Source organism: Phacochoerus africanus, chromosome 9 (assembly GCF_016906955.1).
Source record: "Phacochoerus africanus isolate WHEZ1 chromosome 9, ROS_Pafr_v1, whole genome shotgun sequence".
Lineage (NCBI taxonomy): Eukaryota > Metazoa > Chordata > Mammalia > Artiodactyla > Suidae > Phacochoerus > Phacochoerus africanus.
This window is the reverse complement of record NC_062552.1, coordinates 37,895,951-38,036,101: the sequence shown is the minus strand read 5'-3', so window position 1 is coordinate 38,036,101 and position 140,151 is coordinate 37,895,951. Positions and strand designations below refer to the sequence as shown.

Here is a 140,151-nt window from a genome sequence, read left to right as displayed (position 1 = left end):
AGCATTCTATTAAATTACGTATTTGTTTTTACGATAGATTTTATTTTTTAGAAGTTTTAGACTTGTGAAAAAACTGAGAAGCGAGTAGAGTTCCCATATATCTCACAGTGAGTTTTCTCTGTTGTAAATGAGTTTTCTCATTTACATTTGCTATAATTAATGAACCAATTCTAATACTTTTTTTTTCTTTCGGTCTTTTTAGGGCTGCACTCGCAGCATATGGAAGTCCCCAGGGAGGGGTCGAATTGGAGCTGTAGCCACTGGCCTACACCACAGTCACAGCAACACCAGACCAAGCAGTGTCTGTGACCTGCACCACAGCTCACGGCAATGCCGGATCCTTAACCCACTGAGCAGGGCCAGGGATCGAACCTGCGTCTTCATGGATGCTAGTTAGATTCGTTTCCTCTGAGCCACAATGGGAACTCCCTCTAATACATTGTTAATCACTGAAGTTCATGGTTTATTCAGATTTCCCTTACTTTTGCAGCTGTGGCATGTGGAAGGGCCAGGGATTGAACCCACGATACAGCAGTGACCCAAGCCATCACAGTGAAAACAACTGATCCTTCACCTGCTGTGCCTGAGGAGAACCCTGGGATTTCCTTCGTTTTTACTTAAGGTCCTTTTCTGTTCTGGGACCCCATCCAGGACATCTCATTACATTTAGTTGTCACAGCTTCTTAGGCTCTTCTTGGCTGTGACAGCTTCTCAGGTTTTCTTGTCTTTGATGACCTTGACAGTTTTGAGGAGTACTAGTCAGGTACGGAGGCCGCCCCTGTATTGGGATTTGTCTGATTTTTTTGACTAGGATCACATATTTGGGGAGCAAGGAGATCACAGGGGTAAAGCACCCTTCTTATCATATCATGTCAATATCATGCACTATCAACGTGACTCATGGATGTTAGCCTTGACCATCTGGCTGAGGTGGTGTTTGTCAGGCTCTCTACTGTGAAGGTCCCCCCTCTTCCCTGACTGTGATCTTGGGAAGGAAGTGGTTGTGCACAGTTCACATTTTTGGAGTGGGGAGCCTCCTAAGATATTTGTGAAGATGGACCAAGTTCAGACATACAGACTCCTTGGAACAGTGCCTGGCATGTGGTGCCCCTTCTGAACCACTTGCTATTATGATGACGATGGGGAGACCCTCTGAAGAGGGGATGGGGCAGCCCCCACCCAGAAAACATACTCAGGACAACTTGTAAGATACCTGTACCGTGTTAGGGAGAAGAACGACTTCCCTCCGCCCGAGCAAAGGGTCCCAGCGATCTACGAATCTGTTGCCTTACCTGGCAGAAGGGACTCTGCAGATGTGATAAAGGCATGGACCTTAAGGTGGGAAGATAACCCTGGATTATCCAGGGGCCCGATTGAATCACATGAATCCTTGAAAGCAGAGCAACTTTCCTGGCCAAAGGCACACAGGGAAGGTACACAACGTCAGCAGCTTTAAGCATTGACGGCAGAGGGGCAGCGAGTTGGCAGCAGAAGCCCTTGACCTTCTGTTGCCGGCTTTGAAGGCGAGCGAGGAAGGCATGCAGCTCTGGAAGGCATGCAGCTCCGCCAGCACCTTGTGTTTAGCCCCCTGAGACCCAGGCTGGACCTCCTGTCTGCAGATCCGGAAGGGGAGACACTTCCAGGGTTTAAAGCCACTGACACTGTGGTCATTGGTTAAGGCAGCGATAGGAAACTGAGGCATGTGCTGACGAGCATGGGGCTGGACGTGGAAACGCAGTTCTCGAGCAGAGACGACTACTGACTAACGGCCAATGAATCACCCGGCCAGCCCTCTTGCCCTGCAAATGCAGTGCTTCTGGAAAATAACAGCAACCCCCAAATATTGATGCTGACGCTCACTGCCAGTTCTTGGGGCCAGCCTCACAGCAGAGGGTCGTATTATGTGATCTTCATATTACACTGCCCTCTCTCTGAATTTCCAGAACAGACAGGCGGAAGGACCTTCTGCCCTTCTTCTCTGCTGGGTCAGCTCCCCACTAATAATTAACCCTCCACAAGTGGGAAGTGGCTCTTCAGCCAGCCAAGGTCCCTTTCAATCCAAAATGTCAGCTAGAAGAGGGGTGTTTGCTGTCTCTCAGGCCTTGGTTCAAGGCTCCCTAAAAATAGGCCTTGTAGGGAATCCTGATGTGGCTCAGCAGAAGCCAATCCAACTAGTATTCATGATGGTGCGGGTTCGATCCCTGGCCTTGCTCAATGGGTCAGGGATCCGGCATTGCTGTGAAACGTGGTATAGGTTGCAGACATGGCTCGGGTCCCATGTTGCTGTGGCTGTGGTGTAGGCCACCAGCTGTAGTTCTGATTGGACCCCTAGCCTGGGAACTTCCATATGCCGCAGGTGCGGTCCTAAAAAGACCAAAAAAAAAAAAAAAAAAAAAAGCCCTCAGAGGAAGTTCCCACTGTGGCTCAGTGGAAACAACTCGACTAGTATCCATGAGGACTCAGGTTCGATCCCTGGCCTCGCTCAGTGGGTTAAGGATCTGGCATTGCTGTGAGCTGTGGTGTAGTTCACAGACACGGCTCAGATATTGTGTTGCTGTGGCTGTGGTGTAGGCTGGTGGCTACAGCTCTGGTTAGACCGCTGACCTGGGAACCTCCATATGCTGCAGGTGCGGCCTTAAAATAGACAAAAAAAAAAAAAAGAAAAAGAAAAAATAGCCCTTGTAGATTGACCAGACTTTGCCAGAGAATCTGGAATATCCTGCAGCCATTCATTCACTCAAGAAGCATCATTAAGTGCCAACTGTCGATCCCCTGTCCTCAAGAGGCTCCAAGTCTCTGGGGGACAGTGGGACTTGGACAGGCACAGCTGTAGCTGGGGTGAAATAGGACTGTAGCCTGCAGGAAGCATGTCCTAGGGGTGTAATTGGGGAGGAGGCCCCAGGATGTGGGAATCCTGGAAGGCTGCAAGGAGGCGGTGCATTTAAGTTGGATCTTGAAGAACAGGTAGGCGTCACCAAGCAGAGATGATGCCATAAAATCTTAGAGGAAGCGAAGTGAGGCCTTGGGTTTACTTCTGATGCAGTAGATACTGATTTTTTTTTTTTTTTCTTTTTACAGCCACACCCATGGCATACAGAAGTTCCTGGGCTAGGAGCTGAATCGGGGCTGCAGCTGCCAGCCTACACCACAGCCACAGCAACGTCAGATCGAGCTGTATCTGGGACCTATGTCACAGCTTATGGCAACACCGGATCCTTAACCCACTGAGTGAGGCCAGGGATGGAACTCGAATCCTCATGGACATTGTGTCGGGTTCTTAACCGAGCCACAATGGGAACTCCTGAGCAGGTCGCATTATTACCCCCATTTTGCAGAAGAATAAAGTGCAGGTACAGAGCAGTTAACTGACTTGCTGTGGAGCACACCCAGGTTACCAGTGGGGCAGAGTGGGGGGGGGTGGGGGGTGGGAATTGCAGCCTGGCAGTCTGATGCCAGAGCTCCTGTTTTCAGTGTTTTCATCACATCCCCTGGGGAAATGCAGGCTTAGCAGGGTGAGTTTGGACACGGATGGAGCATCCTCTGGCTGCCAGCTCTCTGCTGCGGACAAGAGGACTCGAGGAGCTCCCATCTGGGCGCAGAGGAAGGAGAGCATGGAGGCCAAAGGCTGGGTCCTGGGAAGCCTTCTCCAGGAGGATGAGAGAGGGAGCCAAGTCAGGGAAGGAGCCAGGGGAAAGCAGAGAGAGAGCTAGCGGCGAGCCCAGGGGGCAAAATCAAGCCTACGCCTAACATTTGCAGGGCTGGGAAAGGCAAATGGCCCCCGGCTCCCGGCCTGCCCTCCCCCTTTCTTTTCACGGGCTGAGCTGGTTCTTCGGTGGCCTGAGGGTTTCCAATTTCATGGAAGACACACACGTGCGTTCCAGCCATTCACCCAAGCTCTGTGCACGCTTCCTCCCTGCAAATATCGGCCCCTGATTGCCCCTCAGCCCAGGGCACACACGCCAGTCATGCTTCACCCTCAAGAGGACAAACCAAGGCAAGGAGGCTTTGCAGGCCCTGGCAGTGGGCCTAGGCTGTCTGGGCAAAGATGCCCAGATGGTGGGTACCTGGAGCGGGGCCAAGGAGACAAGTCACTTGCTCCAGGAGGGCGTGATCTTTGGGCCCCAGGAACTCCTCGTCTCTCAGGGACCCTGCTGGTCCAGGTCTCAAGGTCATTCTGGAGAGAATCATGGAGGCGCCAAGAAGAGGTTTCATCCGATGTCACATTCTCCAGGGAGGTTGAATGGGACAGGATTAAGAAGAGGCCACCGCATCAGAAGGTGGCCTCGGGGCTTTGCGAGGTGGAGTCTGAGCAGACTTGGGGTGAGCGTGAGCTGAGGGATGGGAGGCGGAGAGCACAGAGCCCTCTTTCAAGAAATTTGGCAGCGAAAGGAAATAAAGTCAGGGGATGGCAGCGCAAGGGGGAGGGAGGGAGAGCGAATGTGTGTGTTTGTGTTTAGGAGGCAGTAGGCAGAAATATGTTTGGGTCTGAGGGAAAAAGGTCTGTGGAAAGAGACAGAGGCTCAGAACTCAGGGGGGCCGGGGGAAAGGGAATGAAGAGAAAATATGTCCAGAATGTATCTTTTTTTCTTTTTCTTTTTCTTTTTTGGCCACCCCGCAGGCATATGAAGCTCCTGGGCCAGGGATCAGATCCTAGCCGCAGCTGAGACCAAGCCATAGCTGCAGCAATGATGCTGGATCCTTAACCCACTGTGCTGGGCTGGATCGAACCCTTGTCCCAGGGCTCCCAAGATGCTGCCAATCCCATTGTGCCACAGTGGGAGCTCCCATAAAAGATCTTTTTAACTGATCAGCCAGGGGCTGTGATGGCCTTAAAAAAAAAGGGGGAGTTCCCATCATGGCTCAGTGGTTAACAAGCCCAGCTGGTATCCATGAGGACGCAGGTTCAATCCCTGGCCTCCATCAGTGGGTTAAGGATCTGGTGTTGCTGTGAGCTGTGGTGTAGGTCACAGATGCAGCTCAGATCCAGCATTGCTGTGGCTGTGGTGTAGGCCGGCAGCTACAGCTCTGATTTGACCCCAGCCTGGGAACCTCCATATGCCACAGGTGCGGCCGTAAAAAGGCAAAAAAAAAAAAAAAAAAGGAAGGATTCCTCTTTCTCTGAGTGAAGGTGGGAGGTGGGAGGCATCTGAGTTGGGTGGTCTTCACTGTCCCTGAAATAATCTACATTTATTTTATTTCAAATGTTTTTCCTTTTTATGGCCAAACCTGAGGCACACAGAAGTTTCCAGCCTAGGAGTCCAATCAGAGCTGCAGCTTCTGGCCTACACCACAGCCACGGTGACGCCAGATCTGAGCCGAGTCTGTGATCTATGCTGCGGGTTTTGGCATCACTGGATCCTTAACTTACTGAGCAAGGCCAGGGCTCAAACCTGCAACCTCATGGATACTAGTGAGGTTCTTAACCTGCTGAGCCAAAATGGGAACACCAGCCCACATTTATCGAACAGCTGTTCACCATGTGCCGGGTACTATTTTAGGCACCAAGCATGTAAAATCCTGCTCACATCTCACAACAGTCCATCCCTGGCCTAAGGACAGTCCTGACAACAAGTCACTCCTCTCATCGTCCCCCTCATTTGGTGGTAATGATGATGGAGACACTCTGAGGACGAGTAACTGGCCCCAAGTAACACATCTAGTTAGTTGTGCTCTTAGACTTTGGCAAAGGGACCTCTGCCCGGGGACCCGCACTTTTGGGAGCCTTGCCTGTCACAGCCACACCCGAACGAATTTACCATCAGATTGAGACTTCAGCTTCTGGCCAAAATGAAGGGTCAGAGGCTGGGTTAACTCGTCTGCCTTAAAACACTAGGACCGCAGACAAAATATATGAAACAATGATTTTTCAGACGTTGGGCAAAGGCAACACAGGGCCCCTCCCAGGGAAGAAGGCAATAAATGAGCAGAGCCCTGTCCTTACCCCAGCTCCCTGCCCGCCCCAGGCGGTTTCCAGGCTTCAGTGCAGGGAGGAGGGAAGCCAAACAGAGCTTGGATGTCTGGCTGATTGAGAAGACAGATTTAGAAAGGTGCAGAGATGCACAGGCCGGAGTCCAAGGGAGGGGGAGCAGAACAGGTGAATGTCCAGAGATCGCAGAGGTGTCTCCTTGAGGCTGGCGGAGCCCTGATTTGCACACACATGAAAGCAAAGAGGGAGGGAGGGCCCCCGAAGGCAGAGCCGGAGGCAGAGCGATGCCTGGAGCTCACACGGGACAGGGATTAGTTTGTGTTCCCATCAGGCAGTGTGGAAAGACCTGGTAATGCGCGGGGTATTGAGCAGCGTCCTCAGAAGGGTATCGCCGTAGCCGAGGTCTGAATTCACCTTCAGCCGACAGCTGCTCTGTCTCTGTCCTGAACATCTTAAAAGCAAGCCTCAAAAGTATACATCTTACTCCAAGTATGTTAGCTATGTACCAGAACAAGGTCCAACACTGCGTAAAGGAATGCAACAAACTCCGACACCAAACGATGGAAAATTCACAATGTCTAGCATCTAATCAAGCTACAGACCAACGTCCCTCACGAACATAGATGCGAAAATTCCAAATGAAATTTTAGCCAATCCAATCCAACCATAGGAGCTCCTGTTGTGGCTCAGGAGGCTATGTTGTGTATCCCATGAGGATACAAGCTTGATCCCTGGCCTCATTTGGTGGGTTAAGGATCTGGGGTTGCTGGGGCTGGGGCTGGGGCTGGGGCTGGGGTTGGCAGCTGCAGCTCCTATTTGACCTTTAGCCTGGAAACTTCCATAGGCTGTGGGGGTGGCCCTAAAAAGACCAAAAAAAAAAAAAAAAGGAGTTCCTTTCGTGGCTCAGTGGTTAACAACCTGACTAGGTTCCATGAGGATGCAGGTTCAATCCCTGGCCTCACTCAATGGGTTGGGGATCTTAGTGTTGCCATGAACTGTGGTGTAGGTTGCAGACATGGCTCAGATCCTGTGTTGCTGTGGCTATGGCATAGGCTGGAAGCTGTAGCTCCAATTCGACCCTTAGCCTGGGAACTTCCATATGCCACAGGTGCAGCCCTAAAAAGCAAAAAAAGACAAAAGAAAAGAAAACCACATAAGGACATGTCATAATCAGATTGCTCAAAACCAGTGATAAAGGGGAGGTAGTGTAAGCAGCCAGGGGAAAAAGAACACATCTCATCCAGAGGAACACAGAAAAAGAGTGACAACGTATGTCTGGTGAGAAGTTATGCAAACCATAGGAAAATGGAGAGATAACCATATAGTGCTTTAAAAACAAGAAAATAAAAAGACAAAAGAAGGAAACCATCAACCTAGAATTTTACACTTAGTGACAGCATTGTTCAGAGATGAAGGTAACGTGGACTTTTTCGGATATGGAAAAACCGGATCTAGAGTAGCCAAAGCAACTTTGAAAAGAAGTCAAAAGCAGGAAGACACACGCTGATTTCAAGACTTGTTACAAGATTACACAATATTCAGTGATTTTTACATTTTTCTGTCATCCTAGAAAAAGCACAGCTCTGTGTACACTTGCACGCACATACATTTTTGATTTTAAGGAAGATAAATCTGCCACCCTAGAAAGCTGGAACTTACTTACATAATGGCTCGTTAGCTTCATTTGTAGCTTTTCACTATCCAGCTATGGATGTGGGGGGCCACTTTGCGCTCTTTCCCTGGGTGGCAAACGTGAAAGCTGGGGCTGTGTCTGCAGGTGACGGACCCCAGAACCTTACCAGTGTGGTCTGAGCCCAGGACCCGAGAGCTGCTGACTGTACCACCTGCCTGGTCACAGAGAACGGCAAGAGTATGGGGGAAGAGAAAAGCATAGAGATGTTTCTGGAAAAGGCCTGTGAGGATTCGAGGATCGTCTGTGGGAGTGGAATTTAATGTCCAGGAGGAAAGTTTGATGGGTGAAGGAGGTAAGGGTAGCATTGGATTCTCTCTTTCTCTCTCTCTCTCTCTCTTTTTTTTTTTTTGGTCTCTCTTTAGGGCCGTTCCCAGGCTAGGGGTCAAATCGGAGCTATAGCTGCCAGAGTACACCACAGCTCATGGCAACACCAGATCCTTAATCCACTGAGCAAGGCCAGGGATCAAACTTGCATCCTCATGGTTACTAGTCAGCTTCTTAACCTACTGCGCCATGGCGGGAACTCCAGCTGTTGCTTTAAGTCACTATGTTTTGCAGCAGTTTTTCTACTGCAACAGGTAACTGATAATGCTCCAGGCACTGATGGCAGCCTGACACCATGTCCATGTTATGTGACATCTGTGGGAGAAAGTTACCTTCAGCTCCATCTTACAGATGGGAAAACCCAGGCTCAGCAGAGTGACTGTGCCCACCGTCTCCAGGGTACAAAGGCCTGGAGTGGATTGGCCCCGGGCTGTCTGAGTCCCAGATGGGCAGGGCAAGGGCATGGCTGGGAGACAGGACAGGAGGGAGAGAGAGGTGCTGCCTAACTTGCTCCCCTTCATGCCCGTTCTGGTGCCCTGGCAAGAGCGTAGCCAGCAAGACGGGACAGGAGACCAGGTTCCAGACGGTGAACGGGAGGTCTCGGTTAACCCTGGGAGAAAGGGGCTCCTTGGCCCCGAGCTCTTTGACCCAGGCAGATGCCCCTCCCCCCGCCCCCGACACTGCTTGGGACACCACCAGACTCCACATGGTCCCGACTGGATCGTATCTCTGAAAAGGTCTCATGGCTTGTCCAGCTCACCAACCCGGGGACCACGTGGCCAGCCTCCCGCTACCCCATGCCCACACCGCAGTGGTTCCGGGGCTGCCTGCAGTGGGCATTTCCCAGGTGCAGTGCTCCCTTCTGCCTGTCTACTGGCATCCTGCCAGAGGGTCTTCGAAAGTCACAAGCTAAACAGAGACTCCCTGCCCGCCTCGATCCTGGCTACTTAGATGGATGTGAGGGGACCTTAGCAACACAAATATTTCCTGGGGCTTGCGGAGCCCTCGGTAGGATTCAGAGCTGGGTGGCCAGGGGTCCCTTCACGCATCTGTTTGGGTGAGTTTACTAACAGGCAGGCAGGCATTCCTTAAGGCTGGGGAAGAGAAGGGGTGCTTCTGGGGCAGTGGCCAGGACAGATGGAGAGATCAGAGGGAGGACGTGAAATCAACAGAGGGGGCTGTGCCCTGTCGCTCCCAACCTCTGGTCCACCTTTCTTCTCACAGATGTCAGAGAGCTGAAGCCACAGTTCTCGAAAAACTCTCTCTAGTAAAAGGGATCCGGGTGCAAATTGGTTCCTCCCCGAGGTGGATGCACTGGGTGGAATTTAGAAGCAGCGCTGAGTGCCTTTGGGGGCTGCTTTTGCTCCCGGGAAAGGTGGAGAAAATGTGCTGGGTTTTTTGGTTGCAGCTTCTCAGGGGCTGTTCTGTAGCTTCCCAGCTGTTGATGGCAGCTTCCTGATCCCTAGATGGCAGCCAGGGGGTGTGATCTTGAACTGTGAGCTCCAGTGGGGCCTCCGAGGGAGTAGCCAGGTGGTCACCCCCTCTTCTAGGAGATGCCGTTCTCCAGGTGTGGGCAAGTGTCACACGGCTCTGCTAGGAGCTTCCCCTGGACGCTCATCTTCCCGCTTCTGGGAGGGTGGACAGAGAATCCAGGAGTTGACAATGGTGTCTTGGAGCTGTCACTCACCACCGGAGCCCTGAGGAGTCCGCCCCGTCTTTGGCAGGCCTCAGTGTTTCTAAACTGCGAAATGATAGGGTTGACATGAAAGTTCCCTCCGGGCTTGAACCCATGATGACTCATCCCACAAACATGTAATTGAGGGGCTGCTGTCTGACAGGTACAGGGCTGGGCGCTGGGGCCACAAGATGGATGGGGCTGGTTCCTGTCCTTGCAGATCTCGCCTTCTAGAAGAGGCAGGTGAATAATAGTGGAATTAGAACACAGAGGGCTACGTGCTATGTTTGAAAGAATCGAGTTCTACCAGCTTTGTGAGGAAAGCTTTGTGTCCTGGCTCCCTGCCCCCCACCCCAGCCCACCCCACCCCCACCCCCAGCACCACCACTCCCCAGGCACAGGCGCTCTCAATTCTTTTAGATGATTCCTTTGAATTTTAGCATCTCACGTATCAGCTTTTTGATTTTTCAGTTTTAGGTGCCAATTAAATTCTCGCTCTATAAGATGTAGGTTAAATTCTCTTTAATCCACCCTTCTCATCAGAATCCTCCCCCAGGACCCCTTTCTGTGTTTCCATTCTCCCAATATGGTTACTTCATTCTCTTGGTTAGATGGAGACTCAATGTCTCTCTCTCTCTTTTTTTTTCTTTTTAGGGCTGCACCTGCTGCATATGGAGGTTCCCAGGCTAGGGGTCAAATCAGAGCTGCAGCTGCCAGCCTACACCACAGCCACAGCAACATGGGATCTGAAGCCACGCCTGCAACCTACGCTGAAGCTCACGGCAACACCAGATCCTTAACCCACTGAGCAAGTCCAGGGATGGAACTGGTGTCTTCATGGATAGTAGTCCGGTTCTTAACCTGCTGAGCCACAATGGGAACTCCCTCAGTGTCTTCATTTTTAGAACTAAATGTTATTTGTAGCTAAACCATGTAGTATATCATTATTATTTCAATGTTCTGTTCTCTCTGGAGTGAACTGCCCTTTTTTATTTGCCTAATTTTCCTTATACACATTCGTGGTTCAATCGCCAACTCTTCCCTGCTAGTGTGGATCCCATCTCCCTCTGTCCAAATTTTAGGCATTCCGTCCATCTCATCTTTTTGAGGAAGTCTCTCCCAGGGCCCTGTGACCCCTCCAGGGGAACCTGGCTGCTCTCTACTCCTGGCACAGATCCAGATGTCTCTCTTCTGTTGACGTTCTGCTTCCCTTTCCTTATTTTTCATTCTCTACCCTCCTGCTGTGAGAAATGGTAACGGGAGTTGCAGTGTGGGCAGCATTTGCATGTCTTGACATGTTTTTATTTTACATTTAACTGATAATTTGGCAGGGTATGGAATTTGAAGTTGGAAAAAATCCCTTAGAACTCCATCATCTTCTGAGTTCTGTGTTGCAGCAGGTTAAGAATCTGGCATTGTCAATGCAGCAGCCTGGGTCACTACTGTGGCTCACATTTGATCCCTGGCTTAGGATCTTCTGCATGCCATGGGTGGCACAGCCAAAAAAAAAAAAAAAGGTGCTATTGAAGAAGCAATGCTCTTTTGAGTCCTGGTCCTTTCATATGACTCAGCTTTCTCTCTAGAAATTTGTAGCATCTTCTTTGTCTCCAATGTTCTAAAATTTCACAATGCTGTGCTTTGGTGAGGGTCCTTTTTATTTTATTTATTTTTTTATGTTATTTATGGCCATTGTGGCGCAGTGGAAACAAATCCAACTGGGAACCATGAGGTTTTGGGTTCAATCCTTGGCCTCACTCAGTGGGTTAAGGATCCGGCATTGCCATGAGCTGTGGTATAGGTCGCAGACGCAGCTCAGATCCTGAGTTGCTGTGGCTGTGGCGTAGGCCGGCAGCTGTAGTTCCGATTGGACCCCTGGCCTGGGAACTTCCATATGCTGCAAGTGCGGCCCTAAAAAGCAAAAAATAAAATAAAATAAAATAATTATGGCTGCACTCGTGGTACATAGAAGTTTCTGGGCCAACAACTGAATCAAGCCACAGCTGTAACCTATGTCTTCCTTTAACCCACTGAGCCGGGTTGGGGACTAAACCTGCACCTCCACAGTGACCTGAGCTGCTGCAGTCGATTCTTAACCCACTGCTCCACGGCGGAAACTCCACATTTTTATACACTCCGACTTATTCAGTTTGGAAACTCTGGGGTTCCCATCGTGGCTCAGCAGTAACAAACACAACTAGTGTCCATGAGGACGAAGGTTTAATCCCTGACCTCACTCAGTGGGTTAAGGATCCGGCATTGCTATGTGCAATGGTGTAGGTGTAGGTTGAAGACTCGGCTTGGATCTGGTGTGGCCGTGGCTGTGGTATAGGTTGGCTACAGCTTGGATTTAACCCCTAGCCTGGAAACCTCCATGTGCCGTGGGCGCGGCCCCAAAAATACAAAAAAAAAAAAAAAAAAAAGGAAATTCATGTCCATCAGTTCTGGGAAATGCTCTTGAAGTGCTCTTTAAGGGATTTTCCTTTCATTGTTTTTTCTGTTTCCCTTCTTTATTTATTTATTATTTTTGCTTGTTTGTTTGCTACAGTTTGGGAGGTTATCTTTAACTTCCAATCCCCCTGTTTAATTTTCATTGCCATTACAGTTTTAATTTCTAAGACCTCATTTTGTCCTCTGAATGTTCATCTTTTTTTTTTTTTTTTGGTCATACAGCATGTGGACGTTCCCAGGCCAGGGATCAAACCTGTACCACAGCCGTAACCAGAACCACAGCCGTGACACCAGATCCTTAACTCACTGAGCTATGAGGGAACTCCTGAATGTTCATCTTTATACTATCTTATCTTTTTTTTTTTTTGTCTTTTCAGGGCCGACCCGTTGGATCCTTAACCCACTGAGTGAGGCCAGGGATCAAACCTGAACCCTCATGGATATCGTTGGATTCATTACCCCTGAGTCACGACAGGAACTCCTGTCATTTTATTCTTATTTCATAGATGCAGTTTTTTATTTCTCTGAGAATAAATAATTTGTAGAAATTTTCCTTCTGTCTGTACAACAGTATCCTCCAAATTGCTTTCATCCGGAGTTCCCGTCGTGGCTCAGTGGTTAACGAATCCAACTAGGAATCATGAGGTTGTGGGTTCAATCCCTGGCCTTGCTCAATGGGTTAAGGATCTGGTGTTGCCGTGAGCTGTGGTGTAGGTCGCAGACGTGGCTCGGATCCCACATTGCTGTGGCTCTGGTGTAGGCCGGTGGCTATAGCTCCTATTAGACCCCCAGCCTGGGAACTTCCATATGCCACGGGAGTAGCCCGAGAAATGGCAAAAAGACAAAGTAATAAAAATAATAATAAAAATAAAAAATAAAAAACAAATTGCTTTCATCCGATTGCTTTGATCTCTGTTTTTCATGTTAGATGCTTTCCTCATATGTCTGCAAATATTTGACTTTCTATTGAAGAATGGAGCTCTAAAAGCTTTGCAGCTGTGGGTGGGCCTTTGCTGTCTCTGCCTTTTCGAAACTCTTGATGTGAGAGTCTCTCACCCAACCCCCCTGTAGTGGCTCTGCCCCTACTACATCAGTGTCCCCCAGACCAAAAGCCCCCCATTTTACCCTCTCCAGAATATGCATCTCACCTGCTTGAATAGGGAGGGGAAGGGACCTGCCTGCACAGAGTAGGGGAGGGCATCTGGAGAACGAACTGCTCCAGATGACTTTCAACTAGTGTGCTTGTTTTTTTTTTTTTTTTAAATAGACTTAACTGTTTTGTTTTGTTTTGTTTTGTTTTTTTGTCTTTTTAGGGCTGCACCATGGCATATGGAGGTTCCCAGGCTAGGGGTCAAATCAGAGCTGCAAATGCCAGCCTACACCACAGCCACGGCAATACTGGATCCGAGCCACATCTGTGACCTACGTAACAGCTTGCGGCAATGCCAGATCCTTAACCCACTGAGCAAGGTTAGGGATCAAACCCACATCCTTGTGGATACTAGTTAGGTTCTTAACCCCCTAGCCACAGTGGGAACTCCCAGTGTATTTTCTCTGCCCTAAAACTCCTTTGTGCTTCTGCCTACTCATCCCTTGCTCTTCCCAACCCCTCGTAACCACTTGGTTTTTACTTTTAAAAATTCACCCTCATCCCTCTTTTCAGAAGTAACCCTTGCTAACCAGCCCCTGACTCCGGGCCCCCGAGTGGGAGACCCTCATGTAGGGCGGGTTGCCTCTCAGCTGCCCTCAGGCTGGCTCAGGCCTCAGAATTCTCTGCCCATCCTCTCTCCAGCTTCCAAAACTTCTTGCTGTTGTCTTCTCCCTTGTTCTATTTGTTTCTATGAGTCTTCACCTTAAAAGAAAGTCCCTCTGCTAGTGTTTAGCAGATTCAGGTTGGCCCGAAGGGAAATGCATGAGCATTAGAAGTGGCTCTAGGAGTTCCCGTCGCAGCGCAGTGGAAACATATCCGACTAGGAACCATGAGCTTATGGGTTCGATCCCTGGCCTGGCTCAGTGGGTTAAGGATCCAAGCTTGCGGTGAGCTGTGGTGCAGGTTGCAGACACGGCTCAGATCCCGTGTTGCTGTGGCTGTGATGTAGGCCAGCAGCTGCAGCTCTGATTGGACCCCTAGCCTGGGAACATCCATGTGCCTCGGGTGCGGCCCTAAAAGGATAAAGAGACAAAAATACAAAAAAAAAAAAAAGTGGTTCCAATTGGATCATCTCCTTAAATTCAGCTTGACCCAGACCCCGCTCCCTCCCATCTTCTTCTGCAAAATAAGCTCCATCTTATTTTGTATGTCCTGATTTCTGCCAGTGGCTTCTGCTGCTCTGTTACCTAAGGCTTAACATCCCAGGGTCCTCTGCACCTTTGCGTCCCCTTTCTTCTTCCTTCCTCTGGGGTCCCTCCCGTTTTCTTTCCTCTGTTCACAGCTGCCACCCTAACACGCAAGCCTGAACGAATGGCTTGTGGGTGATGGTCAAATTTCCCCCTTTGCATCTGCCTTCACAATGTCTTCAAACAAACTCGCCACGGTCCCGTCATTCAGGGCTCAAAAATATTTTGTCTAGAGACAAAAGTCCCAATTTCTGAGTCAGGCAGGTGAGTTTCCATAACATGACTCCTATCAGCTGCTCCTGACCTAGTCCTCCTGCCACCACTGGTGGGCGCAGGCACGGCCACTCTGAGCACACTGGCCCCTTCCCGGCTCTGTCCCCTCTGCCCGTGCACCTCTCCAGTCAGTTTAGATGCTGCCCCCAACGCAGAGCTTCCCCAGTCATCCCAGGGAACTTGCCCACACTCTCTTCTAGGTGCCCAACCTTAAAGCGCATTCATGTTGCTATTTTTCACCTTACAAATCTGTGTCTCTGGGATTCTTGGAGGGGAGGCACTGTAGCTTATCCGTCATGTACATTCAGGGCTTAGTTTGGTGTCTTGTAGGCATGAAGTCCTCAAGAGATGCTTTTCCGGTAAGCTGCCTGAGATGCCCTCTGAGAAATGTTCGCTTAACCCAGAAAAACACACAAAATTATACAAATCAGGAAGTTCGACTCTTGGAGCTCCCATCTTGGATCAGCGGTTAATGAACCCCACTAATATCCATGAGGACTTGGGTCTGATCCCTGGCCTCGCTCAGCGGGTTAATGATCCAGGCTTGCCATGAGCTGTTGTGCAGGTCACAGACATGGCTAGGATCCCGAGTTGCTGTGGCTGTGGAGTAGGCCAGCAGCTACAGCTCCGATTTGACCCCTAGCCAGGGAACCTCCACATGCTGCAGGTGTGGCCCTAAAAAAAGACCAAAAAAAAAAAATAGAGATTCGATTTTTTTTTGGGGGGGGGGGCTGAATTCACAGCATATGGGAGTTCCTGGGGCAGAGATCGATCTAACCCATGCCTCAACAGTGACCTGACCACAGCAGTGACAACACTGGATCCTTAACCCGCTGCGCCACAATGGGAACTCCTAGAGGTTTGAATCTTTGGGTTCACTTTAAGGACACTCGTGAAACTGCCCAGGCCATAAGGGTAGGCATATCTGAAAAGCTGCCATATCTGAAAGACATCACTTTAGGAGTTCCCGTTGTGGCTCAGTAGGTTTTGAACCTGGGTTTATATTCATGAGGAGGTGGGTTTGATCCTTGGCTTTGTTCAGTGGGTTAAAGATCCAGCGCTGCCCTAAGCTGTGGTGTAGACCCGGGTGCAGCCCAGATGCAGCTTGGCGTGGCTGTGGCTGTGGATGGCAGCTGCAGCTCCAGTTTGACCCCCTAGCTCTGGGAACTTCTGAATGCCGTGGGTGCAGCCCCCAAAAAAGAAGGAGGAGGAGGAGAAAAAAGAAAGGAAAGAAAATGAGAAAATTAAAAAAAAAAGATGTCCCTGTACAGAAGTGGCGTGAACCACTCCGTCGTTACAATGGCGGAGCTGGTGGCCACGACCAGGCCGAGCAGTGCGGCTGGACACACTGGTCAATGGTCAATGGTCCAGAGAGCGCTGAATGTTCAGTGCACCTGCTCAAAGGTGCTTAGAGTAATGCTGAACTTAAGGGCTGAGATGTAGATTCTGTGGTCATGGAGCACATCCGGGTGAACAAAGCTCCCAGGAAGCAGCCCAGGACTTACAGAGCTCATGGTCACGGTCAGATCAACCCTTACATGAGTTCTCCCTGCCACATTGAGATGTTCCTCACTGGAACAGGACAGTTTGTTCCTAAATCAGAAGAGGAGGTTGCGCAGAGAAAAAAGATATTCTGGGAGAAGATGCAGAAACAAAAACTCATGACCCAGGAGTAAATTCCGCAAAAATAAGTGCTAATTAAAGTTGAAAAAAAAGTTCTCAATAGCTGTTGAATATATAAATGATTGACTTTATATGGTTACACTTCATTAATTGTCTGTGTCCTTTTCTATGCTGCTGTCTTCGTTGTCGCCGTATTAATAACACTTTTATGGGAAGATCGTTTTAATAATTAAACTCCTTGAAAGTGTCATTAGAAGGACCTTCTTTGTACCAAAAATTGCTCACAGCAAAAAGGAAAAGTGTATGTCCTTTTTGCATATTGCCTTACTTTGATGTGTTATTTTACTTCCTTCATTTATTTATTAATTTGTTTTGGCCATGCCTGTGGCATGCAGAAGTGCCCAGGCCAGGGACAGAACCTGTGCCACAGTAGTGACAATGCAAGGTCCTTAACCCACTGAGCCACCAGGGAACTCTTTATTTTCCTTCTTTACCTATCCGTGCTCTTTCCCAAATTATCCTGTAAGCTCCCTGAGGACAGGGCCTATGCCCAGCTCTTCCCTTCAGCATTCCCCATGGCACGTGGACTAGCCTGGGTATAGATGGAGGCTCAGTGAAGATTAGTAGCAGGACTGTGTATGCTCTCGGGTGACTCGCTTGTATGGAAACAGGGACCTGCTGTATAGCATGTTTTCAAGCATTATGTAAATGGCAGCACTCTGGATCTTTCTGCCATTTCCACCCCTCCACCCCCACCCCAAATGTAACCTGCTGATGACAGGTAGCTCTGGTGTCTTCCTTTTCTCTGCAGCCTAATATTCCATTATGAAACCATGCCACCCTGGATGTCCCCCCTCTCCTGTGACTAGAAATTTCAGATACACCCAGCTGAGGTCCTTCCGGACCTCACCTCTCTCCTGTAGCCACCTGGTCCCATCTTCTCTCTTGTTTAAAAAGCCTCCCTGGAGTTCCGCTGTGATAGGGCTAGAGTAGGCACAGGTGTTGAAGTCCCAATAGGGGATCATAGATGAAGAGGGAAACCTGGGGGATGCTGGGAGACCACTGTTAAGTTCAAGAAAAGACAAGCTTGCTTAATGAGTGGAGGTGCGAGAATTGCCTCAGGTCATTGGGTGGGGATGGGATAAGCCCTGCATTCAGATTCAGACTGAGGGCAAGAGTTTGAAGACGCCCTTCAGTGGATTTGAATACACACCTTACCGGATACTAAGGAGGAGCTACTGCTCCTGGAAAGGAAGAGGCGGGCCTTTCCGACCCCCACTCCCCTTGGATGATAAAACTGTGGCCCACCAGATCCTTGGGCAGAGCTTCCTTGCACCTCTTATAAGCATCCTATCCCAATCAATCGGAATTTCTTCTGCGTGGAGGCATAAAGAACCTGGGCGTTGGTGAGTCCAGACACAGGGTTACTAACTCGAATTTTAAACTCTGGGTTTAAGTCCCAATCTGGCTTTTGGCTGGGTTTAAGTCCTGGCATGTGCGTTCAAGTCCCATCCTAGGTTTTGGCTGGGTTTAAGTCCTGGTACGTGGGGTCAAGTCCCAATCTGTGTTCTGGGTAGGTTCAGGCTGTTCGTTCTAACGTTTCAGTTGTGCTCAGTGGGTTAAGAACCTGATTAGTATGCATGAGGATGCGGGTTCGATCCCTGGCTTTGCTCTGTGGGGTCAGGTCCCGGCATTGCTGCAGGCTGCAGCATAGAGGCCAGCAGCTGCGGCACTGATTTGGCTCCTAGCCTGGGAACATCCATATGTCACAGGTGTAGACATTTAAAAAAAAGAAATCAAAAAGCCTCTCTGATATTATTCTCTAAGGCAAGCTCCCTAGTTAGGACTCCATCACCTGACACCAGGACAACCCCAGGAGCTACCTAACCAGCCCCTGCAGCCCCAGCTCAGCCCATTTGCTGCACAGCTATTTTCTCCCTGCTTCTGCTGTCGGCAGCTTCCCCTCTGCTCTAAACCCTCTCCTGGGAGCCAGCAGCTTGGACCCCCAGCTTGCCTTTGGGCCCTACACAGTCCGGCTCCCTCTCCAGTACCATCTCCTAGGGTTGCAGGCCGTCCGGCCTTCGTGGCTCTCCCCCAGATGTCCTAACCCACCCCGCTTCCGCTCTCATTGCTCGTCCCCAGGAACCAAGCTCTCCCGCTAAGTCTTATCTTTCTCTCGAGGCTCCTCCTGTGCCTTATCTTCCCCAAGAAGCCTGCTCGGAACCCCTCTGAAGGCTAAGGCGTGTGGTGATGGAACCACTGATTGGGCCCCTGCCAAGCTCACTGATGGATTCGCTGAAGTACAAGACTGTTCCCTTCGGATGTAAACTCTTCAGGGACACAGGCCATGCGTCTCAGAATCTGTTATCAGCAGCATCGGGCTGCTACGCACAGGTGGGCCCCGGAGTGCAGCTTCATAGCCGTTCCTCCATCTATCCTCCCCTCAATCTTCTTAAGTCGGGGATTCTTATCACCCTTTTGTAGATAAGGAAACTGCCCCGCCCTTGCCCAGGGCCCAGCCTGGTGCCAGAAGATGGAGAGGTGGGTTGCCGAAGAAGACAGTGGTGGGAGGGGCTCCTCTCAGCCCACTGCTCTCCTGCCCCTGCCTGTCCCCACCCGGCCCCGCCTCCTGACACAGCCCTTTGTTTTCTGCAAATGTGAACCTTCCTGAAGCCACATCTAGGCCCCTCTCCAAGCCTAGGCTCTCTCTCTTCTCTCGGCTTCCTACCCAAGTTTCCCCTTCCCAGATGCAGCCTCTTCCAGGGAGTCCTCAAGGAATGCACGGGTCTCCCCGACTCCCTGTGGAAACTGGCATCCAAGACTACACTTTATTAATAGTTATTATGTCTTGTGGGCCTAAAATGCACAAGGCACATTTTTATTTTATTTTTTTAGGGCCGCGCCTGCGGCATATGGAAGTTCTCAGGCTAGGGGTCAAATCGGAGCTACAGCTGCCGGCCTACACCACAGCCACAGCAACACCAGATCTGAACCAAATCTGGGACCTATACCACAGCTCACGGCAATGCCAGAGCCTTTATCCCCTGAGCGAGCCAGGGATGGAACCTGTATCTTCATGGATACTAACTGGGTTCCTAACCCATTGAGCCACAACAGGAACTCCTAGGCACACTTTTTATGTTGTATCATTGATCTTCTCAGCAGGCCAGTTGAGGATCACCTCATCCTAGTCTACAGATGAGGATACTGAAGCCCAGAGAGGTCAAGATGTTTTCCCAAGGCCACAGAGCTGGCAAGTAGCAGAGGCAGGATCTGAAACCCTGCAGTGCCCACACTTTCTCCCTTGCTGGACTTGGGGCTCGGCTGATCGCCATCAGCCTCCCAGCCGGAGAACCAGCTCTCTGGGAGTGGAGTCTTGTGCTTCTCTAGTGTATGCCCACCGCTGTCCCCATGCTTGGCTCGTTCCGGAGCCCAGGCAGCATCTGATGTAGACAGTCTGAGTTCCAGGTCTGAGAGCAGGAGGGGCCCTGACTCCTAGCAGGGGTAGAGCCTTCTATTCGGGGCCAGGAGCTCCAGAACCCTCACCCCACCCCGTACCGCCCCTGTTAATTCCACCCCCACACCCTGTCCACGGCAGGACAGAGGGCCTTTCAGTCTCAGCTGTCACCGTGACCACCTTCTTGGGAGGGGCTGTTTGTCTAAACTTTTGAACCCGACGTGGAGGCCGACTGCAGGTGTGAAGGGGACCTGGGTGGGCCTGTGTGATGGGATATCACTGTGACTAGTGTGTGGCATGTGTCCCTGCCCTCAGTGGCCATGGGATAATTGCAGGCTTTAGAAGGGACCTCTTGGTGTGAATGTAGCTGATTAGCATCACGTGTGGTGCCTGTGTGTCTGTGCACATGCTCAGGGGGGTGTGTGTCCCCCCTTGTGAATTCCCCCTTTCCCCCAACCCCCAGGGGCCTCTTTGCCTTCACTGTTCTGATTCCATATTCTAGCGGAATCCCCCCCACCCGTCTGATTTTATATATATTTTATAAAATTTCTAATATATATGTGTATATATATATATACGTATTTGCTTTTTAGGGCTGCACCTGTGACATATGGAGGTTCCCAGGCTAGGGGTCCAATTGGAGCTATAGCTGCCAGCCTACACCACAGCTCACGGCAATGCTAGATCCTTAACCCACTGAGCAAGGCCAGGGATCAAACCTGCAACCTCATGTTTCCTAGCTGGATTCATTTCCACTGTGCCATGACGGGAACTCTTTTTTTTTTTTTAGGGTGATGATTTTTATGGGGCATTTCTGCCTTCTTTCTCTTGTCCCCTCCCTCCCTCAGTGACACTCTGGTCCCCAACTTACCTCATTGCCTAGAGAGCATCAGCTGGGGATTCTGGAGCCAGGCCTGATTCCTGACTCTGAGGGGCTTTGCAACACAGTTTCCCCTTTGGGAGGATCCAGGAAGGGGTGGGGGTGGGGGGGCAAAGTGAATAGTGTTACTGGAAAGCTGAGTCTCAGCCACACTGCCACCCCCTTCCTTTCCCACCCTGCAAACCGGACTCCTCATTCTTAGCACTTCATTTGTTAACCTCCAGTTCCACGTCTGGGCTTCCTCATCTGTAACATGGGGATCCTAACAGTATCGAACTCAGAGTTGCTGTGTGGATTACATGAAACGTCAGGCTCCTAGAATAGTGTGTGGTACGTGATAAGAGCTCATTAAAAGTTAGTGATTATCATTACTGTTAATGACCTTAACTGAGCCCTTTGTTGTGCCCAGTGTACCAGACTCCAGAGGCGTCTCCAGAAGGCTCTCACCTCTCCTCTTTCTGCTCAGGGTGCCTAGTAGGTCCCAAGTTGGGCGGAAGGGGGGGGGCAGTCTGGAAGCCCCCAAACAACAGAAGGAACCCTTTTCTCCCCTGGGGTTCCCAGGACATGGGTGTGTAGGGCTGTTATTCTCATAGGAAGCTGAGCGCCCCCTCCCCACACCCCACCTCCCATCCTCCTCTGAAGGCAAGTTTGCCTGAAGAGCAGAAAGTCTACTTTGTCTAAAGTGCCCTCTGCTGGTCACCAGCAAAGGCATTGGCTAAGGATGCCCGTTAATGGTTGGGAGAGAAAAGCCTTCCGAGTGTGAGGGCAAGCTTCTGCCCTCTGCGGAGCCCAGAGTGCCACCTTCTCCTCCTCAAAATGTCCAGCTTGGCGTGTCCACCCCCTCTTTTTTTGCCAGCCCGAGAACAGTTTCTAAAGGTAGCTTCTCTTCTCCCTATTAAGTGTAGAAATACCCAGACCAGGACAAGAAGCCGGGCAGAGCTAACAGCCTGCCCCCAATATCTGCATAACAGTGGGGAGCAGAGGCTGGACAGCATGCAGAACTTCCCAACAAAACATGATCGGGGCGGGGTAGGGGAGTTGGTGGTTATTTAGAAGGTAATGTGATGATGGGCGGTGAGGGAGAGCCGTCCCATGTGGGGTCTGTCAGATCAGTATGGAAATTAGTCGTAGGCCCAACGCACTCAGAAGCCGGCGGTCCACAGCAGCTTCCTGTTTCTTACATTCTAAGACCTTCTCTGCCAATGCCTGGGCGAGATCTTCACGTGCAAATGCACTACCAGACATTTGCCATCTCCCTGTGTGGAGGGATTTAAAAAGGGACTCTAGTTGAAGCTGGAGAAACTGAAGTTAGACCACTGGAAGGACAGTCCTGAAAGTGAAGCTGGGTGCGGTCTTGCTCCTTTGGTCTCTGATGCGGGAAGGATGCTCCCAGGGCCAGTCTGGAAGTAGGGGGCTGCGATTTGGGCAGCCAACACCTCTGGATTCTCTGGTGGCTTTCTAGAAGGCTAGTGGGTCCGGAAGAAGGGGGCGGGCACAGTAAAATGGAGGGTCGCTGTTTTACTGCATTGTGAACGCCACTCACTGTGCACACAGATTACGTGCAACTCGTTCTACTGCCCAGAACTCCAGCCTCTTCAGGGAGGGAGGGCAGATTCAATCCTCGGGGTGCTGCTTCTCCAGGGTGTCTGGTGGGCGAGCCAGAGGGCGAGGCCTTGAACACCCTAGGCTGAGCATCTCTGGAGGGCCAGGGGGTGCAGCCCAGACGTTATGCCAGCATCCCAAGGATTAGGATGCCAGGGGACGGGGTTGTGGACAGTGGGGAGAGACAGACAGAAGGAAAGGCCAAGACAGGCCTGAGACCCAGAAATCAGCGGAGGCTCAACCTCCAGATTCTGCTGGCTCTTTCCTGCCCTACTTCCCTCAAGCTTGGCTTTGGGAAAGTTCCAGCAGTTTGGTGATTTGTGGGAAGGGCAGCTGACTCCAGGTCTGCTGCTTTCTCAATGCCTTCCCCTCTCCCTCTGCAGTTCCCCCAAGTATGCACTCCTTCCTGGCCCTGCCCTTGAGGTGGGTGACCGCAGGGCTGGGAGAAGGAACCTGGCAGATAAGCAGGTTGACAGGCACTGGGGTCTGAGAAGGCAGAGGGGCTGTCTTGGTGAGGAGGGCCAGTGGGGAGGGAGCTGGGATTTGGTGTGGGGGTACCTGGTGGGGCTGAGCCCTTTTTTTTTTTTTTTTTTTTGCTTTTTAGGGCTGCACCTGTGGCATATGGAGGTTCCCAGGTTAGGGGGTCCAATCGGAGCTACAGCTGCTGGCCTACACCACAGCAACACCAGATCAGAGCTGTGTCTGCAACCTACACTTCAGCTCCTTAACCCACTGAGCGAGGCCAGGGATCAAACCCACAACCTCATGGAACTCCGAGCCCCACTTTTAACATCTTGAACCTCTTCCTTCCCTCCTCCAATTGTCTGGGGTCCCCTCTGCACAGGCTAAAACACCCCCCCCCCTTTGTCTTTATAGGGCCACGCCTGTGGCATATGGAGGTTCCCGGGCTAGGGGCTGAATCGGAGCTGTAGCTGCTAGCCTACACCACAGCCACAGCAACACCAGATCCGGGCCGCGTCTGTGACCTACACCACAGCTCACAGCAATGCCAGATCCTTAACGCACTGAACGGGGCCAGGGATCGAACCGGCAACGTCATGGTTCCTAGTCGGATTTGTTAACCACTGAGCCACGATGGTAACTCCTAGAATAACCCTTTTCTGGGGGGGATGCAAGCCCACCAGCGCCCTAACAACACACGCAGGGGTGGGCATGCACCCACTAAAGAGCCCTGCCACACACGCCCCTATCCCAGTAGCCCCCACGAAGACGGGTGACGGGCCCAGAGGCCCTGGGTATAGTTAGGGATCTGCAGGGGCCGTGGCCCTGCAGCCAGATCCATCCTGCCGTCTACTCCCTGCTGAAAACATGGGGGCAGGAACTTAGCTTTCAAACCAAATGAGTTATGACTTTTGGAGAAAACAGAAACGATGGAGACCGGGGATGCCAAATGAAGAATGAGGGGCGGTGGGGGGGGGGAGCAGAGAGGAACCCGCAGGCCTGGGCCGTGAATGTGGCGGTGTCCAGGGCACAAGCTGGCTCCTGCCAACGCAGGAAGCGCCCCTTCAGAAGCCCCCACTGTCGGGGGCACCCCTCCTCCCCCCCCCCCCCCCCCCCCGCCGGCTGCTCAGAGCAGTCCTAGCACTTTCCCGCCCCTGCCCTCCCTCACCTTGGTGACACACGCAGGGCCCGGTGAATAGAGGACGTTTAATATTTCTGTGCTGGTCAAACAGAACACAGGTGGGGAGTACACAGGGGAGAGGGCGGAGGGCCCCCTGCCTCTCGGGAGGGGTGGCTTGTGAGGGGGTGTATGTGGGGTTCTTTTGAGAAATCGTCCAAGGAGTCTTCTCAGCAAAGGGGCCGGGCCTGGACGGTCCGAAGTATCGACACACCCCGCGTTGGCCCTAGGTTGGGATCCCCCATAGGGGGTCTGTGGAGAGTCTTTTTTTCCAGCGCCTTTGCTGGAATCCACACTCCCAGTGTGATGGGGGACTTGGTCCTGGAGGGGGGGGGGTTTGGAGAACCCCCAGGAAGCAGCCCAGGGTTGGGAAGAGGGCTCCCCCGTGCCCACCGCCCAAAGGGGATGAGAACCCCGCGGGGTGCTGAGGGCTGCGGCTCCTCCCCTCTTTCCTCCCCCAGGCTGGGCAAGAGCAGAGGGGAGGTGAGCAGGGTCCCCAGCTTCTTCTGAGTCCCAGGGTCCTCAGGGTGCAGGGGGAGGAAGGGTGGAGAGAGGGTCTTGGCCACCAACAGACACTGTAAACTTTGGTTTAAAACAATAACTTAAGTGAGGGAGGGCTTCCAGCCCGGGGGCCGGGGGAGCAGGGACTGGGGGGGAGGCGACAAAGGAAAAGCCAACAAAAAGTTTTGGTTTTTGCTTCCGGCATAAGAAAGGTCTTTGGTCATCCGTGTAACTGGGGGTGGGGTGGGGTAGGGGGTGGAGGGGAGGGATGCTGAGGGCCGGCAAGGAAAGACCGCACAGGGGACCTGAAGGGTGGGGTGGGGGTGACCCGTTGAGTCACAGCTGCCACCGTATTCGTCCTGCCCTCCCCTCAGGCCTGGTTTCAGCCTGGCCTTTCCCCAGGATTGAGGTGGACGCTTCCCCGCGGTCCTGGCACCACCTCTGGTCCCAACTCCAGCCTCAAGGGTCGCTCGGCTGCCTTTGGGGGCTCCACCTGGCACGGGCCTCTTCCTCTGCTCCCTGGCGTGGGGAGCAGCACGCCGCAAATGGGGGTGGAGGCCCAGTTCAGCCTGGGGGAGGGGCTGGAAGCCTGCTGCCCGCTCCCATGCATCCCTTCCCACCCAGGGCACTTTGTCCCGACTTGTCCCATCCCAGCTGCGGCTTTCGGAATGGGCACCGCTGAGGAGGGCAGGTTTCTGCCGGGCTGCTCTGAGACTTCAACACCCCCACCCCAGGCCAGGGAGGGGGTAGGAGTAGGGTGGAGCTACCTCTTCACAGTTCGGAGGAGAAGGTGGAAAGGTGCGGATTATTAGGGAGGGGAGGCCTCTGGCCAGAAAACACAGCCAGAGGCAGGTGTGGGGGCCCTGGGTTTGAGAGGGTGGCTTAGCCCCGCCTGCGGGTCTCCATGGCGCTGAGGGGCCCTGTGGGGGCGAGCTGGTGGGGGAGGGGGGCCCTGCTGCTGCTGCTCTGCTGGTGGTTGGGGGGGAGGCGGGATTCAGATGTAGGGGAGGGGCTGAGGAGGGGTCTGGGCCCTCCGTGTCCTCTGCCGGTCCCAGACCAGGGGTTCCGTGTCCCCTCGGGGGCAGCCCGTCCCTGCCCACCCCGAGTGTCGTAGGTCAGGTCACCTTGGGAGTTGCTGGCCTGAGTCCTGCAAGTGCCTTGAGGTGCGGGCGGGGTGTGGAGTGGGGGTAGGTGGGGCCTGGGTTCCCGAGGGAGGGGTCTCACCCCTGCCCTGCCTGCCCCCAAGGCCCTTAGGACAGTTCCTCTCCCGGCATCTCCTCCTCCAGGTCCCTGTCTTCTGGAGGCCCCACCGCGCTGGGGTTGGGGGGCCCGAGAGGGGGCCCCGGCCGCCTGTCTTCCTCCGCCTCGGCTGGCTCCTCTTTCACCTGCACCTGGTGGCTGTGACACAGGGGATGTGGGCACTCTGGGGGCCTTCCTCTGCCTGCTCCCTCCCCAGAAGGCATCCAGAATCTGGGGACTTTGTTTTTTTTTTTTCTTTTCTTTTTAGGGCCACACCTGAAGCACAGGGAAGTTCCCATATGCCCAGGGGTTGAATTGGAACTGCAGCTGCCAGCTAGGCCACAGCATCGCCAGATCCCAGGCACACCTGGGACCTACGCTGGCAGCTCGCAGCAGCGCTGGATCCTTAACCCACTGAGCAAGGCCAGGGATGAAACCCGTATCCTCATGGATACTAGTGGGGTTTGTAACCTGCTGAGCCACAACGGGAACTCCCCAGAATCTGGGGGCGCTGGGGAGTGTGAGAGCTTGCCTCCCCAGGACCCCGGTCATCTCTGAGCTGCTGGGGCTTGACTTCTCAGGTCTAGTCTCCCCAGGGTGCTCTTCAGAGAGAGGGAGATGCTGGGAGGGACAGAGCTTGCCTTTGGTTGGGAAGGGGAGATGAAAGGATGGAGAAGGGGTGGAAATAAAAGAGGATACAGGGGAGGGGAGAGAGGGGCCCCTAGTCCTGGGGAGACAGCTGTGCCAGAGGTGACAAGGGGGGGGAGTAGGTGTCTGGGGGGCCCTGGGGTGGGCTGGGGCCTGTGCCTCGGGCTCACCTGTACTGCGGTGGGGAGAGGCGAGGGGGGCTGCTGCTGCCATTGCTGGGCAGCGGCTCCACGGGGGCGCCCACGTCGTCGTGGCTGAGGGGCAGGAGGCTGCTGGCGGAGCCGGGGTTCAGCACGCCAGGGCTGTTGAGGAGGGGGAAGCTGCTCTCGGCCAGGGCAGCCTGGAGGGCAGAGAGTCGGGGCCGGTCGGTGGGCACCACATGGTTGAGGGCTGTCCCTTCCCCACCTCTCGGGGGCCTCCTGCGTGTCTGTGTGCCAGCAGCCTGCCCCAGGCTGGAGCCTCAACCCTGACCTGCCCCCAGCTTTCCTGAGAACCTGGGCTGGGCGTGTTCCCTTCCCGGGAGACAGACCCCCTGCCCCCTGATGCAGACGAGCCAGGGAAGGGGACGCCATTGGCTCTGCCCACCCTGGGGAAGGCTGGGGTGCAGGAGGGAAGTGGGGGGCCGGGCCAGTCCTACCTGGTAGCTGGCGTTAAGTGCTCCATAGCTGAGGCCTGAGATCATGTTCTTCACCAGGGTGGGGCTCCTGGGGGAAGAGAAGGCAGCCTTGGCTTCATTCGTTGGCTTACCCCTCACTCACGCCCTGACCCCGACTGAGGACCTGCTCTGCGCCAGGGACTGTCCCCTGCATTCGCCTGGGAGGCTGGAGTCAGCTGCCCCATCTCAGTCAATCCTCCTGCTGACCTGGCACAGCAGGTCCAGACAGCCCCCTTCCCAGGTGAGCTGCTGGGGTTCCCCGGGGGCCTGGACATGCCCCAGGCCTCAGAGCCGAACAGTGGGAACCGGATCCCTCCCAGCGTCTGTCTTCACAGCATGCTGCCCAGCATTTCCTCGCCAGTCGGGATGTCCCGAAGTTCAGCAAGGTCCGAATGACAGCCTCCACTTCCGGACCTGTAAAATCACGCTGTCTCTCTCTCTTTTGTTTTGCTTTTTAGGGCCGCACCCGCAAGTAGTTCCCAGGCTAGGGGTCGAATAGGAATTGCAGCTGCCAGCCTGTGCCACAGCCACAGCAATGCTAGCTCTGAGCTGCATCTGCAACCTACACCACAGCTCACGGCAATGCCGGATCCTTAACCCAGTGAGTGGGGCCAGGGATCGAACCCACATTCTCATGGATGCTAGCTGGATTCGTTTCTGCTGAGCCACAATGGGAACTCCCAAATCCACTTTCTTGTCATCCTGAACTGTAAGACATCTAATGACCCACGTGCTCAGCCGGGCCCCCACGTGCTCCAAACCAAAGGCTCTTCTGCATAGAAAAGTGTTGGGGAGCTGCGTCAGGAAAAGCGATGGCTCCAGGCTCTCCTTCCACAGTGACCACTCAAAGTTGAGAGAGTATCTCAGAAAGGTTAAGGAACTGGGCCAAGGTCACACAGCTGGTGAGGAGAGATGTCGTTCGAACCCAGGTCTTCTTTTTTCCCTTTTGACAGCCACCCCCAGGGGATACGCAAGCTCCCAGGCTAGGGGTTCAATCAGGGCCACATCTGCGACCTACGCCCCAGCTCATGGCAACACCAGATCCTTAACTCACTGAACAAGGCCGGGGATCAAACCCGTGTCCTCACAGATGCTATACTGGGTTCTTAACCTGCTGAGCCACAAGGGGAACTCCTGAACCCAGGTCTTGATTCCAAGTTGATAATAAGAAATGAAGATGCTAGGTGCTGTGGCTGGCATGAGGGGGACGCTCAGAAGGGGACGGCTTTCCTTCCCTTTTCAGAGACTACCCTGCCCCGGCCTCCACAGCGCCTGAGCGCAGAAGGAACCTTTGAGGGGAACAGGCACCCACGTCCATCTAACTTGCTTCAGACCCACCTCTCCCTCTTCAAGGGCGAGCGGTCGTCTGTGTGGGTTGTTGGGGGAGCCCTGCTGGGGAGGCGGCCAGTACCAGAGGGGGAGCCGAGAAAGAGGAGGCTGTGGCCCTCCCCCACGCTCCTCACTTTCCCTGCAAGTGCTGCTGGCAGAGGTCAGAGACCCACCTCTGCCAGGAATCTGCTGTGTGACCTCCCTCCAGCCTCTTGCCCTCTTCTGGGCCTCCTCTCCCTGTAAAAGGAAGAGATGGGGCCCCAGGCCTTTCACACGTTGGCTCATCCTGTGACAAGATGGGGAGGGTGGCTCTGGGGGTGGTAGCGGCCTCACCAACGGCCATATGGCTGCCATCTTCCCATGTGCCAGCTCCGGCCATGGCTACTTTGGGCCTGTCTCTCTGATGCCAGGTTCCCCTCAACTCCTGCCTGCAGTCAGAAGCAAGGGCAGAACAAGACAGAAATGTCCTCTGCCTAATCCTCTGTCACTTCCCGGTACTCCTGGGCTCCTCCACCCCTTGTTCCCACCCCACAGTGGGAAGGATGTGGTGCAGAGAGGTGCCCCTTGCCCCGGGCCAAGCCCACCTACCCCGTCATCTTTGGCGGTCTCCGCTTCTGGTACTCTCGCTCGTCCACAGTCCACACGGCGCCCTTGACGTTCTCCACACGCACGAAGCACTTGTGCAGGCTGAGGTTGTGTCGCACCGCGTTCTGGGGGTGTAGTGACAAGAAGCAGATGCTCAGAGCCCGGCTCCGCCTCCACCCCACGGGAGCACAGACGGGGGGCGGGGAGGGGGGTCTCAGGTCCCACCTGGTCCCAGCTTTCCCGGCCCAGGGATGCACAGGGAGTGGGGAGCAGGCAGAAGACCCTCTCTGCCCTTGGAGCCAGGGCTCCCAGCATCTTCACCAGCAACACCCCATTGTGCCATCTGCTCCCTCCCTGCCACATTTTGGGAAGCTGCCTACCAACTGAATGAGCCCTAGTTAGCAATCTGTTTCCCCATCATCATTAATTAGACACAGGTGCCTGTTAGGGCTCCTGATGGGCACGAGATCACACTCAGGCCCTGGCACCTCAGCAAGCCTGGGACACCTTATCTCAGGTGCACACAGAGTTGCCATTGAGCCTGTCAAAGTTTAGGGGATAACTCAGGAAGCCTCACTGAAAACTTCCTTGACGCCCTTGGCACAGGACAGCCTTGACTTTGGGCTGTGGCTCAGAGCATACAGTATACAGTAGAGGCCTAATACATGCGTGTTCCCATAGGTAGGCTGGGTGAAAGGAGAGCATGGGTTTAATGGCTGTACAGCAGGAAGAGAAGGGAAAAGAGGAAAGTCACCTTGTCAGTCCCATCTCCTCCCGGCAAGAGAACTTCAGGAATTGAGGTCATCTGGTTTGTAGGACACTGGGGCGAGGGCGGGGGTGCTCGGCCCAACCCCCTGGGAGCCTTGACTAGGGCCCTAGCCGCTGCCCAGCTCCCGCCACGTCCTTGGCTCCTGTCCCTTGGCTCTGCTCTCAGCTTCAGCTCCCGGCCGGCCCTGTCCCTGTTACCTGTCACCCCCAGCTCCCACCCCCCATCTCCATCCTTGTCTCCTCTTCACATTTTCTAAACGGGGAAGAAAGCAGGCTGGGCGGGCAGCCGTGCCCCTGGAGAGCCCCTCTCCCTCTCTCCCTTCCAACTCTTGCCACTTGCAACTGGCCCGATTTCATTACCAATTTTAATTTGCCTCTAATTAAATCCTGTGTATTTTTCCGACTCGCTTGCTAATCCACGAGGGAGGCGGGCGGCTGGAGTGGAATCTCTTGGAGCGATAATTACAAAGGGCCTAATCACGCCGGGGCTCCTGCCTTGGAATAAATTTGCCCGCATTACGGGGCTCCGATCCTCCGCTTTGCAAATGAGAATGACCCCAATTTCCAAGGATGGCCTCACCGGGGCTTTTTTCCCTCATTTCGAAGCCTGATTCGTGATGAGAGACTAATTCGTTACGCTGAAACATTAACGGCAATTTAAGGGGTCTGGCGGGGGCTGCGTAAACAAAAGGATGGGCCCACAACATGGGCCCTGGGAGGGGACGGACACAGGGGGAGGGCTGGCGAGGAGCATCAGCTTGGCAGATGGCAGCTCTGTCCCCGGATGAACAGCAGCTGGCCTGGTCCATGCCGGCCCCCGACCCTTCTGCCCTGGTCTGAAGTGGACAGCATCTCAGGATTGGGGCGGGGGGGGGGGGGGGGGCTGAAACAGTGGAGGAAGAGAGGTGGGCCCTCAAGAGGCAGATAAATGGGTCAGAAGTGGGGGTAGAAAGGAAACAGAGTTGGGGGAGGACAGGGTGTATTTCCCAAGTGACATGCATGGAAGCTTGGTGGCAAAAGTCCTGAAGGTCAGAGTGGACCACAAGCCGAGACAGATGCTGCTGTGCCACAGGCAAGGCCCAGGCAGTGCTCCCAAGTGGCAGAAGCAGCAGAAGAACATAGCTCACTGGGAAGCTCACTCACTGAACTGGTTTCTTGCTGGGACCCAGACTAGGTGGGAGATGGAGGGGGAGATGTGGGAGGGAGATACGACACTGAGATGACCAAGGCTGGGCCCCCAGTCGAAGGTGGTATGAGGGCCGGGGGTTGGTCTATGAGAGGGGTGGCTTCGTAATGGTCATTGAGGGGTTTAGGAGGGTCACCTAAGCCAGCTCCTCCTGATCGCAGGAAAGGAGAGTAGAGGTTGCAGAGGACAATGCAATCAAGAGAGAACAGGAAAGGGAGTTTCCGTCATGGCTCAGTGGTAATGAACCTGACTAGTATCCGTGAGGACACAGGTTTGATCCCTGGCCTCACTCAGTGGGTTAAGGATTCAGCGTTGCCATGAGCTGTGGTGCAGGTTTCAGATGTGGCTCAGATCTGGCATTGCTGTATCTGTGGTGTAAGCCGGCAGCTGCAGCTCCAATTCAACCCCTAGCCTGAGAACCTCCATATGCCACAGGTACGGCCCTGAAAAGACAAAAAAAAAAAAAAGAGAGAGAGAGAGAACAGAAAAGGAGAGTAGGTGGGTGAGAGTCACTGCCCACAAGGAGGGGGCCATCTTAGGGAAGTGCAGCTCTATACCGACTCCCCTAAAAGTAGAGGATTAATATATAATATTAAATATATAACAATTGCAATGATCCCTAATCTTGGTATAGGGCTCTATCGCTTAATGAAACCTGGTATCCAAACTGGCGAGCAGGCTGGGGACTGGACCAAGCGGCCCCAAGAATGCCCTGCTGGCTCAGAGAGGGGGCAGGGCTGTGGTTGGCCGGAAATGACATCACTCACAGCCAATCAGAGCAGCTGTCCCAGCCTCACAGCCTCTTTCCCAGGCTTTGGGAGTTGGGCATAGGGATACAGAGGGTCGTGGAGCAGTCTCTCCTGCTGCATTTAGCACAGGCTTGAAGCAGAGGAGGCTGGGTCCTGTACAGACCCCACCTTCTCCAGGTCAAGGGTCGGGAGAGGGTCCGGGTGACAATGAAAGCTGGCAGGATGGGGAGGTAGGCTGTTTGACTGCAGCTTCTGCACTGGCCAGCAGGGGGACTCAAGAGTCAGGGAGCCAATTCAGGTTCCAAGAATTGGGGGGGAGGGGGGCAGGGGGGAGGCTAGGACCACAAATCCTTTAGGACCACAAATCCTTCTCTGGAGTCCCTCCGTTCCCACAGGGCACAGACACTCCCTTCTTCCTCCTCTCCCCTCTTCCCACCCTGCTGCACAGACGCTAATATTCTCAACCCATCAGACAGACAGACATACCGTGTCTACATCTGTGTCCCATTTTTCTAGGATCCCCCCCACCCGGCTTGCTTCTAAGCCCCAGGAAAACTTACGGCTGAAGGTGTTAAAGCGACTAATTGGATGGAGACAATTATCTTCCTGCCACTGGTGGCAGAGCTGTGGTGAGCATTTGTGCCCCAGCGTAGAGTCCAGGGTCTCCGTCCATCCCTGCGTCCAGGCCTGCACACCCCTCGCCCTGCCAGGGCTTCAGAGCATGGGCCTGTAGCCAAGGAATCTGGACCCTCAGGGCCACCTGCGAATGTAACCCAGGCCTCCCTAGTGGCCTAGCCCACTACGGGCTCCTGGACGCCCTACTTCAGGGGGCTGGTGTCTTTGGGCCCCGTGGGGGGGCAACTCCAGAGAACTGGAGGTGGGGGTGCAGGGGCCCTGGTGGGGCCATTTCTGTAGAATCCCCCTCTCCAAGGGGATTAGACAGCCTTGGTCTCAAGGGATGTGGAACTGTCAGGGCCGCCTGGGCCCCAGCTGAGCAGGGGGCAGGCCTCACCTTCCAGGTGGCCGTGTTCCTCCGGAAATAGGCAAACATCCTGGTGAACCAGTTATAGATCTCGTTCAGGGTCAGCTGCCTGTCGGGGGTTTCCAGGATGGCCTGCGGGCAGGGAAGAAGGACAAGGACCCTCCGCGTGGGCCTCCAAGGGTCACAGGCCTGGGTTTTCTCCCCCAGGAGCTCCCCTCTGTCTGGCCCTTAACTCGTCAGAGAGCAGAGGAGACCCTCTGTGGAAGCAGGTGGACAAGCCTGGGGGTGCCCGCCAGCCCCCTGAGAGGGGGCAGCGGGTCACAGCCCAGCCAGGGGCTGAAGGGAACACGAGGCTCAAGGGCCAGGCACTCGTGCGAGGGGCATGGGCATTTCTTCTGGAGGGAAAATGGCTCCAAGGGACCCCGCCCTCCGTGGGGAAGGAAAGCAGGATTCTGGGGAGAAAGAGCTGCAGGCGTGGGGGCTGTGTGGAATTTATCTTGATTTTTGGCAAAGGGCACCCCTAAGCATGAGATGGTGTGTGTATGCACCTGCATGTGCGGGCGGGGGGGTGGGGGGACAGATTACGAGCAACCAAAGGTCTATGGGAAAATGGTCTCCTGTGAGTGTGCGCACATGGACACGAGAACGGGAGACAGACACAGCGGGTGGAACAAGCAACAATAGTGTGTGTGACCCCAGAGACACGTCTGCGTGATCAGCAGGCTGGCTCAGCCCAACCCAGGAGGAGATCCTGGCTGGTTGAAAAGGAAAACGCAGGGGCGAGTGGCAGAGGCCAAATGTCAGGTGGCAAGTTACATCTTCTGGCCCTGGGATCCTCCAGGAGGCTGGGCCCCCCAAAGGAGGGGGACCCTCGCCGTCTGCCTCCCCAGGCTCACCTGGCGGATGAGGGAGGCGTAGGTGAAGGGGGGCCGGACGTCGGCGTTCTTGTAGAACTCGTGATTCTGGGCCAGCTCTGGGGGAGACAGACAGAGGATGAGGTAGCCCGAAGGGGGGGTGGGGGGCGCTTGGGGAACAGCCCCTCCCTGAGGCCCTTACCTGAGGAGATGGGGGAGCAGAACTTGTCACTGCTCCTCCGGCGAGCGGGGCCCCCGCTGTGCAGGGAGGCAGAGCCGAGGCCAGGGGGCCGGAGTGGGGTGACAGGGGCGGCGGCCGAGGTGGGGGGGTGCACGAGACCATCTGGGAACGAGTCGGCTGCGGAGACGGTCACCTTGGAGAAGGAGGAGGAGCTGGGGACTAGGTTCAGCTGTGAGGGAGGGACGCGGGGAGGATGCGGAGACCCAGGCTGGAGGGCGGGGGTTCGGGTGGGGGGTTCTGGGAGGCCCGCCGGGAAGGGAGTCACTCACTGGCTGGCTGAAGGCCTTGGGCTCGGAGGGCCGCATGTGCAGGTGGGCCATCATGGCCTGCAGCCGCTCGCTCTCCTTGGCGAGCTGTGGAGAGGCCGGAGGTGAGCAGGGGCTGTGCCTGCGGGGAGGCAGCCGGGTCCTCTTCCTCCCCGCGCTCCTGTCCGCACCACCACTCGCCCTGCCCATGGCATCCCAGCTCCTGGAAGGCCCCGGCTCTTCCCTGCCCCTCTGGCCCGTCGCACCCCAAGGCCAGGCCGGGGGGCTGCCTGCTCGCTGAAGACCCGCTTCTTCTCCCCACCCAGGGTAGAGGCTGTGGCTGAACATCACCCGAGTTCAGTGGCACTTGTGTGTGAGAGTGTCCTCACGCATTCAATGGACACGGGGGAATGGATGAATGATCCATTCACCCCAATTCATAAATTCAATAGATCTTTCACCACTACCCTCTCACGCAGGGCGCTCTGCTAGGTGCCAGAGGGAAATGGGTAAATAGTGACTGGCTGCCTGACGGGCTGTCCTGAGCAGCCTCCGGAGCTAGGCTGCCCCAGTTCTAGTTCCAGCTCTGCTTCCCACTGCCTGAGTGACCAGAGGCAGGAAACTTTGCTTCTCTGTGCCTCTGTTTTCCGAATCTGTAAAGTGGGCATATAATAGTACCCACCACGTAAGGTTGTGCAGAGGATTCCTGGAGTTACACAGGCAAAGTATTTAGCACAGCCCAGAGTAAGTGCTATTCCCATTCCTGTTCATTTCTGTTGTTTTGACTGGTAGGAGGTGGGACCTTCTAGCAGAGACAGCCCCCAACCTTGGTTTCCCCCTCGGAATTCAGGTGCCCTGGCCCCCCAACCTAATTAGGACCTAGGAAAAGCATCAGATGAGACCCCCTAAGTCCCTCCTGCAAAGTCAGTGCCCATGGGTGGGGCAGGAGCGGGAGCCCCCATGTCCCTCCCCGCTGCCTGGGCCCCACCTGGATCTCCAGCTGCTGCACCACCTGCATCTGAACGCGGCACTGGGCCGTGCTCCGGTCGTCCAGGGCGTGCTCTGTGTTGAGGTGTCTTCCGGGGGAGGAGGGGGTGGAGAAGAGAAAGTTGGCTCGGGTTCTCCTGCTGTCACCACCCTCCCATCCCATCCTCTAATCCCGCCCACAGCCTGGAAAGCACAGACCAAGAGACACAAAGAAGGGAAAGAGATGGGGAAAAAAAGAAAAACAACGGGGCAACGGAGGAAGCCGCCTTCTCTCGTCAGCCTCCTTTGATGTCTTTGCTAAAATCCTAGCTACAGAGAGATCTAATTGCAAATGAACTAATTAAGTAAACCTCTGACGAAGCGTGAAAACAATTTGTTTGACCCTGATGCTGCAAGGGTCCGGGAGACAGCGGAGTTAATCAGTCAGTGACAGAGCCTGGCACGGCCGTGGCAGCTGGCCGCCTGCTGCCAGCCGCCTGTCCGCCAGGCCCGAAGGCCGTCACTAGGCCATCACTCTCCGGGCTGAGCCTGGGGAAGCTGGGGAGGGCAGTGGGCGGGGGGGGGGGGGGGAGTCCTCCCCTCCCCCTCACACCCCACCCAGCTGGGCTCCGGCAGCCTGGGGAGGGGGCGGGGAGGCCGCTGGCCCAGGAATACAGGCTGGGAGGGGAGCAGGAGTGATCAGGGAGTTGACAGCGGACAGAAAAGGACCCAGGCCCCCCAGGGTGAGGATGGCAGGACAGCTGGTGGCTGAAGGCCCAAGAAGGGGCAAGCTAGGTGGCAGGCTAGGGGACGCAGGGTCCTCTTGGGGGGTGGTGAGCCGGGGGGTCAGGGGGATACTTACTTGATAAACTGGCCCAGGTCTTCACACAGGGTCTCACAGCCGGGCCACTTGCACTCTCCGTGTCCATACAGGGGGTGGGAGCCGGGCGTCTCCTCGTGGGAGGAGCTGGGAGGGCAGGAGGGAGGGAGATGTTGGTGAGGGACCCCGAAGACCCTGGCAGCCCTGCGCCAGCTCCCCCATCTGAGCAGTTCTGTGTGCCCTGGCAGAGGTAAACTTCCCCATCCCTGAGTGCCACTCCTCCCTCCCAGCCCCCACCACAGGTGCCAGCCCTCAGGGTCCCGGCTGGTTCTCCAGGCGGGCGGGTCTGTGGAACCTCCTCCCAGCCGGAGCCCCGCACCTGTCTCTCCGAGGTGTGAGCACAGTGGGCTGTCCGTTGGGCAGGGTGTGGTGGGAGAGGGGGGGTGAGACTTTGGGGGGGGCGGCGAACGAGGTAGCGGTGGTGGCTGTGCCAGTGAGGTCCAGCCCCTCCTGCTTGACGCTGTCCTCGGCGGGCTGCCCGGGAGCACCCTCACCCTTCCACAGCTGGGGCAGGTCCGTTGGGCACACGGCTGCTGCGGGAAAGAGAGAGGGGAGGCTGGAACGCATGCCCTCCCCCCTACACCTCACTCCTGGGAGCAAGGGCTGCCAGCCCCCCAGATGGTGAGGGCTGTGGGGCTGGGGTTGGGTGGGGGCTGGGCACTCACCTTGTGGGAGGGTCTGGAGGGGCCCCGAGGCTTGGTTGGGCTGCAGGCTGACCAGCCCTTGCCTCTGCAGGTTGAGCAGGTGCTGCTGCTGCAACTGTTGCATTTGCAGGAGCTGCTGCTGGAAGGCCAGCTGCTTGTTCCCCAGTGCCTGGTGGGGGGCCCGAGGGGGCGGGCAGAGAGGGGTGCCATCAGCCTCAGGCGTGCCATCTGGCCCCCACCCTGCAGCCACCCCCTCCCAAGGCCTGTCGGCCCCCGGTGCTGTCGTTGTGGTGTCCGCAGCTGCAGCCTCTCTGCTCCCGGCCCAGCTTCCATAGGGCTGCATGCCTCCTCGCAGTAAACACGCATGCACGCACGCGCGCGCGCAAACACACACACAGCCAGACCCAGACACGCAGCACGACGCCCTCCCTGCTCCCGCCTCCCTCCTTCCGCTGCTTCAGCTCCCGCACCGCAGCTGTGCTCGCCTCAGGGGGCGGGGGGCTCTCATCACAATGATAGATGAGCCTGTCAGCTCCGGGGGCCACTCCCGCCTGGCAGGCACCCTTCCCACATGCCCGGAGTGCCCCCCTTCCGCTCCAAGGAGGGGGCCTTCTCCCCGCCAGCTCCTCTCCTCTGTTGCTTCTTAGATACAGAGACTCAAGGAGTCCGGTGGGACTTTAAAAGATCAGCCTCAGCAGGTCATCAGGACCCAGGCACCCAGGCAAGGGAACAAGCATGTGGCTACTGCCCAGGTGCCTGCTGCCTGCCCTGCCTATACTTGCTCGGTCTGCTCGCAGTGCCTCTGTCTCCTGGTCTGGCCCCCATGGCACCCTCCCCCTGGATTCAGGGATGGCCAGCCTGCCAGCAAGTCTTTTCTGAGCCCAGGAGCCAAGCAAGTCCTGGGTTGCTTGGGAGGCAGGGTGGGTTGGCCCCCTTGCCCTGGGGAAAGCGGCGGGGGGGGGGGGGGCGCTGCTGGCTACTTGGTAAACCCAGCCTCAAGATCATGCAGAGAAATGCAGCAAATACAAGCCCTTTGAGGGGGAGGCTGTGGGTGGGAGCGAATGACGGGGCATCCGCAGGGCAGTCTTCCAGGGAGAGGCAACTCAGAATTAAGGTTGTGGTTTGGCCAGGAGAAGGGAAGCATGTGTCTGGGACCTGAGGTGGGGGGCACCGCAGGGCCTGGTGTGGCAACTTAGGAGGCACCATGGCCCAGATGAGTAGGGGGTGGAGGCTGGGAAGTTCTCTGGAGAGGTGGTGCAGGATATTATAAGAAACGACAGAAGTTAGGGCAGGATGAGGTGGGGGAGGGGGGGTGCCTCGGAGGATTTCCAGGGCTGGGCTGAGGTGCTGGGTCACTAAGAGAGGAGTGGGCAGGAAGAGGGCAGGGCAGGGCAGCAGGGGGTCATGAAAGGAGGACCATCACTCACACTCTCTCTCACCGCCCCTCCTCAGACAACACAGGGCACAGCCCTTCTCCTAATCGAATGAGGCGAGAAGGACTGAAGAAGGTTGGAGGGAATGGAGAAACGGGGGTCTCTGTCCCCCATGCCTCCGCTGCCCCATCCCCTCCCTCAGCCTTTCTTTCCTTTTTTTTTGTAGTATCCCCACAAGGCAATTCTCTCCTGGCTGCTTTGGGATTCCCAGTGTTGTCTAGAGGGCGGGGAGAGGGCGGGGTCTGCAGGTGTGTGGGGGGGTCACTTGAGGGGCACCTCCGGCCTTGCTCCAGCCCTTACCTCTTTGGGTTGCTGCTTCCCAGCCTGCTGTTGGGTTAGGAGTTGTAAGTGGAGCTGCTCCTGCTGCTTCTTGTAATATTCCTGCAGCTGGGAGTGGACAGCGGGTGGGAAGGGGTTAGCGCAGGCAGGGGATGGCCGACCCCAAAGCAACGCCAGCCCTCTTGTGGAACAGGTGTCCTCCAGGACAGCTGGGGAGAGGTCTGCTCTGAGACGGGTCCCTAAGCAGCCCCAGGATGGGGTGGAAAGGAGGGAAGGGGGAGGGGAGCTTTGCCCCACAGCCCGGAGCCCTCTGTCTCCCCGGTGGTTCAGGACAAGGTGCCTGGATGTCCTTTGTCCTTCCCGGGGTTTGGAGATACGGTGGGGCCTGCACACTGTGAGGGAGCATTGGCGGGGGTGGGGTGGGGGGTGAGGGTCTGCTGTGGGAGAGGCCTGACCTCTGACCTCTCCCCAGCTGTCCTGGAGGAATGCAGGCCAATCCAGCCTGAGCAGTCTCTCTGGTTTCTTTCTGCCACTGCTCTGGCCCGGGGTGATGTGGGTAGTAAACAGGGTGGGAGTGGGGAAGGCCAGTGCCTGGAGCGCCCCACCCTCCTCTCCCCGCCTCGCCAGCTGCCTGGGGGGCACTCACCTGCTGGAGCATGAGTGCTTGCTGCTGCTGGAGCAGGGCCTGCAGCTGTGGGGGCGACAGGATCTGTTGCATCTGCTGGGGCGTGAGCATCTGTGGCGACATCATAGCCACTGACACAGGCACCTGTGGGATTCAGGGCCCTGTGAGCCCGCTGGCTTCCACCTCACCCCAGGGAAAGGGGCGGGCATGCACCCAAGGCCCAGTCCCCGTGGCTCCTGAGTGAGCCTTCCCGGGCTCTCGTGCTGGCTCTGCCATCGGCTGGCTGTGTGTCCCTGGACAAGTGACTCACCTCCCTTGTTCTTGGTTTTTCTGCCTCTTCAGGTCACTGTGAGGGCTAATGAGTTAGTACTTAGAACAGGGCCTGCAGACAGCAAGTGCTTCTAAGGGTTGGCTGCTACTGTAGGATGCGCTCTCTCGACATGCTGGTCACGCCGGTCAGCAGGATCCATGCTTGGGAGGGTTTCTCCCCCAGAGATGGGGATGGGGGCGGGGGTGTGCCTAGCCGCTCCCGAATGCTGCTCAGTCCATTCCGAGAGCACTATCTACAAGGTGGGCCTGGCCAGTAGGGAAGTTTCGAAATGTGGCCCACGCAGTCTGAGGACCTGGACTTTGGCTCCACTCACATCATGTCGCAAACTTCCCCACGCCTATCTAGGTGGCACACAAGCCGACGTCTGGACAGTGCTGGGGGTGCCATCCCATGAGAGCCTGCAGGTGCAATCCCCTAATCAGGTCCAAGTGCAGGAGACAGAAGACCACACAGGGAAGCTGGGTGGGGTGGTAGTGGAGGCAGGCCGCCATCCCAGCTTGGCACTGAACTTGCCATGTGGCCTCCAGCAAGTCACCTGCTGTTTCTGGGGTGTCAGTCTCCTCAGCCATAAAACAAGGACTGGAGATGCCTCCTTCCAGCTGGAACAGGCACGAGGCCCAAAGTGGGGCAGCTTTCTATCCCCTATCTCCCCACCCCATCCCACAACAGGAGGCCTGGAGACGCTAACTACAGGCAAGAGGTTCAGGGAGAAGCATTATCATCATTCTTTTCCCCGTTACCACCTCCCCTGAAACTCCCGGGCTGTGCAGTCAGAGCCAGGGATGTCCAAGCTGCCACTCTGTCCTGTTGCGCCACGTTGGCAGGACAGGTGGCAATCGGCCACTGTCCATCACTCTCCCACCTCACTCCCGCGCCCCAGCAGAGTGCGGGCACGCAGCGGAACCTCACTAAGCGTGCCCCCTGAACTGAGTTACTTTCCCCCGAGATCAACCTTACTCCAGGGAGGGGTACTGGTGGCCCAGTCAGGAGAGGGGGGAGGGGGTGGCATCCTGCAGAGACTTGTCCTAGTCAGGAAGGGACAGGTTATGCCCCCAGGGGACTCCTGGACCCTTTCAGCTTCCCCCAGCCCCACACACGGGGCAGGAGAGGAGAATCCCTGGCAGGGGCGGGACTCAGCCTTAAGCCACAGTGAGGGAGTCCCCAGGCAGAGGAGCAGCGGGGGAAGTGCAATGGATCCAGCAACATCGTTAAGTCCCACTGCACCCCCTCTTGCCCCCCCCAAAACTAGAGGCTGAGCCCCAGCCCTGCACACCCCTCTTTTACCCTAGTCATCTCTGTATGAACCTCCCTGGAAAAGGCACCTTGCTTTTCAGCCCCGGCCACACCGTGTGGCTGAGGGCTCCGAGGGGCCTGTAATGCAGACCCTTAAGTAAGGCCAGGTCCATGTGCTCCACGGCTCCTGGTGCCCCACCGCCCTCACACCGCACTGCAGAGCAGGTCTTGAGAAGGGTTAGGAGAGCATGTGGAGAGACGGAACCATCAGGGGAGCTGACGGCGTCGACAACGCTGGAGATTCCAAAGGCCACCTCCCTCTTTCCAACTCTCTCCCGAGGGAGAAAGCCAGGCTGCAGGGCTGTGCCTGCCACTCCCAGCTCCTCTGGGAGTGGGGGGCAGACTATGGCACCGATCCACGCCCCCTCTTGCAGAGCCAGCCCATGCCCTCTGCTGGGTGCCCCTGAGGCAGCTGCCCACCTGATCCTTCCTTCGTCCTCCCATGGGGGCACCTGACACGTGGTGTCGAGCTCAGGGCCCTGGATTTCTGAGTCAGTGACCCAGGTTCTTGCCCGTGACATTGACTGTACTTTGAAATCACCAAGCCTCACTTTCCGCCTCTGCTCACTGGGGTTTGGGAGGCCTGCCCTCCCCGCTCCACCCAAAAGGATGCTGCTGAGGGCTGATGATATTCCAGGCGCCGGGCTAAGCCCTTGATGTGTCTTATCTCCCTGCATCCTCACAGCAACCCTGGGGTGAGCACAGGCATGGTCCCCGCTTGACAGACGAGGAAACCGAGGCCCGGAGGGACAGTGGGAGAAGGAGTGAGTCAAAGGGACATGTATGCCGTGAGATTCTAAAAAGGTAAAGAAAATCACTTTTTAAAACGTTCTGGATTTTCCTTTTCCCCTCTTCTCCTCCTCCCACCTCAGGCACACAAGGGCCCCTTCGGACCAAAGCTCTGGGCCTCCCATTCTCATGGCCGTGAGGACTGAACCAGAGGAGGTGGACAGAGCCCCCAGCCGGGGTGACTGAGCCCAGACACCCAGGAGAATCCTTCCAGGCACCAGGGGTGTGAGTCACAGCAAATGGCCTGCAGGAAAGGATGTGGCCTTTCCTTCCTTGGGGCTTTCCTACTGGGAGGCAGGGGAATGGAAGAAATGACCTTGGAAGGCCTCCCTGGCCCCTACCATTCCTGCCAAGTGGCCGAGCAGCTGGCCGGAGAGGCGGCTGCAGCAATCTGGACAGACTGCCGCATGTGGACTTGTCGCGAAAGTGGCCCTGTAGGGTCAAGGAAGGTCAGCGAGGTGGCTGCTGCTGGCTGAGCGCCTGACCTGGATGAGCCCAGCCCTTCCCCTCACGCCCCTTGGGGGTCCTAAGAACTGAGCTGGAGCTCCCCTGGTGTCCCCGCTGACCCCTTACCAGGCTAGGATGTGTCAGGATGGGCACCGTCAGCCAGTCAGCTCAGCGAGGCCCGTGAGTCACCATCTGGAGGGTGGCCAGGGCAGCTAAACACTTACAAAAGCCCTGGCAGTGTGAGGCCTGGGCAAAATGCCGACGGCTGCCTCCAGCCCCTCCCTCAGGGACCCTGCTCAGGCCTGGGGCCCTCCAACCACCATGAATACAGTAGGCTGACCTGGGAGAAACAGGGGTGGTACCTGACACAGGGGAAGCTTATTTGGAGGCCGAGAGTTGGGATGGATGCAATTTGGTGCCAGAATCAAGGACCCAGACGCAACCTCTTAAGTATGGGGTCTGGGGTCCCAGGGCGAGTGGGGAGACTAGGCCAGAGCTTAGCTTAGGTTAAACTCCCTTGCAAATGACCAGAAGATAGTCTGCAGTCCTGGCTGGAGCTGCAGCAAGAAAGACTGTGGTGAGACACCAAGAAGAACTTCCAAAATGGCAAGGGGGCTAAGATGAGACAAAGGCTGGGCACAGCCTGCCCTGGCCACCTTTCTGCCAAAACTCTCAGCTACCTGTGCCCTCTGTGCCTTGACCTCTCCCTGCAATCTCTAGGCTGGAGCCAGACCGAATCTGGTTTTAGAAAGTCTTCCAACGCTCCAAGAGAGGGATGGCGCACACAGCCAGGAGGTGAGTGGCAGGCAGTCCTTCCTTGAGTTAGGAAGCACAGCGGCATCCCACGGGGACCCCTGGAAAGGGGCTGCCATCCAGCTGCATCACCCACTTGATTCAAGCTCCAGATCCATGGAATGCACTCTCCCTTCTCCCCTCAGTAGCCTCGAGCTCACAGAAAGCTGATTCTAGGCCCTAGACCCCACTCGGGGATGAAGCCCCACTTCCTTGGAGCCTGCGAACCTAAGGGTGAGGGTGAGGGGCAAGGAAGCTATGCAGGGCTGGAGGAGGAAGAGAAAGCTCACCAGCTGGGGCTCCAAGCTCCTGGAGAGGTTCGGCCATGGCCCCAAGAACCGCCATCTCCCGGAGCCCAGAGACCCACGGGGCCAGGGCTCTGTAGGGGCTGCGGTTCACTACTGTGCTAAGCACGTGGCAGCATCACAGCGCAGGCACCCAAGTAGGAGTTCTGGAGTTGTCTGGGCTCCAGCCCTGGCTCTGCCCTTCGTTAGCAGTGTGACTCTGGACAAGCTGCTTAACCTCACCAGGCCTGAGTTGCCTCAGCTGCAACATGGGGCCCATAACAGCATCTAGCCCCGAGGATTAGATGAGACGGTGTTTGTCGACCACCTAGTGTTTGCCCCATGGTGATCACTCTGCCAGTGTTAAGGAGAGCTAAGTGTTTGCAGAGTGACCTTTTTTGTCAAGTGAGGTTTCTGGGATGGGGGTGGTCTCCTGAGGAATATTCCACAGCCTCCCTTCCTCCCCCACCTCTTTCAGATCTCCCCACCCCCACCCAGCTGCAAAGTCCTTCTCGATGCCTGACCTCAGTCTCCAACCGCCTGCAACGCAAGCTCCTTCGCTCTCTCCTGGGTCAGCAGACAGACCCTCTCTGGGTTGGGGGACATTCCTACGGCTCCCCGGCCCACCCCTCTCTGTTCTTGGAACGGGGTCCTAGGCTGGGCCCAGGGTGGAAAAGATTCAGAACAGCAGCCTGAGGACCACTTCAGATCCAGGGAGTATCGGGGGGCTCGTCCCCTAATTAGAAGAGACGCTGTCTTGACGCCAGGTGGGCATGAAAACCTTCTACATCATTCCAGTGCGAGATGTTGCTCTTCGGGAGTCTCCGAGACTCCGTCCTCCCCTCCCCGCCCCGCAGGCTGCTACCCCTCTTTGCCCGATTCCCCCGCCCTCGAGGGCTCTCCTGAGGTTGAAGACTTTGAAAAGGCGGCCACTGCTCAGCCCGGCTGTCCAGCACCTTCAACTTCTCCAAAGCACGTACGCTTGTTTTCCATAAAGCCCAGAGCAGCGGAATCTGCCTCGGGACAAAACCCAGCCCCGGGTCCTTCTCCTCCAGGCCCCCAGCTCTTGGCGGGGCCCCCCCCACCCCTCAGCACCCCATCCCCCAGGCTCCAGTGCTTCACGCCCAGATCGTGCTCACCCTTCCTCCCTTAGATAAACTTCCTTTCAAAGCCCCGCTTAATCCTCTCCCCAATTCCGCGCCTCCCCCACTGCCGGGCCAGGGGGAGGGAAGCAGGCGGCCCGGAGCTGTGACCCACCCTGACTCAGACTGCAATTCTCCCAAGTTCTTTGTGATACAAAAGGTAAACAGAAGGCCTGGCTTACCCCCCGCCCCTCACCCCATCTCCCCTCCCCCAGCCAGCCAGATGGGCTGGCTCGCTGGGGGGGAGGGGGAGGGGGAAAAAGGGCAGATTGTGCAAAGGAAAACAAAAGAGACAGAGAGACATCAAGAGACAGGAAACGAGAGGAGACAGGGTTAGAGGGTGAGAGACAAAGGGGGGGGAGCGTGGTGACCTCAGCAAATGAGAGAGCCTGGGAGGGGAGGCAGAGAGGGAGGGGCCGAGGGACCCAAAGGGCCAGAGCAACTGGTAATGAAGACGTGCCCAGGAGAGACGCCGCGGGCAGAGCCAGGCTCCAACTCTGAGCCACAGATGCCAGGCCCTGCAGGAGGAAGGCCAGGGCACTCAGGTGCAGGGCAGAAGGTGGGGGTCCCTGTACCCAGTGCAGTCCCTTCTCTGGCACCGGGACCGGCCAGAGGAGGTGTCCAGCCCAGTGCTTCTCCTCTATGCCAAGCCCACCCTCCCAGGCCCCAGCACCGCGGGGCGCCCTTCTCACCTGCACGGCAGAGGCCGACTGCTTGCTGTCATTGTTCCCGGGGGAGCTCAGGCCGGAGGCCTGCTGCAGCAGGAACTGCCGGGCCACCTGGAGAGCCTGCAAGACAGGGCGAGTCAGAGCTCAGCCAGCTCCAGCAGAGGTGGGGCGCAGGGGTCAAGGCGGGATCCTGGATTCGAGGAGCACTTGGAGAGAACAAAGGGGAGGAGGCCAGGGTCAGGGGGAAGGTCCTGGGGGGGTGAGTGAGAGGGTCGGCCTGGGCTGGGGGTAAGGATAAAAATAAAAGAAGGAGTCACGGAGAGGAGCTGCCAGGGGGATCAGAGCCTCTGCAGGGATTCACTCTGGGGCCTGGTGAGGTTTCGCTGGGACTCCATGAGGGGGCAGCAAAGGGAAGGGTCGGTGGTCTAACAAGGACCCAGGAGAAAGCAGAGCCGTCGACTCAGGGTATTAATAATGGGGACTATTTATTGAGCATCTACTATGTGTCAGGCACTTTCCAGGCAAGATCTCATTAATCCTCTTCTTGGAGGGCATGAGGTAGGGATTATCAGTCCCATTTTGCAGATGAGGAAACTGAGTCTCTAAGAAGTTAGGTGATATGACCAAGATCACACAGCTAGGAGAGACGTCAGAGCCAAGATTTGAGGCCAGGAAGCCTGGCTCCAGGGTTCACCTGCCTGGCGAGGTGGTGGGTCTGGGGCCTGGGGGCCTTGCATTCACTTGGGATCAGAGCACAGTTGGGAGAAGGAGGGTGCAGTTTCAAGGTCAGAACTGTGTGGCTTGGGGGTCCAGAGACAGCGCCTCGTGGCCCTGGGGGGATGTGACCAAGTTCTGAAGAGAGTGTGGGGCCCCTCAGTGAGTTACGCCGACTGCAGGGCCACAGGGGCTTAGATTGGGCTCTGAGCTGGTGGGCTCACAGGAACAGGAAGTACGTGGAGTTTGTAGGAGGCGCACCTCTGGCCAGTCAGTGGGCCTGGGAGGTGGGCGGACTGCGAGAGGTCAGGTGGGAGGGATATTCAGAGGCGGGGATGTGGGTACCTGTCCTGAACCCACATTCCAGGAGCACAAGACCTGTCTGCCTCCAGGTTCCTCAAAGACCTCATTGGGGGCCAGAGCAGAGGTGCCTCCCGGCCTTTGCCAGGGGCTGTGGCATCAAGCAGACCTGGGTCTGAAGCCCAGCTGTGCCACTGACCGGTGACGTGACCTTGTGCGAGTTATTCCCTATCTGTGTTCCAGTCTCCTCATGTGCAAAACTGGGTCACTACCCATCTCTGAAATACGAACGGAGGTTAAAGGACCGACGTTTGGCACTTTGTGGGCATCGAGAGTGTCCACTCCCTTCCCTTCTCATGAATCCCTCTGTCACCTCCTCCAGCCTCTGCTCAGTGCACCTACTAAATGAAACAGGTGCCACCTACGGCTCCTCGCACCTCCCCCCACCCCGTCTGTCCTCCGGTGGACTTCCACTCCTGCCCACTGCAAGCAGCACCAAGGCGGACCTGGAGGTGGGACGCGGAGGAACTCACCCTCCCCCGCCTCTCGGCAAACATGGGCACCTCTGTGTCCCGAGCACCCACCCGCCCTCTGCAGCCCTTTCACTTTACAGCTGAGCCTCCCCAGACTTCAATGTGGTTTACTTAGGATGGTACCAAAACGCACCCTGCGGTATCTACGGGAACATGGCCCAGGCAGACCTGGAGTCCAGATTAGCATGCTCCCCACCAGCGCCCCAGGTGATCACTCCCCCCTTTCCCTGGACCTCACACTCCTAAGAATGGCCTGGGCCGGGGTTGCTTCTCTTCAAGTTTCACAACGGAAAGCAGAAATCTGACTTTTCTGAGTTAAGTGCTCTGCGCAGCTGTGCGAGGGGGTGTGGGGTGAGGGGAGGAAGGGAGGTGGCCTGGTGGTCATCAGGAAGGGGACTGCCTGCCTCTATGTGCCTCGTTTCTAGTGACCATCCCCCATCTAGGTCTAATGACATGGGCTGGACAGATGCTCTTGGTCCCCCAAAGGTGGAGGTGGGGTACAGGGGTCAGGGGGCAGAGGGCAAGGTGGGAGAACAGGATGGCTGGGGGGGGTGTGCTGGCAGACCCGGGGACCCAGCGGGGACACTGGTCAGGGTGGGGGGAGGGGAGCCACACAGATCCTGGGGAAAGTTGTGGGGCGACCCTGCCGTCTCCTGGTGGGGACTGTGGTTGGGGCAGGGCGGGCGGCGGCGGCGGGGGGTGGCGGGGGGGCTGTACTCACTCCTCACTAACTCTTACTCTGTGGTCCCCTGGAGCATGAAATTACAAGATTTACAGGAAAAAAAATGACAGGCCCTCAGCCCTCAAACACCCCCCCCCATCCTCCTCTCACTCTAGGCCTTTCCTCCCTGTTAGGCCAGATGACAGGGGACCAGGTGCGAATCTGGCCTGGCCTCCCTCCCCTCGCCTCGCCTCCCAGTCTTTCCTGTGTGCCAGGAGCCATGCTAGGTGATGAGATACAGAGAACGTGGCCCTGACCCAGGGCTCAGGGCCTAGCGCTGAGATGAGACGCCTGCCAGAGGCTGAAGTGGAGGTGGGCTGGGCACCAGCACCGGAGCCCTGACCATATGGACGAGGAGGGTGAAGCATGGTCCAGAAACAGTGACCCCCACATACAACAGATGCCTGAAATGGCCAGTGAGTCTGGGGACCTTAAAACCATTTCCCGGGGCAGAAAATCGAGTTGTCTTGGGAGTAAGTAGCCAGAGCGATTGGAGGAGGCTGAGGGGTCCGCTACTCCAGGCACTTCATTCATTCATCCTTCAACCATTCATTTACTCACGTTCTCAGACGCCCACCACGTACTGACTTGGAGAAGATAGGGAGGCAACCATGAGCAACACAAGCTCATTTCTTGGGATTTGCTTTCAGCCCAACCCTGACCCAGTTTGGCTCTTCACACCACCTAAAGAGGCATCCAGGGCTGGGGGTGATGGGCTGTGGGTGTGGGGCCCAAGCTCCCCTCCGGAGACGGCCTGGACATGTCACTGACTGCTCAGGGCACGGCAGCGCTGCTCCATCCTCCCCTCTGTCTCGCCCCGCCCCCAACATCTGGACCCCTGGCCAGGGAGGTGCTCTGGAAGGAGGAGCAGGATGGGGAAGGCCCTCCAGCCCAGGATGTCCTCCTCCAGGGTGGTCACCCAAGGGATCAGGGAGGTATGAGACTTTCCAAAGCCCCATCCGAGTCACACCCACTGCTCTGGCACACCAGGCATGTGTCTACACTGCCTGCCAGGGCTGGACATATCACTGGACTACCCACTGAGAGCCATGGGAAATGACCTGCGCCCCCCCGCCCAACCCTCAATATACGCAGCCCCATGTTCCCTGCTGATGCCAACCAGATCACAGCCTGGGGCTGACAGTCCCAGCCATCAGCACCCACAGACACTCTCGTGAAATAGATTTCAGTCTGGGCTGAACATGGAGGCAGGCCCAGGCTGGCAGAGAGTTTAGAAGCGAAGCTATCACTTGTATAGTGCCTGGCAGTTTTCAAAGCACATCTACAAACATTTGGTTGAAGCTTCCCAACTTTTGAGCTTGCCAGGGCAGGTGTCATGGGCTCCATCTGACAGACAACTGAGGCCCAAGATCCTACGGTTAGGAAGCTGAGTCCAGACACCTCTGGTCGCCCAGCTGCCCTCCAGCCCAGGGAGGGGCTGTCCTAAGCTCAGGAACAGTCTGGTGAGGCTGTACCTCCACCAACTCTCCCGTGCTTTCAGCTGGCTGGATGGGAAGAGGAGGTGGAGAAAGGCATTTAAAATCCCACCAGGGAGAAGGCAGTGGAAAACCAGGAGCCACTGGCCTCTTAGACCTCATTTTCCTCCTCCTTTCACCCCTTAGACTGAAAACCAAATGCCCGGCTCTGTGGTTTAGGGAGTAAGTTTAGTTTTCCTCTAAAGGAGGCAGTACCGGTCCATTCAGAGCCTAGACCCTGGTCAAAGAGATCTGGATCCAAATCCTGGCTCCACCAGATACTGGGTGACCTTGAGTAAGTCACTTCACTGCTCTGAGCCTCAGTTTCTTCCTCTGTAAAATGGGGATAGCCCTGCAGTCGGCTCCCAGGTTTGCTGGGACAGTGGACATGGGATATTTGGCACAGTGCGGGCACCCAGTGGGTCCGGAATGGACATCAACTCTTGTGACTGTGATTATCATCCTTGACCTTCCCGGGCAGCTCCTGGTCATCTGCCCAGTGCCACACCGGAGGACTTGTGAACCAACCCCTCTGCCATCTACAGCCACCCCATCCTCTGCAGCCTAGGAAGTCAGTCTCGTTAACGCAACCGAACTCTCCCCCCACTACCCATTCAGAAGTCATTAGCAGGATCTCCACAATTAGGAACAAATGGCTTATAATCGATGGCACCCAGGGAGAGCATGGGGGGCTGGTGCAGGGGAAGGGATGAAGCTGGAGCTTTGAGAGCAACCGGGAACTGCTATGAAAAGAAAAACAAGTCCTGGGGCAGAAGGGTCTCATTTGTGGACTGAGCCCACACCCTCATTTCTTTTTCTTTCTTTCTTTCTTTTTTTTTTTTTTGCCTTTTGGGCCACACCTGTGGCATATAGAAATTCCCAGGCTAGGGGTTGAATCAGAGCTGCAGCTGCCGGCCTACACCACAGCCACCGCAACTGGGGATCTGAGCCGCATCTGTGACCTACACCACAGCTCACAGAAATGTTGGACCCTTAACCCACTGAGCAAGGCCAGGGATTGAACCCGCATCCTCATAGACACTAGTTAGCCACGCTGGCAACTCCCCACACCCTCCTTTCCAGCTCAGAGACTTGAGGGGAGGCAGCGAGGTACAGGGCAGTTTACGGGTTCTTTCTCCAGGTTAGAGGATGCCAGGCCTGTGCTGGGGTCCCTGCTGTGTGTGTATTCGGGAGGGCAGGGATGTGGTGCTCAGAGAGACAAGCTCAAAGGGCTGAACTTGGTGAACTGAGAAGCAGCATCACGCAGACAGATCACAGACCTGGCGAGGTGGAGTGTTAGAGGGTATCTCGCCTAGTGTTTTCCAAATTGCTGGCTGTGATCTAATGGTGGGTCACGATATCAATGTAGAAGGTCAAAAAATTAGGAAAATTTGCCTGCACACATGCAAAAACATCAGTTGCTAGGTAAGCAAAAGTATTGCTTCATGAAACCCTGTGTGCTAGGGCTCCCAGTAAAAGGTATTTCTTACTGTAGCTTGCAAGCAAAAAGGTTTGCAAAACACTGATCTAGTTCGCTTTACCGATAAGGGAATGGAGACCTGGAGAGGGGCAGTGATGCGGCCACAGTCACACCGTGTCAGAAGCAGAACCTGAATCTCTAGACCTGACTTGGGGCTCTGCACCATGAAGGGCAGGGTGGAGGACCCCTCCCCAAAGCAAATTCTGGTTTAATGTGGATAGTGGTGAACGACAGACAAAGAAACCCCCAACAAACGCCCCCCCCCCCCCCAAAACCACCCAAATATCTCTGGTCTGCATCTAGCTAATTTTGGCAAAATCAGGATCTCCACTGTCTTGATAACTAATTTCAACTGGGACTGGCTAGATTTAGGGGGAGGGGCACTAGGAGGATGTTTGGGGGGGGCTGGCCCATCCCAAATGTGAAAAGCACCCTCAGGAAGGCCCGTCACCTGTCCCCACCCCTGAAGAATGTGACTTTTGCTCATTTGTGTATAATTCAGCCAGTATTTATGACGCCCCACAGGGCACTTGCACTGTCTGAGACTCTGGGGGTGCGGATATTTGCCTAAACGGGGTGGGGGTGGGACACACATTCTAACGGGTTATATGAGACAGACGCTGCAGCAGAGAAGTGGGCTGGAGACACAGTGGACGCATCAGGCAGGGGACGGCTGGCTGGTTACTTAGGTTGTGTGGCCTGGCAAGACCTCTCCAAGGATCATTTCGGATGAGGGGGTTATTCTTTCAGGGGAGGAAGGTGCTGGGGCGAGAGCCCAGACGTGGGACGAAGCTTGGTGCTTTATGAACGAAAAAGGCCAGTGTGGCCAAGCTGAGTGGTCCAAGAGGAAGTCCCAGGGGTGAGCAGCAGCCAGAGCACAGGGACGATGGCTTGTCACTGTCTCCCATGCGTGAGGACGAATGGCTGGAGGGGGTTAAGCAGGAAGTGATGATCTCTGAGAGTAGATACCTAACCCACTGCCAGTAAACAGTAGGTGCCCAATAAGTACTTGTTGCCTTGAATTAAACGAGAAACATCTCTCCATCCACCCCTTGAAATACAAGTCCTCTGGGACCACAGTGTGGAGGGAAGGGGTGCAAGGAGAGGGGTCAGAGGCCAGCGGCTTCAACCACGGAAGGGACTGACCTGGGGAGCTCCAGGTTCTCCACCAGCCAGGCTTTGTCCTCCAGCAAAGAGACATAAAAATGAAATTACACAGGGAAGGGGGGCAAGGAAGATGGGGGAGAGGAGGCCATAAAACCCCCGAAGTGATTCTACACCTTTTTCCCTTGGAAAAAAAAAAAAAAAGCTTTTTGGAAAAGGCCGTAAATTTTTTTTACACCAACCTCGTAAAAATGACATCGGCACATTCTCAAATTAGAACCATTAAAATGAAAACCAGCAAGGCACAGACACCGACAGGCCCACGTGGGTGGGAGACGCAGAGTCCGGGTGTGCAGCCCAGTTTCAGGACCCCTTCCCCACCGCACGTCCTGAAAGTGCCTCCTCTCCAAAGAAGGGAATGAAGAGATGAGCCACGTGGTGCAGAAGGGGGCAAGGCCCTCCGGAGGGGCTCCTTCCTGCTCTCTCTTTGCACCCCCAGTGGCACTGGTGCAGCCCCAGGCCAGCCAGCAGCCCCTCTGGGCCAAAACCAGCTCCACCAGGAAGGCACCGCAGTGCATGTGGGAGGGAGCCGGGCAGTGCGGGGCCAGGGCTGCGGGCGTGGGGCTGCTCCATGTCCCCTTGGTCCCCTTGCTTTCGGCTCGCCACCCTGCCGAGCGAGTCCTTCAGAAGAAGGTCTGGCCCCAGGTCCGGGTTCAGAACCAGTAAACCCAGCCGCCGCCACAGGGGCTGTTAAGTGGGGCTGCGGGGGGGCCTGCAATTCCCGCCCCTCGGACTCCCACGGGTGCTCCTCAGAAGGAAGGCGCTCCTGCAGGAGACGACCAGGCTCACCACCAGGGAGGGGTGGCCCCACTTCAATCCTTCACCCTCAGAAGAGGCAACATTGGCCCGCCTTCCCCCAGTTCTCCCCTCTGTCCCCCAGCCCCTATCAGTGGGGACAGAGAACTCTGGTAGAAGAGGAGGGTGAGAGAGGGAAAGGGGGTGTTAGGGTCCCCCATCAGAAGGGAAGCCTGGAGCTGGGGGCTGGCCGTGCCTGGCCCTGGGGCCCTCTCTTCCACCTTCCCCCCACCCCCTTGGGGAAACTTCCCTTTTTTGCTGGACTAAAGAGGCAGACACACAAACATAGTGGCCTTTGGCTTAGGAACCTGAGAGGGAGACAAGGGGGGTAGGGGGGGTTAGGCCTGCTCCCCTGCCCCATCCCCTCACCTGCCCCAGGTCCCAGATGGGACAGAGTGGTTGGAATCAGGGACTTCGCCCAGGAGAACTTTCCATGAGAACTTTCTCGCCCAGGAGAACTTTCCATGAGAACTTTCTAAGTCCTCTTCTGAGGAGTTTCTGCCCCCGGTTCTTCCCTCCCAGCTCCCAGCACCTCCTGGGGAGGGGCTCTTTGAAGGGAAAGAAAAAGGGGGTTCAGGGGAATTTGGAAGAACAGAACTTGGGGCGTGAGGGTGGGAGTCCCAGAGACTGAAGAAAAGGGCCCCAGACCCGAGGGCTAGAGGCGGCTGTTGACCGTGTGTGTGTGAGCTGGAGGGGGTGCCTGTGTAAACTCACCTCTGAAGCCCCCCCTTCCCACGCTATCCCCCTCAAGAGCTGGGGCTGAGGAGAGCCAGATGGGGGAGGAAAACAAAAATCTCTTCCATTCTTCTTGTCCCCCCTCGCCCGACTCCCGGACACTGCCCCCCCCACTTCTATGGAGGGGGTGAGTTTGAAGCTCATTAATGCAGAGTCCCCCAACCATTTTGAATCTCCTCACAGGATGTGAGCAGGGTGGGATTTGGCCCCGGTTGCCAGGGCAACTGTGGTGGGAGTTCCCAGACGCTAGGCAACCCTCCCGTGACCCTCGCTGACCTGTCACCCCTGCAACCGGAGGACAATAGGAGCGCAGGCTCTAGAGGCCCAGGACGCCTTTCAGCCCAGCCGCTGGCAGCTCTGCCCACCCCCACCCCGCTGGCCCAGTCCTCCCGGCCCCAAGTCTAGCGAGCATCCAGCCCCAGTCCCCCAAACCTCCCCAGGCCCTCCACCTCGCCTCCCCAAAGCTGCCCTCCCATCAGGGAGCCCAAAGGCTATTTGCAGGGTCCCCTGGGGAAACTCCTTGCCCTGGGAACATTTTCATACAGGTGAAAGCAGATTAGGAGAAAATGCAAGGGCGATGTTCAGAGAAAAAAAGCCATCCTAAAGGGGAAATATTGGGGGGGGGGGGCGTTTATGGAGGAAGGAGACCTTGTCCTGGCGACAGGAGGGAGGAAGGGGACTGCTGAGCAGCTGGCATGCCTCCTGGGTCCAGGGCATTCTTTAACCACAGCTGGGTATAAAAGGAGGTTTGGGGCATGTTTGCTGAGTGAATGCGGGTTCCAGGGCCCACAGCCCTCACTATGCCTGGGGAATGCCCAGGTGACTGGAGACCAGCTGAAAGCCCCAAGGACAGAGTGGAGGTGGTGTCACTCACCAAAAAGGGGGTGGGGAGGAGGGAGAGGGAAGCTGGGGCCCTGACTGCTGAAATGGGGCAGCCAGTCAGGGACCCTGTCTCTAGTCAGCCGGGGCCTGGCAGTCCAGCCCTGCACCCCCCCCCCCACTCCCCCGCAGCCCCCTCTGTTTAAACAAGCTCCCGGCCTCCTGTTGCATGGATACAGGCGCCTGCTCTGGAACCAGAGTGACGTGGCTGCCCTCTTCAGCACTGTTTGTTTCAGCCTAAAGTCCTGTCACCAGCCTGACTTCTGACTCGCCCTGTTTATCTCTCTCTCTCTCTCCTCTGTCAGCTCATTACTCCCGAAGGCCAAGACTGCATTTCCAGGGCTTGTTTATCCAGCGCAGAGGGGCAGGGACGGACAGACAGACGGACAAGGAGGAGGGACCAGGGCACTGCCCACAGACCCCCTCCCACCCTCGCCTCTAAAGTAGCCACTTAGGGCAGCGGCCAGTGGTGCTCTTGTTGTTTTAGGGGCTCTTTTAGGTCGGGAGTGGGGTGCTCTCGTTCAGGCACCCACAGTGTCTTATTTAGCACCTACTAAGCCCAGGCCTCACTCCCTCCATTTCCCTCGGATGACAGCGAGTGTGGGAGGAAGGAGCTGGGCCCTGGACCAGAAACCGGGAGACCTGAGGTCTAGCTGTAGCCTTTCCCACGTCCCCTGGACACATCCGTGCTGCCTGTGGCTGCTCCCTCATCTGTGATATGGGAATAATAATACCCACCTCCTGGGGATGGTGAGGCGATTGAACGACCCTTCGTGAAAGACCCAAAGCACCAAATAGAGGCAAGGTATTTGTTTGTCCCCATCTGTTTGTCCTCAAAGGACTTCCTGGTCGGGGTGGAGAGCAGGGAGGTGCTTACTGGGCCTGGCTCTACCCCACAAAGAGTCAGAGCCACTTTTTGTGGGGGGAACAGAAGGTGTCACCTTGCAGCTCCCCCCAAAGCCTCCCTCTTAGGTTGGAGGTGGAAGGACAGCCCACAGGCCATTTCCTTTTAATTGAACATTTTGTAATTTTAATTTTGCAGAGTTCTTTTCATAGTATGGAGCCAAGGAGACTTTTTTTTAAGTTTCAAATATTTTCCTTGGCCCTGGGCACGACGCCCATAGTGAGCCCAAATGGATAAAACAGCCCTCCCTCCGCCTGCCTCCAAGCCTCCACCCCAGTTTATTTGTGAAACAGATATAGGATTTTCCAGGACTTTGGGATATTCCCCAAAACAAACAGGGATAACTGGAACGTGGAGGAGAGATGGGAAAATGCGGCTCGAGTGCAACATCGAACAGAGAAACCTGATGCGTACAGAGAGGCCTGACTTTCCCTCCCCCCTTATCCTGATTATCTGTGTTCCCTCCTTAAATAATTTTTTTAAAAAAACTTTCCTGGTTCAGTACCCACCCCCCCTCTCCCCCACCCAGATTCAGAATGTTCCACAGCTGTCTGTACAGAGGTGCAGGAGGGGAGGAGTTCTCACCCACACAAAATGGGTGGCCCTGGAGATTTCTGATGGGAGGTGTTTTGCTATTATTTTCAAAAAGGGTAGGGTCCTGCCCTTCGACCTTCTCTTCCCAGTAGATGGCACAGACTCTGGAGGTCTCATCATCAGAGAACCTGCTTAGGAGAGCTTGGGAGATGCCAGCAAACTCCCAAGGACCATCTCCCCAGGGAAAGGAGACCAGCCCTTTCTGCTTAAGTTTCCACTGTTTGCAGGAAGAAGGGATTTTAAAAGTCCTCCACTCTGTTCGCATCTGTAGAGACCCGTCAGCGTGTATAGTGATTTCACGCCCAAACTGCATCTGAGCCTAACAACCCCTGTACTTTAGGCACCAAGGAGGCTAAGGCTCAGGGAAGCCAGGACCTAAGGACCGGCCAGCTGGGGGCCACTGCTCCCTGCTGGGCAGCTTCACTTTAACTTTTTTTTTTTTTGGTCTATTTAGGGCCGAACCCATGGCACATGGAGGTTCCCAGGCTAGGGGTCTAATCAGAGCTATAGCTGCCAGCCTACACCACAGCCACAGCCATAGCAGATCCTTTAAACCACTTAGCGAGGCCAGGGATCGATCCCACACCCTTGTGGATAGTAAGTAGTGGGATTCTTAACCTGCTGAGCCACAACAGGAACTCCCACTTTAACATTCTTGAGAAGGTCCAGGCCCCAGGGACCCTGTCTGTGCCCTCCCATTCTAGTGGACACTAAGGCCAGGGGCAGGGGAGAGCAGCCCTCCCAGAAAGTGAAGTGGGGCCAGGGGGCTTGAGATCATGGAGCTTAGAGCAGTCTCAGAAATGCCCAAGGGTACTGACTGCTGCGAAGGGGCAGCCTGAGACTTAACCTGCGTTTGTTTGGTTCCTGCATCAGTGCTGGCTGACCAGCTCAGCGCAGAGGGCAGGGGGTTGGGCTTCTGCTGGTTCTGCCTCTAGTGCGACCTCAAGCTTTATGGAGTGGGGTGGGAAAGGGCCTCTCTGGGGCTATGGAGTGGGGGGAGGAGCCCCAGGAAGAAGCTAGAGGAGAGCATGAGGGCAATGTGGGCACACACGCATCTGTGCACATGAGATGGGGGCGGGGCACGGGGGGGGGCAGGTACATGCAGAAACCAACTTTTCCGCATTCCTAGGAGAGCCCCCAAGGGGCAATGCCACCAGCGGCGATTCAAGGAGCAGAGTCAAAGGAGAGAAGGAGCATCCCAAGGCCAGGGCTGGCTGGGCCGGTTCTCCTGAACTTGTCAAGCATGATTCTCCCTTTTCCTCCAGGTGAGGCTGGGACCTGGGGCCCCTGCTCTGTCATAACCCAACAGGGCTCCCCACCCTAAGGCCTCTCAATGCTCAGAGAGACTGGTCTTGAACTCCTGAACTCTAGGGTGGGAACGATGGAGGGGGAAGAGAGAAGGGGGACAGACAGGGGTTCCCAGTCTGAGCCCTAAAAATGGAGGCCTGCCTCTGCCTACCGCTCTGGGACTTTTCCCAGCTGCCTTGACCACTGGGGCCTGGAAGTTTAATCTCTACCGTTTGGACCAGGGGCCCAGGCAGAGGTGGAGGGGGGGAGTGTCACTGTACAATAAACTGAGGAGAGCAAGGTGTGTCCCGCCTGCTCCCCTTCCAGGGCACACCCAGGGCAGCATCTCCCTCCCCCAACCCAGTTTGTTAACTTAGCCAGAGCGCAGGCAGGTGCCGCCCACCCCAGACGATGCCCTCCAGCCTGCTGCCCAGGCATCTGTCGCCCCTCTGGGCATTCCTGAGACTGTTCTAAACTCCGTGATCTCAGCATACCCCCACCCCGCCGCACTTCTCTTTCTGGGAGGACGGCTCGCCCCCCTGCCTAAGTATCCACTAGAATGGGAGGGTGTGGAGGGGGTCCTGGGGGCTGGACCTTCTTAAGAGTGTGAGGGAGGCTGCCCAGCAGGGGAGCGGTGGGCCCCAGGTGGCCAGGATGTGGCGGGAATAGCCCTGGCGAGTCCTCTAAGCCTCAGGGTTGCTGGGGAGGGGCGCCAGCTCCTACCTGTTGCTGCTGGAAGTGCAGCAGCTCCGCAGGGCTCATCTCGCCGTTGCTGTCTGCGCCGGGAGCCGTGTCCCTGCCCGCACCGCCTCCAGCAGTGCCCGCGGCCCCGCCACCACCACCACCACTGCCACCGCCGCCGCCATCGACCTGCCCAGAGAGGCTGCCCACGCCGTTCTGACCAGACGGAGCCGACCTGATTGTCTCCGAGGCGGATTCCACCATCATGTCGCTCTAGCGGGACCTGGAGGCGGAGGAGAGACACATGGGGGAGGGGCCGAGGCTTGAGGCTGGCCGGGTAGGGCAGGTTCCACCTGGGGCAGGGGGCAACAAGCGATGCCCCCTCAACACCCCCATCCCCAAACAAGACAACCCCCACCAAGTCCTGGGATGTCTCCTCCCTCTCAACTTCCTGGAGGCTAATCACCGGACCCCTGTTGGGGTGCCAACCGTCCTAATGTCACCTACCCCCAGGGCCAGGCAAGGGACAGCTTTAGAATGAAGCTGAGGCTGCCCCACTGCCTCCCTCCCCCCAAAAACTACCAGCATAGGGGAGAGGGAGGAGGGGCAGGGAACCTGCAAGGACTTAAAAGCAGATGAACTCTTCCTTGGGAACCCGGATATAACCCCCCCCAACTGCCCCGCAGATGGGGAGTTCCCCAAGCGCAGTGCCTCCCCCCTCCTGGGACAGAACAGGAAAATGGCTGCCATCTGCCCAGCACCAACTGGGCACCAGACCCTCAGCTGAGCCTGGAGCTGTGCGGGAAAGACAGCCAGTGGTCCCACTTCTCTGACCTTCCACTCCAAGTCCCTCAGAGCAGCACCTGGCCCAGAGCAGACACTCAGTAGGATTCACTGGCTCTACAGGCACCGAGAGTGGCAGGAGATTGTTATTGCTGCCTGATTTTATAGACGGGGACTTGGAGGGCCCAGAGGTTCTACCCAAGGCAGAGTCAGGGCCCGAATCCTTTGTCTTCCCCCACCTCCCCAACTGCCTCTCAAGGAGTGGCTGAAACAAGCTCAGAGGGAGGGAGGGGACTCTGGGACCGTCCCGGCCAGTGAGGAGACGGCCTGCACGTCCTTCTACAGCCCCTGGGAGCTGCGCGGTCTCAGGGGCTTGTACCCATGGACGGGGCTGCAGACGGTGGACTGTAGTATTCAGAGCTGCCTCAAAGTCTGAGGTCTCCGGCAGTCCCCAAAGCCACGGCACCTTGAGACAAACACAGATTTCAGCCAAACAGGACACGGTTGCTGGCTCTCCACCCCTGATCTTTGACAGGAGTCTTAAACTCCCTAAACCTCAGTTTCTTTGTCTGTAGAAGTAATTGCTTCTGGCCCGGGAGTCCTGTGACGAGTACATAAAATGGCAGACACAAACCGCTTGGCAGAGCAAGTGCCAAGAGTGATCAGTGGCTGCCCCACCCGCCCTGTGGGTGAGGGTGAAGACCCTGGGCTCAGGGAGGTCAAAGACTGGCCAGGATCCCACAGCCATCAGGCAGTGGAAGCCGGCGGGTGTTCTTTCCTCCCTTCGGCCTTGGCAGAGCCCACGACCACATGGGGTCCCTGACTCAAGAGAGGTGGAGGAGGGCCTTCATAGAGAAGCTGCTGGAAGAGACTGGATTAATCCTCATTCCTTCTCCACGGAGGCAAATTCTCTGTTGCTCTGGAAGAACTCGCTCCTCACTCTACTGGACCACTTGCTCTGTGCTTGTCCCTGCTGTTAGCAGAGCTGAGAGGACAGTGAGAATATGGGGCGGGGGGCAGGCAGGGCAAAGCACTGCTTAGGGCCCATGGGGAGGCCACTAGTTCACGTGCCTGCCACATCTCCCTGCTCTTCTGACCCCAGGGGTCTCTGCCCCAGTGGATCTGTGTGGCCTCCTGGGTGACCCTGTGCTGCCGGAGTGTCCCCTGTCTGTGCATTTCTCTGCATTCCCAAGGGCTTGTCCCTCCTCCACACGCCCAGCTGCCACTCCCAATCCCTGGCTCTGAGAGAAGCTGGGCCAGGGGCTACAGCAAGGTTGGGGGCGATGGTTCGGAAGAGATTGAGCACTCGGTCTCAGGCCTTAATGGCCGTGTCAGCCCGAGGGCCAGTGGCTGCCAAATGATGGATGGGGTGGGCGCCATCCTCCACCCGCCAGAGCACAGGGCTCCAGCCCCCTCCCCGCAACCATCCGCCCCGATTCCACCCCCCCCCCCAACCCCAGCAGCCTCCTGAGCACCTTCCCTCACTCAGGCCTGGGCCCTGGCTATGCGAGGGGGCCACGAGGGGGCCAGAGAGAAGGCAGGGGCTGCGTTGCCCTCCCTCGGCCCGATGCTGGCCTGCTGGGGGTGGAGAGCAGCTGCCTGCTCCGGCTCCAAGTCTAGCTTCCCTGAGATCTGAGAACTCCTGGGCCCCAGGGGACAAAGACCAGAGCTTCAAGGGGGTGTGTGCGCAGAGGAGAAAGGAGACAGAACCCAGCAGTTTCTCCCTCGGGGTAAGGAAGAGTGCCCCCCACTTCCAGCACTCACACCCTAAAGTTGATCAGCCAGCAAGTATGGAGAAAGGGAAAAGAAAGGAAGGAGGATGCAAACAGAGGTGTCCGGTTCTTTTCTTTTTATGGGGGGTGGGGGGTGTAGAGAGCGACACCCAGTGAACAACATAATTGCTGCAATGTGGCGTGTAATAATAGCTATTCAAGGGCCAATCATTCATATTAAACAGGGTGAAGCAAGCCTCTCATTTGCATGCTTGAGATTCTATGCATTTGAAAAGTCATTTCCGCAGGGTGTATGAATGGCATTAATTCCCACGTGGCGAGCTGCTCTGCCCCCTCCTGGGGCCTTCACCTCTTTCTGTGGTCTTGCCTGCCCACCAACATCCACCCAAACTTGCAGGTGGGTGCTCCCTCAACTCTGCCCTAAGACCCCTGTACTGCACCCCCCTGCCCCATGATGAGCACACCGGCAGCCTCTCACCTCCTGCACGCCCTCCCCCGGGTGTGCCAAAAGCCCTAGGGTGTTCCCCTGCACTGTGGGTGAGCAGGCTCTGGGTGGCGGGGGCCCAGCCAGCGAGGCATGGGGTGGGGTGGGGCTCTGCATGTGGGAGAGACAGCCAGTGTCCATGGGAACCTGGAGTCTGGCTAGAGAAGGCAGGGTCCTGGGTGTTGGAAGCCTGGGCTCAGCCACAACTGGCTGTGAATCCTTTGCCTTCCTCCTCCTCCAGGCCTCAATGTCCCCATCTCTCCTGGGAGAGGTGGTCTTGAAGTTGTCTGCTGACTTTCGGAAGCTCCCTAAAACTCCCTCCCACTGCAAGAGACAGTGTGGCTTCTAGTGGCTTGTCCATTTAAGTCACAGCTGTCATCCTTTCCCCAAAGGGAAATGCGGACCTCACATTTCCCAGTGGAAGCCCAGACTGCCTGCTCAGGTACAGAGGGGGACCCTCCAAGAGCCCCCCCACCCCCCCGCCACCCCTCCACCTGTCTCCCCACCCTCCTCCCTGCCAATCCCCGCTCCCCACAGTCACCTACATTGTCAGCCAGGAGCTGCCAACCACCTGCAGGAGAGGAGAGACCTCTGGGAATGAGAGTGTGTGGTTTCGAGGGCCAGCTGTATGACCCTGGGCAAGTCACTGGGCTATCTTTCCTTCCTTCATACCCACAAGTAAGGAGAGGAAATTGGAAGGTCTTTCCAGGATTTGTTAAAATTAAGGCCCTCGAGCTCACCCCAGCCTTCCCTGACCCCTGTCCTACCCCGTGCTGGGGGCAGTGCCCTCATCAATTCGTGAGCTCTAGGATTTCTACCTGGGGCGCGGGTCGAGCCCTCGGGCAGGTCCTGGTCTTCCATCCCTCAGGGTTCCCTTGGGGAGCCAGGGCACTTCGGAGCCTCTGGTCAGTACCCCGACGCTCCCGCAGACGCCGCCGACGGAAGGAAGGAAGGATGGAAGGAAAGAGGGTCAAAGCCGCAGCAGCCTCTTCCGCTCTGGGGGAGTCTGCGGGCTGCCGGGGGCTCCCACTTCCCCTGAGGCTCCTGACCCTTCGAAGAACGCGGGCGCGCAACGAGGGCCGCCTCCGGAACGCGCCTGGGACCGCCTGTCCCCTTCCTGGCCGGAAGTGACGAGTTCCACCAATCTTGGGGCCAAAGGGAGGACCCAAGGGCTAGGGTGCTTTCGGGGGAGGGGACAAGGGACGGGGAGCCCCACACGCGGAGAAACCTTTTGTGCATTTTCGGCGGGCCCATATGGTGAACAGAGTATTAATTACCGTAGCTTTTTAATTAACAATCGCTTAATCTGAGCTGTAACATTTGCCAGGACACCCTGCGCCTCGCCGCGAACCCGCGCCGCCCGCCCTGCCAACCCATCAATTAATTTTTATTGACGTTTTCTTCCCCAAACAGGCACAATACCAGGGTTTTCCAATTAACACCTCCGCGATCTCTAATTAGTGCAATTAACAGACTGATGGAGGCCCGGAGTTTACCCGCGAGGGAGGGCTGGAGGGGAGGGGGCGGGGCAGCCCCCTGCGCGCTCTCGCTCGGGGCTCTCGCTTCCCTCTGGGTGCACACGGGCATGTGCGCAGCTGGAGAAGGGGGACGCAGCTCCAGCTCTCAGAGGTAACACGGCTGGTGGGAGAGTGACCACAGGTAACCTGTACTCAGAGCCAGGGCGACGGTTTGAGTTGAAATAGGAGACACTGTTTCTAGCCCCCTGGAAAGCCAGGGTCTAGTCGGGGAGGTAGCTGAACGCCCGAGACCTCTAGCCCCAGCTCTATCACCAGCTTGCTCTGTCACTTGGTCTAAGTTAGTTCGCCTCTTTTTTCCCCTATAATGTGGGAAACCAGACTAGATGTATCTGTTTTGTAATGTATGTCCCTCTCAACTTCCAAGAAAGTCTGGGAAACATACTGCGAAAAAAAGACAGATAAGCTACTTAAAATATAATATCATGGGGGAGTAGGAAGGGAGAATAAATGGGCCAACATCTTAAGCCAGAGGATCTCAAACTTGAGTGCATCAGAGTCACTTTGAAGGACTTGTTAAAATACAGACTGCTGGATCCCAGGCCTGGAGTTTCCAATTTAACAGGCCTGGAGTGGGCCTGAGAATTCATTTCTTAAGTTTCCAGGTGAAGCTGATGCTGTCTGTCCAAGGCAACAGAGCTTCAATGAAAAGCACTGGCTTCAGTAATGAGCTTCCTGGTGGCCAAAACGAGATGATCCATCTCTAAGACCATTTACTCATTGAACAAGGCTTAAAGCCAAGCACTGAGGACCTATCTGAAGGAAAAAGAAGTTCTGTCCTGGCCCCTACAGGCTTACAGAACTCCCCAACAGGCAAGTACAGATGTTATGGATGCTTTGAGGGTAACTGGTAATAACAGAGGTCCTACTTCCCCTCCCCCTTTTTTCTAGGTCAATCTGGCATTTGTATTTTTGGAAGTTTGGTCACTAGTGGAGTTTTGGCCACAAGCGAGGTAGTCCTTCTTCTTTCTCCTCTGAGAATATTTCACCAGCAATGACCCTTCATCCATTCATTGATTCAACAAGTATTTAAGTACCTGCCCATGCACCAGGCTCTGTGGGTGTGGACCCAAACAGGGGAGACCCTGCTCTCCTAGAGCTAATGTTCCCAGGAGGTGAGGAAGATAAGTAAGGACACAAATAAATAGATAAGCTCAAATAAATTCTGTCAAATGTGAGTACAGGGAATACACAGGGGATCTGATTTATATGGCGACAGTGGGCAAGGAAGGCTTTTTCTTCTTTTGGACATACCTGTGACACCCAGTAGTTCCCAGGCTACGGATCAAACCCACACCACAGCAATGATCCAAGCCATGATAGTCACAACACCAGATCCTTAACCCACTGAGCCACTAGGGAACTCCACGGAAGGCTTCTTTTTAAGGAAATGGCATCTGTACTTCAAAATGAATGAGGAGTTCCTGCAGTGGCTCAGTGGTTAACAAATCTGACTAGGAACAATGAGGTTGCGGGTTCAATCCCTGGCCTTGCTGAGTGGGTTAAGGATCCGGTATTGCCATGAGCTGTGGTGTAGGTCACAGACATGGCTCATTTCTGGCGTGGCTGTGGCTGTGGCGTAGGCCGGCAGCTATAGCTCCGATTAGACCCTTAGCCTGGGAACCTCCATATGCAGCGAGTGCGGCCCTAGGAAAAGGCAAAAAGACAAAAAAAAAAAAAAGAAAAGAAAAGAAAAGAAAGAAACAAGAAAAGAAACAAAAAGAAGAATGAGCAGGTATCAGTCAGGCAAAGTGTACACTGAATGGAAAATGGCAGGGGAAATGGCAGGTGCCAAGGCCCTTATATTATAAGAGAAGTCCCCGGTTTCAGACTTTCTTCAGAGCAAAAGCATCATTGCTATGGACACATTTCTAGATTATATAAAAAGACACACAAATGGGTACAGAGAACAAAGCATGAGGATGCCTTCCAATCCCTTCTTCCTTTCTCTTCCTTTCTTTCTAGCTGTCTAGCCATCAGACCTGACTTGTGTCAAGGGACATAAACCAAAGGACTTTTCACAGCAATGAGCACTGGCTGCAAGTAACTAAAGAAGGAGTTTCCTGGTGGCTCAGCAGGTTAAGGATCTGGCATTCTTCACCACTGTGGTGAGGGTCTCATCCCTGGCCTAGGAACTTTTGCACACCATGAATGGGGCCAAATAAACAAAAAACTACAATTAACTGGAGGATACTTCTCAGTCTGTCACCCCAAGGCCCAGGGATCCCTTTGCCACTTTTGTTCAGGCCCACTGGCTTCAGACTTTTAGGTGAGGGGAAGGCTTGGGCTGCAGACACTTTTGGCTGTGGCCTTTCTTAGCCAGCCGCTCACTTGCCATCTTACCTGCTGACCCTGCTCTGGTCTCTTCCTACCTTTGCACTCAGAACATGAGCCGTGGGGTCACCCATCTGAGCCTTGGTTTCCTTATTTGTCTTATGATGCTAAGAGCAATAACCGTTCCTTTTGGGGTTGCTGTGGTATCAAATAAAAGACTCTCCATAAAGAAGGCATTCAGAGAAGGGTATTTACTACAATTACAGGGACCCCCACAAGTCCAGATCCCATCCCCCTAGCCCAGCTCAATGGTTTGGCACTTGAGGAAAGTGAGACAGAACCTAAGAGTTAGGATGTCTCTGCAGCTCCCAAATGGGTCCCCAAACCAGAGCGGGGTGATATGAGTCACAAGATGATGTGGGAATCTGGTCAGCCTGGCAATGTCTCTCCTCAAGCAGATGGGGCTATCGGAATTCCAGAAAAACCTCCGTCCCTCTCTGAGCCCACGCCCTCCCCCTGGGACTCTCCCTTGTGTGGGTCAGAGGCTGGCACCCTCCGTTTCCCTCCCTACACCCACTTCAGCCCGAGTCTCCCTAAATGACACCCTAAGAGCAATCTGGTCCAACTTGAGGGATCATTCTAGGCCTCTTTCTTTTCAGGCTGTGCCCTCAGCATATGGAAGTTCCCAGGCTAGGGGTGGAATTGGAGCTGCAGCTGCCGACCAACGCCACAGCCACGTGGGATCCTTAACCCACTGAGCGGGGCCAGGGATCAAACCCACATCCTCATGGTACTAGTCAGGTTCTTAACCTACTGGGCCACACGGGAACTCCTTGAGGCCTCTTCTTTGCACAAAACTCCCAGCCTAGGGGCTAGGGGCAGGGTGAGGATGTGCCTCTCTAGAAGGCTGCAACAACCTCTCATCCGGAAAATGAACCACCATCCTGCACTGTCTGTTCCAAGTTCTCCCCCCACCCCCACACCTGGTTTCAAATAACTCTATTTTTCCAATCATGAAAGTAAGACCTCTTGGTAGAAACTTGTGAAGAAAAAAAAAAAAAAATGAATAGTACCTGTGAGTCTACCACCCAGAGAGCTAGCCACCCATTCTAGCCCCGTCCATTTTCACTCTCTTTAGCCACATACACATTAAAACACGAAATTAGGTTCCTCATCTGTACGTGGTTTGAATTTTCCTGTTTTCCGACTCGCCACTTACTATCATAACCATTTCCACACATCAAATATTTTAAGCTGCAGTTTTTAGTGGTCAGAGTTGTCTGAATGGGCTGTATGTTCCAGAATTTACTTAGAAAATCCCCTAGAGTTGGACATCCAAACCACTGCCTATTTTTTCACTACGACACTGCAATAAACACCCTCATGTGAACAGAATATGCGCCACATCTGACGTTTGCCTAGGATACAAGTTCGGGGGAACTGCGTACTTTTAAGCCTCTGGATACATTTATTCCCTAATTGAGGTCCATAAAATTTGTATCACTTTTGCCCTACCTTCAGCAAGGCACTCATATTCCAAGCCCCTCGATTTTTTATTAGCGCTCTTCCTCCATTCCCCTCAGCTCCTTTTCCAGAAGATTCTCAGATCCCGCATAAGACATTCAGAGGCCAACACTACCGACCCTGGGTGAGTTAACACAGCGTGTAGCTGGGTGATGGGCCTTTGCCTGCAACTGCTGCTGAGCACAGTTGGGGCTGGCATTTGGGCACACAAAGGGACTCAAATATGACCCTTGCTTTGGGAGGCAGGGGGCTTATAGTTCGGTAGAGAACAAGAGACACAAACACAAGCATTAAAAAAAACCCATACCTATAGGCTCCACCCAGGATCCATTCCATTAGATTCTCTGCGGAGTGGAAGCCAGGCATGGATAATTTTAAAAGCTTTTCCAAGCATTCTAAACTTTGGAGTTTCCATTGTGGCTCAGTGGAAACGAATCTGACTAGTATCCATAGGATGCGGGTTCAATCCCTGGCCTCGCTAAGTGGGTCGGGGATCCGGCATTGCCATGAGCTGTGGCGCAGGCCAGCAGATGCAGTTTCGATTTGATCCCTAGCCTGGGAACCTCCATATGCCTCGGGTACAGCCCTAAAAAGCAAAAAGAAAAAGAAAGAAAGAGAGAAAGGAAGAATGAATTCTAAACTTCAAGTACAGCAGGGGTTGTGAACCTTGAGACCCTCTACACACAACACACACAACTTTATAAGTGTCATGTTAAGTAGATACTGGGGGGAGCTGGGGGAACTGGCTATGGGTGCCTAGAGGGAGTGGCTCCCGGAAGGCTTCCTGTAGGAGGTGACTTCTGAGTTGGGGTCTTAAGGAAGCGAAACCTGGGCACACAATTTGTGACTGTATTTTAATAACCATCATTCCACTCACAGTCTCTGAAAGTCCTTCCCCACACCCTGTCCCACACAACCTGGCACTTACTCTCTGACAGATGAAGGAACCACACTTTGAAGATGCTTAGGGATGTGACAAGGCCACTTGGCTGCTAGGAGGCTGAGCCAAACTGAAACCCTATAGCTCTTCTGACTCCTAAACGGGGGCTCTTCCCTCAAGTCCCATCTCAGAGGTGACAAGGCCCCGAGGGCGGTCATGCTGGAACTTTCCTAGAATCTGAATCTTTCTCCACCACTGTCACTGTGCCCCAGGCCACTGCTCACTGGCTCCCGCCCCCAAATGTTCCCACCAGGCCCTAGCAAGGTGGCCTCCCTCAATACTCCTCCCAAGTATCATGACCAAAAGGAAGAATTAACAATAAGAAGAAGAAAAAAAAAAAAGGAAAAAAGAAAGCCAACCAAAGATCCCACTCCATCTCATTAAGAAAGTAAACATAAGAGCCATCTAAGTGTCTAATTAAGCTTCTAATTAGTCCCTGCTTGTTACTAATGCAAATTAGATTACTCCGCTTAACTACAGCATGTCCACAACACCCTTGTTAATTGCGGCCTTTTGAAATTAAATTACTCCCTAATTAGCATATCAAAGCCATTGATTCGGAGCTGGGAAAGATGAGGGCAAGAGGAGCCGAATGCCAAGTTTGGTTAATCAGAGATGGCTAATTAAATAGTGCCGTCTTTCGTGGGGGGCCCGCTGGTTAAGGGGTGGGGCACCCACCTAGGGCCTGAGTGGCCATCTGGAGCCTGCTTCTGGTAGTCCCCTTGGCACCAAGGGGCTCCCATGGGCACAGGAAGGGCTCCAGCCCACCTGGGCCAGACCTGTGGTCTGGCCCAACCCGGGGACTCTGGCTGCTCTGGCTGGCCTGCCTGGGACAGGTCCTGGCCCCTCCTTTTGTCTCCCCTGATGATTGACGGATGGCATTCACAGGATCTTGGGTACTGGCTCCAGGGGATCCAAAAAACACATCCATATTCCAATGTGCAAGATTCGGCATCTTTTCACATTCCTCTCCCTGTTCCAAGAAAGGTGACTTCTGTCCAGTGCTTCTCTAGTCCCCATCTGTGGTCCTATCCTTGGAAGAACGTCTCCGCTTGCCCCCCAAAAGGACATAAGTTGTGGGGGAGGGGGCAGGTAAGAAGGTGATGACTTTCTTACAGGGGCTCACCTGGGCAGGGATGGATGGGCTGGTTTCAGCTTGGAACAGAGCCCCTCAAGACACAAGACCCCATCATTCCCGCCATGGTAAAAAGAAGGCAGGAAGAAAAGCATCTACCACCATCAGTTCTTAAGCAGCCGGGTGAGAAGTGGATTTGGGTCAGGGTGTCCTTAAAGGTCTTCCCTGCACTCCCACAGGGCCTCTCAGACACGGCCCCTCCTAGCTCTTCCTAGAACAGAGGTCAGGACAAAGCTGCTAACCAAAAATGCCCTGGGGGGGGGGGGGGGGCTGGGCGGGTCCCTGACGAGGCCCAGGGAGAAGTGGAGGGTATTCAATCCCAGACTATCTTTTCCACACGGAAATGCAGGCTTAGTGTTTGACAGGGTTTGGGTTTTTCAAAAGAAGCCAAATGGGGCTATTTCTGTGACATTTACCCTTGTAATAAACTTTGCGTGGGCCAACAAAACACGTAAGGGGTGAAGTTAGCCCATGTGTGACCTCAGCCCTTATGGCCAGCATTCCAGAGAGACAGGTTCCGGTCAAGCTGTGTGACCCTGGATAAGTTAGATCACCTCTCTGGGCCTGGAGCCCTTACCCGACAAACAAGAACCAGGAGGTAGGTGAAATGGCAGAGCACGGTTCCTCCATCAGGGTCTGCACACCACCTCGTTCTACACAGTACCTGCCATGATCTGTTCCCAGATTGGGATGTTTTCTAGAACATTCCTCCTTCATCTTCTATGCAGAAGGCAGAGTCTGGGCTTCCAAGTGTTCTTTGGAAATGCTGAGGGCTTGTTCCTACAAATGTCTGACCCAGCCACTGGGCAGCTAGGAGGCACACAGCTAGGAACTGCACCCTCTGCCCCTACACTGAACGGCTTAGCCCTGATGAAGGCAACAGATCCTAAATGCCTCTTCTAAAAAAGACAGAACTTTCACAAGTACAAAATCCTGGTGATTGACAGGTCTCTAGCCTGGTCCTTCAGTGCCCCGCTTCCCCAACGAGGCTGTGTGTGTGTGACTCTGTCCCCCAGCCCTCCTCTCCAAGTTTCTCATCAGCAATCCCTGCAACACAGTGTCAGGGTCAAGGCCAAATTCCCAAAAGGTGAGGCTTTGCTGACTTAGGGAGGGGTCAAACAGGGCCTTGGGGAGAACTGCCCCTCCCCCACAGCTCAGCCGGGTGAACCCTAGGTAGTGCCCAGCCCATGGGTATCCATCCAAGCCAAACTGGGCTAAAGGGCCCATAGCAGTGATTTTATTTTAAAAAATAAGGGAAATTTAAAGCAAGGCAGAAAAGAGAAATGGGGAGGGGGTGAGCTGTCCCGGTGTGAGGGGGAGGGCAGAACGGCAGCGCACAAGGGCCAAGCTACAGCCCGCCTTGCTGAGCTCTCTCTCCCAAGGAGATTCAATTAATTGATAACAAGAGGCATCAAATTAATTTCTGGAGGATGTGAGATTCTGATGAAGGGAAACCTTGTCGATGGGGATCGGGCAGGAGGGGGTGGGCAGCGCCCCCTTTAATCAGACTCCTTGTCTAATTGGGGAGGAGGAGACTTCCCAGGGCCGGAGGGTCCCCTGCCCCGCACTCCACAGCGCCCCTTTCGGGCAGGACCCGTGGGTGCAGTGGGCTCCCATGCGGTGGAACAAAGAGGGCCGGTCTCTTCTCACCCAACCACCCAATCTGCTGCTCAGGGAAGGAGGGGCCAGGAGGAGGGGAGTGGGGGTGCTTCCTTACCAACTACACACGTAGGAAACCCGAGGGCCCAGAGAAAGGACTGTCGTGCCTAAGGGCGCAGAGGGGGGAGGAAGCTGGTGGCAGTAGGCTTACGGGTACCCCTTATGGGTGAGTCCCAGACCTGACACCCAGACCAAGGAAGTCGTCCCCAAGCTCAAGGAGGTTAGCACACAGGGGTGTGGGAGACCCTCCCTGTGGCTAAAAGGCGGAGGCCACTCGCCTCCTCTTCCAAAGTTCCCTGGACCCCCAAACCTCCAGCATCTTCTCGACGCTCCCAGCGACGGCCGCAGACACGGGGCACTTGATCAAGGAGCTCCCTGCATCTCGCGCTTTTGCGCTCTCGGAAGCTCAGGGAAACGCTAGCAACGCGGAATGAGTGCACTCAACTGGGGTGGGAGGACCAGGCGCCCTGGCTCTCCTGGGGACCCTGGAGGCATCCTAAAGGAAGGATTCTTCCAAGGGACCAACCTGGCAGCCTCAGCATGTCAACTTCTGCAAGGGCCTTGGGCTCCGACCCAGAGATGCGGAAGCTTCGCACCCAAGCACTTAGAGCAGCCGCCACTCCCTCAGGCTCCTGCGAATCCTCTCATCTCTCCCCCAGCTTCTCCCAGCAGTGAGCCCTTTTTCTCTCAGGGAGAGATACACCCACATCTGCCCAAAGATCCCCCTGAAGGAGAGAAAGGAGGAGACTATGCCATCCTCTTTTGGAAGAACTTCTTGCAGCCTGGGTCTTCTGGAGCGGGGGCTCCAGAGCTAGAGAACTGAAGTCAAGGGAGCCCACCCGGTTGAAGAAACAAGACCAGAAGCCCCTTCATCGGCCGCCAGCCAGTTTCCCTTCACACAGCTCAGCCCTCCGGACACCTCCCGGGGCCAGCGTGGGCCTCTTATCCCAGCTGAGGAGCACTGGGATCTGATTCGACTGGGGCACTCGCTCCATTGCGGATTTTCCAAGCTGCAAGCAAGCCACCTTTTAATAAACCTCTTCACCTAGACGCCTGTGGGCCACTGCACACAGCGATGGTGCCACAATGCGTGTGGAACGGAGAGGAGTCTGGGTCTCCATGCCGCAATCCTCCAGTGGCCATCATTTGTCGCTCTGCTGCCAGTGGGAATTCTGGGTAACTTCCACCTGTGACCCTGCCTGCCTTGAACAATCACAGAGGGTCACTAATCTACACACTCCACTTTGTTCCTGTGTAAGGGAAAGCTACCATCTCCACATTCACACCGTAGCCCAGGTCAGGTGCCATCAGAAACTCCAAATGGGAGAGGAAACACCCTTTCCCCCGGTTCCTGTACCACCAGTGACCCCACGCATCCTCAGGTCCCAGCCTGGTTGGCTCCAGCTGGGAGGAGGATGGGGCCTGGGGAGGTGAGCAGTGCTGCTGGGATGGGGGGGAACAGGCTGCATTGCTATGGCCAGGGGACAGCCAGCTGGGAAGGAGTCATCCTGGGACAAGGATCAAGAGAAGGAAGAGCATCAGCCTGGCCCGAGCCTGGAGCGTTCGCTCCTATGAGGCACCAGAAGATTTGACTCTAAGGCCCTGCCCACTGGGCACCTTCTGTGCTGGGATCTCTGGATTTCCAGCTCAGGCAGGCTCTGCACAGGGCCCACCAAGCATTGGCAGGGTTCCTACTGTGATCCCAGCTCAGCAGAAGCGGCCGGGAGCAAAGGTGCGCGTGTCCACGGAGCACACAGGGAAGGCAACACAGAAAAGAGAGCAAGCAACTTCACTTCACACTCAGAGGAAGTTTCTTTTTGCTTCTTCCAGATCTTCCATCCAGGTCTACGTCCCAAATTGATCAGAGACTGGCTGCCAAGTGTGTCTTCCAAAAGGTGGTGTAAGCCAGGGTTCCAAACAGTAGAAGTCTCCTTTTTTTTTTTGGAGAAAGGTGGTACCAGCCATTTCTCCTCCCCTGTTACCCCTCCTATCTGTCTCCACGATGCTGGAGGGAAGGGGGGTGGTGACTGGACCTTCCAAGGTCAGGTGCAGGTGGGAAAGGCCAAGGTGTGAGCCCAGACCCTCCCTCAAAGGGAAGACAGGAAGGGGAAAGCCAGCCTTCTCACTGGAGTGCTAAGGGGCCACCCAGGCCTGAGCTGGTGAAGGAGGGAGGGGGAGAGGCAGGCCTTCCTACCCACCCCCCTTCCTCCCGTCCCCACAGCAGAGGCTCAAGCCCTACTGGTTACACAGCAAGTTCAAAAAGTCTCACATTTTAGACCTAGCTCTACCCTGACTAACTGTAGGACCTCACACGAGTTGCTTCATCTTCTAAACCCCAACATGGAGATTAATACGCATTTCCAGCATCCAGTCCAGCAGGTAGCCGGGCAGTGCCGGGAATCTAATAATAAAAGCCACCCCTTAGCCAGCACACCCCTGTGCCAGGCACTGGGTTAGATTCTTCACATTTACATTTCTTTACCTCACATTTCTCCCATTCCGCTCCCAAACGGGCTCTAAAAGGCTATTAATGACCTGCTTTACATATAAGACAACTGAGGCTCGAAAGAGCTTAACTAAGTCCCCCAGAGTCCCATCACCACTGGCAAGTTCCAAAGCCACTTCCCCCGTGACCTGGGTTTTGCCCTGCGGAGGCCCGAGTTCCTTGCCCAGGGTTCCAGAGTTCTGGAAGCAAGTCAGAGGAAGCCATTTCAGCCACTGGAGCCTCAGAATCCTGTCAAAAACAGCGCCCGACCTGCCTTGATCTGGGAAGCTGGGAGAGTTTGAAGGGAAATTGGGCTGAGCTCCTTGCGTGGAAGAAATCATTCCTTGGCACGGATTGGGTTATTAGAAAAGGAGAGACGTTGTGCCCGCTTCGGATGAGCATGGAGGGGCTTGCAGTCCAGCTGGAGCGATGGAAAAGCCACCAAGCCCGCAGGGCAGCCAAGGGCTCGGATGTAGGGAAGGAGGCTGCAGCCACACCAGGTGTGGCCTATCGGGGAAGCCTCTTCTCGGGAGAGCCCCCTTCCGGCCTTGCACCTCCCAGTTCTCCTCCTAAACAGACGCCCAGCTCGCTCTCTGGACCCTCCTCTCTCTGAAGCGATAGCTAGCAGTTTCGCAGTTTCGTACCCTGACAATATGCAGATCCCGGCCTTTACCGCGTGGGCACTCCAGTGCCCAGCCTGGGACTTGCCCAGACAGAGTAGGAGCTCAGCAAACATTTGGGGAATTAATGGATTAAAGGAACCAACCCCCCATTCCCCCTGCTTTCCTGCCCCTAAGGAAGGGGTGTGTTTGGAGTAGGGGCCCAGCAGGATACGCGCATTCCTGGCAAGAAGGGACCTACCTGCCAGCAGCCAGAAAGGAAGTTTCTGGCCCAAGGCAGAGGAAGGGGGGTGGCGTATGGGTGCCCAGGTGTGCGAAGGGCACCTACACAGAAAGGGACAGGTCCTTTTGCAAGTTGGGTCCAACTTGCCCTGCCCTCCCCGACAGTCGCCAGTACTGGTGTTAGGCATTTCCCTCCCCAGGGCTCAGGGGTGCCCTGATTCCATAACTCCTGAGAAACCTGCTCAGGATTGGGAGAAAGACAGAACCCCCCCCCAGGGGGGGCAGCGCTTTAGTGCCAGGAGAAAAGGTCCCCATGGTCTCCCCCAGCATAGTGCCAAGGCTGGGACCAGGGTAAGGTGATGGTGGGTGATGGGACGGGATCCAGGAAGAGCGATTCAGGTCTTACATAGGTCCTGAGTTGGGGTGGGGGGACGGAAGCACCCTCAGCGCCACTTCCTCCCCATGCCACCATGCCCCACCCCCAAAGGGGGAGTGACACCTGATGGGGAGCCCCACAAGACACAGCCTTGCTTTTGAGAGGCTCAGATCCAAGGGTGCCAGGGTGAGCAAGCTGTCCGGGTGCCCACGGCCCAGTCCCAGGGCCCTCCCTCCAACCTGCCAGGTGACAAAGAGACCAGAACCGGGCAAGACAAAGTTTCTCAAAAACAAAAACAAAACAAGCCTGCCAGCTTCTCCTCCCATGCGGCGGTTTTCTGCCAGGTTGGCCAGGGGTTGTCTGGGGCAAGGGGGCCGTCTGAGGTGGGTGGCTCTCCTTAGGGCAGCTGGCGCCCAGCCAGCCAGTCAGACCTTTGGCCCCTTCCCCCACCGCTGGCTCACCAGGAGGGTCAGGGGCCAGGAGGGTTCAGTCCCAGTACCCGTCGGAAAGCGAGCTTCTTAGGTTCGCCAATGGAGGTCTGTCTCCATTACCCAGCGTGGAACTAACCAGTCAGACCCTCCCAAGGTAGAGTTGATTCCACTTCTTTCTGGGTGGGAGAAGGGGGCACCCAGGTGAGCTCCCAGCTGCAATCCTAGCTGCCTTTCAAACTGCACTCCGGTTGCCTCAATCCCAGACCCGACATAGTTCACGCTGGGACCATCCAGGCCCATGCTTTAAAACCAGATAAAGATGCTAAAGTTCAAGTGAAAAACCCGCTTTGGCCAAAATGTTCCTGGGCTTTCGCAGCAACCACTGGGATGACAGTTTTAGACTCGGGTTTCCTCCTCGGGCCATCCCACCTGGTGGACCCCTCGGAGGTCAACCAGCCGGGAAACTGGTGCTGGGATCCCAGACACGCGGTGATCTCCAGATGCCTTAAACCCCAGGCGCTGGAGTGAAGCGTAAAAGGCCAGGCAGGGTTGGCAAGAGAGGCCGGCAGTGCAAAGGGACGAGCCGGGTGTTCTCTGGGCTCAGGGTTTCTGCGTTCCCCTATCCTCTTTCCCCCAACTACAGAGTCCGGGTGGGATGCCGATGGGTTCAGAAGGTCGCCCCAGTTGGAGAGAAGGAATCCACAGACGTTATGGCCTCTAACTCAGAATCCGCCTCCCGCGAAATCACACGGTCCTTTGCCCGGGAGGCCGGGATCCCAGGTCGCTCAGGGCGTCCCGCATTCTAGTGCCTCTGGCTGTAGCCGGGCTCAGCTCGAGTTAGTTTGGCGTTGATGGGGAGCGCGAGGCTGGGGCGCCACAGGGGTGACCACCGGTCAAAGAGAGGTGTCTGGGGGGTCAGTCCAGGGGAGATGCCACGGTCAGCAGTCTGAGGGGGCGTCCTGCTTGGTCGCTCAGAGACACTCTTCCCAGGCGGCCTCCGAGCCCTGCTGCCGCCCTCTCTTTACCCGCTACGCGGTGAGGCAAGGCTCTCCCCAAACGGGGTGAATAAGGATATCAGCCGGGTCAGCCCCCACCCTCCAGCACGAAATCACAAGGGGCCGTTTCCAAACGCTTTCAAGTCCTCAAGAAGTTTTCCCTCTATCTCCGAGCTGACCGAGTGATGGGGGAAAGGCGCTGACTGGCCCCGAACCTGCGGGATGAGACCGCAGCAAAACGAGTGCCCTCCCCATCCAAGGCGACGCAGCGGGTAGCAGCGCGGTCCCCCACGCCCCCCCCCCGCCCCATCTGCCTCCGGCGCGTCTTGGGGAGTCCTAGACAGACTGGGTTTGGGGGAGCCCACTTCACCACTTCCCTCCCCGGCTCAGGAAAGTCCGGACCGGGAAGTACTCTTTGTCTGACTCGGGGCCTGGGGGCTGGTGTCGCGCCCCCAAACACCCCATTCCCCGCGGGCAGGCCAGGAGGGGGCGGGGCCCAGATTCTTGGGGGGAGGGCGGGCCTCAGTAGCTTTTCCAGCCCCCCCACCCCGGCCGACCTCAACTGCCCCCCCCCGCCGCCGCCGCCGCGCGCCGCCGCGCCGTAACCCCCACCTGTTCCCCAGGCAGCTCCGGGCCTCGGGGGCCCGGGGCCAGGGGCGAGGTGTCGCGGCTGCGCCGGGTCAGGGCGCTGCAGCCGGCCCCGGCTGGAACAAAGTGCGCCGGCCTGGGCCCGGCTCCTCCCGGCGCCCGGCGCTTCTCCGGCGGGCAGTTTGCAAACACAAAGTGAGCCAGTGAGCGGGCGAGAGAGTGCGCGAGCGAGGGAGTTGGTCTGGTCGCCGGCCCAGCCCCCACCCGCGTCCCCAGGGCTCGGCCCGCCACCTACCTGTCCGGCCCGGCCGCTCCGTGCGGGCTCCGGCCCGTCAGCCCGCGCGGGGCATGGGGCTCGCTCGGGTCGCCGCCCGGGCCCGCCGCCGCCGCCCGCTGGGGCTGCCCCTCCGCGCCGCCCGGCGCCGCGCAGCTCCGGGGCGTCCTCCCTCCGCGCCGCGCCGGCCGGCCGCCGCGCGCCCTAGCCCCGCCGGGGCATCGCACTTTGGGGGCAGCTCAGCTCGCTCCGGCTGTGCTCCTTCTTCCCGATCCTCCCGCGACGCTAGTTCGCTCGCTCCGGCGCCCGAGCTCCGGGACCCCGGCGTCCCCGCCCCCGGCCCAGCCCTGGTTCCGGCCCGGGCTCCTCCCCGCGGCGCCGCCGCCGCCTGCGCCGCACCCTCCTCGCGGGCTGGGGGCTCCGTCCCGGCCGCCGGCCGCACCGTCCGGTCCGCAGGGGCGGCCGGCTCCGGACTCCGAGGGGCTGCGACTGAGCCCGGGCAGCGAGTGGCTGCGAGCGGGCGACGCGCGGGCGGGGCGGGAGAGGGCGGGGGAGGAGGAGAGAAGGGGAAGGAGGGAGCGCGCGGAGAGGGAGGGAGGAGAGAGCGAGCGAGCGGCGGAGGGAGGGGAGACCAACTTCTAGCGCTACCATAATTCGCCTAAAGCAGGTGCATCAACTTTTTCCCTGTCGGGCGCCCAGCCCTGACCGAGAGGAGACCACGTGGACCAAACTTTAGGGAAAGAAGAGTGGGGATCTGGGGAGAAGACGCAGGGTTGCGGACCTGTGAAAGTGGGGGAGGCGGAGAGATTCCAGGGATTCACCCTAGCCTGGTGAAGCCCAGGGCGCGTTTTGCAAACCCCAGCCTTTCTCTGGAGTCTGGAGGTACGGCCAAGCCCTGCTCCCACACGGTTCATTGGTTCCCGGCGGGCTGCGCCAGGCGCGGGGAGTGGCTATGGGTGGGGGGACGGGGACCAGAGCCCGGAGCCGCCGTCCTTCCTCCTCTCCCTCCGGTGCCCCACTGCGTGGGGCTGGGGGTGGGCTTTTGAACCCCGGGCGGGGGAAGTGGGGAGGTTCCTTCTGGGCTTTGTGAACGGTCACCCCGGGTGCGCCGCCGCCTCCCTCTCCGGAAGGGGAATTTCCCATAAAATGCTCTTCGAACCAGTGGGGGGGGGGGGAAGGCCCAAAGCCGGATCCACGCGGGCAAAGCGAAGTGCAAAGTAGAAGCAATTATCCGGACAAATTAGATTGTAAACAAAACTCAACATCTTTTGCCTGAGGGCGGGGGACAGTGGGGGGAGGGACCGGAGGGATTGCGGCGGCGGTGGCAAAGATGTGCATCTGGCCTGGGAGGGGGAAGTCCGGATGAGGAAAGGCCCCAGATCCGAGGGGGAGGGCTGTGCTACCAGCCGGCGCCCCACTCAGAGACCCGTGGAAACCTGAATAAAATCCTCTCTCTGCCTTCCATCCCGCAAACGTCTCTGGTCTGGCTCTGTGTGTTGCGGTGGGGAGAGGTGAGGAGCACCTCGGGGGTTGTCAAGGACTGCCCACGATCAGGGCAGGACCCAGCTGTGAGAGGAGGGCGGGAAGACATTGACTCCAGAGGCTCTCCGGACCCAAATCACCAGAGGCAGGTGGAGATGGCAGACAGGATGCTTCTGTGGCACGTGAGCTGGGGGTGCTTCAGGAATCAGAACTTAGGCTATGCCAGGGCTGTTGCCTGGGGAGAGAGGATTTCTTGGAAGAGAAAGTCTGCAATGGGACTTGGAAGAAAAGGAGAGGAGGCTCCCCTCTTGGATTTTCCATCAAGCATTCCTTCCCTTTTCTGTGGGTGCAAACAGCCAGAAGTAGCTGTGACGTCAGTGCCGGGGTCCAGATCCTATGTATTTGCTCTGCATAGGGCAGGTGTGACAAGGCATGGTTGGGTTCTGCTGGAGCCTTTCAGGTCACGAGGTGTGAAATTGTTGGGAGAAGGACTCTAAGTGCCATTTATGTGGATGCCACAGTGTCCTTTCCAGTGGAACAATAACAGAAGCCGTAAGGATAAAATAACCACAGCTAAGGTTTGAATCCTTACAGTTCAGTCATAGGACTCATTTAACCCTATGAGTAGCGAGTACTATTACCTCCAATAGTACTTCCCAATAACCCTGTGAGTAGCGAGTACTATTACCTCCCAATAACCCTATGAGTAGTGAGTACTATTACCTTCCCAATAACCCTATGAGTAGTGAGTACTATTACCTCCATTTTACAAAAAGATTAAGTCACCTGTCTAGGCTTCCTCGGCTTGTAAGTGATGAAACAGGATTCCAACCAGAGCCGCTTCAGTGAGACTTTTAAAGCAGCTCCAGCTGCTCGTGGGTTACCTGAGGAGTACAGTTTGGGAGCAAGGAAGCCTTTGGTGGTGTGACTTGATTTATCTTCTTCTTTCTTTCTTTTCTTTTTTTACTTTTTAGGGGCACACCAGTGGCATATGGAAGTTCCCAGGCTAGGGGTCAAATCTGAGCTGCAAGCTGCCGGCCTACACTACAGCCACAGAAACACAGGATCCGAGCAGCATCTTCGACCTACACCACAGCTCATGGCAACACCGGATCCTTAACCCGCTGAGTGAGGCCAGGGATTGAACCCGCATCCTCATAGATGCTAGTCAGGTTCTTAACCTGCTGAGCCACAGCGGGAACTCCTTGATTTGTTTTCTATGGAGGGTCAGCTCTGGTGGGAGTCAGGGTATATGGACAGGCCTGGGCCTGGACTGCAGTTGGCAGGTCCTTGTGTAACCCCAGCTGGGCCATGGCCATGCCCCTCAGGCCTCCATCCCATCCTTCCTGCAGAGGCTTTCAGTGGGGTGAGAACTAGAGACTTTTTTCAGTGCAAAAGAAGGAATGAGGGGACCTCCATGGGGCTTCTTCAGCTCCCCTCTGGCTGTCATGCCCACCACATCCTTCCCCATCATCTTACTGCAGCAGCCTACACACCTCCCACGTGGGCTCAGTTACCCAAAGGGATTTCCCTGGGACATGCTTTGGCTTTCATTTCAGTTTACCCTCATCTCCAAGCCAGGTCTGTTCCCAGCACCCTGGGAGTCACAGTGGGGAGCCCAAGGGAGGCAAAAGATCCTGTCTGGTCCTTACCTCCTGGACATTTTCATCAGGAAACAAGCCCTCCCCAAAGAAAGATATAGAACACACACCCCCAATCAAAGCAGCCAATCCGAAGCCCTTCCTTCTGATGCCAGAGCTCCAGAAAAAGATGCAAAGGAGTAGCCCTTGTCTCCTGAGCTGGGAAAGGCAGGAGGGTCCTCTTTCCATCCTTGCTCCTTCAAAGGGTACAGGGCCAGAGGCTGTGCTGTGGCAAGAACCAGGGCCCATGGCCTGGCACGACAAGAGGGGCTGTAGTTAAGAACATAGGGGCTGGAGTGAGGCAACCTGGGGGTGCACTTCACCGTCTGTCACCAGCTATGGGATCTGGGCAAGCCTCAGTCTCCTGGTCCACACTGGGAGAAGCCTCCTAAGAAGGTTGGGAAGGTAGCATGAAAAAGCACAGACGAAGCATCTAGCTCCATGACCTGTGCATCGAGTACTTTCCACGAACACTCATTTTTGGTTTTGTGAGCCCCATTTCCTCACCTAAAAACGAGAATACTGACCTCATAAAACCACATCATACATCTGCAGTTGATACTTTAATTAAGGGCCTGCTGTGTGCCAGACACTTGGTTCACAGGCTGTTCAGCTGCATCACCCCCAGGCGCGGTGGCTCTTTTTACAGTGAGGCATTCAAGCTCGGAGAGGTCAGGCAACTTGCCCCAGGTCATGCAGCAAGCAAGGACCCACTTCCAGGTCTTGCTTCAAAGAGATGCTCTTTCACAGGGCCATCTGCCTCCCTGTTGTAGGGATGAAGTGGGCTAGTAGGTGAGCTTGGTCTAAGCATTGGGCCTGGCACATGGGGGTATGGTGTGTCCAAAAACATCAGTCCCCTTGGAGTTCCCGTTGTGGTGCAGCGGAAACTAATCCAACAAGTATCCATGAAGATGCAGGTTCGATCCCTGGCCTCACTCAGTGGGTTAAGGCTCCACTGTTGCCAAGAGCCGTGATGTAGGTCACAGACGTGGCTCAGATCCCGTGTTGCTGTGGCTGTGGCATAGGCCAGCAGCTATAGCTCTAATTCAACCCCTAGCCTGGAAACTTCCATATGCTGCAGGTGTGGCCCTAAGAAAACCCCCAAAACCAAAAACCAACCAAAAAAAAAAAATCAGCCCTCTTATTCCCATGGTCCCACTATATCCAGACCCAGACCCAGATATTTTATGTTTCCATTCACCTGACTGCTGGAATCGTACTTCTTCTCCAAACCATTTTTTAGTTAATTAAGGAATAAAAATTTACCAGAATGAGGTAGCGGTTCAACTCCTACGTATATATCCACAGCAGTGCCTGCGTGTGTGTTCCCCAAAAGACACACGCTAGCATGGTCTTCCCAGCATCACTCACAATGGCCATCAGCAGTGGACTAGGTGGAGAAGTCAAGACATTCTCACCCGCGGGCTAGTACTTGGGAACGAGAATGAACAAGCTATTGCCACACACAGCAACAGGGAGACGTCTCAGAAACAGAATGTTGAGCATGAAAGCCAGTCACAAGAGAGGAATTCCACTTCTCTGAAATTCTAACATCAGTCCATCTAATTGAGGTGCTGGAACTCAAGAGAGTAGCTGCTTTGGGTGGGAGAGTAACTAGGAGGGGGCCCGAGGGTGTTCCTGGGAGCCTGGGAATGTTCTCTGTTGCTTGAATTTGGGATTTGGTTACCTGAGTGTGCTTACTTTGTGACAATTGAGCTGGTGTCCATTAGGATTTGGGCATCTGCCTTTACGCTTAAAGGGATAAAGTCGGAATTCCTGTTGTGGCGCAGTGGAAACAAATCCGACGAGGAACCATGAGGTTGCGGGTTCGATCCCTGACCTTGCTCAGTGGGTTAAGGATCTGTCATGGTTGTGAGCTGTGGTATAGGTTGAAGATGCAACTTGGATTTGGTGTGGCTGTGGCTGTGGCTGTGGCTGTGGCCGGCATTGGACCCCTAGCCGGAGAGCCTCCATGTGCCGCTGGTGTGGCCTTAAAAAGCAAAAAAAGGAAAAAGTCTACTAACTGTTGCTGGTAGAGCTGAGGTCCTTCTATATCCCTCCCCCCCTTTCTCCATCCCTCCCTTGCCAGTAGCAGGGAGGGAGCCTCCCCAAGGAAGTTTTTTTTGGTTTTTTTTTTAATTTTTTTTTTATTTTTATTTTTGTTGATGATGTTGTTGTTGTTGTTGCTATTTCTTGGGCCGCTCCCACGGCATATGGAGGTTCCCAGGCTAGGGGTCGAATCGGAGCTGTAGCCACCGGCCTACGCCAGAGCCACAGCAATGCGGGATCCGAGCCACGTCTGCAACCTACACCACAGCTCACGGCAACACCGGATCGTTAACCCACTGAGCAAGGGCAGGGACCGAACCCGCAACCTCATGGTTCCTAGTCGGATTCGTTAACCACTGCGCCACGACGGGAACTCCTGGAAATTTTAAATAAAAAGTATCCTTCTGCTCCTTGCTTTACTCTTTGTTGGTGGTGGTGTTTACTAAACTTCATGTTGCTGAGATTCATTCAGGTTTGCTATGGGCACCTCTAGGTTAATTGAAAAGGCTGCTGGAGAGTGTTCCTTCTCAGCAGTGCGCCCCTGTTTCTTTACCCAGCCTCCCCAAGACAGCCAGTAGGGTCATTGATGGCCAGTCATTGGCTATTGCAGTCACACGGCTTTCTTCTGAGCAGGGTCCCCCACCTCCACCCCAGGGCCTTCTGCTTCTCTCTCCTCCTTTGCTCCCTGCCCAGTCAAGTTGACACCCCCCTACCCTATGGTTCCTCCATCTGGAATCTTCTCCCCTCCCCATCTCCCAGCTGCTCCTCCCCAGCCCGATTCACAATCTTTCTGACTCAGAAAGACCCAGGATCTGTGCTGGGTGGAGGTGGGGGAGGGATGGAAGGGGGGAAGCTAGCCTTTTCCTTTGCTGCAAAGGCCCCTGTTCCCCCAAGATAAATGACGATTTAAACAAAGAAATATTTCATTAAGGGTTGATATCTTAATGAACTGTGCCAGGAACCTTCAAGGCACTCTCCAGACTCTCCCCTTTTTAAGGGGGGCTCCTACCCTGGGGAGGAGGCTAATCAGTTTACCATATTGCCCTGAGTAGAGGTCCATGCAGTGTGAGAAGCTGTCCCATCCCACAGGGGCCGTGGAGGAGGGAAGGGCACCCAGAGAGGAGGTGGGGGTAGGGTGGGGCCTGGTGGCCCCTTTCGGTGCCAGGCTGGCCGCCCGGTGCTGGGCCCTGAAAGATGCTTGCAGGCCTCCCTGCGTTCCCTTTTGGGACTCAGACTCAGGCCTTGTCCACGGGGTGGGGGCTTGGGACTCCAGGCTGATTGGTGGAAAATCATTCATTAAGGATCAGGAAATGAACAATAACCTGACAAGCAGTGGACAATCTGCCATCAACTAGAACATGGTGTCTTTGGGTGACATGAGCCCCTCTCTGTTGAGGGATTTCTGAGCAGGGAGAAAGGAAGGTGCAGGGAGGGATGGGCTGAGAGGGCAGATGCTGTCCCTGCCTGGTCCCCTGCAGCAGAACCCAGTCATTCCCGGGGGGTGGGGTGGGGGAGGGGAGGTGGGGGAGGGGAGGAGGTCCCTGGGGGCCTGGAGAGGCCAAGAAAGGGCTCAGAGAAGAGAACCTCTTCTCCCTTCATGCAGTTCATCCTTCAAGGGCCAGCCCCCCCTTCCTTCCTTGTGAAGACCCGCTTGGATTTAAACCCCCATTCTGTCACTTTCTAGCCTGAAATCCTGAAGCAAGAGGCCTTCAGCTCCGTTTCCTCTACTGCAGAAGAGAGAGGGGGCGGAGGGTCTGGCAGAGAGCTGGTGAGTACACCTCCTGCGGGATCTCAGCCTTGGCATCTGATAGACCGGAGCCACAATCGTTCTCTCTCCATCACCCCAGCCCACTTCCGCCTCTTCCCCTCTCCTCCTTAGCACTCCTGTCCCTGCTCCAAGGTGTCATGGGCTACCTTTTTACGTCCTACGCACCTGGTGACTTTTGAACACATTGTATTGTTTGTTAACTGTTTAACCATTGATGCCCTATCTCTCTGACTACATAACAGACAAAGATCAGAGCCCATGATTTAGTCATGTGGGGGATTTCCTCTTGCACCAGGCCGCATGTGTTTTGCAGAGGAGAGGCACAGCAGATGCATGTTGATTTGACTTGATTATGATTTGATACCTAGTTTTAAAAAAAAAAAAGTCTGACACCTCAGGGCAAGTTGTAGAACCTATGAAGTAGCTGTGTCTCCAGTGATTGGAGGGAGAGAGCTGGGGGTCAAGTGGGGACTTGGAGAGAAAATGGGACAAGGCAGCACCCTCCCTCCTTTGGGGTCATCCCCTGTTCTCATAGGGCCGTGGCCGCCATTCTCATCACCGTGCCCTTTCTATCTGTCCACTGGGGACACCTTCAGAACTTGGTGCTCAGCACAGGAAGCTCTCCTTCCTTGGGAATCTGGAAGGCCTGGGCTTTGGGGTCTCGGCCACTGGCCCCGGAGGCTGAGGTGGGATGTGATGGAGGAAAGTCAAGGCCAAGGTGGCCTCACACTGGAAATGGCAACACCTATGGAGTATCTGCTGCAGACTGGGTACTTTTCAAGTGTATCTCTGATCCCTAACATTTTTGATTATTGTGTTTGATTTTATTATTTTCTTTCTTTTTATGGCTGTACCTGCAGCATTTCCATAGAAATTCCTAGGCTAGGGGTCGAATCAGAGCTGCAGCTGCAAGCCTACACCACAGCCATGACAACACCAGATCCGAGCTGCATCTGTGACCTGCACTGCCACTTGCAGCAATGCTGGATCCTTAACCCACTGAGGGTGGCCAGGCTCAAACCTGCCTCCTCACAGAAGCTTATATCAAGTTCTTTTTTTTTTTTTTTTTGTCTTTTGTCTTTTGTTGCTGTTGTTGTCGTTGTTGTTGCTATTTCTTGGGCCGCTCCCTCGGCATATGGAGGTTCCCAGGCTAGGGGTTGAATCGGAGCTGTAGCCACCGGCCTACGCCAGAGCCACAGCAACGCGGGATCCGAGCCGCGTCTGCAACCTACACCACAGCTCACAGCAACGCCGGATCGTTAACCCACTGAGCAAGGGCAGGGACCGAACCCGCAACCTCATGGTTCCTAGTTGGATTCGTTAACCACTGCGCCACGACGGGAACTCTCTATATCAAGTTCTTAATGTGCTGAGCCACAATGGGAACTCCCCGTGTTTGTCTTCAAAGAGAAGGCCGTGCAGAAGAATAGATGTAGGGTGGGTATAAGGGGAGAGAAGAGAGAATCTTTTTTTTGTTTGTTTTTAATTGGCGTAGAGCTGATTTACAATGTCGTATTAGGTTCAGGTTTATAGCAAAGCAAAGCAGTTGTACATACACACACATCTCTTCTTTTTTCCATATAGGCTATTACAGACCATCGAGTGGACCTCCCTGTGCTATACAGAAGGACTTCGTTAGTTGTCTGTTTTCTATGAGAGAGTCTTCATAAGTCCCTGATTGTGAGTGGCGACCGGCAGGGCCCATGGAGTGGGACTCACATATGTTCCTGGGCTCCTTCCCCCTGGGTCGCTGGAGTCCACTCCATGCCTGGCCTGGATTCCGGGGCCCACCTCCTTCCTGGTTCTCCTGCACCCCCTCTTCTCTCTGGCCTTCTCTCTTCTCTGACCCTCTGCTCTTGACCCTGACTCTCCAGCCCCTAAGGTTTCCTCTCATGGCCGTTAGGCAGCAGGGAGTCCCCGGAGCTAGGCTCCTGAAAGGCTAGAGTGAGGCTGGATCTTTTTTTTTTTTTTTTTGCATTTTTAGGGCCATACCTGTGGCATATGGAGGTTCCCAGGCTAGGGTCCAATCAGAGCTACAGCTGCCGGCCTACACCACAGCAACGTCATATCTGAGCCGTGCCAGATCCTTAACCCACTGAACGAGGCCAGGGATCGAACCTGCAACCTCATGGTTCCTAGGCAGATTCGTTTCCGCTGCACCATGAAGGGAACTCTGAGATGTATGTTCGGTATGCACTACCAGGGTTTCCCCAGCAGGACTGAGCCCATCCAAGGCGCTGACTTGATAACCCATTTCAATACCTTCCTTGTCTTCCTTATTCGACTCCCCCATTTCTTCTCCAGTGTTTCCTTTACCTCCGAAATCAACCACGTGTACTGGAATTGGTGTCTCAGGCCTGCCTCTGGGGCAACCCAGCCTAAGGCACCTGGGTACTGGTATTATCCTCATTTTACAGAAGACAGGACCAGAGCTCCAAGAGGTTGAAACTCACACACAGTTTCACAATTACATAAGCCAAGTGCCTGCATTCACTCCCTGGCTTGTACACACAGGAACGGCCACTGCATGGCTCTACCATATGGCTTCTTGAGGGCCGTTCCCCTTTGCCCCCAGAGTCTGGTTCAAGGCCATTCCCTTTGGTTTTCAGCCTCGAGAGGTAAGAGGTGAGGGACAGCATGGGTCTGGCATACCCTGGCCGGAAGTGGGGAGTGTTTCCAGATCACCCCACCCTCCCTGCCTCCCCGTGGGTCCCTGGCCAGTGGTCAGAGCCACTGGATCACAGACAGAGAACACCTACACGGCTGGACATAGGTTAAATGGAAACAAGTGAAAGCTACCTGGAGTGCTGGAAAAGGAGAGAAGAGAGAGCCAGGAGCACAAGGAGAGGGTGGACGGGGGGCTGAGGAATCATTCCACGCCTTTGCATTACGCAAGGATCAGACTGCCTTGCATGCAGCAACCCCTATAAAAGAGGGGGAATTGGGGGGAAAAAAATTTAAAAAGGAGTTCCCATTGTGGCACAGTGGAAAGGAATCCAACTGCTATTCCTGAGGATGCGGGTTTGATCCCTGGCCTCACTCAGTGGGTTAAGGATCTGGCGTTGCCATGAACTGTGGTGGCTTAGATCCCATGGTGTTGCTGTGGCTGTGGTGTAGGCTGGCAGCTGAAGCTCCAATGCAACCCCTAGCCTGGGAACCTCCATATGCTGCAGGTGCTGCCCTTAAAAAAGAAAAAAAGAAAAAAAGAAAAAAAAAACAAACAGAAAAAAAAAAGAGGAGAAACTGGGGTGAGAGCTCAGAAAGGGTTTCTTGATCATGGAGTTTGCCTTGGTCTCTGCAAAGTCCCTTGCTAGGAACCTCAGGCCCAAAGGAGAAACTGACCAGTCTCTTCTGAGTGTGGCGGTGGACCCAGCGTGGGGATGACCTGAGCCACAAAAGATAGAAGTTACACGGAGGAGTCTCTGCTGTGGCGCAGTGGGTTAAAAATCCAATGTTGTCTCTGTGGGAGGCATGGGTTCGATCCCCAGCCTGGTGCAGTGGGTTAAGGATCTGGTGTTTGCCGAAGCTGTGGCATAGGTTGCAGCCACAGCTCGGATTTGATCCCTGGCCTGGGAACGTCCATATGGCACGGGTGCAATCGAGAAGGAAAAAAAATTTACGCGGCAAGAACATCTTGCAATTTTCTACTTGTTTGGTTTTCACAACACCTTTGTCTTAATTTCCGTTCTCGGGAGACTGACTGACATAGGGATTGGAGGAGTGGGTGTAGGGAGCCGGGGAGGGGAGCGGCGGGTGGGAAGCCAACTGGGAGCGTTAGCCTCCACTGTGAGCGAGAGGGCACGGTCCCACTCGGAAACCCAGGAAGATGTTTGAGACATGCCTCGAGGTGTCCATACTACGGGGCCAGAAGCTGGGGTATTTATCCAGCAACTCCTTCTTTGCCATCGGTGGAGGGCTGCTTTCAGACACAGTAACTCTCCAGCGCTTCTGGCTTGTCTTGAGCCTGAGCCAAGGGTGTTTCCATGGCTAGGAAAAAAAAAAAAAAGAAAGAAAAAAGAAAGAAAACCCTCAGGCAAAGAGCAGGTGTTGGCAGTAAGCAGCCTTCTCCATTTGGAGGTAAGTGCCGAGAGAAGTGGGCAGAACGCCAGCACCTGCCACACGCTGCCCTCCTTCTCCTTCTCTTTTCCATGTGCCTTTGCGGCTTTGTGTCATCTCCCTGTCCCTTCTTAAAAGCTTCGTGTTCTTGGAGTTCCTGTCTTGGCTCAGTGGTTAACGAATCCGACTAGGAACTATGATCCCTGGCCTTGCTCAGTGGGTTTGATCCCTGCCCTTGCTCAGAGGGTTAAGGATCCGGCGCTGCCGTGAGCTGTGGTGTAGGTCACAGACACGGCTCGGATCCCGAGTTGCTGTGGCTCTGGCGAAGGCCGGTGGCTACAGCTCCAATTCGACCCCTAGCCTGGGAACCTCCATATGCCGAGGGAGCGGCCCAAGAAATGGCAAAAAGACAAAATAAATAAATAAATAAATAAATAAATAAATAAATAAATAAAAATAAAAGTTTGGTGTTCTCAAAGCGTCAGCCTTGGCCCATGGTTCTCAAGCTACGCGTCCTCTTGGACAATCAATCCTGTGTTCGCTCATGGGTTTAACTCCCATCTGTGGGTTGGTGACTCCAAGCATGGTCACTGCCTTGGACCTCACTCCCCCTGCCATGTCCAGGAGCCTGCAGTGATGGCAAACCCTGCACACCCCGGACCCCAGTCATCATCTCTATCCAAGGTCGTGCCCACATCTGCATTTTCTCCCCAGTGGTGGCATCGCGATCAACTCAGTCACTCTGGAAACGAGGACTCAGCCTTTGGTTCCCCCGCATGCTTCCTTTTCACATCCAGTCAGTCACCATGTCCTAGGGATGTGGCTTCCAAAGTATTTCTTAGAGTCATTCCTTCCTCTCCACCCCCACTCCAACTGCCATTGGCTGCACCCTCTTCTTTTTTTTTTTTTGTCTTTTTAGGGCCACACCTGCAGCATATGGAGGTTCCCAGGCTAGGGGTGGAATTGGAGCTGCAGCTGCCGGCCTGCGCCACAGCCACAACACCACCAGATCCCAGCTGCCTCTCCGACCTACACCACAGCTCACCGCAACACCAGATCCTTAACCCACTGAGCAAGGCCGGGGATTGAACCTGCGTCCTCATGAAAACTAGTCAGATGCATTTCCCTGAGCCACAGTGGGAACTCCTAGACCCTCTTCTACCTGGGATAGTCCAGTAGCCTCCTAACTGACTCCCACTTCTAACCTGATCCCCTCCCCACCTCCTTTGGGTCCATCCGCCACAGTGGTCAAAGGATTCAATCTATAGTGCCAACTTGAACTTGTCATACCTTGTTCAAGACCCAGTCCCTCGGGGCCAATTTTAAGCACCTCCATCTGGTGCAACACGCACAAGGTGTCCTTTCTTGAATCTTCAGTGGCCACTCCCAGCTCGGCCACGTCAGTCTTCTGGCATACACTAGGCTCTTTCCTCTCCGGCTGTGCCCTCTGCTTGGAAGACCTTTCCTTCCCCGTGCTTTCCCAGCTGACTCTAAGCCGTAGCTTAGATGACACCTCCTCTTGGAGGTTTTCCTTGAATGCTCCGAGCTGGATTAGACACTCTTCTGCTGTGCTCTTGTATTGGTGCAAGCATCAGAAACTTCACAGCAAACAGGCTTAAATAACAATAGGGGAGTTCCTGTCATGGCACAGGGGAAACGAATCCAACTAGGAACCATGAGGTTGCGGGTTCGATCCCTGGCCTCGCTCAGTGGGTTAAGGATCTGGCATTGCTATGGCTGTGGTGTAAGCCGGTGGCTCAGCTCCGATTAGACCCCTAGCCTCGGAACCTCCATATGCCATGGGTGTGGCCCTATAAAGACAAAAAACAAACAAACAAACAAACAAAAAACCCAAGAGGAATAGATTGACCCGTGTGAACTGAAACACAAGGAGCAGGGCTTGCTGCAGGTGAAGTGTGATCCAGGGGCTTAAAAAAATGATGCCGTTAGGTTCTCTGCATTGCTAATCCTGCCTTACCCTGGGTGGGCTTCATTCTCAGAGTCCTTGGAAGGAGTCCCATAGCTTCAGACTCACATCCTGCTCAGTTCAGTGCAATGAACTGTTCAAGAAAATGCTGGCTTGTTGGGACCTGTCTGGGGATTTCCTTGCCCCTCTAGAAACCAATCAAATATCCAAGGGCTTAGAGGGTTCTACTTGCATGGCTGGCACTCCATGGCCAGCTTATTTCTGTAATGGCAGAGTTCAGGAGTGGAGACAGAGACTAGCAAAATTTTTTTGGTCATTTCAGGGCCACACCTGCAGCATATGGAGGTTCCCAGGCTAGGGATTGAATCAGAGCTGCAGCTTCTGGCCACAGCCACAGCAATGCCAGATCTGAGCCCCGTCTGCAACTCACACTATAGCTCACGGCAGCCACGGATCCTTAACCCACTGAGCGAGGTGAGGGGTTGAACCTGCGTCCACATGGATGCTAGTCAGTTTTGTTTCTCCTGAGCCACAAAGGGAACTCCAAACTTTTTTTGGTAAAGGAACAGACAGTAGATATCTTAGGCTTTGGGGGCAGAGGCAAAATTGAGGTTATTTATGTAGTGAACTTCATAACAAGAAGGCAAAGAAATTTCCACACAATTCTTATTGATGGAATTACAATTACAATAATAGCTGAATACATTTTTTTTTTTGTAATAAAAGGTCTTTTAATGAGAAGAAGGGGACATTTTTGGTGGGAGGAGGGATAATGTTTTGCTTAAGTAGCCTTCAAAATAAAGGCTCCTTACCATCAGATTGATGGCAAATGTTCATCTATAAAAATTAGTCTTAGTTCACAGACTAGACTAAAACAGTCAGGATTCAGTCCAGGGACCACAGTTTGCAGACCCCTCCCCTGAATTAAATCAAATCATTATCAAGCTAAGAGGCTGTGGGAAGATGGAGAAAGAGATGGCAGACCACTCTGATGGTGGAGACCATATGGGTACTGTAGGTCCTTGAATATGGGGCTACCTTTGTAGTGCACCATTCATAGAGTCTGGCCATGAGGGTGTTTTTTAAGACATTCCTTGTTCTCTCTCTTACTCTTTTTTTTTTTTTTTTCTTTTCATGGTGACACCTGGGGCATATGGAAAGTCCTGGCCTAGCAGTTAAAAGGGAGCTGCAGCTGCTGGCCTACACCACTGCCACTGCGACATGGGATCCAAGACACATCTGTGACCTATGCCACAGCTGGCAGCCAGGCTGGATCCTTAACTCACTGAGGGAGGCCAGGGATCGAACCTGCATCCTCAGGAACATGTGTCAGGTTCTGAACCCACTGAGCCACAAGGGGAACTCCTAAGACCTTTCTTTATAAGACAAGTTCAGGCCATTAGGCCACCTGATGCTGACGCCACCCCTATAACATAGGCAGGGCAAAGGTGGCTGTAACCTTTTTACAGAGAGCAAACTGGGGCTCAAAGAGGGGTGATGTGTCTGAGCTTTCCCAGCAAGGCTGCTCTAGGCTACCTTTGAGGATTCTAAGACATGGCCTTGGGACAAGTGCTTTGTTGTGTGACAACTGAGATGGCGTGGTACCTCCTGGTGCGGGAGCAGAGGCTGGGCCAGCAGGAATATATGCTGGTCTGTACACAGCCCCAGAGGCTGGGTCTCCAGAGGGCCCTGTGACATCCGGCGGTCCACGGGGGTGGACGTGATCCACAAAGGTGCTCAGGAACCCAGTTCTGTTTTACAAATCTCTGGGCTTAAGTCTGTCTCCCTTCTAACTTCCCGAGCAGGACAGGTGATACCGGCTCGGTAACCCTGAGCTAGAGAGAAATTTGGCTTCAGGCAAGAATGCTCAGAGCACAAATAAGGAGTCTGACCCCTCACCTTACTGCCTCCAGCCTCGAGGCCTGGCCTCAACGCAGTCCCAGAAGAGCACTCCAGGTCATGCAGGCCAGGGTGGGGTTTAAACTTTGATGCTGGGGTGACCTCAGGGTGGGGGACGGCCGTGGGCAGCCATCTCTCAGCAGGACCCTCTCAGCCCTCCTCTAGGGCTGACCTGGCCTCAGACGGGGCGGCCCAAGGTCAGGGAAGAATCTGGGAATGTGCAGAGGCAGCCAGAAGTGAAGGATGCTTGTTGGGATCTTCCCAAGATGACGATACATAGCAAGTGTGTGCTCGCTGGTACACAGACACACACATCCATGGGTCTCAGACATGGATTTGCACACTCCTGTAGGCAGACGGTCACACCCATACAGAGCTTCACTGCCAAGATCTCACAGGCGCGCACACACACACACACTCCTCCGGTTTCCCACACTTATTTTCACACTCCCAGGCTCACGCCACACACTCATACACACCAGTACTAGTTTCTTGGTGTTGCTGTAACAAAGTGCTGTACCCTGGATGGCGGAAAACAACAGACCTTTGTTCTCGTCTCTCAGTTTTGGAAGTTGTAAGTCCAAAGCTAAGGTCCTGTCTGAGACCTGTGGTGGGGGATCCTTCTTTGCCTCCTTTTTTTTTTTTTTTTTGTCTTTTTAGGGCCGCTCTTGGGGCATATGGAGGTTCCCAGGCTAGCGATCAAACTGGAGCTACAGCCTCTTGCCAACGCCAGAGCCACAGCAACACTGGATCCAAGCCAAGTCTGCGACCTACACCACGGCTCACAGCCACGTCAGATCCTTAACCCACTGAGCGAGGCCAGGGATCGAACCCATATCCTCATGGAACCACTAAACCACAAAGGGAACTCCCTTTCTTCGCTTCTTGCCAGTTTCTGGCAGCTCCGGCCTTCCTTGGCTGATCTATGCATCACTTCAGTTCTCTGCCTCCATCTGCACGTGGACATGTGCTTCTGTGTTTTCTTTTCTCTTTAGGGCCAGAGGCACATGAGGTTCCCAGGGGTCGAATCGGAGCTACAAGTGCTGGCCTACGTCACAGTCACAGCAACGTGGGATCCGAGCCGTGTCTGCGACCTACACTCTGGCTCACGGCAACACCAGATCCTTAACCTACTGAGTGAGACCAGGGATCGAATCCGCGTCCTCATGAATCCTGGTCGGATTCTTAACCCGCTGAGCCACGACGAGACCACCTACCTGGACGCCTTTTGATCAGGTTTCTAGTTATTGCGTGAGGGGCCACCTGACTTGAGTCTGACCTTATCTGAACCGCTTCCCTCTGCACCGACCCTGTTTCCAAGCAAGTTTATATTCTGAGGCTCTGGGGCGGGGGTTAGGACGTCAATGTATTTTTTGGAGGGAAATACAATTTGACACATAACAACCCCTTATGGCCATAAAATCTCCCATGTACGTGTCATACCCCCAGAGTGACACACAGATGTATACGCTCTCAAAGTCACACAGACACATGTTCACACTTTCTTACAGTCACAAAAATCACACCCCCCACGTATGCCACCAGGATCACACACACACACACACACACCCGTACACACACTCACAGGCACACACTTTCCTTCAGCCTCCGTCTTACAGTCCCTCCTTCACAGGCCCGCCCACCCCGGCAGAGGCCACCCCGCAGGGGTCATGCTCCGAGACCCGCACCTTCGAGGCCTCACACTTGGCTCGTACCTTTCACATCCTCTCCCACCCACGCCGTCTCTCCCCTTCTGACTGCATCCAGCACACCCGATCCCCAAGCCACCCTCAGGGTAGGGAGGCGGCAGCCGGCTGGGCACCTAGCCCCACCCCAGCCAGGGTGCCAGGTGGAGACGCGCTTGCTGGGACCAGGCGCCCCCCCACCCCAAGCCGTCTCCATCGCAGACTCCCACTCTTCCTTCTCTGGGGCCGACAGACAGACAGACAGACGGACCCATGCACACACACTCTCACGCTCCCCCCCGCGCCCCTCCGGCAGCCCCACGGCAGCAGTCTGTTCCTCATTATGGGCCAATGCGCCTGTTTACTCACCCAGCTGGAGATGGTTAGAGAGTGATAAATAATGAAAGAGAAAACAGGCTTTTCCCCTCTGCGGCTTCTATTTATGTAACATGTGTCACAGCTCACTCACAGACTTTGTTTCGGAGCTGCTTGCAGGAAATAGTTTATTTTTTCCGGAAGGTGGCTTGGGGGGCGGGGTGGGGGGCCAGGGTTTGGGTTTCTGGTCTCACGCCCATGGGAGTTTCGGGATCTGGTTCCCAGAGCCCTCCTCCCCGTGGAGCTCTGGGAACAGACATCTCCGGCGCAGACATCACGGCCCAAGGCTGCCTTAGAACTGGGTTTTCTGACTCCACTGATTTGGAAGGAGTTGGGGGCGGCTGGGGGCCCTTCCCAGCTGCCTGCGAAACCCCTCAAACAGATGGGCTGGTTTTAAGAGCTGCACAGCTTGGGGCTAGGAGTCCCTGAAAGGAGTGGGTGGGACAAGGGGTTTCCCAGGTAGCCTGCACCTGTTAGGGGGAGGGTGCAAAACGATTCCATCTAGAAACTATGAATAACAGATCCCTGCCTTGTGTCCACTTAGCGGTCTCACCTCTGTGGGCCGAGGCTTTGGGACTTTGACCTGTTGCTTCCCAGATGAGGAAGTTGAGGAACAGGGACTCAGAGGGACTTGCCATGGTCTGCTCCCCTGGTTATGAACAGCCAGGACTTCAAACTCACCCATCTCATTATCCCCCATCCCCATCCCAGGGCACTGCCCTCTGAAGAGTTCTCGTCCACTTAATGCACACTAAGGCGGCGGCGGGGGGGAGTAGTTGTAAGGGTGTGGGGGTTTGGGATGTGGGGGAATGTGAGCTGTCAGCGATCTGAGAGTACCTCCATCCGTCTTCCCCCGACACCAAGGTGTATATACTTTCTGGGGATGCTCCAGGGAGGGAAGAAGCAGCAGGAAGCTGTTCTGCTTCCCCGTCCCCAGTGCAGGGAAGATCTTGGGAGGTTTGAAGTCAACCTGTGCCCCCTGAACCTGTCTCTTTGGATGCCAGCCAAGGAGCTCATGCCTTCTTTGGCGCCTCAGCGGGGTCCCAGGCCACCTGCTGGGGAAACTGCTGAGGTATAGACCCTAGGGAATGCAGAGTCTACTGTGGAAGCTGGACTGGGAGGCCCCCAGCTCCCAAAGCTGTGTGTGTGTGTGCGCGTGTGCGTACAGGTGACATGGGATCCATCCTGCCTGGTGGCCTCAGGGATTCTTGCCAGGACTGTCCTACCAGCCTCTCCTGGCTGGTAGGAGAAGTGGACACATTCGCAAGGCAATGACTTTTATTTTTTTGGCCACACCTGCGGTAGGCCGAAGTTCCCCAGGCCAGGGATTGAACCCATGCCACAGCAGTGACCTGAGCCACTGCAGTGACTCTGCCAGATCCTCAAGTGCCTGGTCACCAGGAAGCTCCGACAATGACTTTTACACACTCCCTGACAAGCATAAGAACACACAGTGAGGACTCAGGGCAAAAGAGGAAAAGTGTCAAGGAGGTGGCTTTCCAATTTAATGGGTGTCAAAATCACAAGGGAGCTTATGAAAGGCTGAAGCTCAGGCTCACCCCTGGGGGTTACTTCAGCAGGCGGAGCGCATCCAGGAATGGGCATGGCTGACAAGGTCCTGGGAATTCTGAGGACCGAGGGTTTCCCAAAGTCTGGGAGGTGATAGCACCCTCATGGGCCCTGGATGTACCCCTGCTCCCAAAGGCAAGAAGGGGGCATGATGGTCAAGTCCGGAGGGAATCTGACTGTCGCCCGAGAGCGGAATGGACTGGTCAGAAGAATGATAGAATTGGTTTGGTTGGAAGGAAGGGAGAGAGGGAAGAAGGAAGGAGAGAAGGAAGGAAGGGAGGGAGGGAGGAAGGAAACGAGAGTTCCCGAACACCAGTTTGGTCCCAAGCCCACTTATAAGACATTTGAATCTTGGCTTTTGGACATCCATACCCATTTCTGAAACTTAAAACACAGTCAGTGTTTCATCCTTTTCAAAAAAACTTATTTAAATTTTTTATTTTTTATTTTTTTTAATTTTTACTTTGAAAAAACATTTTATTCTTATTACCAAGTAATGCTCCTAAAGGCACACCCACCTCAGCCTGAGTCCAAACTTTTATATCAGCCCCGGCAGTTTGCACATCTTGGGGCACAGAGAACATGGCAGGCACAGTTTTAAGTGCTTTCTTTTTCTTTTTCTTTTCTTTTTAAGGCTGTACCCAAGGCCTATGGAGGTTCCCAGGCTAGGGGTCGAATTGGAGCAACAGCTGCCTGCCTACACCACAGCCACAGCCAGGCCAGATCCGAGCCACATCTGCAACCTACACTACAGCTCACGGCGATTCTGGATCCTTAACCCACTGATTGAGGCCAGGGATCGAACCTGTGTCCCCATGGACCCAGTAAGATTCATTTCCGCTGAGCTGCGACAGGAACTCCCTAAGTGCTTTCTCTGTACAATTTTATATTTACTGTACCACAATCCTGACAGGCAACTATATTCCCATTTTACTAAGGAGGACATCAAGGCTCAGAGACTTCTCTAAGGCCACTCAGCTATGCAAATCCTAGCAATGGGAAGAGTTAGTGCCTCCCCCCGCCCTTTGGCCGAACCTATGGCATGCATAAGTTCCCTGGCCACCAGGGATCGAACCTGCACCACAGCAGAAACCAGAGCCACTGCAGTGATAACACTGGACCCTTAACCCACTGAACCACCAGGGAACTCTAAGTTCGTGCTCTTTTTACTGCTCCAGGGAGGACTCCTGTTGAGAAATCAGAGTAACTTAATCCGGAAGCTGCTCTGCAGCCCTCTCTCCAAGGCTCCTTCCTTCCCCACTGAGGAATGGAGAGGTTGGATGGGGAGGTGACCTCTGTGCTACTCCTGTGGTCCCATGCCTTTGGGACCCTGTGGACTTCCACAGAGCATCCCCTCCTCAGAGCTCTCTGCCTGCAGGCAAATGCCCAGGACAGGAAGCTGAGTACCTGGGCTTCTGGTATTTAGTCCTGCAAGCACTTGTGGCTCTGAGGGGGTCCCAGGAGAGAGAGTGGCCCTGAGAGGGGGGGCTCAAGGAGCACCCCTGTCTATGTTTCTAGGAGCCCCTGCATCCCTGTGCACTTGGCAGGATGGGTGTGTCCTAAGCTGGAGCATGGGAGCAGGGGGGAGGGGGAGGGCTGGCCAGAGCCCCTGGCCCTGGGCATTTGTTCCGGCTGCAGGCTGAACTTGACTTCAGACAAAGGGACTCACAGCAGTGTCAAGGGGGTCCTGCCCAGACTCCCCCCCACACGAGTATTCACCTGCATGCACATGTTCTCGGGTGACTCTTCTGCATGCTGGGTCCCCTTTCCTGAAGACCCAGACAAAGCTCTAGCCTCTAATGTTCCCTGTGGATGGATAGTACAAATTACCCTAAACTCACATGCTCTGCACCCCTTTTCTCTAAACTTCACATTGATCCTGCAAGGAACCTTTTATTATAACTACCCCTTATCCTTAGGGATGAGAAAAATGGGGCTCAGAAAAGCCAAGTGACTGGCCTGAGGCTGCACAGCCTGTACTTGGCAGAGCTGGATTGGGATCCAGAATTTTTTTTTTCTTTTTTGGGGCCATGTGTGTGGCATGTGGAATTTCCCAGGCTAGGGGTCGAATCAGAGTCTCCGCTGCCAGCCTGCACCACAGCCACCGAAATGTGCGATCCAAGCTATAGCGCAGGTCAGGGCACCGCCGGATCCTTAGCCCACTGAGCATCCTTAGGGATACTAGTTGGGCTCGTAATCCACTGAGCCACAACAAGAACTCCAGACGCTTCGTCCTGGTTGCCAGGCTGCCATTCCTGTTCTTCTAGTGTCCAGCACCCCATCTGTGTCCAGGAAGTCAGCTGATTCACGTGGGTATGTGGGTTTTCTTTCACACACACTCGGCCCAGGCCCCAGCTGCGCCTTTTCCCCAAGCCCACCCAGAACTGTGATCTCGAGGCAGATTCAGAAAGCACAGACCCCTGTTTCCTCCGCAGGTGGAACTAGCACCAGCCTGACTTCCCCGGGGTCCCAGCCTCGCTTTCCCTCTGTCTCTTAGGCCCACACACCCGAACAAGGAGCCCCCTGCTTTGAGGACGCGCCGACAGCCTGAACTGGGCTCCTGCCCCAGGTCTGACCCTCGCTCTGGAAGCCTCTGGGATCCAGCCACCTCCATCCTCCCCTGTTCCTCCGAAACGTCAGGCCTGGCACTGCCCCCCTGCAGCCCCCTCTCCTCCAAGCCCCCCGGGAGCCCGGGCTTTGCTTGAGGGCAGCGAGTGAAGCCGGCTGTAACAGAGAAACCTCGGGCTCCTCTTTAGAAGTCCCTGGAGGAGGCAGATCTGAGGAAAGGCTGCCGAGAAGGCGCCTGCAGCAATGTCAGCTTGAGAACAACCTGGCTGACAGGATGCTGAGCGGGGGATTAAGGTCGGGATCAGGGAAGCCGGGGAAATGAAGGCAACTTCCCTGCTCCTCTTGCTGCTGCCACCGCCGCCTCCCCCTCCCCTCCCCCCCCCCCCCACTGCTGGGTTAGTCTTCTTGTTTGTTCTCTGGGAAAGTGGGTGGAGAGGGAAGTGGGCAGGGGTGAGGCAGGGAGCCGGGGGGGAGGCCAGGGGAGAGCTGGAGAGGCGGGCCAGGGATGGAAGGCCATGGTTCGCTCTGGTCCTCGGGACTCAGTGAAAGGTGTGGCAAAGGCATGGTGGTCCTTGCCTGGGACCCTTCCCCACTGACTGTCCCCAAGTTGGCCGTGGATTGGCCAGCCAGCTGCCCTGTTTGGTTTTTTAATCTTTTTATGGCACATGGAAGTTCCCAGGTGAGGCGTTGAATTGGACCTGGCAGCTGCCGACCTACACCCCAGCCACGGCAACACCAGATCTGAGCCACATCTGTAACCTACACCACCCCTCATGGCAACACTGGATCCTTAACCCACTGATCAAGGCCAGGGAGGGAACCTGCTTCTTCATGTATCCTATGTCGGGTTCTTAACCCACTGAGCCACAACGGGAACTCCTCAGCTGCCCTGTTAGCCCTCCTCCCCCATGTGCAGAGCCCGACCTGAGTGTTGGTGGCAGGACCAGTGAGAAAGAATTTTTCTTACTCAGAGAGAGGCTCTCAGGCCAGATTCCATACACCTTCCAGAAAGGGGACCAGCGTTTTTCCACCTGCCCACGGGTGTGAGATCTGCTCTCTGCAGAAAGGCCTACACCTTGACCTGCTTCATCACTGAAATGTTACAAGAGCCCAGCCGAATGGGCTACTGAGTTCCAGTCAGCCCATGCAACAAAACTCTAGTGAAACTCCAGACCCTTGCCCTGTCACTGGTGGGGTGGTTAAGAGCAGGTTCCAGGGAGTTCTCTGTTGGCTTAGTACATTGAGGATCTGGCATCGTCACTGCTGTGGCTCTGGTCACTGCTGCAGGTTTGATCCCTGGCCTGGGAACTTCTGCATGCCACGGGCGCGGCCAAAAAAAAAACGAGCAGCCTCTGGTCTTGGGCTGCATGGTTTTGAATTCTGGCTCTGCCACTGATCTGCTGTGCGACCTTAGACAAGTCAGCTAACTTCAGTCAGCTGTGTCAGTGGGAGAAACCCTTCCTAAGGCTGTTAAGGAGATGAAGCGGGTGAACACAGGAGCAGTGCTTGGAGTAGGGCCTGTCCCAGGGCCTGTGGGCAGTGAGGGCAGTTGCATTTACAGTGGGGGCAGAGGGGAGGGGTAGGGGTGAACCTACGGAGTTCATTATCCAAAAGCTTCCTGGAGGAAGGGCGTGTGGAATTTGGTGGCTGAGGCTTGACAGGGCGTGAATGGAAGAGTGAATTGGGACCGAGGGACAGAGCCCCTGTTGGCACTGTGAGTGTGGGGCCTGAGGGGATGGAGATTTAAGGATATGTCTGGGGAGAGGTGGAAAGGATTCATTTTCTGGGACCCCCAACCTGGCCAGTCTCTCTCCAAAGTCCTTGTTCTAACTAGGGGTAACATGACTACTCTCATGCAAAGGCAAGGCCAGGGTGCAAAGACCATGAAAAGAAGCTGTTGATGATCGACTATCCCAGAACGGGGCTTATTCCAGAAGTCCAAGCCATTCAGAGAAGCCTCCAGTTGCACCTGAGTTCTCTGGGCCTGGTGATGGTCGAGACAGTGGAGAAACCAGCAGAGACTGCAGGCTTGGCAGCAGATGGTGCTGGGGTGGGGTTGCAGCTCCGCCACGGACAGCAAGGCGGTTAACCTCTGGGGCCTTCGCTGCTTAGTCTATGATATGGGATTAAGATCCGCACAGGAATGGAGGAGAGCTCGATCTTGGCCTTGGGGGCTGAAACTGCAGGGTCCACTCACCCTGGCCCACGCTGCAGCCCCTCCTGGGGGTCCTCAGCCCCTCATCCCATCTCTGGGCACCCTGGCTGCAGGATGGGGGCAGGAAAGGGTCTGGGGGACGGTGAGATACCCCAAGTACTGGTCAGTGAGGGGAGGGTCTGCAGAGTCTGAGCTCTGAGGGGCAGCACCTGGGCCGGGATGCGGGGGGGGGGGGGCACTGATCTCTGCAGGGATGTGGGGGTGGGGGGCTCCTAGCTGGGATTTTCCCTCTAGGGGACTAGTTTCTGGAAAAATTAATTTCAAAAACTCCTTATTTATTTGCTTGATTGCTTGCTTTTTAGCGCCGCACCTGCAGCGTGTAGAAGTTTCCAGGCCAGGGGTGGAATGGGAGCTGCAGCTGCTGGCCTACACCACAGCCACAGCAACACCAATCTGAGCCGCCTCTGCGATGTACACCACAGCTCATGGCAATGACGGATCCTCAATGCACTGAGCAAGGCCAGGGATTGAATCCAAGTCCTCACGGATTCTAGGCAGGTTCATTACCACTGAGCCACAATGGGAACTCCCCAAAACTCCTCTTTTAAAATAATATTGTCAATAAAATGTATGTATATTTATTGTGGAAAGTTTGGAAAATATAGAAAAGCATAAAAAAAGAGATAGGTTCAGGCATAATCCCACCACTCAGAAATAACCATGGTAAGATTCTACTGTATCTTCTAGGGTTTTGTTTTTTTTCTTTCTTTTTTTAGGGCCGCACCTGCAGCATATATAAGTTCCTGGGCTAGGGTTTGAATGAGAGCTGCAGCTTCTGGCCTGTGCCACAGCCATAGCAACATGGGAACTGAGGCGCATCTGCAAACTTTGTCAAAGCTGCGGTGCTGCTGGATCCTTAACCCACTTAGCAAGGCCAGGGATCAAACCTGCAACTTCATGGGTACTATGTCGAGTTCTTAGCCTCTGGGCCCTGCTGAGCCATAGGGGAACTCCTAATTTTTTAAAGTACACATTCACACACACTCATAATCACCCACTCATGAGCATCTGTACACATCTATTCACATTCATATACTCACACACATATTCACATGCTTACACACATAGGTGTAACTATTTATGATAGCATAACACACTTAAATCTAAATCTCAGAAAAATGTAGAAACAGTGTCATGGAATTATGAATACATTATGATTTTGTAAAACTGGCTTTTTTTTTGCTTTTTAGAGCCGCACCCGCATCATGTGGAGGGTCTCAGGCTAGGGGTCTAATCAGAGCTACAGCTGCCAGCCAGCACCACAGCCACAGCAACCGGGATCTGAGCTGTGTCTGCGACCTACACCACAGCTCATGGCAATGCCGGATCCTTAACCCACTGAGCGAGGCCAGGGATCGAACCTGAAACTTCACGGTTCCTAGTCGGATTTATTTCCACTGCGCCACAAAGGGAGGAACTCCAGGCGTCTTTTTTTTGACCACACCTGAGGCAGGCAGAAATCCCTGGGCCAAAGATCAAACCCGAGCCACATCAGTGACAACACTGGATCTTTAACTGCTACCCCTGCCCCCCTGGAACTCCAAAAACTGGTTTCTTCATTAAGTAAAATATCGAGAACCATTCCCCATGTCATTAAATATTCTCCTCCAGCATCATTTAAGTGACTGCCCAGTGCTGTCTCTCTCTCTCTCTTTTTTAATTTTCTTTTTTCATCTGTGCCCATGGCATGTGGAGGTTCCCAGGCTAGGGGTCAAATGGGAGCTACAGCTGCCAGTCTACACCACAGCCACAGCAACACAGGATCCAAGCTGCATCTTCAACCTACACCACAACTCATGGCAATGCTGGATCCTTAACCCACTGAGCGAGGCCAAGGATCAAACCTGAGTTTGATCATGATTACTGGTCAGTTTTGCTACCGCTGAGCCACAGAGGGAACTCTGCACCGTGGTCTGTCTTTTGAGTGTATTTGTAAGGCACATACTTTTATCAGTTCTCAATTGTTGGTCATCCAGAATGTTTCTAGATTTTTGCTATTATTGGCCACCCTGTGACAAATGTCATTATTGGCAACATCTTTGATGGGGGCAACTAACTCTGCCATCGTTTATTTATCTGTCTACTCTCAACCCAGAGTATGAGACTTTCTGCGTCCGCTTCGCTAACTTGGCCCTGGCTCCTCTGTGGACATCCTAGACAGCCAATCGCTATTGAATCCATTGCGTTCCTGGAGCTTGTGCTCTGGACTGAGGAACCAGGACGGTGGACTGATCAAGAAGAGCCCACCGGAGTTCCCGTCATGGCTCAGCGGTTAACAAACCTGACTAGGATCCATGAGGACTCGGGTTTGATCCCTGGCCTCGCTCAGTGGGTTAAAGATCTGGCATTGTTGTGAGCTGTGGTGTGAGTCGCAGACAAAGCTCATATCCTTTGTTGCTGTGGCTGTGGTGTAGGCTGTCGGCTACAGCTCCAAGTGGACCCCTAGCCTGGAAACGGCCCTAAAAAGCAAAACAAAAATAAAACAGGGAGTTCCCGTCGTGGCTCAGTGGCTAGGAACCATGAGGTTGTGGGTTCGATCCCTGGCCTTGCTCAGTGGGTTAAGGATCTGGCGTTGCCGTGAATTGTGGTGTAGGTTGGAGACTCGGCTTGGAACTCCGATTAGACCCCTAACCTGGAAACCTCCATATGCCACAGGTGCAGCCCTAGAAAAGGCAGAAAGACAAAAAATAAAAAATAAATAAATAAAACCAGCCAAAAAAACCCAAGAAGAGACCACCTTCCCTGCTCGAACACTCAGGGGTCCTGGGGGCCCTATGTTGGGCCTGCCAACTGGTAGGAAAAAAAAAGGTCCTTAAGCCCAGAGCCACTGGTCATCCCCGAGGCTCACTGAACTGCCTCTCTTTATCTCTTATCTTCCTGGGCAAACCTAACGTGGCCTCCCCCTGCCAGGACCCTCCCCCTTCTCACCCGCCCCCGCTCTCTGACTCATTTGAGTTCTTTTGTTGTGTCTTCAAGCTGAAGGCCCGGCCGACAGAGCCCTTTCACCTGCTCATTACTGCTGGAGGAATGTTGTGGCAGCTCGCTGCCAGGTTCCCCATGAAGCAGCCTCCCCTCCGGCCCCCACCCCCAGGCCTGGGGGTGCTTCTGACAGCACAGCCCCCTGGGCCCCCGGGAGGTGCCCACCGGGCACACCTCAGCCCTGCCCCCTGCTCAGCCTGCCGCCTCCGTGGCACCAAGGAGCCTTTGTCTCCTCTTCCTCAGGGCTCTGGGCAAATACTGTCATCCTTCCTGGGACAGATGTGTAGATTCCTGGATTTTTGGAAGTGAGATACATTTCCCCATTTTTGGTGGGTCTTTAAAACGGAGAGGTTAGAGACAAAAAAGCAGAGATAAAACTTACTTGTTTCACCCCCCCCCCCAGCATCCATGCCCCAACCTTCTGCAATTTTCTTTTTTTTGCCTCCCACCTCCTCCCCCCTCCTGTTTCTCCCTCTTCCCCCTTTTCCGCTTCCTCTCTCCTCTCTTTCAGCCCCTACACACTCTTCCACCCCCCTGTCCTCATTTCCCCTCCTCTCCCCTTCTTTTTTAAGTTTTTTTTTTTCCTTTTAACTTTCAAGGTCATTCCGGACTCTTGACGCCGCCAGTCCCTTGGTGAGACGTGAGCGCCATTGGCGTCCGTGGCCTCTGTTTCCGTGGCAACCCAGTAACCATTAATTTTCAATTAAAGGAGACAAAAAGCTCGATGACAGCTCCAGGTCTGCTGAAGATGTCAAGAATCTGTATTAATATACAGCAAGAGAGCATAATTGTGTGTCCATCTTCCAGAGCAGCGAAAAATGGAGGGATAATTACCAGCTCGAAAGCCACTCTGTAATTTAGTTCTTACTGTCACCACAGCCCTACACATTAGCATAAATTAAAAGCAGAGTTTATTGTTATCAAAGTGCATTGATATCGCCAGACCCGCTTTCTTCCTTTTAACGGTTTGTCGTGGGTGAGTGACTCCCCAACTCTCGTGGGGTCTCCCTGGGGTGGGGAGAAGTTCCAGGTCAGGGGCTGCCAGGGTGCGATGCTGGGTCTGGAAGGTCTTGGCCATCCCTGCCATCCTCCCTCCTGACGGATGGGGACAAAGGTCAGGGGGTCGCCCCTCTGAAGGGGTCTGAGGATGGCGGTGGCGGGGAACTTAGATATTAATTCACCTTATACCTGCAAGTGCTTTGTTTTGCCCGAGGGCCCTCCAGCTCTTTCTGAAGGGGGCTGCTGCCCATCTCGGGGTCCCTAGTATAGCTCAGGGTAGGTGGTGGGCGCTCAAACTGGCCTCTCAAACACAGTGAGTGCCAGAGGGGTCTTCTTCCTCTGAATGATTTCACATGCTCTCCAAATGAGCCTCTAGTGAGACTGCAAGATAGCTCTAGCCAAGCCTATTTTCTTTTCTTTTTTTTTTGTCTCGTCTTTTTTTTTTTTTTTTCCCAGGGCCGCACCTGTGGCATATGGAAGTTCCCAGACTAGGGGTCAAATCAGAGCTCCAGCTGCTGCCCTGCAACGTCAGATCCAAGCCGCATCTGTGACCAACGCTGAAGCCAGGGATCGAACCCACATCTTCATGGATACTCATTGGGTTCTTAACCCCCTGAGCCACAACAGGAACTCCTGCAGTGGAGATTCTTGCTTCTCCAGTTCAGGGCATGGAGCTCCGTGTGTGGGGAGCTCTGGGCTCTGGGTCAGTTCCTACTGGCCACCGGGAGCCCCAGCTCCCAGGGTGGCCCCTCTGGATCCCCTTCCCTTTGCTGCCTGGCCATCCACCACGCTCTCCCCTCACCTGGGTCCTGCCTCCCTGCAGACTCACCTCCGAGTGGTTACAGTGCCTGGAAGTGACTCGCTTGCCAGGGTGCCAGTGACAACCTCAGAAATCATGAATTTCCGTGAATGGGAGATGCGGGGGTTTCTTGTATTCTGTGCGGAGAGAGCTGTCCTTCAGAGGGGAATTTAGTGTAATTACCCTTAAGGGAGCGATCCTTACACAGCCAGTCACAACACTGACCTCCTGGCTGAGAGCTGACAGCAAAATTACAGGCTGTGTACTCAACAGAGGGGGCATCCTCCTTTTTGGGGACGGGGGGGGGGGGGAGGAGGCGGGAAGGAAGGAGGAGGGGAAGGAGATGCAGAGGCTTTGAAAAGAAAAGTACTGGCTTCCAGCTGCCAGGCGAGTGGGCTCTCCTTGGTGAAGCATCTGTGGGGCAGCGAGAGGTAACCAGAGACCCCCTGGACCTCCAGTGGTTCCAGGAGGGGTTGGAAATCCTGTAGTTCCTTAAGCCATGGTGGGTGATCTTAGTTATAGGTAACCTTATGGTAGGTTGGGGTTTGGAGGGTACTGGGAATTATTCAGTAAGCTGTCCAGTTATCCATGTGTTTCTCCAAACACATCTATCTGGCCCTTGGTCTCTCCCAGAGCCTGAAATTCCACCATTCCTCCTCTCTTTGAGTTAATGCATCCTAGATGCTGTTAAACTGCCCCTGGGTTGGAGTTCCCATTGCGGCTCAGTAGGTTAAGAACCTGACGGAGTGTCCATGAGGATACCAGTTTGATCCCTGGCCTTGCTCAGTGGGTTAAGGATCCAGTGTTGCCGTGAGCTATGGTGTAGGTCACAGAGGTGACTCGGATCCTGTGTTGCTGTGGCTGTGGCATGGGCTGGTGGTTGATTCGAGCCCTAGCTCCAGGAACTTTCATATGCTACAGGTGTGGCCCTAAAAGAAAAAAAAAATGCCCCTGGGTTATTTACCTGGAAGGCCCAATATGCCAATCTGTGGCCATTCCACATTTAGCATGGACTCACCTGTCACACGTGCTGGCCTGTCACAGGGCAGAACCCTCAGGACACAGGTCAGGCAAGTTTTCACAAGGTAATGGAGAGAGTCCGCTATGGGGGTAGGTCACCATAGACTGCAGAGCCTGGGAAGGAACAGAAATAGGTCCCCAAACCTTATGGCCAGGAGGAGGAACCCCCAAACCAGCAGATCCAAACTCCTCCCAATGCAGGAGTCCCCTCCACTCCACCCCTGTCCAAAACTCAGCCACTTCCGCCCACAGGACTCTCATCAACAGAAGCTCACCAACTCTGAAAAGGTCCATTCCGCGTTCAACAGCCCTGACCACTGCAATATTCCTTCTGAGCAGAGAGAAAGTCTCTTTCCTACCTTCCCTTCAGAGCCCAGGAACAAATCTAAACTCTCTCCCATGCGACAGTATTTTAGCTACATGAAAAAAACACTCAGCCGTCCAATCTCTTCTCCTTCAATTCTGGGACCTGGTGAGCAGATCACCATCCAGCTCAGCCTCCCACGGAAGAGCCGAAAAGGCATCTGAAAGCACGAAGAAGGAACTGAAACACCAACCAAGCATTTAGCCAGTATCTGCTATGTTCTAGGCACAAACGCCCACCACACCGCCTTTCGTCCTGTCCAGCGAGGGGACGATACAGGATTCCCATTTTACTCTAGAGGAAAACAAGACCCAAGAAGCTGTAAATCACTTGCCCCAAATGGTCTGTCTGGTGGCCGAAGGGCAGAGCCAGGATGGGAACCCAGACTCCTGATTCTGGCTCAGGCTTTCTCTGAGGTTCCCGCTGCCTCAGCCCCAGGCTTGATGCTGGCTCTGTCATGAGGCTGCCTGCCTGTCTCCCTGTCTCCAAGATGCCTTGCTTCGGGGCTGCCTACTCTCCTCTCTCCTTGGCAGGGAGAAGGAATTCCAGGGGAAGCCCAGCTCCTGTCCTGCTTCCTCCCTGCAAACTCTCCAGCACTCGGCAACTGCTTTAACAACAGCCTCGGAGTGATATACCCCTAAAAAGAAAAAACAAAAACAGTGGGGCATTTCATTCATTTCTCCAGGTGTTTTCCCTAGCTGGGGGTTCCACCCCGACCCTCTCTCCCCCGAGATCTGTGTCTCCTTCAAGACCGCCTTCTCACTGAGGCCAAACCTAACCATCCTTTCCCAGGTCCTTGGTCCCCGTTCCGTTTCTTCTCTTAACTCCTATCACCTTCTAACTAGTATATAATTTGCTTATTATTATGCTCAGTGTCTATTGCCTTCTATTAAAGTCTCCACATGGACAGAGACTTTGTTTTGCTTATTGTTGTCCCCTAAGCCCTTAAAACCGGGCCCAGGGTAAAGCAGGTGTCAAATGGAGGGAAAAATACTTAGAACCCAGGCATGTTAGAATTTCAAGCAGAGAGAAGCTAGGGCTCTAGTTATGGGTTAGGTGGCTTGTCCAAGGTCACAGAGCGGGCGATACCCAGATTCAAGCCCTCATTTATGTGGGGCTGCTGAGCCTGGGGCTCTATGCCAGGCCTGTTCTGAACTTTGAATTGGGGTGGGGGTGGGGCAGCTGGCTTGGGCCAGCAGGTCCTTCTGGGTCCCCCTCCCCTCCTTCCTCTTCCTGCAGCTCCTTTCAACATCCCCTCCCTACCCCCAGCCCGCAGGTGCAGTCCACCTGGCTTTCCTCCCCTGAGGACGGGTCCCTGCCCAGGCTGGAGTCCACGCCCAGGGCCCTGGGTGCCCCTGGGAGGCCCCCGCCCTGGTCTGCAAGAGGCTCCTCTCCCCTGGATGTGAATCCGGGCCCCAGAGTGGCCACACAGAACATACATCTTAAACAAACACTTCTCCTGGCTGTTTATCTCCCTGGCCTTTAAACAAACTCTTTCAAAGGTTTCTGCTGATAGGAGAGATTTACTGAAAACCATTCCTTGCTTAAAAGCTCTGGGTTTATGCTTCTCCGGGTGGGGGTAGCGGGGCTTTCGAGCCTGGGGTTTCTCTGTCTCGGGACCACATGTTTATCCTCCAGGCCTTGATAGAGGAGCAACACAGACTAATCTTTATGGAAAAGAAAATAGGAAAAGCAGGAAAGGGGAGGGGTGGAGTCTGGGGGAGAAGTTTCGTTCTTGTCTTTGACTCCAGGAGGCCCGGGCAGGTCTGGTGAGGCTGCAGTGCCCACCATGTTGCTACAGCCTAAGGGGGTGGGGTGCGGCTCCCGGGTAGGGTGGGGCTCCCTTGAACTTTGGACGGAAGGCCCTGGAGCAGGTGAGCCTCTCCTGGGGCCCCTGCACCCCGGACAGAGGCTGAAGTGAGCCTCTCTTAGTTGCAGGGGGCAAGGGCAGGGACAGCAGGCTGTAATCACAGGACAATAGTTTACTCCTGGATTCCACCGACCTTTAGGAAGCCCCTAGTATGTGCCAGGACCTGGGGTACAGAGCTGAGTGATCATTAACCTTGGCTTTAGCATTTCTGCTGGCCTGTTCTAAATTGCTTATGTGAATTAACTCACTTATGATGGCAGCCCCAGAAGTAGATTCTATAATTATCCTAGTTTTGCAGATGGGGAAACCAAGGCACAGAGAGATTCCTGAGCCACACCCCAGAGGTTCTGGTTTAACTGGGATGCGGTGGGGGCATCATATCCCCCCCCTTTTTTTTTTGCTTTTTAGGGCTGTACCCGTAGCATGTGGAAGTTCCCAGGCAAGGGGTCGAATCAGAGCCACAGCTGCCAGGCACAGCCACAGCCACAGCAATGCCAGATCCAAGCTATGACTTAGACCTACACCACAGCTCGATGCGATACCTGATCCTTAAGCCACTGAGCAGGGCCAGGGATGGAACCTACATACTGGTTGGTTTCATTACTGCTGAGCCAGAACGGGAACTCCTGGGCATCGTTTTTTAAAATGTATCCCGCGTCCTCCCAATAACATGGTACTTTGCCACTCCTAAGGTGCACGCACTTTGACACCTGAGATATGTCTTACAATCCATCAACACAGAATTTCCTTCTTACTGGAACATAAAATAATGGTGCATCTTTCCATCTCAGGTTCTCAAAAGTATAGAAAGAGAGGAAGAATCCCCACCCGCTGGTGGGTACAGGGTGGGTGGTTTGCACGCATTACTACCTCATTATTCCACCTGCCAAAGCTGTGAGCTAAGTCTCCTGCATGCCTCTGATGCAAAAGGGGTACCAGGAACTTATTAACCTGCCTCAGACCAAGTTCAGTTTGTGGATTTGAACCCACAATTAAATGGCCCAATATTCATCCGTGACCCTTGAAGAGGGCTTTATAATTTTTGAGCAGTCTGTACATTTATTTTGTCCATTGAGAAAAAAAATCGAGCGGCCTGTTGTAGCTTACACACCTGACTTTTTCTTTTTCTTTTTTGGTCTTTTCTAGGGCCACACCTGTGGCATATGGAAGTTCCCAGGCAAGGGGTCGAATTGGAGCTGTAGCCACCAGCCTACACCACAGCCACAGCAGCTCCAGATCCGAGTCACATCTGTGACCTACACCACAGTTCACGGCCATCCCGGATCCTTAACCCACTGAGCGAGGCCAGGGATTGAACCCTCAACCTCATGGTTCCTAGTCGGGTTCGTTTCTGCTGCACCACAACGGGAACTCCCACACCTGACTTTTCAGCCTGTAAGTGTGAAAGACTCATGAGAGGTTTTCTTGGTTTTTGGGTTTGTTTTTGGCTTTTTCTTGTTTTTAAACCTGCCTGGGTTTTGGAAGGTAGAAGCTGCTCTTACAAGAAGAGAGGGGCCAGGGAAGCAGGCCAGGGCAGAGATCTTGAGCCGGGGCAAGGTCACTGTCATTGCAAAGACTCCGCTGAATTCCGGATCTGTGCGTTGTGTGTGAAGTGCAGGGGCTGTCCTGGCAGGTGGGGAAGGCTGGACTTTCCACTCCTTCCCGGCCTCCGCTCAGGCCGGAAGCCACTGCCCCTCCTCCGTGTTTACGCTTGACAGGCCACGCCCCTTGGGATGGCACAGCCGGACACCCCTCCCCTCGGCCCTGCTGCTCCGGGCCAAATGCCTTTCCCCCAACCCTGAAAGCACTTTTCGGCACCTGGGCCTGAGCTGGGCCAGGCTTCCAGGGAAGAAAGGGGGCGAGTGGGGAAAGGAAGCTAGAGGAAGAGGAGGTGAGGGGGGAAGGTGGGGGCCCTCCGGGCTAGGACAAAGTTATGTGATTGTCTTGCACTTTTGCACTCATCACTTTTCTTTTTGTATTTTTTTTTATATCCTGACACCCAGTTTCTAAAATCTTCCCTCCCCTCCTAGCAACTCTTGTCCTAAGATACTTCATTCACACCAAGGTAAACATGACCCATAACAGCTTCGAAAGCCACCCTTTCAAGAGAGAAGTTGGCTTCTTTGTCTATTTATCCCCCCCCCCCCTTTTTTTTTTTTTTTTGCTTTTTAGGGCCGTGCCTGTGGCATAGGAAGTTCCCAGGTTGTGGGTTGAATCAAAGCTGCAGCCGCTGGTCTATACCACAGCCACAGCAACGTGGGATCCCAGCTGTGTCTGTGACCTACACCACAGCTCATGGCAACACTGGATCCTTAACTCACTGAGCAAGGCCAGGGATCGAACCTGTGTCCTCATGGATACTAGTCCGGTTCTTAATGCACTGAACCACAACGGGAACTCCAGTCCGTTTATTCTTTGACTTAGCAATTTCCTTGGGCTTCCTGGGGACCCTCCATCCCACCTGAAAGCCTTACCTGGGCTGTCTGGGGGGCTACTGTCCAAGCTTTGCCTTTAGCAGTAATGACACCCCTACCCTCTTAGACGACATCTAAGTATATTGGCAGCAATGCAAGCTCTCTCAGTTGTTCACAGTTCAGTGAAAGGAAAGGAAATTCATCCTCATAAAAAAAAAAAGGAAGTTTAGGGGACTTTGCTTTAAACAAAAAGAATGGTGCTTTAATAGTGTATCAACCGATCAGTTTATTTTAGTTTGGCCCCTGGGCTGAGCCCCTTAGGGCAGTTGCAGTTGAGCAGGAGCCCATCCAGGACATCGGCCCTTGGATGGAATTTCCAAACAGGGCCACCAACAGTCAGGGTCCTGTGTTCGATTCTTTCTCTGTCCTCAGTAGAGAAAGAGCTGACTCTGGAGTTTTAGAAGACTCTGAGCTCAAAGCTGGAAGGGACGCAAAAAATCCTCAAATCTAGTTTACAGTGGTTAGAGTGCCTTAAAAGCAGTATAGTCTTGGAGTTCCCATTGTGGCACAGAGGTAATGAACCCAACTAGTATCCATGAGAATACGGGTTCAATCCCCAGCCTCGCTCAGCAGGTTAAGAATCTGGCGTTACTGTAGGCTGGCAGCTTCAGCTCCGATTTGACCCCTAGCCTGGGAACTTCCATATGGTGAGGGTGTGGCCCTAAAAAAAAAAAAAGGAGTGTAGTCTTTCAATAAACAATTTACACGGAAATCGCAAATAGAAAGCAACTAAGAGGTGTAGCTCTAGTTGAAGTGGGGGGGGGGCTAGACCCAGCATACTCTGCTCTCCCAATTCCCCGTTGAGTGGTCCAAAGCTTGAAGTATGCCCATGGAGTCCACTGAGCTAGTCCAGCGATCCATTTTACAGACAAGGAAACTGAGTCAGAGCGTCATGGGGATGATGGTGGCCCTTAGGATCCTCTGCCCTCCGAGGTCTGCTTTGAGTTCAGCTGCATTCCCTTGACTCACAATATGTCCTCCTTTCCAACTTGATCTGCAAAATCCTACCCACCCTCAAATGCCACCACCTCCTGGAGGAGTGGTCCCCAACTCTCTCATCCAGTTCTGGCCCTGTGCCTGCTCCCGGCGGTGATCCTGGAGCTGGTTGCTTTTGCACATCTCTTAGGACCAGCTTCCCTTGCATCTCTGCTCACGGGGCAGGTCTTTTCTCCCTCACCAGACTGCTGGGCTCTCTGGGATCAAGAGTGTCTTTTTTATGTCAACCAGCCGGTGTGTAGGTGTGTGGTCGCAGTGAAGATGTCGACATGTTTTCTGGGGTAAAGATGAGACGCTTCGCCCTTGGTTGCAGGAGGGTCTGCCTCCTGGGCAGCCCTAGTTCTCATCGCTCAGCTGGGGAGGGCACTGAATTTGATATGACAGTTACCTGGGGACCTGAAGTAGGGTGGAAGAGGGACACAGCCTTTAGAACTTGAAGGGAAGCTTCCTTGCTGCCCTGAGCTGGCCCCTCCCGTCCCCACCTCAGAAGATGGAGAGCAGGAAGGCGGAGAGGGGAGAGGATCCAGGACCTCTACCCCTCCCGCCCTCACAGGTTGCCCTCTTCTCTGGCATTTTAAGAGCTCAGACTCAAACCCTTCAAGGGCTTTTGAAACAATTAGATTTGCAAGTGCCCAGCGCTCAGTCTAATTGCTTAAAAGCCACTTCAGGCTCCAACTGACCCAGAGTAAAGCCTGGGGAGTGGGCAGGGGGGAGGGGAGATCTGAGACACTCTGTCGCCCTGCTTCCAAGGCCTTTCTTGGTGACCAAGATCTGGACCGGGGTGAGGCCGAAAAGCGATCTTCCATGGTTCCCAGGTAGCAGAGCCACTGAAATGTCCCTGCCGTTTCCCAGCCCTTGTCTCTCGGGGACCCCTCACATTCTCTCCCACACCTTCTCATGCAAATCCCAGCATCCTCCGGGGTGGTCAGGACAGGTGTGTGCCCAACCCGTTTTTAGAGTTTAAACCTTGGGTTAGGTGAGGAGAACGAGAAGTGTCAGGAGGCAAGTCCAGAGGTATCTGGCTCAAAGGTGATGCTGTTCTTCTGGAATCTTCTGCATGGGGGCAGGAAGGGCTTTTGCAATCGCCAGCTCAGTTCCACCTCTCCACTCCTTTCTGATTACTCTCCTTCCCATTCTGATTTCTGTACATTTTTCTCTCTGACTCCAGATCCTACCATGCTCCGAATAGATAGGGTCCGATGTTCTTCGGAGCCTCTAAGCACCCCCATTATCTGGCCCCGCCTCACCTCAGCTCCATCCATCCCTCCCCTCTGCTTTTTCACAGGCTGTGCTCTTGGTCTTCACTGCTCCATCATCCAAAAGAGATCCAGCATCAGGCTCAGCAGTGGGGACACTGGGAGGGTAAGTCATGGGCTCTGCTTTCAGGATGACACATTCTAAGTGAAACGTGGATGAATTTCTTTGCCAAAAATTTGTTGAGCACCAACTATCTGCCAGATGCTGCCCTAGGCTACAGGGACATTGAGGCAAACAAAACAGATAAAGTTCCCAGTCTCTTGGAGCCTTTACGGTGGAAGGAGTAACATGCAGTGACACACAAGCAAAAGATATGTAATCTGCCAGAGGGAGAAGAGTGAGTGAAGGGAAACATAGCAGAGGGAGGAGAAGGGTCCTGGAGGTGGGGACCTTTGAGCAGATCTGAGTGGAGGGAGGGAATGGCTTGTGCAAAGATCCTGAGGCAGGGCTGCCTGTGTGTTCAAGGAGCAGCAAGAGGCCAGTGTAACTGGAGGAGAATGAGTGAGGGAAAGAGATGAGAAGATGGGTCAGAGGGAAGACGGGCTGGATCACGATGGGGGCTGTAGACTCAGCAAGGGCTTTGGATTTTAGAGTGAGATGGGGCCATTGGGGATATTGAGCAGGGAGTGATATGAGTAAATATATATATATATATATATATATATAATTTTATTTATTTATTTTTTCTTTTTTGGCATATGGAGTTCCTGGGCCAGGGATCAGTTCCAAGCCTCAGCTGCTGCAGCAATGCCAGATCCTTAACCCACTGTGCTGGGCCAGGGATCTAACCAGCATCCCAGTGCTCCAGAGATGCTGGATAACAATGTATATTTTATTTGGCTCAGTGGGAATTCCAAATATATATTTTAAAAGGCTCCCTTTGGCTGCTGTTGGAGTAGGGGCAAGAGTAGAAGCAGGGAGTCTAGCTAGGAGGCTACTGCAACAGTCTAGCAAGAGACGGTGAGGCTTTGAGTGTTAGGAAGTAGTCAGCTGAGAGATCATTATAATACAATGTAGAGACTCCCTTAAGAGAGTACAAGTCAGGGACCCCTGAGGGACCAGGAGGCGGTGGGCTGGACTGTTGACAAGAAAGGATTGCTAGGGGTTTGATTGCAGCGCTGAATCATAAATGAGGAGGAGGAATTGGTCCAGACAGGAGATGGGAGATGGGCCAGAGGGGACAGCCAGCGCTGGGGTGCACGCTTCATGTGTTGTGGGGAGCTGGGAGGAGGTAGACAGGCCAGAGCATCACTTAGAGGCAGGGAGAGATGTAGCCTCGGGCTGGAGAGGATGAGGGGCCAGACACCGAGGGTGGGAGCCTAGTTGAAGAGTGTGGGCTTTCTTCATTGGGGCAGCAGGAAGCCACAAAGGGTGTCAAGCCTGAACATTTCCCCATCCAATTTGTCCTGGGCAAAGATCACTCTGGATGCAGAGAAAGGGGAGGGGCAGGGCTGGGGGCTGGGAGGCCAGTTAGGAGGCTGGCCTGGTGACAGATGGGAGTGGCCTGGACCACAGGAGCCAAGAGCTGGGAAGGGAACATTGCCAGGATGTTCAATCGATGGCTGATTGGATAAAAGAAAACAAGCATGAAGAGTGATCCCTGGAGTTCTCATTGCAACTCAGCAGTAACAAACCCGACTAGTATCCATGAGGACATGGGCTGGGGATGCCTGGCCCTGCTCAGATGGCCAGAGATCTGGTGTTGCCATGAAGAATGGTGTAGGTCACAGATGTGGCTTGGATCCTGTGTTTCGGTGGCTATGTTGTAGGCCAGCAGTTGCAGCTCTGACTTGACCCTGGCCTGGGAACCTCCATATGCCACAAGTGCAGCCTTAAAAAGAAAAGAAAAAAAAAAAAAAGAGTGATCCTTGTTCAGCTCCAGTGCCCTTAGAGTGGTTACCAGGGCCCCTGCTTTGAGCCCTCTTCACAGGGCAAGGAGTCCATAGAGGCCACTGGGAGCCACCCTCCTTCCATTTTTTTTTGGCCATGCCCACAGCATGCAGAAGTTCCTGGGCCAGGACTTGAACCTGCGCCATAGCAACAACCATGAAGACGCAGGCTCCTTAACCCACAGAGCCATCGGGGAACTCCCCACCCTCTTTCCAGATCACTCTCCAGATACCCAGGGCTGCTAAATTCTCCTACGCAGGGTCTGTGCAGGCTTCCCCCCCCACCCCCCGCCCGCCCAGGTCCACCCTCCAAGGCAAAGTGTGCCTGGACTGCAGGCTGAGCTTGTGCCTGCAGACCCGAGGTGTCCCCGGATGCTCTCAAAGCCCTTCCCAGCTGAAGGTGAAGCTGGGGATGGGGAGGGAGGGGAGGCTGGCTGGGGGCGAGGCCAGGGGAGCGCAGAGGCCACTTCTCCCCACGCTGCCCTGTGCAGAACTCCAAGAAGCCTGAGAACTAACTCTCCATTTGAACCTGGCTTTCCAGATCTTTAGAAGGTATATGTGTCGGCCTAGGAGAATAGAACATATTTTATTTAACAGTTTGTTAACTTGATTTATAACTTTTAAATATTTAGACATATGGAATGTGGGCCTCCATTTGTGCTTTTGCCCGGTCCAGGAGGGGTGAGTGGAAAACTCCCCAGGGCCAGGATTATGGCTTCTTTGCCTTGTTCACCCTCCCTCCTCCACCCCCCATCCCCGGGCCCCTGGGCCTTGGTAATTTCCATCGAACTGGAAAGAGAATCAGATCCCGGGCCGATAGTGAGACATGTGGACTTGCTATGACCCCGGGGGGGAAAGGTTGGTCAGGGGACCGCAGAGGCCTTTGGACGGGGTGGCTAGGGCAGGGCCTGGTGGTGGAGGGGAAACAGACCAGGGCCCAGGGATTATGGGACCCCCGACACAGACTGCCCTCTTCAAAGCCCACCTCTGCACTTTAGGATGGGGTGGCTCTTGTAGGACAAGGTAATGATAATAATCCCTAATTACCCTGCCGCCCAGGGCACTGCGGGAAGAGGCCGTGCGTGTCTGGCGCGTAGTTCGGGCTGGAAAACGGTTGCTTTCCCATCACAGAAAATGGTCCCTTTGAGGGGACATTTAAGTCAAGCCGAGGGGCAGCTCCTGGCAAATCAAGGAAGGAGTCAGCGTTGGTTTTGGTGCCAGATCACTCAGTCATCAGGCTGTCCCTCACCCCGGGCCCCCTCGAGGGACACCCCCATCCACCCCATTCCCAAGGCTGTCTGCTGTTTTGATGAACTCTGTTCTGTCTCTTCAAACTCTGCTGTCTCCAAACTCCCATTCCCTAGAAGCCTGGCCAAGCAATTCCCTTGCAAATTCTTTTTTTTTTTTTTTCTTTCTTTTTAGGAGCACACCTGTGGCAGATGGAAGTTCTGAGGACACGGGTGGAATTAGAGCTGCAGCTCCTGGTCTACACCCTAGCCATGGCAATACTGGATCCAAACTGCATCTGTGATCTACACCACAACAGGCAGCAAGGCTGGATCCTTACTCCACTGAGCAAGGCCAGGGATCGAACCTGCATCCTCAGAGACAGCGTTGGGTCCTTAACCCACTGAGACACAATGGGAACTCCATCCCTTGAAAATTTTTGAGGCAGGAAAATGTCAGTGAGTGAGAAAGGGCCTGACCTTGTGCTCATCATCTCATTCAATCGTTTTAAATAATCCTGTGGGTGTTTCCGTTGTGGCACAGTGGGTAATGAATCTGATTGGGAACCATGAGATTGCGGGTTCAATCCCTGACCTTGCTCAGTGGGTTAAGGATCCAGCATTGCCATGAGCTGTGGTGTAGCTTGCAGATGCGGCTCAGATCTCACATTGCTGTGGCTCTGGTGTAGGCCTGCGGCTGCACCTCCAATTCAACTCCTAGCCTGGGAACCTCCATATGCCGTGGGAGGTGGCCCTAGAAAATGCAAAAAGACAGGAAAAAAAAGAAAAAGAGAACAACAAACCCGATTAGTATCCATGAGGACAGGGATTCAATCCCTAGCCTTGCTCAGGGGGTTAAGGATCCGATGTTGCCATGAGCTGCGGTGTAGTTTCCAGAAGTGGCTCGAATCTGGCATGGCTGTGGCTGTGGTGTAGGCCGGCAGTTGCACCTCTGATTCAACCCCTAGCTTGGGAACTTACACATGATGCGAGTGCGGCCCTAAAAAGCCAAAAAAAAAAAAAAAAAATCCTGTGGTGTCTGTTCCAGGTGTGAGGATCCCTATTTTGCACCTGAGGAGACAGGGGCAGAGAGAGGGTGTCTGGCTGGGTCTTGCACCCCAACAATGAACAGCTGGAGTCCACTCTCTCTCCCAGGAGGAATCCAGCCTTATTCCAAGCTTCTGCAACGCTCCTACTGAACAGAGTTTGGACCCGCTGGAGACGAGGCCCTACCCAGTGGAGACACTTTGATGAGAGGATTGCAGGCGCTTAGCCGGCTGATGGTGGGCTGCAGATCTGGTTTGTCAGGGAGAGGAAGTCGTTTTGTTTTCCTTCAGATTATAGTTGAGGACCTTCCGGGCAAAAAACAAGCAAACAAAACAACCCTCTCTTTTCAAGAGACAAGGGCTATAAGTGGGTCTGGAAAGGAAGGTACTTTGTGTTTTGGAAATTCTGAGACAGAGGGCTTTGGGGGCACTATGGTTTCCAGTTAGGTTAATCAGGATTTTAAATACTCTGATTGTTCTAAGACAGTCTTCTATTTTTTTTTTATGAGTTCTTTTTTTTTTTTTTGTCTTCTTAATACACACCCAAGGGTTCCCAGGCTAGGGGTCAATCAGAGTTGCAGCTGCTGGTCTACGCCACAGCCACAGCAACCCCAGATCTGAGCCACTTCTGGAACCTACACCCGCAGCTCATGGCAATGCCAGATCCTTAACCCACTGAGCAAGGCCAGGGATTGAACCAGAGTAGTCAGATTCGTTACCATTGAGCCACAATGGGAACTCCCAAGACACTTTTCTAGATGTTTGATTTCTTGGTCTGTTTCTCTCTATGCTGACCGATTAGACAGTACCTTCTGGAGTTCCTGCTGTGGCACAACAGGATTGGTGGTATCTCTGCAGCGTCAGGACGAAGGTTCGATACCTGGCCCAGCTCGGTAGATTAAAGGATCTGGCGTTGCCAAAACTGCACTGTAGGGGATCCCTGGCCCGGGAATTCCATATATCCATGCTACGGGGTGCCAAAAACAACAACAAACGTATATCATTAAAAACAAACAGAGGGAGTTCCCGTTGTGGCTCAGCAGAAACAAATTCGTCTAGTATTTGTCTAAGGCTGCAGGTTGATCCCCTGGCCTTGCTCAGTGCGTTAAGGATCAGCATTGCTGTGAGCTGGGGTGTAGGTTCCAGAAGGGGCCCCGATCTGGCGTTGCTGTGGCTGTGGTGTAGGCCGGAGGCTGCAGCTCTGATTTGACCCCTAGCCTGGGAACTTTCATGCGCCATGGGTGTGGCCCTAAACAAACAAAACACAGTACCTTCCACACTCTGCTAAGGTGCTGATGGTTGTTGGTTTTGGTCAGTTGGAGGGGATTCTCTTGGGACAAGGAGTTGCTCCTGGCCCATTGCGACCCTGATGACATGGGCTCCTTGGAAAGCTGCCCCACTTGGGGAACAAAAGCCCATGAAGTAGGCTCACTCATTCACTTGCTTCTTGAGTGGAGACGGAGAATTTGATTCTGGCCCCTGACCTCAAGCACTCACCATCGCCTAGGTCGATGGATGCTCACACTAGGGGAACTTCATGTGGAAAGTGCACCAGCTGAGGTCTGCCTTCTGGCCCTGATGGGAGCCCACTGTGTGACCTTGGGCAAGTTGCTTGCCCTCTCTGATCTTGGTTTCTCATCCATAAAATGAGAATGTTAGGATGGATCACTGGGTGAAACCTTGTTTTTCCATTTAACACTGTGATCTGGGGGGAGTTCCCCTGTGGTGCAGCAGGTTAAAGATCTGGTATTGTCACTGTAGCCACTTGGGTTGCTGCTGTGGCATGAGTTTGATCCCTGGCGTGGGACTTCCACATGCTGAGTGTGGCCAAAACAAAAACAAACAAACAAAAAAAACCCAAACAAACACAACAAATGGGACCTAGGAGGATGGTGGAGTTCCCTGGTGGTCTAGTGGTTAGGATTCAGTAATTTCACTGCTGCGGCCCAGGTTCAATCCCTGGTCTGGGAACCGAGATCCCACATGAAGCCACCACGTATTGCAATAAAACAAAACAACAAAAAACCCCAAACAAAAAAATAAAAAATCCCCAATGGGACCTGGGGTTCTAATGACAACCAACACAGGACTTGCCACAAACCACAGAGCTGCTTTGCCTCTGAGGGGAAGGGACCCCACACTCTCCATCTTCTTCCTCTTCTTTTCAGATAAGTTCAAGGGCAGCTTTAAGCGCCTCTGATGGTATGGCCTGAACCACATTGAGAAACCGTGGGAATGAATGGCCTCATGGACAAAGTCCACGCGACCCTGAAGGCTCAGAGGAGTCTGACGCATGCAGGTGGGGAGGGCACAGCGGGCAGGAGGCGGGATGTGAGAAAAGATGCAGAGGGAGGGCAGGTTAGAGTCCAAGCTGGTGCAGAGCCCCCTGGCATCCGTGGGAACTTCACAGGAGTAAAGGTGACTTCCGCCACAACTGGGGACCAGGTTCCTTCCTCCAGCGGGGGGTGTATATCCTGCTGTGAGGGGAAGGGCCCAAGGCAGCGTCCAGGAAATAGTCATAATAACGGTGTCTACTTCAGAGTGTTCTTTGGAGGGTGGAATGAGTGAGTATGTTGAAAACTCCAGAACAGGGTCTTGGCTCACGAGGAATGGGTGCCTAAGCCTTCAGTAAATGGGTCAGACCAGAGAGGATCCTGAGGTCACCAACGTGGAGCACCCTTTCTGGCCTCTGGTCTAGCAATGGTCGGGGTGACTCAGAAGCCCCCCAGCTTCAATGCTTACCTGTGCTGGTGATTCTGAGATGGGGGGGGAGCTGGTGGGGGGTGGAGCCACAGGTGTCTTTCCGGCCACTCCCTGACACGCATGCGCACACACTCCCTCCCCTCCCGCAGTCCTCTTGGTGTTGCGGTTTGCTGGCAGTCCCACCCTGCAGAGCCCCTGATTTCCTTCCCAGCCCCCTTCACCCCGCCCCCCAAGCTCCAAGCCCACACCTTGCTCCCAGCCTCCTCCCTCCCCTCTCCCTGAGCCCCTGGTCCTCCCACTTGCCATAAATCTATAAAGGCAGCGCGTGTTGGTGGGGTGGGGGCTGTGCAGAGAGGCAGCAAACCAAACCAACCCCAGCTAATGAAAACGGCGATAAATCTCTGTCCATCAGGTTTGTTGTGAGCACAAACATTGCCAAACAAGGGCCCAGATGGTCCGCAGGCCCTCCTCCCCACGGTCTGCCGAGCTTTAAATGGAAATGGTGGCTTTATACATCTATTTACCACTTGGAGACGGGGATGATTGAGTCCAGGGGTGCTTGGCCGTGAAACAGGGGGCGGGCCAGGTGGGAACCGTCTGCGTCCCACACCTGAGCAGGACTCCCCCGGCCGGTCCCCAACCTCTCCCCCTGTCCCCCCCCTGCTCCTGGGGAGGGCTGGGGGGGGGGGCTCTCTGACAAAGGCCATTGGGGGGAGGGGAAAGGAAGAGGTTGCTTCCATGCTCTGGCCCCAACCTGATCCAACCCGGGGACAACCTTCCCCTGCTGCGTCCGGGGGGCGGGGAGGAGGGGGGGCTCAGGCTCAGCTCCTCTCTGTTGTTTCTCAAGTTCTTCACCCGCCGCCGTCCAGAACTTTCCTTCCTTTCCATCTGGTCAGGTTGAAGCCTACCCTATCTTTCAAGCCCAAGCCAAGTCCCACCTCCTCCAGAAAGTCTCCCCACTCTAATCCCCCTGGACCTCTCTGGGCTCCATTCCTACAGCAGAGCCCCCTGGGAGCCCAGCATGGCCATGACTGAAGGCGGAGAGGAGTGGGCAAAGCGGGCTTTACCGCCAAGCACAGGGACCTGGGGCAGGTTAACGTGTCAGCCTCAGCTTCTTTCTTTCTTTTTTCTTTTTGTTTTCTCTCTTTTTAGGGCTGCACCAACACCAAATGGAAGTTCCCAGGCCAGGGGTCAAATTGGAGCTATAGGAGTTCCCGTTGTGGCTCAGTGGTTAACGAATCCGACTAGGAACCAAGAGGCTTCGGGTTCAATCCCTGGCCTTGCTCAGTGGGTTAAGGATCCAGCATTGCCGTGAGCTGTGGTGTAGGTTGCTGATAGAGCTCGGATCCTGCGTGGCTGTGGCTGTGGTGTAGGCCAGTGACTACAGCTCCGATTCGACCCCTAGCCTGGGAACCTCCATATGCTGTGGGAGCGGCCCTAGAAAAGGCAAAAAGACCAAAAAAGAAAAAAAAATTGGAGCTACAGCTGCCGGCCTACACCACAGCCACAGCCACAGCCACAGCCACAGCCACAGCCACATGGGATCCGAGGCTCGCCTGCCACCTGTGCCACGGCTCACGGCAACACAGGCTCCTTAATCCACTGAAGAAGGCTGGGATGGAACCTGCATTCTCATGGATACCAGAAGAATCTCCAGCCTCAGTTTCTTATTCTGTAAAATGGTTATCATCATGGGACTGGTGTCAGGAATAAATGAAATGAGCGTAGAATGTGCTTATAGACGGAGTGACAGGGAGTTCCTGTCGAAGCATGGGAAAATGAATCTGACTAGTATCCATGAGGATGTGAATTAGATCCCTGGCCTCACTCAGTGGGTTGGGTATCTGGCATCGCCATGAGCTGTGGTATAGGTTGCAGATGTGGCTCGGATCCCGCATCCCTGTGGCTGTGATGTAGGCCGGCAGCTCTAGCTCCAATTCAACCCCTAGCCTGGGAACCTCCATATGCCTCGGGTGTGGCCCTGAAAAGCAAAAACTAAAAATAAAAAATAAATAAATAAAGTGAGTGTCACAGTCTAAGGGTCCATATCAGCATTTAGCACGGGTGCCACCCACACCGGGCAGCATGCTTCCCCGTGTCCTGTCTTTTCATGGAGATGTGGGTATGGGTGTGGGCATGTATGCATGGGTGTGTATATGTTTGTCCCAGTCTGGGTCCCCTGAAAACAGACTCTGAGACGAAGACTGGCATGCAGGTGGTTTATTTGGAAGGTGGTCCCTGGAAGCTGGAGTGGGGAAGGGGAGGTGAGACAGCTGTAGGGGAAGAGAAGCCAAAGAGGGTGGTTAAGGAGCAGTGAGGCTGTGGGCAGTAGGGTCACTGAAGCATCGTGGGAACAGCTCAGAGAATTGTCCCTTGGCAGCGGGATGGGGTCCTGAGGCAACGGGTGTATTTACCCACCCATCCTGCCTCTCACTGGTTGAAAGTTGTCCCTGGCACTTCCTGGCTGCCCTGTGGGCTGAGTAAACCTCCTGTAGGCCATGCACTGGAGAAATTGCAGGTGAGAAGCAGAAAGGCTGGTTGGGGTGGACAATCCCAGGTGCCATCCCTGCTGCAGGTAAGCGAAGAGGGGGGCCTTGGGGACACGGGCTGAGGCACCAATGGCATCGCCTGCCAAATTTGTCACTTTTTTATCCCTACAGTCTCCAGCACAATATTTTGCACACAATAGGCACACCGTAATTATTTATGGACTGGAGTTCTCATTGTGGTGCAGCGGGAAATGGATCCAACTAGTATCCATGAGGATGCACGTTAGATCCCTGGCCTCACTTAGTGGGTCTGGAATCTGGCGTTGCCGTGAGCTGTGGTGTAGGTTACAAATAAATAAAAAGTAAAAAAAAAAGAGAATTATTTATGGACCAAAAGGAGGTTTGGGCTGAGGAATAGGAAAACCTGGATTCTCCCCATTGTTCAGGTTTTTATTTTATTTTATTTTTGTTTTTATTTTTATTTTTTTGGCCACATCTGTGGGATGTGGAAGTTCCCAGGCCAGTGATCATTGAACTTGTGCCACAGCCATGACCCAAGCCTCAGCAGTGACGATGCCAGGTCTTTAGCCTCCTGAGCCACCAGGGAGCTCTCCCACTGTTCAGTGTTAAACTCGGTGTGAAGCTGAGCAGAACACATGATGACCCTGGGCCCCGTCTGCTCCTTCTGTACTATGGGGACATGGCCAGCTTCTGTGCTTATCCTATAGTCCTATTGTGATGAGTTAGAATGGCCTTTGGGGGTTGCTCAGAACATGTAGGTATGTCTTATGCCTATGATAATAATGGGGGGGCGCTCCCCAATTCAAGTCAGAAGTGCCTACTGGCACATTATTCACCCGCCCTCTATGGTCAAAAGACACAGGTGTGTTTCCCTGGCTCTCCTGGGATGCCTCGTGCCTCTTCTCATCCCAAAGGGACCTTTTTTTTTTTTTTAATGGCCACATCTGCTGCACATGGAAGTTCCCAGGCTAGGGACTGAATAAGAGCTGCAGCAGCAGGCCTACACCATCGCCACAGCAATGCAGGATCTGAGCCAAGTCTGCAACCTACACTAGAGCTCACAGAAATGCCAGAACCTTACCCCACTGATCGAGGCCAGGAATTGAACCTGCAACCTCAGAGACAACTTTGAATCCTTAACCTCCTGAGCTATGACGGGAACTCCTGCCAAAGGGCTTTGAATTATTGACTCCTCTATGGAAAAAAAAAACCCAAAGGGAGCCAAGGGGATCTGAAGGGATACTCTGTGGTTCCTGATTTCTGGGTCACCAGGGGGGAGGTGAAGGTAGAAACCATCCAGGACAGAAATTCTTCACTTGGGGGTCTTGGAATCCCTAAGATGCCCACGGATAAGCTTTAGAACTCATTCGATCTCGAAAATTCTTATAAAGTTGAGTGAGTGTATGGGTGCACATAAACTGCTCTGAGTTGATGATCCAGAGCTTCCAGTAAATTCTCAAAGGAGCCTGTGAACCAAGAAAAGTAGATTTGCTCAACCCCCCCACCCCCCACCTGATCTACTGAGGCCAAGGGAGCGGGTATGAACTGCTGAGTGACACAGATGGAGCCGGATGAAACCTAAGGTCCCTAACCCTGTGTGGCTGTGCGGATCCGTTAGGTCTGCACAACCAGAGACATGGGCCTGGCTCCCTGGGGGGCTGTGCAGTATCCCCTTTCTCCTGGGGAAACATCACGAAGGCACGAATTCGTCACTATTCCCTGGTGATGAGGGTGTGTGCTGAGGTCTGGAAAACAGAACAAGAGCAAACTAACCCAAAATGGAAAGACAAGGAACTCCCTGTTACCGAGACGCTCGGCCACGTGGACAGGCCTCAGTTTCCAGATGTGGAAATGGAAATGATAGTGCCTACCTCTCTCCAAGTTGTGGTGAAGCTGAAAGGAGACTAAGAAAGAGGAAATGGCTTATGGAAAAGGCAAAAACTGTACACAAATGCCAGTGACAATTGCTATAACAGAGGCCCGGTGAGTACCTGCTGGGAGGACATTGTATACCACCAGGATTACCCCGTTCTGGACAACTCTTCAATTCTCCTGCAGGCCCTTGCAGGCTGACGTCAGGAGAAGAGCCCTGGTTTCAGAGTCACATCTGAATCTGCACCCTAGTTTCGCCTCCTGTGAATGACTTGGGACATATCACTTAACCTCTTTGGGCCTCAGACTGTCCATCTGCAAAGTGGGGACACACACTTACCTGATGGGGACATTAAGGGGATTTGATGAGTCAGTGCAAATGAAAACACCTGTCACAGTGACTGGCGCTTAATAAGTGCGCAATAAACACTAGCTGTTTTGCTCCTGTTCTTTGACAGCTGGCAACTTTGGGTAGTTTCTTTGTTCACTATGAAGTCTCTGTCTTTGTCCCCCCCATGTCTTCCCCACTCAAATGTAAATTCTGCAGCATAAGGACACGCCTGTCTTGCTCACAGTTGTATTCCCCAAGCCTGGCGCACAGCGTGCCACAGATATTTGTTAAATGAATGAATGGAAGTACCAAAGCAAGTTTCTTAAGGATGAGAAGAAGTCTGACAATGTGAGAACACTCATCAGTCTGGACCAGCCCCAAGGGACCCGGAGCTGTGCCAAGAGCCCTATTAGGGATCAAGCAAGTTGGCTTCCGATCTCAGTTCTGCCACTAGACTGCTGAACGACCTTGGCCAAGTTGCTGGCCCTCTCTGGGCCTCTGTGTGCTTCTTCCAAAGCGTGGGAGTCCTGAGATTCCAGGGCTTCCCCCTTAGAGGCTGGCCTCCAAGGAGACCAGCCGGGGAGTGTGAGATTGCGGGATTTGGGGGTAATTCAGCCACTTTATTAATGACAGGGAAGGAGAAGTGGGAGAGGATGGTGGGGGCTGGGAGCAACCTTGGAAGGAAAGTCAACATGAGGTCGTGGCAGCTGCGGGTAGGGGTAGGCCTGGGGACAGCCACGCTGGGCCAAAGCTCCGAGGAATTGTGCACACCCCAGGAGCGTGTCTCCTTCGCGGCGTGTGCGCCTGGGGTTCGGCCTGCCCCTCCCTTCCTTGCGCGCCTCGCCAGTTCCCGCCGCCACTGACTTTCTGACTTCTTAACTTGTCAGCAAATCCCAGAGTTAAAAATGCACACGCACCCCGGCCAGCCGCCAGCAGGGCCGTCTGGCCACGGCTCCAGATGTGGGGCCACCGCGCGGGCCGCCCGCCCCGCCGCGCAGACTAAACAATCAGCCTTGGCCGTGAGCGCAGCGCAATTCCAGATGCCGCGTCCCTCGCGCCGCGCGCTAATTGGGCCGCGGGGCGCGAGGCTCTGTCAGCGCCGGCCAGGCCCTGCCGGGGGCGGCCTTGGCCCTGGGCCTGTCCGCTGAACTACTTAGGGCGGGGGCGGGGTGGGCAGCGGGAGGGGAGTGGGGGGGCGGGGAGAGAGAAACCGAGACTCAGAGACAGACGTACGAAGAGAGGCCGACAGAAAGGGACAAGGACATTCTCAAAAAGAGAGAGCTAGAGAGACAAAGAGAGGCTATATTCAGATCTAGAAAGAGACCGAGACAGAAGAGAGGGAGAGAGATACAGAGAGATGGAGACAGAGAGGTACAGAGAGAGAGAGAGAGATACCGAGAAATAGAGGCAGGGCCGGTGGGACCGAGAGAGGCACAAAGACGCGGACCCCAGGGCGACCCTGGCCCAGGAGTCCTGCGTGTTTACCGCCAGGTCGCCGCACGGGTGTTCCCCGCCCCCCTTGTTTTACAGAACCTCCTTCTCACATTCTCACTTTTTATAATTCTTCCAAGACCCGGGCGAAGCTGGGGACTGGGCCCGCCGCCTGGCCGCCTGGTCCTGGCTGACTGCGCGGAGGAAGCGCCCTCACCCCAAAAGGAACCTGAGCCGTCGAGGGTTCACCCCCAAATCCGGCTGAGAGACTCGGACGTTGCAGGCGGGTGCGGGAGGGGGCTCCGCGGGGATTGACCTGGAGGCAGGGGGTTGCCCGGAATCACTCCATCAGCGCCCCTCCTCCACCAGGCAGCCACTCGGGCAGCACCCTCCTTTCCCTGGCGCCCCGGGCCTCCTCGGGCCCCAGAGACGGGGGGTGGCAGGTTAAGCGGAGGCCCAGGGCAGGGAAGCCCATCGGGGACCACCCGGGGGAGCCCCCCCAGCCTCGCGTTCCGCCTCCGCCGGGAGGCCAGGGCGCCCGGAGGGTGAGCGCGGAGGGCAGCGCGGCGGCCGGGCGGCTCTTGGCGGCCCCTCTCTGACAATCTTTCCTTTGTTTGTTTTCTTAAATCTGGGAGGCCCGAATTCCTGCCGGATTCCGTAGGTTTCACTCAGGAAGGAGGCGCCCCCACCCCCACCCCTCTCACGTCGGGCTCGGCTGCAGGGGGAATGGCAGGTTCTTCCCGGAGGCCGAGGCGCGCAGCCCCGCGGGCCCGGGCTGGGCTAGCGGGCGCCGGGGGCGGCGGAGAGTCCCGGGCGCCCTGCCCGCGCGCGCCACCAGGCAGCCCCGCCGCAGGGCCACCGGCAGCCTCTGCCGAGAACATTAAAAAAAAAAAAAAAAATCAAATCAAGAAAGTTTAAAAAGATACAAAGAGCAGCCCTCTCTCCCCCACCCCGCCCCAGCCTCATTCCACCCCCTCCACCGCTCACACGCCCTTCTTTTTTATTTATTTATTTATTTCTTATTTTGGGCTCCAAACTTGAGCCTCATTAATTTCCAAAAAAAATTTCCCCCAATAAAAGGCAAACATGGAAAGAAAAACAAACTATTAGAAAATAGAGGAGGGAGGAAATGTTATTTAAAAGGTTAGCAGACCGCATCATTTTCCAATGATATTATATACTCCCAGCAGTATCCAAAATATATATGGGCCCTAGGCCAAGAATGTTAAAAAAAAAAAAAAAAAACTTGAAAAAACCCTCACTTAGACACAACATCTGGACCTGGGAGCGAACAAACCCCCCATTTATCACACTTAATCCTCCAATGAAGCAATCGACAGTTGACTTCTGTTTTGCTAATTTAGCTGCTTTCAAGCGCCGGCCCAGTCCAGACCAGGAATTAAGTGTCACTTGTGGAGGGCCTGCCCGGCCCCCTCCTGTCTTTGCTCCCTCCCGCACGGCAGCCCTCGGATAAGGAAAAAGACCATTAAAGAAGAAAGAAACTTTTTATGAATTCCCTTTACTCCCGCCCACTCAGGTCAGTGAAAACCTCCACTCTGACCTTTTTCTGTCCTGGAGTCCAGCACCCTGACACCCACTTCCTTGAGGACACGTCTCCACCGACCAGCTGCCCCCAGACTGCTGTATCAATGGCAGCAGCTGGCACCAATGCCAGCCTCTCCAGGCAGTCACGCTGATTGCGCTCTGGCTGCTCTCAGGTTGACTAGGTGCTGCCAGCCTCATGCTTGTTGTTGCCTGGCGGTGCCCGGTGGCCCAGCAACTCGACCCTCAGGAAGGGAGAGCACAGCAGAGGGAGGATCCTAGTGCTTGGGCATCAGGAAGCTTCCATTCCACCCCACCCCACCCCCAAATAGATGGGAGGCAGGAGGCCCTGGGCCAGCAACATTTGGAGACAATGGGATCTTGCGAGGGCACATGCAGGAAAGAGGATGAGGGTGTATCATTTGAGGATTAGTCAATAAATCCCTGAGACCCTGGCCCAGTGGGGCTGGTGCCAGAGGCCTAGCTGGCCTGGAGTTCAGACTTCAGTCTTCAGCAACTTTCCTCCTCCACCCCCAATCCCTGCTCCCCAAACACTCTCCTCACTTCTCTGTCTTTTTTTTCGCTGCTCAGCGGCATATGGAGTTCCCTGGTCAGGGATCAGATTTGAGCTGCAGTCTCAACCCAATCCGCAGCTGTGGCAACGCGGGATCCCTAACCCACTGTGACGGGCCAGGGATCAAACCCGCGTCTCAGTGCTCCCAAGATGCCACCGATCCCATTGAGCCATAGCGGGAGCTCCAACTCCCTCTGGCCATCTTTTAGTCCCCAGGGCTCCTCTCCTAGACTTTGGAGCCCGAGGCACAGCCACTTACCTTTCTCTTCCCCTATTGCAGGGGACAGCTGTGCAAGGGAGCAGTGAAGTTTCCAAGCTTAGGGTCCTCAGGGGCCTGCAAACAGAAGAGGCTGGAGCATGTGCCCCAGGGCAGCCTGCCTGCTCCTTTCCACTCGGATCCAGCCCACCCAGGCCTCCAGTTCTGAGTTCTGGCAGAGTCCCCAGGGAACAGCCTGCATGCCTGAAAGAGGCCCTCAGCATCCTGAATCCCAGTCCTCTGCAGGCGCTCACGGTGACTTGGTGGGGCCTCAGACTTCTCAGGAAGAGACCCTGAGAAGTTATCCAGATGCAGTCCTAAACCTCCAGACCCTCCCTCCAGGGCTGGCAGAAGCATCCTCCAGATAGACCATACTCATCCCAGTAGGCATCCATGAACACCTGCTGCAGGCTAGGCAATTGCTAGAATCAGGATATGGAGATGGAGGAGGATCCTTGCTCCTGGGGGGCTTAAACCTCTACTGGGCCCTACTTTCTCTTCCTGTTAACCAGCTATCCTCATTCAAAAGCAGTCATTGAGCATGTGCTATGTACTGGGCATTGTGATAAGCCCTGGGAATCTGGAGATGGTGGAAGACCATTTGTGTCCTTTAACTTGCCAGGGAGACAGACATGCCAACAATGAATTCTAAGACAGGGCAGACAATCAGGGCCCAGGTGAAACATTTATAAATGCTTCCGGATGTGCCCAGAAGAGGGACTGATTAACCCTGTCTAGGATGGTTCAGTGGACCCCAGCATGGACCCCTCATGGATACCCCAGCATGGCAGTGGTGGGTCCCTCACTGCTCTAGCTCTTAAAGCTCATCTTAGAGGTAGGACACCTAGTGGTTAAGAGCAAGGGGTCTAGGAGTTCCTGTCGTGGTGTAGTGGATAGGAATCTGATTAGCATCTTTGAGGATGCAAGTTTGATCCCTGGCCTTGCTCAGTGGGGTAAGGATCTGGCATTGCTGTGAGCTGTGGTGTATGTCACAGATGCAGCTCTGACCCTGTGTTTCTGTGGCTGTGGTGTAGGCCAGAGGCTACACCTCCTATTTGACCTCTAGCCTGGGAACCTCCATATGTTGTGGGTGCGGCTCTAAAAAGACAAAAAAAAAAAAAAAGAAAGAAAAAGAGCAAGGTGTCTGAAGCCTGATATTGGGGTTCAGCTTCCTGTTCTGCCACATCAGCTGTGGAATCAGGACTTCTTAGCCTCTTCGAGCCTTGGTTTCATCATCGGAAAAGTGAGACTAACAACAGTAACTGCTTTGTGAGGATCCAGTGGGATAATACAGGGCCAGCAGCTGGCATGTGGTGAGCTCTGGATACAAGTCCACTTTAGTTGTCTTTCTTCCAAAGACTATAGATGGAATACCTCTTAGCCTCCCTGACAACACCCCTTCCCACCGCCGGCCTCTCTCCCCAACCTGAGGACCTGGCCCGGTGCGGGGCACACAGAGTAAATAGCACACCTGTCCACTCTTGACTCAAGCGGACACTAGGAAGACAGGAGCGTGTGCTCCGGGTGGTAGGCCTGGATGTGCCCTCTCCTCCCTGTGATACCCAGTCACGGCTGCTCTTCTTGCTCTCCCATCACTGGAAGCCAGGCAGAGGAGCACCGTCTAAAGCCCCCTTTCCTTGCTCAGCAGAAATTCAAGAAATGTGTTTTGGGCTGGGAGCCAACTCTTCTGTGACTCTGGATTGAGTTGAGACCTGACAACTGTGTCCTTGGGCAACCCACCTTGTCCACAAGACCATCTCCCACCGCCAGGGCTGGGAGAAGCCCTTCCTGCGAAGAGACCTGTGTGCCTGGAGGTTGTTATTTTCACCAAGGAACCACTTATTGTTGTCAGGAACCATTTCCGGAGAGCCTACTATGTGCCAGGTACTGTGCTCTGAGCCAAGAGGAGGTGTCTGTGTTGGGGTAGAAGGGAGCGGGATGGGACAAAGGGTGGGGGGGTGTCCCAAGGGAGGTGTGTGGCTGCCAAGCCTAGGCTCGTGGGCAGAGGGTTTGGCAATGCCTGTGCGTGGGCCCAGTTGGAGTGGCACCTGAGATGGAGCCAGGTCCTGGAGGCAGGTAAACAGGATGCTGTGTGCTGGGTGTGGTGGAGGAGGAGGGGGACACGGGGGCGGGGCACAATGGGCTATTGTGTGTTCTGGAGCCACTGTCACTCCTGGACTCTGGGCTTCCCCTTCATCTCTGTCACCCTCCCACTGGGCTGTACAAATACCGAGATATGTAGAAGATGAATTCAGAGTCATCTTCTTTTGGCCCCTCTGCTCTTCCCTAGGCTGCAGTGGACCAAGGCAGTGTGGTAGATAGATGCTGCATGGCCAGGCGTGGAGGGCACAAGGAGAGAGCATGTGGTCCCTGGGAGGTGGTTGACAGAGATGAGATCTAGCCAAGTCTGGTGACCAGGCTCAGCTGGGTCACTGGCTAGCTATGTCTATCTTTGGGAAAGCCACATACCTGCCATAAACCTCAGTTTACTCATCTGTAAAATGAGCTAAGGGTGACCCTGGCCCCGTCTGCCTCATGGCATGGTGTGGTGCTCTGACAGATACTGGATGGTATCAAGGGCTAGACCCATGGCAGAGCTGCCTGCTTTTGCTACTTCCCCTTCTCCTTCTTCTCTTTCTCATTCTTCTTTTTTATGGCTGCACTTGCGGCATATGGAAGTTCCCAGACCAGGGACTGAATCAGAGCTGCAGCTGCAGCTGCAGCCTACCTCACCGCCACAGCAATACTGAATTTGATCTGCATCTGCAATGTACGTGGCAGCTTGCAACAATGTCAAGTCCTTAATCTGCAGAGCTGCAATGGGAACTCTGATTTTGCCTCTATTGTTACTCTGCTGCCAGACCCCTTCTGCCTGTCAAACTCCCCTCCTGGGGACAGGAGGAGGAAGACCTGGTAACCTCCCACGTAGGACTATTGAGAGACCTAAGAACAAGAGGGAAGATTCAAATTTTCAAGGTATTCAGTGAACCAATCTTCATTTTATTCATTCACCATTCATTCAGTTAATTTTTTTTTTTTTTTTTTTTTTTTTTTTTTTTTTTTTTTAGCTTTCTCTCTAAACCAAGTGCTTTGAAACTCTGGGCTTTCAAAATGAACAAGATATGTCTTCTGCTCTCAGGAAGTCCTAGTCAGAGGGGAAGGCTGAAAACACACATATAGACACAAACACAGCGTTGAAATCTAATAATAACAGCTAATATTTATTGAGCATTTCCTATGTGTCAGGAATGGTTTAAGCATTTTTTTTTTCATTTTTAAAAGTTTTATTAAAGTATAGTTGATTTATAAGGTTGTGATAATTTCTGCTGTACAACAAAGTCAGCATATACACATATCCATTGTCTTTCAGATTCTTCTCCCACATAGATGATCACAGAATATTGGGTAGAGTTCTCTGTGCAATATAGCATGTCCCCGTTGACCAGTCACTCTGTATAGCACAGTGTACATATGCCAATACCCAAACCCCCAGCCCATCTGTCCCCTGGTCTAAGCGCTTTATATGCATTAATTCATACAGTTATTCTCATTCTGAAGATGAGACAATAGAAGCACAGAGAAGGTAAGCAACTTCTCCAAAGTCACACAGCTTGTAAGTAATAGAGCCAGGATTTGATTCCAGGTGCTTTGCTTAGAGTCTGGGCTCTTAGCCTGTACATAGTACACACAGCATACGTGAACCTACCCAAACAAGGGCAAAAGAAGAGAGAAGAGAAGATTGGGGTTGAGCCTCTGAAGGAAGAGAAAAGGAGAGGAAAGACTGACTATTGTCTAACTTCCGCTAGGGCAGGACAAGGTGAAACAGGCTTGACCTGCAGCTGGAAAGACTTGCAATATCTCAGAGAAGAGGTTCTTGGGAGGTATTTAGGTTATTTTGGGCTGCGTTCATGGTATGTGGAAGTTCTGGGGCCAGGGATTGAACTTGCGCCGCAGCAGTGACTAGAGCCACAGCAGTGACAACGTTGGATTCTATATTCCACTGAATCACTAGAGAACTCCTTTTGTGATGTGTTTTTAAGGCAGGAGTCTGAGTCAGTCTTTCTTGAAGACAGCAGAGACCTTTCTGATCAGGATAGACCCTCTGTCATCCCTCTGCTTGCTGTCCTTTTCAGCCCCGGAAGTGGGAGGGAGAGCCCTTGAGAGGTCCCTGGAGTAATGTGACTCCTCCATATACATGGAGTTTCCCCACCCCTCCCCCGCCACCCCAAAGCCTGTTGGGCCCCTTGCTCCTTCTCTTGCCTGCAGGTGCTGGGGAGCTGGGAGGAATTAAGTAGGACTGAGTATTCCAGGAGGTATTGCTTTGGGAAATAAGTGACAGAAAACCCACCTCCAAGTAGTTTAGGCGAAAGGAAAGGATTTATTGACTCAAATAGACAGGAAGAACAGGAGTGGTATAAGTACACACACACACACACACACACACACACACACACACACACACACAGGGTGGAAGTGGGGAGCGCAGTTTAGAGATTCCCAGGCCTCAGCAGATGCCATCAGCACTCTCTCTTCCCTTCCTTCTGTAACTCGGCCACATCTTGGCTATGTTGTTTGGTACATGAGAGCCTCTTTTTTTCCTCCCCCGTTGGGAGCAGAGAAGGAAAGAGAGGTCAGGGCTTCTCATCTGCTGGAGGACAGACAGAAGTGGGTAGAAGAGCATGACAACAATTTCATGCTCACATCTCAGCGACAAGAGAGCATCTGTCACCCTCAGCACCCTCTTGTCTGTAAAATCCTAGGGGAAGGCTCCTATTGGCCTAGCTCAGTCATGTACCCACCTCTAGACAAATCAAGAGGCTGGGAAAATGGTGTGCAGTGATTGGCTAGGCCTGGGTCATATGCCCACCCTGAGTCTGGAGGGGTGGGGAATTATGATTGGCAGCTCCATAGAATGGCGTGGGATGGGAGTTCAGTCTTGCGGTGAAGGAAAGAGGTGCAATCACCAAAGTGGACAAGGCTACTAGGCAGACACAAACCACACATCCCCCCACACAGGGGACAGAGGATGGAACAGAATAAACTTGGCGTGTGTTCTTTGAGCTTCACATTTCAGCCAAAGATTTTTGGGGGAAAGTTTTTAATGACATTTTAAAACATCATTTGAATTTATAACATACGTACTTACGATATGGAGTAAAATGTAAAGTTCTTATAGACTTCTCAGATAAAACCCAAGAGATTCAAAAACTGGGGGGACTTGTAGTAGGCTATTTTCCTTATCGAACCCCCTCCCACCACTCTTTGTATAATATTATAATTATATCTATTATGTATATACATATAATTTTTTTTTAAAGAGCTGTACCTGCAGCATAGGGAAGTTCCCAGAGCTGCAGCTGGGGCCTACACCACAGCCACAGCGACTCAGGATCCAAACCACCTCTGTGACCTACACCACAGCCTGTGGCAACACTGGATCCTTAACCGACTGAGTGAGGCCAGGGATTGAACCTGCATCCTCACAGAGACTATGTCAGGTTCTTAACCTGCTGAACCACGACAGGAACTACTATATTTTTTCAAGTTTCCCATTTTTTTTAATTTGTTTTGTTTTGTTTTTGGCTGTGCCTGTGGCATGTGGAAGTTCCCAGGCCAGGGATATAACTCACACTATAGCAGTGACTCAAACCACAGCAGTGAAGACAGATCCTTAAGAGCTAGGCTACCAGGGAACTCCAAGCTTCTTTTATGTTACAGATGGAGATGGGGTCGGAAAGCACTGGGAATGGAAATAATACGGGTTTTGGAGCAATCTCGCTCTGCCATTTTCCAGCCTGGGGCTCTTAGTGAGCCAGTTTGCTCTCCTGTGAAAGGGGTACATCGATGCTTGCTTGGGAGAAGGGTGGTGATTATCTGTAAGTGACCTAATGATGAAATACTTAGGCCAGCGTCCAGCTTGAAGGAAGGCCTTTTGTAAATGGCAGCTCTCATATCCATCCTACGTCCGCAGGCTTCTGGGGCCATCTCTGGTAATCCCGGGCCCTGGGAGTAGGGAAGGGTCCCCCCACCCCTCACAGCCCCCAGCTAAACCCCTGCTGCTCCTGGCAGAAGCCTATGACTCTGTCCTCTCGGGAGCTATAACCATAGACATGAGTGTGGTGATAACTGGCTTTGCTACCTCATAGATACTGAATAGGCCATTAATCCTTTGCTAGTGTAGACACAACATCACCCTCTGAGGGGGAATTCACTGACCCATGTTCCCAAAGCTCCTTGTACTGACTTCTCTTGTGGTTCATGTAACCAAGCCCTGCAATGATGCATTTCCCTGTTTATATGACTCTTGCTGCCACCAGTTTGTGAATTCTTGGAGACAGGAATTGCTTTCTCCGCCGCTGTGCTTAACCTGGAAGTTGGCTTGGAATAGGGGTCCGGGGACCATTCTATGGTGTACTGCAGGGAAAATGGATGGACCTGCTGCCCCGGCGGCTTTTTGTCCAAGGCCTAAGAGTCACCACCAGTGTTTAATGAGCCACTAAAACATATCAGGCATATACTCTTTCGTCATTCTTTCGTTAACCCTTGAAGTAACCCGGTGTCATAGGGACTATAACCTGCCCCCAGTTTAGAGATAAGAAACTGAGACTGAGCCTGAGGGGGTGAAGGAATTTGCCCAAGGACCCAGCCTGTTAGCAGGTGGCATCGATTTTTTTCTTTTTCTTTTTAGGGCGAGGCATATGGAAGTTCCCAGGCTAGGGGTTGAATTGGAACTGCAGCTGCCACCTACACCATAGCCACAGCAACTTGGGGTCGAGCCGCATTTGTCACCTAGACCGCAGTTCTTGGCAATGCCTAATCCTTAACCTTAACCTACTGAGTGAGGCCAGTGATCAAACTTGCGTCCTCATGGATACTAGTCAGATTCATAATCCTAATCTGCTGAGCCACAAGGGAAACTCCCTAGTGGTGCCACTGAAATGCAAATCCAGTTCTGTCAAATGTCACAGTTGGGGAATAAGTCTCTATTTACTTCTGCCTTCCATCCCTGGTGGTATTGAGGCACCCACGGAAGAGAGTCGGGGTGCAGAGACCCCCCAAAATGAAGCGGAAACAGCGGTCCTCTAGAGAGAGAACACCTTGGTGATGAGAGTCTCCTGGGTTTGGTTGGGGGAGGGGAGGGGAATGGCTGGGGGCTCTTGGGGGCTGGAGGTCACGGGGAAGTTCAAGGGGACTTGGGCCTGGGGAGCTGGAGGAGGTGGTCAACTACAGCTGGAGGGAGGGGGTGTCAGAGCGGGGTCTCCCCCTCGGAACTGGCTGGCGCTGGGAGGCAGCCCTTCCAAGCTGTTTCCTAGCCGGGTTGGGGGGTGTTTAATATTAATAGTAATGACTGTGGCGGGAAGATAATAGGCCTCAGTCAGATTAGAAGGGGGTAAGCGCTTATCTCTGGCTGCTGAAGACACATGTCTTTCACCTGCTCCTTTAATATCCCCCCTCTTTCATTCCACCGCCCACCCCCTCCCACCAGCCTAGAACAAAAGGGGTATTATGGGCCGGGGTGTTTCAGGCTGCAGCCAAGGAGACCTCCCCTTCCCCACCACCCCCCGCACCCCCACCCCCTCCGGTTTGAATGAGGCTTTTTCCTCCCATAAGAGATTAGCTCCGTTTGACAAGGCAGTGAACTTTGGGAGGGGTGAGTGGGGGTCTCCTCCGGGAGCCTAAAGTGCAGCCCTAACGAATGATGGAGAGAGACCCCAAGAGACAGTGTGGAAGACAGACAGACAGACAGAGAGCAGGAAAGGCACTGAGGTAGAGTTAGATTCTGAGACACAGGACACACACACATGCACGCACGCACACACACACACACCTCAGGATGTTGGGAAAAGAAAGGAGAGATGGAGATGGGAGAAGACAGACAGAGAGAAAGACAGACACACAGACATCCGCGAAGAACAAAGAGTCAGAGAAACACACACATGGACATTGTCACCCAACAGACTGACCCAGAGAGCGACAAAGGCAGAAAGATAAGGGCCCGGAAGACACGGACACCAGAGAGAAAAACAAGGGTGGGGAGAAGAAAGGAGCCGGAAGTGAAAAAGGAAGAGAAGAAGGTGAACCTGGCCAGAAGCATGGGAATAGGAAGCGTAGGAGAAGCGCGGAAGGGCTGCTGGGCCCCTGACCTTCCCTGGGGCTGGCTCTGCTGCCCCTGGCTTTGGGTGTGGGTCAGTCTGGAGTGAGACGGAGCAGAGCAGAGGAGACACGGAGGAGAGAGGGGAGGAGGCAGGTTGGGAAACCGGCCCAGAGTCAAAGGTAGTGAGTTGGAAAAGTCAGGGACAGAAACCTCCAGAGAGAATCGGGAATTTCCTTGATGAGGTGCTCCCAGCCTCTGATGGGTAGGATCAGGTGACGGGCTGGAGGACGGGGCTCTGAGGAGGCTACTTCGGGGGTCGTGTAGGAAGAGGAGCCATCCCTTCTGCTGGTGACCAGATGGAGAGGGGAGGAAAACCACGGGCCACTTGCAGCGCTGTGAAGACTCCCAGCCCCACTCCATGTCAGGAGTCTGATGGTCTCGGGTGAGGGGGCTGGGCTGCTGGACCACAACTGTCCTGGATCCACATCCCTGCTCTGCTGCTCCCTGTCTTCAGGTAAAGGAAGAATACACCCCAGCCTCCCTTTCCCCGTCTACAGAATGCGGGAACAGTGTCTCCCTCAAAGGTGGTTGTAAGGCTCCGGTTAGGATGAGATCTTTAGTACCACTGAGACCCAGACTAAAACATCATGGCTGTTTGTAGTCACTGTTTGCAGGCCCTGTTCTAAAGCATCTTTCGAATATTATCTCACTGAAATCTCAGAAGAGCCTCCCCAAGATGTACCTGGAAACCTCGTGAATCACAGACCCTTCAATGGTGGAGCCATGTTTCGGTCCTAGAGAGCTGAGATTTGTTCTCCAACACCTCCCATATTGGGTGCCATCCTTATTAAGAAGACACCTACAGAAGTTCTTGCTGTGGCTTAGCGGGTTAAGGACGAATGTCTCCATGAAGATGCGGGTTCGATCCCTGGCCTCACTCAGTGGGTTAAGGATCCGGTGTTGCCACAAGCTGCCAAGTAGGTCGCAGATGTGGCTCAGATCCAGTGTTGCTGTGGCTGTGGTGTAGGCCGGCAGTTGTAGCTCTGCTTCGACTCCTGGCTGGGGAACTTCCATATACTGCATGTGCGGTTGTTAAAAAAAAAAAAAGAAAAAAGAAAAAGGAAGAGACATACAATTTCAGTCCCCACTGTCCAGAAGGAGCTCCACAGCCTTTTCAGGAGGTAAAGCTGGTTTGTTTATATCCAAAGGGGTTTGTGGGTCTTGCTAGTGGAAGAGCAGGTGAGGCAGAGGTATGCTGGTAACTGTCCCATAATTGGAGGGGGGAAAAGTGCTCACCAATTTCCCTGGTGTAAATACTCCCACTGGGGTTAGTTCCAAGTGACCTTGACTGGATGGGAACAGGGAAGAGATGCCTGCACTCCGTCCTGGAAGCCCGGGGGGGCTGCGTACATGGGGCCCAAGGTGCTAGTGTAAAGATGATTTCTGTGTACCCCCCTTCCCCTTGGGAGCTTCCTGCCTCATCCAGAGAGGGCACCTGGTACCCACACTCAGTGCCAATGCCAGGGATTGAACAGAAGTTCCCAAACCAATGGCAGGCGTATGGTATGGAGTTTGTAAGTTCCAAATGGAAGGGAGTGCCAGGGGCTGGCTGCAGTGGGGGCTTCTGTTTGGGGCATCCCCCTGTCCTCTGCGGGACAGGACTCCTGCAGGACAGGACTGCCTCTTCTCCCCCCATCCTTGGCCTCTCCCTGCACCCCTTCCCTGCCCCCCCAGATGCCCAGAACACCTCAAGGTATTGGGAACTAGTGTTCAGTAACAACAGTTCTGGGCTTGGGGTGGCACCATAGCCTTGTGGTTCCCCCCTCTTCTGGGGCCCCCCAGTGCCTTGTGTGAAACCAAATGCTCCCCCCACATCGCCCACCCGGACACCTGACTCCCTCCTGGGGCCCACTCAGGGCGCAAGCCGTTTCCTGTCTAGGTCTGGGTAACCCCCTGAAATCCCGGCCTCCCTCCCCCGATCCCTTCCAAATGCTTATTAAGCCGTTTGCAAATCCAGGGCTGAACCAAGCGGCGTGAGTTTAATAAAGCAGAAGACAGATGCCATCCATCATGGGGGCCCGGGTGGGGCGCGGTGAGCTGATGGACTCACACCCTTCTGGCTGCTTCTAGGTCAGCCCGCCACACGTCCGAGCAGACCCTCTCCTTGCCCACCCTGACCATGGTCCCCATCAGGACCACCTCCTGGCTGCATGTGGCCACTCTTGGATCCTGCTGGGGGGATCACGGCTCACTGTGGACAGACAGAGTGTCTGGGAATCCGGAGAGGGGACAGCCGAGCCCTGCATTCCATGTGGAAATCTGTAGCAGCAGGGCCCAAACTAGGATCCAAGATTTAAGGGGGGGGGGTGCCTCAATAAGCTCAATAACCAAGATAAATAATATTTTGATGTAATATTGTGTGTGTGTGGTTTTTCTTTTTCTTTTTTTTTCCTTCCTTCTTTTTTGGCTGCCTTGCAGCATATGGAGCTCCCGGGCCAGGGATCTGATCTGAGCTGCAGTCACAACCCAAGCCACAGCTGTGCCAGATCCTTAATCCACTTCACCAGGCCGGGGGCTGAACCTGCATCCCAATGCTCCCAAGGTGCCGCAGCGGAAACTCCTTGATGTAATATTTTTTCAAAATCCAAAGCAATGCCAAAAAACCCATGATGAGCAAAAGAGCATAATTTAAAATAAAGATGGTCTGTCTCACTTCTTGCCCTGTGTTCATCGGTCTCCAGCTCAACTCCCTGTGGCACTGTGAGCAGACACCTCAAATTGCTGATCTGCCCCCAGACCTGCTCTTTTGAGAGTCTTCTTACTTCAGGAAGGGCACTTCTGTCCTACCAGTTGCTCAGGCCAAAAAAATTGGAGTTATCCTTGACTGTTCTATTTCTCACACTCAACTTTTAGGAAATCAGCTTGGCTGTCACTTCAAAATACATCCAGAATCTGACCCCTTCTAGCCACCTCCACTGCTGTGCCTCTGGTCCCAGGTCACCCCTCTGCTCAGCTTTCCCCATGTCTCCCATTACCCTGGGAAGAAAAGCCAGGCCCTTACAATAGCCACGGGGCCCTGTGTGACCTGCCCCCTTCCCTTCTCTGACTTGCCTCCTCTTGTTGATTCTCTCCCTTGCTCCCATGCTCCCAAGTACTCTGGACACAATAGCGGACTAAGCACACCCCTGCCTCAGGGCCTTTGCACTTGCTGTCCCTCTGCCTGGGACACGTAGCCCAGGTGTCCACATTGGCTCCTTCCCTCATCTCTTTGGGGGTCACTCAAACATTACCTTACCACTTAACTATTTAATTTTTAATTAATTTTTTTTTTTTTTGGCCACCCCATGGCATATAGAGTTTCTGGTCAGGGATCAGATCCAAGCCATAGTTGTGACCTATGCTGCAGCTGCAGCCAGATCCTTAACCCACTCTGCCAGGCTGGGGATTGAACTTGCATTCCAGTGCTCCAGAGATGTGCCAATCCCATTGTACCGCAGTAGGAACTCCTTATCACTAAGTCTAAATAGCACCCTGTTGCCACCATGGTCCTCCCCATCCCACTTGCCCTGCTTTTTTTTCACTTTCTTTTTTTGAGGGCAGTTTGTCTTTAAGTCCCCATTGTGACCACGGTGCCTGGCAGTAGAGATGCAGTTAATGCTGTTTGCCAGCCCCACGTTTGAACAGAAGGCTCTCCATTGAGTGTTTCCTCCTGCCTGTCTCTGATCCTCATTTTTTTCCAAGTCCTACCAAAGTCACCTCTTCCAGGAAGCCTGGCTCTTGGCCAAGGATGTGCGGACCTGAGTCAGAATTGCCCCGGGCTTTGAACAGGGCTCTGAACAGGGCTGGGCACCCTGGGATCCAACCCTGCTCACCGGGTGTCCTTGGGCAAGTCACCTCCCCTCTCTGGACTCTGTTGTTCCTTTAGAAAAAGGTTTGAACCAGGGGCCTTCTAGCTCTGACTTTTGCAGATTTTATCTTTTTTTTTTTTGGCCTTTTCTAGGGCCGTTCCCGCGGCATATGGAGATTCCCAGGCTAGGGGTCGAATCGGAGCTGAAGCCGCGGGCAGCTACAACAACTCGGGATCCGAGCTGCATCTGCAACCTTCACCACAGCTCACGGCAATGCTGAATCCTTAACCCACTGAGCAAGGCCAGGGATCGAACCCGAAACCTCATGGTTCCTAGTCGGATTCGTTTACCACTGAGCCACGACGGGAACTCCCGACCTTTGCAGATTTTAGAGTCTTTGCTGAAAGCCTTGTGAGGTCTTTGGAGTCAGGTCTAGATTTGGGCTCAAATCTCGGTACCCTCACTCCCTAGATGGGCCGGTTAGATGTTCCAGGCCTCTTTTGTTATGGCTGTAAAATGGGTGCAATAATGGTCCCCAACTCACAGGGTTGTAAAAATTAAATGAGAGGCCGAGTGCCTTCGTGTGCAATGACTCAAAGCATCCCAAATGCTCCATAAATGTTAGCTGATTTCATTACCATTAGTAGGAAATAAATCATGGAACATTCTCGAATTTTATAGTTGTTGTTTTTTTTTTCTCCCAAAGACATGTATTTATAAAGAGCAGCAGCAACAAACCTTTCATGCCCAGGAAATAAAATGGCTGACAAGGGGCCAAGGGAAGCCGGCTCTTAGCATCTTGCCTCTGAGCTGTCCCAGCTTCTCGCATCCCAACCAAACTGTCAGTGGCCCACCTCTTCCTCCGAGGGGCTCCCACCCCCTGTCGTCTGCCCCTGAGCCGCCTCCCTTCCTGCAGCCCCTGGTCCCAGGCCTCCCCACCCCTGGCCCCTGAGCTGGGGCTCCGCATCCCGCGAAGACCCAGGCTGGGCTGCAGCTCGCTTTTCACACCCAGACGCAGGAGCCGGCGCGGGAGCCCTGCCTGGGGCTGGGCCCGGGGCCAGCTCGACATCTGGCATCGATTACTGCCGGTGGCTGCGGAGTGGACTCCTCTGCCTGCCACTCACCTATCTGCCGGGGTGACAGAGGAGATGGGAAAAAGGTTTTCACAGCTGGAATAAATTGAGGGGAAGTGGAGGGGGAGGGTCCAAAAGAGACAAAAAACAACATTGAACTCAAGATGGAAGAAAGACAGTTTTGGGCGGGTAATGAAGAAAGTATGTGTGAGTGTGCCCGCCTCCGTGTGTGCGTGCGTGTCTGTGTTGGCGGGTCGGCCAGGGGATTTTATTTAGTGTTAGTTAGTATTTTATTTATTTTGGGGGGTGGGCAGCCCACGTCTACTGAGGTCTGGGCAGAATCCCTATTTGTCGTCTCCTAGTCATTAGAGGAGAGGGAGGTTGAGACGGGGGAACAGGGAGGAAGAGTGGGGGAGAGGGCAGGGCTGGGACAGACAAGGAGGTACCTACTGAGGGTGCAAGAAAGGGGACAGCAGAAAAAGATGGCCCCTTGGAAGAGAAGAAAAAGCCGAGAGGCCCAGAAGACACCACAGCCTTGTCCTCAGCCCGTCAGCTGGTCCCCAGTAACCCGTGTTCCTTGGTGTGTGGGGGACAGCTGGGGGCTCCCCTCCCCTCCCCCACCTGCTGACCCCACATGGCTCCCCCATCCCTCCCTCCCTCGCAGCCACCCACACCTCCAAGGCCAGGCCGCAGGAATTCCCCTCCTTCCCCATCTGCTCCCCATGGACACGACGGCGCGTTCAATTGCCTGCTCATTAGTCACCGAGAACTTTTCCCCTGGACCAACCTCTGGCGACTTGCCTAGCCTCAGTTCAGCCAGGGCCAGAGGGGTCCCCCCCTTCCACGAGAACACTTCTGGAATGATCTCGTCCAAAGGAGGGCCCCCCAAGTGTGTGTGAGGGGCTGGGGGCTGGTGGCCCACAGTGAGCAGCCCACTTTAGGCAGCTAACGCCTCTCCCTAATATTATCCCTGTTGAGTCCATAAAAGCCCCCTCTAGCGTTACAGCATGTG

The 140,151-nt window shown here is 54.4% G+C and overlaps 2 protein-coding genes, 1 long non-coding RNA gene and 1 other non-coding gene across 9 annotated transcripts; 2 read left to right on the top strand and 2 right to left on the bottom strand.

The window, feature by feature from the left end:
* The first annotated feature begins 15,519 nt into the window (after positions 1-15,519).
* LOC125136601 (60S ribosomal protein L17-like) lies at positions 15,520-16,352 on the top strand. Its single transcript, XM_047797455.1, is given in 2 exon segments — positions 15,520-15,639; positions 15,948-16,352. Coding segments are annotated over 2 exon segments (525 nt in total).
* Positions 16,353-23,887: 7,535 nt separating this feature from the next.
* On the bottom strand, positions 23,888-74,911 carry FOXP4 (forkhead box P4). 6 transcript variants are annotated; one of them, XM_047797400.1, is made up of 17 exons: positions 74,774-74,911; positions 56,737-56,977; positions 44,457-44,552; positions 38,708-38,830; positions 38,083-38,169; positions 36,371-36,518; positions 36,025-36,238; positions 35,688-35,792; positions 34,848-34,935; positions 33,884-33,967; positions 33,576-33,747; positions 33,416-33,492; positions 32,550-32,651; positions 28,838-28,959; positions 26,903-26,969; positions 26,436-26,605; positions 23,888-25,776 (listed from the first exon to the last, which is right to left on the bottom strand). In XM_047797400.1, exons 2-17 carry the CDS (start codon positions 56,959-56,961, stop codon positions 25,629-25,631), a joined length of 2,028 nt encoding a protein of 675 aa, XP_047653356.1. In that variant the 5' UTR covers positions 56,962-56,977; positions 74,774-74,911; the 3' UTR covers positions 23,888-25,628. The 6 variants fall into 6 exon arrangements, with proteins under 6 accessions (XP_047653356.1, XP_047653359.1, XP_047653357.1 ...); XM_047797403.1 differs by having other exon boundaries at positions 36,025-36,235; XM_047797401.1 differs by lacking the exon at positions 74,774-74,911 and adding an exon at positions 60,513-61,065.
* A 10,414-nt stretch (positions 74,912-85,325) lies between these two features.
* Positions 85,326-91,734, bottom strand: LOC125135572 (uncharacterized). Its single transcript, XR_007137000.1, has 3 exons — positions 91,628-91,734; positions 87,038-87,361; positions 85,326-85,678 (listed from the first exon to the last, which is right to left on the bottom strand). It is a non-coding gene; the product is annotated as an uncharacterized LOC125135572 (long non-coding RNA).
* Positions 91,735-116,803: 25,069 nt separating this feature from the next.
* TRNAE-UUC (transfer RNA glutamic acid (anticodon UUC)) lies at positions 116,804-116,875 on the top strand. The gene has a single exon. It is a non-coding gene; the product is annotated as a tRNA-Glu (tRNA).
* The last annotated feature ends 23,276 nt before the right edge of the window (positions 116,876-140,151 follow it).

Excerpts from the sequence above, each read along its gene's own strand:
- FOXP4 (XM_047797400.1), bottom strand. The coding sequence starts at position 56,961 with ATGATGGTGGAATCCGCCTCGGAGACAATCAGGTCGGCTCCGTCTGGT. Across the intron at positions 36,239-36,370 it reads CCTCCAGACCCTCCCACAAG|CAGCCGTGTGCCCAACGGAC; the intron begins GTGAGTGCCCAG and ends TCTTTCCCGCAG. Across the intron at positions 34,936-35,687 it reads GACCTGGGCCAGTTTATCAA|ACACCTCAACACAGAGCACG; the intron begins GTAAGTATCCCC and ends CTCCCCCGGAAG.